At 52.5% G+C, this 141229-nt stretch overlaps 2 protein-coding genes, 4 long non-coding RNA genes and 1 pseudogene across 7 annotated transcripts; 4 read left to right on the top strand and 3 right to left on the bottom strand.

Moving 5' to 3' along the window:
• Nucleotides 1-20413: 20413 nt before the first annotated feature.
• Nucleotides 20414-22918, bottom strand: LOC137209142 (uncharacterized). Its single transcript, XR_010935914.1, has 3 exons — nucleotides 22560-22918; nucleotides 21847-22113; nucleotides 20414-20533 (listed from the first exon to the last, which is right to left on the bottom strand). It is a non-coding gene; the product is annotated as an uncharacterized lncRNA (long non-coding RNA).
• On the top strand, nucleotides 21610-46200 carry PPIF (peptidylprolyl isomerase F). Of its 2 annotated transcripts, none has more exons than XM_067710380.1 (7): nucleotides 21610-21894; nucleotides 23143-23173; nucleotides 23725-23813; nucleotides 25587-25683; nucleotides 26224-26299; nucleotides 27614-27740; nucleotides 43583-46200. In XM_067710380.1, exons 1-7 carry the CDS (start codon nucleotides 21706-21708, stop codon nucleotides 43724-43726), a joined length of 753 nt encoding a protein of 250 aa, XP_067566481.1. In that variant the 5' UTR covers nucleotides 21610-21705; the 3' UTR covers nucleotides 43727-46200. The 2 variants fall into 2 exon arrangements, with proteins under 2 accessions (XP_067566481.1, XP_067566480.1); XM_067710379.1 differs by lacking the exon at nucleotides 43583-46200 and adding an exon at nucleotides 34228-34654.
• Nucleotides 35680-40641, top strand: LOC137209143 (uncharacterized). Its single transcript, XR_010935915.1, has 2 exons — nucleotides 35680-36608; nucleotides 38233-40641. It is a non-coding gene; the product is annotated as an uncharacterized lncRNA (long non-coding RNA).
• ZCCHC24 (zinc finger CCHC-type containing 24) lies at nucleotides 39143-100976 on the bottom strand. The gene is made up of 4 exons (XM_067710382.1): nucleotides 100589-100976; nucleotides 88218-88418; nucleotides 51264-51428; nucleotides 39143-43225 (listed from the first exon to the last, which is right to left on the bottom strand). Exons 1-4 carry the CDS (start codon nucleotides 100832-100834, stop codon nucleotides 43112-43114), a joined length of 726 nt encoding a protein of 241 aa, XP_067566483.1. The 5' UTR covers nucleotides 100835-100976; the 3' UTR covers nucleotides 39143-43111.
• On the top strand, nucleotides 63002-70041 carry LOC137209144 (uncharacterized). Its single transcript, XR_010935916.1, has 3 exons — nucleotides 63002-63199; nucleotides 66076-66204; nucleotides 66775-70041. It is a non-coding gene; the product is annotated as an uncharacterized lncRNA (long non-coding RNA).
• Nucleotides 100977-118322: 17346 nt separating the features above from the next.
• On the top strand, nucleotides 118323-127254 carry LOC137208523 (RNA-binding protein 3-like; annotated as a pseudogene).
• An 11825-nt stretch (nucleotides 127255-139079) lies between these two features.
• LOC137208521 (uncharacterized) lies at nucleotides 139080-140493 on the bottom strand. The gene is made up of 2 exons (XR_010935650.1): nucleotides 140390-140493; nucleotides 139080-140124 (listed from the first exon to the last, which is right to left on the bottom strand). It is a non-coding gene; the product is annotated as an uncharacterized lncRNA (long non-coding RNA).
• Nucleotides 140494-141229: the final 736 nt, after the last annotated feature.

Here is a 141229-nt window from a genome sequence, read left to right as displayed (position 1 = left end):
ATCACGGGAATCTGAAGGCCCATTTCAGGCTCTGCTCCTAGGGAACCAGACTAAGATAGTGGGTGCCAGGAGGGGGCCTGGGAGGCAGCCTCTGAGAATAAGACGCTGGAGGCGGGTCACTGACCAGATGTGAAGGAGGTACCATCACTGGTGACAGTCGCGGGCATGGGGTAGCTGTGCCTCTGCTGTGATCTTCACCTGTAGTGACCTGGGGTGGCACATGGGTCAGGGGGCTGTGCCAGCTGATGCAATGTCTCTGGCATTTGAGAGGTGGGAGGAAAGAATAACCGTTAGGACTGTGCAACTGAGTGACTATTGCCAAGTGTCACTGATTCATTGGAAAAAAGGAAATGACAGTCCCAGATCTCTTCATCAGCCATTCAAAACAAAGTGTGAGTGGGAATTCCCTGGCGGTCCAGTGGTCAGGACTCCAGACTTCCACTGCAGGGGGCACAGGTTCGATCCCTGGTTGGGGAACTAAGATCCCGCAAGCCACGTGGCAAGGGCAAAAAAAAAAACCCAAAGTGTGAGAGTCCACGGAAACCTCTTGGCAAGAAGCACTGAGCTTATCTTCTGCAGCTGGAGGTCAGAAAGAGCAAGATGAGGCGTAGACTTCATCATAGGCAGAAACTCAGAAAGGCTGGTTGCCCCACCGAGGCCGTTCTCCTGCACCAAAGTCAGGCCCCTAATAGGGAAGAAGTGAGACCCTAAGACTCGGATGGTGTGGTGCCCCAGCACCTCCCTTTGGCAGGTATCTATTGCCGCATGGAGGGCTTGTTATAACCAGCTGGCAGACAAGGAAGAGTCCTGAGCGTGGTTCACAGATGAGGCCACTTTGTATGTTGGTGCCAACCACGTGTGGACGGAGCCTGCACTACAGCCCCACTCAAGGGGCAGAAAGACTCCCGTGAGAGGGCATTCTTCCAATGGGCAGAGATTTGGACAGTGAGCCTGGTCTTCTATTCTGCACGGAGAGAGAAGTCACTGAGAAAAGATGCACACGTGCTCGTGGGCAGGGGCAAATAGCTTAGCCAGCTGGTCAGAGGCCTGGAGAGAGCAAGCATGGCCTATCCGGGATGGGAGGACTGGGATAGAGGCATGTGGTTAGACCTCTGGGAGTGGGCAAAGCGTGAGGGTCCACGTAGCACATTTTAACAGATGCCAGGGAGTGTCCAGTGCAGAAGAGGCACCAAACAACCAAGCAGGCAGGGTGACCTGGCCAGTCTCTGTCCCCACCCCTTGCTCTCCATCTCGTGATTACACAATATGGGCCTCCAGGGAGTGCCATGGAGAACAGAGTATCAGGAAGACAGAGATCAAGTTAGATATGAGTTAGATATGAGCCCACAGCTTGGGCTCCCTGTCACCAGGGCTGATCTAGCTACTGCCACTGCTGAATGTCCAACCTGTCACCCACAGAGACCAAAGCTGAGCCCCTGATACAATAACATCCCACAAGGAGACCAACCAGCCACCCGGTGCAAGCTTACTACATAGGACCCCTTCTATCATGGGGAGGGCAGTGATTCGCCTTGACCCGAATTGATACATCTTCTGGGTATGGGTTTGCCTCTCCATCTTATGGAACCTGAGGACAGCACCCTTACCTGAGGGCTCACAGAGTGTCTGATTCACTGGCATGGGCTCTCATGCAATATCGTTGCAGAACAGAGGTCCGAATTGCAGAAAAGGTTGTGTGGCCATGGGTCCATAATCTTAGGTTCCGCACCACGCAAAGGCTGCAGACCTGAGAGATGGTAGAATGGCCTCATAAAGATGCAGCTGAGGTACCAGCTTGGAGATGACACCCTGTGAGGATTGCCTGCTGTCCTTCGTGTTGCCCTATACATCCCAAACCAATGACAATTCTTGTCTGTCAATAGGCAGGTGAGATCAACTTAACCTGAGAGGCAGGTGGGTCTGAGCAGTGCAAGGACTGTAGGAAACACTGTGGTGTTCTGCCCACATCCCTCTTCAGGGTCGAGGCACCCACCCCCAGCTGCCATGAATGTGGGCTCTCAGCCTACATCCCCCCTTTCTCTAGAAAAGAGATGGTTCTGAGGCAACAAGAGCTGCCTCATCTGGGAACTTACACCCCTTAGGGGCAGCCCACAAACAATGGATAGTACAGAGTATAAAACGCTGGCCCTCTGCCTTAAGGGAAGACGTCACTGTGGTATAGTTTATGCTCCAAAGCCCTTGATCTGTGACCAGGCCAACGCTAGCCTCTCCCTGCTTCACCCCTCCCTGTCTTTCAGGTTGTTCTGAATAGCAATCCCTCAATAAATCAACTTCACAAGGATCCCAATCTCAGGCTCTGCTTCTGGAGAGCCCCACCTAACACAGCAACACTGGGTTCTCTAGATGTTGCTCTTGTGCCCTTTCTCCGTCAGCAATTTCTTCATCCCACCCATGACCTGAACAACCGAGTCTTGATGACTTGACTTCCTAAATATCTCTTTAATCTGACGTCTTCTCTCCATCCCTGATGCTTTACGGTAATTCAAGACCAGAATATAAGTACCCACGTCAAAGCCTCAGTTTTGCCTCTTGGCCCATAAAACATAAAGAATGTATTATCTGGCCCTTTAAGAAAAAGTTTGCAGGGACTTCCCCAACGGTCCAGCGGTTAAGACTTGGCCTTCCAAGGCAGGGGCAGCAGGTTCAATCGATCCCTGTCAGGGAGCTAAGATCCCACATGCCTCACAGCCAAAAAAAACCAAAACAGAAGCAATATTGTAACAAATTCAATAAAGAGTTTAAAAATGGTCCACATCAAAAAAATCTTAAAGAAAGAAAAAAAGTTTTGCAGACCCTGGCTTACACGGTAGGGCTCAGGCACCTGGGTACATTAATTTACAAACTCAGAAGCTGTAGTGGGAGAAAGATTTCCTCCAAAGGAAGTCAGAGTGTTGTTAGGAAGGGGAAGAATTGTGGGAGGCCAGACATGACAGAGGTGTGTATGTGTGTGTGTGTGTGCCTGTCTTTAAACTGAGATGTCTCCCCATCAGTTCTGTGGTCTAGGAAGAAACTGAGGAATTAAGTGAAGTGATTTGGACAGGATGCCCTTCATTGTCGTTGTCAAGTTAACAGAAGACATGTGTTGCAATGCAATTCATAGTAGGAAGGAGTGGTAGCTCCACCTACAGCAGGTGCCTAATAATTACTTGATGAATAAATGAATGGGTGAATGAACAAATGAATGCGCAATCAGAAGAGGGGTGAGAGAAGGCTGTCAGGTGAGCTGGACCATAAAGAATGAGTCAGAGTGAGGAGGAACAAGGATTAAGAAGAAGACACAGTTTGTGCACAGGCTCAGAGGTGTGACAGTATATAGCACACCTGGAAATGGCAGAATTTCCACTGCGCCTGTAGAAGAGGGAGAGGATGTTGATGAATCTGGGTCTTTACCTTGAGGACACTGGGGCGCTGCAGGGGGCAGCTGGCTAGTTAAATGTGGTGGGCTTTGTAAACAGCTTTATGGAGATACAATTCACAGAACATACAATGCACCCATTTAAAGCGTGCGATTCAATGGCTTTTAGTGTATTCACTGAGTTATGAATCATCACAATCAACTTTAGAACATTTTCATTACCCTGGAAAGAAATCTTATGTCCATTAGCTATCATCCCTCAGCCCTCCCATCCCCTCAGCCCTAGATAAGCACTCCACTTTTTGTCTCTATAGATTCGCTAGTTCTGGACATTTCAGGTAATTGGACTCATACCATATGTGGTCATTTGTGACTGGCTTCTTGTTTTTTCTCTTTTAAATTTATTTATTCTATTTATTTATTTGTGGCTGTGTTGAGTCTTCATTGCTGTGCACGGGTTTTCTCTAGTTGCGTCAAGAGGGGGCTACTCTTCTTTGCGGTGCACGGGCTTCTCATTGCGGTGGCTTCTCTTGTTGCGGAGCACGGGCTGTAGGCACATGGGCTTCAGCAGTTGTGGCACGTGGGCTCACTAGTTGTGGCTCATGGGCTCTAGAGCACAGGCTCAGTAGTTGTGGTGCACGGGCTTAGTTGCTCTGCGACATGTGGGATCTTCCTGGACCAGGGACTGAACCCGTGTCCCCTGCACTGGCAGGTGGATTCTCAACCACTGCGCCACAAGGGAAGCCCCTGTGACAGGCTTCTTTCGGTTAGTATAATGTTTTTAAGGTTCATCTGTGTTGCAGCATGTATTGGTGCTTGATTTCTTTTTGTTGACAAATAATATTCCATTGTATGGATTTACCACAGTTTTTTATCCATTCATCAGTTGACAGACATTTGAGTTGTTGAGATGCGGTTTTTAAAAAGATCCTCTGATGGCTAAAATGAACAAGACTGACAACATCAAATGTGGTGTGAATATGCAGTGACCAGAACACTCATCCATTACAGGTGGGAGTTTATAATGGTACAACCACTTCAGAAAAGTTTAGCAATTTCTTATAAAGATAAATATATATCTACTCTATATCCCAGCAATTCAACTTGTAGACATTTCCTCAAGAGAAATGAGTATATATGTCCACACAAAAACTTATAGAATTTTTCATAATAGTAAAAAAAAAAGAAAACACTGCAAACAGCCTAACTGTCCATTAACAGGAGAATGGATGAACAGGTGGAGTTATGTTCCTAAAATGGAACCTTATCCAACGAGTCCAAAGACGGAGGAGGGTAAAACATTATGTTGGATAAAAGAAGCCTGACATATAGGAATAAGTCGTGCATAATCACTAGGAAATTCCATTGTATGTGGAATTCAAGAACTCACAAAACTCATCAGAACAGAGATTGTTTTGCGTGTGGGACGGCTGGTTGAAAGGGAGTACGAGGGAACTTTCCAGGTGGATGGAAATGTTCTATACCTTGACTGGGGCTTTGGTTGCATAGGATTATACATTTGTCAGAGCTCTTCAAACTCTACTCTTCAGATCCGTGCATCTCACTGAATGTAAATCATACTTGAATAAAGTTAGGGGTGGGGTGGAGGGCACCTCCTGGAAGCACTGAGGAGGTTTGACTGAGGTGCTCAGGCTGGAGCACGTGGAGAGGTCTCCTCCAGTCTCTAAGGTGAGGGGCTGTGGCCTGGACCTGGGGCAGGGGTCGTAGAATGAGGAGGGAGGGTGGGCAAGAGGGATGCTAAGGAGGTTGATAGAGCAGGATGGAGAGGACACCCCTGATTGACAGGAGGGGGGCAGTGGGGAGAGGAAGGAGACGAGTGTGACTCTTGGGTTCCTTTCTCTGTACCTGTGACGCTTTGGTCATCAGCCTATTCCCGCTCCATCCCTAGGGCTTCTAGCTGCCACCTGTGTCACCATCTTGTGATGCTCCCTGACTCATGGGAGAAGAAGCTCAGATGACTTCAGCTCTGTGAGGTCCACAGAGGGGGGCCCTTGGGGCTTTCCAGATGTACTTGCTGCACTGTGGAGAGGAGGGTGCAGGCCTGGCAGGCCACCTCAGCTCATGAGTGGTTTGGGGCGCCCAGGGAACCATCAGAACTTCGCCCAACCTCCCCATGTAACCAAGGAGGCAACCAAGGTCCCAGAGGGCAGAGGAGTAGCTCAAGGCCTACCTTTCTCCCACCTCCTCCTGAAATGAAGCAGGACCCTACGGTCCCTGCCCCACATGTCCTCAGGCTGCCTTTTGTCTGTGGGAAAACTTTAGCCAAAGAATACGTTTAATCCGAGAAGTGAGAAAATGCAGAAACAAAGGAAATCACTCAAAAGAGACCAAATAATAACAGTTTAGTCAGTAAGCACAGTCAAGGACCTTTAGTTCCTGCTCAAGGGCTATAGATAATATTCTGAGCCGTATCCTGTGAGCTGTCTTATAGATACTGAAACCCCCGCCCCCAGGAGGAAGAAGTTAACTACGTGATGACCAGACTGTAGCCGCGACATAAGCTGCCGCAATTCTGAGAACGGGCCTCAAAGAAACGGGAAAAGAACGACCCTGGAACTGAAGACTAAATGTGCTTAAAGCAATCAAGATGATGCTGGTCAGACCACCGATGACCAGTTTCAAGATGACTGTCAGCTGACTGTGCTGTTTCTTCTTGTAGCCCCCTCCCTCCGCCTATAAAAGCTCTTGCCCACTGATTGTCAGTGGGGGCGGAATTGGCTTTACATAGGCGTCTGCCTCCCCCGCCAACCCCCCCGGGTTGCCAGCGTCCAAAATAAAGCAAACTTTCCTTTCCACTAACTTTGCCTCTTTACTGGCTTTCGAGTGGTGAGCAGCCGGACCCCACTTTCGGTTACACTCTCATGCACCTCTGATTTCAGCTGGGTAGGCAGCTGCCGGTGCAGTGGCCAACACAGACCCTTCCCTCCCAGAGACCGTGGATGGGAAGCTGGTGAGGAGTTACCCTACGCCTCGGAATACGGTACAGGAGGGTGGGGAGGCACAGAAACCCAGCCCACTCCCTCTGTGGGCCTCAGCAGGTGAGGTGCGTGATGGCCTGGGGCGGAGCTGGCAGGAAAGTCCCAGTTGTGTGTCACTCTGTCGTCATCTCCCCCACCCCTTGGACGTCCCTTAAGAGCAACCTCTCCTTGTCATCTGACCCAGCCCCTGCATCACCAAGGACTCCGTCTCTTCTCAAAAAATTCCTCTGAGATGATTTACTGAGTCCCAAGAACTGTACATATTTGAAGGGCCATGGAAGGGTTCCCTCTGGGTTTCTCCCTTTACCCCACGTCCAGGCAGGTGCACTGAATTCTTCCAGAACCAAGGAAACTTGGATATATTTTTTAAAATGTTTTATTGAATTGTACCATAATAATATAATGACTATAATATAAACACACAGCCTCAGTGTAGAGTTTGATGAATTTTACACATACATCCACCACCCAGATCAAGATGCAGAGCATTTCCAGAATTCCAGAAGGCGCCTTACACCCCTTTCCCGCTAACCTGACCCCAAAAGTAACCGCTATCTGATTTCTCTCACTTTAGATTAGTTTTATCTACTCTTGCACTTCCTATAGATGGAATCATACAGTAGACACTCTGGCTTTTTTTTTTGCTCAATATAATGTCTGTGAGATTCACCCATGTAGTTGTATGTATCAGTAGGTTGGCTCTTTTTTATTTCTGGGTAGTACTCCATTGTACAGATGTATTCCAACGTGTGTATCTATTTCACTGTTAATGGGCATTTGGGTTGTGTCTGGTTCGGGGCTCTTATGAACGTTCAAATATAGTATTTGTGCAGACGTACATACTCACTTCTCTTGGATATACGCCTAGGAGTGGAATTTCTCCTAGGTCATAGGGAAGCATGATTTTATCTTTAGTAGATAAGTACCAAACAGTTTTCTGAAGTGATGGTACCAATTATACACTCCCACTAACAAGGTATGAAATTTCCAGCTATGCCACATCCTCACCAACCTTTTAATTCTAGCCATCCAAGTGGCTGTATAATGCTATCTCACTGGGGCTTTCATTTGCTTTCCCTTAATGACTAATGATACTGTATGTCTTTTCATATGCTTATGGGTTACTTGGATACCTTTTTTTTGTGAAATGCCTATTCAAGTCTTCGGACCACTGTATACCAGGCTGTTTGCCTTTTTGTGTTGATTCATAAGAGTTCTTTATATTACTGGATATGAACTTTTGTCAGTTATATGCATTGTGAATATCTTCTCCCAGTCTGTGGCTTCACTTCTTTAGTTTATCTAGTTTTGAATTTTGTGGGTTTTTTCTTCCAGTTTTATTGAGATATAAGTGACATACACTGTATAAGTTTAAGGTGTACAGAGTAATGACTTGACTTACATACATCATGAAATGATTATCACAATAATTCTAGTGCACATCCATCATCACATATAGATATGGCTTCACTTCTTTTTTTTTTAAAGATCTTTAAATTTATTTATTTATTTATAATTGGCTGTGTTGGGTCTTCGCTTCTGTGCGAGGGCTATCGCTAGTTGCAGCAAGCGGGGGCTACTCTTCATTGCAGTGCGGGGACCTCTTACTGTCATGGCCTCTCTTGTTGCGGAGCACAGGCTCCAGATGCGTAGGCTCAGTAGTTGTGGCTCACGGGCCCAGTTGCTCCACGGCATGTGGGATCTTCCCAGACCAGGGCTCGAACCCGTGTCCCCTGCATTAGCAGGCGGATTCTCAACCACTGCGCCACCAGGGAAGCCCTGGCTTCACTTCTTTATTGCATTTTCTTATTGATGTCTTTTGCTGAACAGAAGTTATTAATGCTAACGAAGCCTAAGTTATCCATCTCTTATGTTTTAATGCCTTTTGCGTCCTCTGTAAGAAATCGTTGAGAAGCCTAGGTTTTGTGCTGATAAGGGCAGCTTCTCTCTGGCCTCCTCCCAGGGTAGGATTCAGACAGTTATTACTCAGCCAGCCCTGTCTGCGAAGTTGGCTGTATATCAGTTCACCCACCCACCTATCCATCCACCCACCCACTCATCCCCCATCCATCTATCCACCCACGGGTCTATCCTGTGTTCCTTGCCATCACTGTGAGCTGAGCGATGACAGGGAGTGAGAGACTCAGATGGTGGTGGAATTACTGAGATGAACAAGACCCCCGAGGAGCTTATAATCTGGTGGGAAAAACACAACCTACATGAAATCCTTGACAGATTTCTATTTATCCTCACGCTGTCCTAAAATCTGTAGCTTTCATTCATTACTCTCTGAAACGTCCATTTATTTGTCTTTGTTCTGTGACGCTTCTCATATCTGGAAATAGTTCTGTTCCCACAAGTGTGAGCTGCAAATAGCAAAGGTGATTCTCACCTCCCTCATTTTAGGTACTTGGCCCTTATTGATATGGCCTGAGATAGTCAGCAGCCCTGGCCCACCGTTGGCTTAAATCCTGTTTGTGACCAGCCTATACACAGAGAACCGTCCCCCTGTCGGTAGGTGGGGACCCCTTCCCCAGGGCTGACAGGCCAGCTATGGATATTTGAAGTCTGGCCCTGTGGGACCAGCAGGTGGCCCAACCTAGCAGCAGAGAAGTGGGCAGCGGGCCCAACCAGGAGTTTCAATAGTCTGCTGTGCAGACGGGTGGTCTCCTTCCTGGCTGAAGGGGGTGGACTCCAGCTCTCTGCTGCTGGTCTCGGGTTGAGCTGGGGCCTGGGGCCAATAGTGGGGAGGGTAGAGAATTTACACCCGTCCTGGGGGGCCCTCATCTAACCTGTAGCCACCGACTTGGCAAATATACCTCATCTCCCCAGCCCAAGCCTATGCCTGCCTCCCTCTCTGAACTCTTTCTGGGGCAGTGGCTCAAAACCAGAGAAAACAATGAAGAGCCTGCCAGCCCTGGCTCCGACTAGCCAGACCCTGGTCACACTCCTCTGTGATCTGACTGCCCAGAATCCTGCAGGCCTGGCTGCCATCCTGCCTGCATAGCACCTGCCCTGCCGACGACACTGGTTCTTTGTTGGAGGAGATGGCTTGTGGGGAAAGCCCTGGGGAGGGGCACAGCTGAGTGGGCCAGGCTGGCGCCAGGCGGGACTCGGGGGCCCCAGCAAACAAGGCCTCCTAGAGAGTGGCCTGCAGGCCATGGGCAGGATTGGGCAGTTAGCAGCCGTCCAACCGCGGCGCCTGATGGGGCTGGAACAGGGATTGAGGGTGGGAGGGCGAGCAGTCCCGAGCCCCAGCCACACGACCTTCCCCAGACACACACTCGCAGACACACAGACCCCCTCCCTCTCCCTCCCTCCACCTCTCTGCTGGCGCTCAGCCCTCAAGGTGACTCTGCAAAGTCTGGCTCAGGGGACCACGTCCACTCCTGCCAGGGGTGACTGGACCCGCCTCTCTGATCCCTCAACAGGCAGACAGAGCCTGAGGGTGGCCCTTCTGTTCATTCTTCACTCAGAGCTTAGGGGTGACAGAGACCCCCTGACCTGAAGTCAGTCCTTCATGGGCTCTGTGGCCATGCTGACTGAGAGGCAGATCTGAGCTGAAAAGATCATTTCCACCCTCTCTCTGTGCCAGGCAGGGCGCTAAGTGCTCGACCTGCAGCATCTCATCAGACCCCACAACAACCTGCAGAGGATGTACAGATCGTCCTCAACTTACGATGGGGTTATGTCCCCACAAACACATCTTAAGTTGAAAATATCGTTAAGTCGAAAAGGCATTTAAAAACACCTAACCTACCAAGCATCGTGGCTCAGGCTAGCCAACCTTACATGTGCTCAGAAGGCTTACATTAGCTTACAGTTGGGGAAAATCATCTAACACAAAACCAATTGCATAATAAAGTGTTGAATCTCATGTGCTTTATCGAATACTGTACTGACAGTGAAAAGCAGCGTTGGTTGTACGGATACAGCATGGCTGTCAGTGTATTGACTGTTCACCCTCGTGATCGCGTGGGTGACTGGGAGCTGTGGCCGCCCAGCGTCACAAGAGATGGTCACAACACATATAAACAGCTAGATTAAAATTCAAATTAGAAGTATGGTCTCTCCCAAATGTGTATCAATTTCACACCATTGTAAAGTTGAAAACTCATAAGCGGAACCATCGTTAACCTCCTGTTCTAATAAGAACCATGTCAATTTAGTCCCCTGAGACCACCCAGAGAGTCAGCAGGGAGCCCTGGTGTGAGCTCAGGCTGCCTGATTCCCGAGCCCATGTCCCTAAATAGTGGGTGCAGCCTTGGACGGTGTCAAGTGGGAGGGCGGAGACCTTGACGGTCAACTCAGAAATCTGCTCCTTATCCTGGAGGAGATGGAAATTATCAGTGGATTTCACAAGGGAGAGATGTGTGTTTTAGAACGATGGCTCCAGACGCAGTTTGGGCAGAGGGACCAGAAAGCAGCCTGTCTTAATGATCCAGCAGCCACGGAGGGCGCCCTGGGCTCTCCCTTCAGGAAAGAGTTCTCGGCTCATTGGCAAGGAGTGGGGTGAGCCGGGAGGCCACACTCCTCTAGGCAGCCGCAGCAACAACTGTGCACAGTGGGATACGCCGGCCTGGCCACTTGAGCCCGATGGGGCTCCTGCTGGGTGGGCCCAGGCTTGGGCAGAACTACGTGGGTTGTTGGAGAGATCAACAGGAAACCAGGAGACACGGCCCAAGGACAGCCTATGGTCAGAGAGAGCAGCCTTCCAGGAGGCTGTGTCAAAGGGTGCCCGTGGCTGCAAGGCAGGGGAGCAGCCGCCGTGGGGCGCCCGCAGCGGGCAAGAGTATGGAGCTCCGTGGTGGAGCGGTATTTTGTTAGAGTATCTATGGCAGCTCTGGCAAACTAACATGAAACCCCAAAGGAGTGAGTGGGAGGTCTGCCCAGACACTTACATGGGGTTCTGGTGCATTGCTGGGGGCACTAGGCAGAGCAGAGACAGCCCTCAGCAGAAGCACACCGGCTCGGGGGTCCACGTGATACCTCCCAGCTGGCAAGGGGCAGGGGAGCTTGAGGGGAACACGGCTGCCGAAGGTCGCAGGACTTGATCAGCAGGTAGAGCGGAATCTGAGACATCATTGCTGCTGTAATCCCCTTTGGCCGTCCTGGTGAGGTCGACATCCTAACTGTAAGAACACAGCAACACTGTCGCTGTTCAGGGAGGGAAGAGGCTACATCTGCGGCAGTGGACCCATGAGGTAAGAGCCCAGTCTGTGTAGGGGGTGTTAGGGGCCTCTAAGAAGCAGATGCCAAGCCAGGATTAGCTGGGAAGGAAATGTATTAAGGGAAATACCTGTGAAAGGCAATGGGACAGGAGAAGGGGGAGGATGGGAAAGCTGTCAGACTGTCAGTCAAGTCTGACCTTGAGTGAAGGATAGAGGGAGGGAGGGAAGCAGGCAGGGGGGAGGGAGGAGGGTTGGTGGGATGGAATCCTCTAGCCAAAATCGACCATCAGAGGGGTCCGCGTCTCACAGGAGAGGGGCTGCCGCCGTAGCGCCCCTTCCACACTCAATTAGTCTTTCGCAGGGATGTGGCTCAGGGGTGGACGTGAGAATGGATTCAGAGGCCAGCAGCCTGGGCCAACCCCACGCCTTGCAGACAGAGATCTGAGCCTTCTCGTGGCTGCCATATGAGGCAGTCAGGAAGGGAGGCTGGGCCACAGTGGAGAACCACAAAAAAGCACAAGGCATTAGGGGTAAATGATGGACCGATGCACAAGACTGATGGTGCTAAAATGATATCCCATAGCTCTCGTGGACATTCCTTCCACAACTTCCAGTGCATTCGAACATCCGTTTTCTTCTGATTACTGGCCATTTCTATTTTGCAGTTTGTGACCAGCCTAATCATTTCCTCTATGTGTTTTCTGTTGAGATGCTAACGTATTTCTCGCTAATTTTCATGAACAATTTTTCTCTTAAAGTTACACATACCACATTGATATTCTCCCTGGTTGTTTGAAAGCTCTTTAATCATGTAATGCCTATGAATTCTGGTCCACAAGCCCACGTATGCAAGATACACAACTAAATTTACTTTTCTATAAGTTAATTTCTTTTTTCAAGCTCCTATTTTGGCCCAAATGTCGGAAGCAATCTGAGTAATTTGGGGAAGACCCTTCCCCCATCCTTTCTCTCAGCATTGCCTCTAAGTTCCTGGAGGTTACAGAGTGTCAAAATAGGGGTCAGGGCATCTGTCAGAGCTGTCTTTGCTGATCCCTTGGTGTCTACTGACATCCTTATTTCCATCTGACTCTTGTCCATGCCCTACCATGATCTCCTCATTCAACTACAAGACCTCCAGGTCTTCAGACTTACTGCATCACACTGTGCTCTCTTGGGTCTCCCCAGGAAATATGTTCATTGCTCCTTATGCCACACCACGGCTGGAGGAGGGCTGGGGGACTCACTTGCTTGGACACACCCAGTCCTAGACCCACCAGGGAAAGGGGAGCCTGGGTTCTCGTTCCTTTCTTGGACTCAAGAAACATGGCTCAAAATGTCCCTGCTTCCGGATTCCCCAAGCTCATCTGCAGGTTCTCATGTCCCTCCACGGGTCTAAACTTACTTGCTTCCCCTCCATAGCCTTCCTCCTCCAGCCCCCAGAGTCCCTTGTTGGTTGGGAGTGGATCAAAGTCTTGTGGAAAGACTGGATGAGCAATCATGCACATTTTCTAAAACAACAGGCTGTGTCCTGAGGGTTTTTGGAAACCTCAAAGCCAAGTATTGATTTCTTTGTCATTATTTCTGAAGACTGTCTGCCCCAAAGCATGGAGGGAAAGGACAGCAAGAGATACCTGGGAAAGAAATAGAGGTCGCTTTGCCCCGCTGCGCCCATGGTGCCTTTGGCAGGGCAGATGTATAAAGTATGCTTGCCTCAAAACAGTTCTGTATCTTTCTTTACAGTTCCTCCCATCTGCTTCTCTGCTTCAAAGCTTTTGACCACTTCGAAACCGGTAACCATACGCCAGGATTCTCTTCTGCCTGTCACGGTTTCATGTTACACGTAACTCACCAACATGCCAATCCATGAATTTGAGGTTGCGCCCTGCTCTTTCTGCTCCCCGCTAGCTGCTCCACTTTTGGGGTCTAAATCGCAGAGTCTCAGAATGGAACAGAGCCTCATGGGTTACCTGGTCCACCAACCACCCTGAGTAGGACTCCTCTCTGTGGCATCTCTCCAGTCATGGGGAGTTTACTACTTCAAAGTATCATTATGTGATATCACTGATTGATAGAAAGCTTTCTTGTCCCCAATCTAGCCCCCGCTGGTCCAGCTTCGGGCCAAGGGAGCCCCACTGTGTTCTCTGTCTGTGACAGTCCTCATCACTCTGGAGATGGCATCGTGCCCACCCCATCCTCTAGTGAACAGCCTTGCTAGAGCTGTCCCCTTGATTCCCCAGGTCCCCTGCTCTACTTCCTGGCTGCGTCTTCTGCTGAATTAGTGGGGCCTGTCCACGTGCAACTGAGGCCGACACTGTGATCTCCTGATGTGCTCGGGCCAGCCCAGCACCAGGGCATGTGATACTGACACACTGTCTTAGGAACACAGTCTGCCAGTCTATCAATTTTCCAAGCCCCTGCTCATCTAATATCTGAGATCTTTGTTACATAAATTGAGGCTTCTCCCAGCCTGACCTGTACCTGCTGACCTTTTGTACTAAAATTCAGTGACAACGGAGATTAGTTCTGGAATTAGGCCGAGCTGGGCCAAATACAGGCTGCTCGGCCACTTACTTAACGCCAGAGAAGCCCTGTAACCTTGGACAACTTTCATAACCTCTGCCCGCGGGCCTCTCACTGTTGTGGCCTCTCCCGTTGCGGAGCACAGGCTCCGGACGCGCAGGCCCAGCGGCCATGGCTCACGGGCCCAGCCGCTCCGCGGCATGTGGGATCTTCCCGGACCGGGGCACGAACCCGTGTCCCCTGCATCGGCAGGCGGACTCTCAACCACTGCGCCACCAGGGAAGCCCTTGGAGACCTGATTTTTAAAGAGCAGTTACACTAGTACCTGTTCTTAAGGGCCATGGGAGGATTAAGAAATAATGTAGGGAATTCCCTGGCATTCCAGTGGTTAGGACTCTGAGCTCTCACTGCCAAGGGCCTGGGTTCAATCCCTGGTCAGGGACCTAAGATCCCACAACTGAAAAAAAAAAAAAAAGAAAGAAAGAAAAAAGAAATAATGTAAATTCTTACCATGTGCAGTTTATTGAGTGCAGTAAATGATGGCTATTCTTACTGTTATCAAGCATCTAAGACTATAGTGCTCCTCTTAATTGGAAGAAAAAACCAACACGTGGCATCAATGGTGGGCAATCTTGATTACACAGAGGGTAAGTGATGTTGATTCGAAGGGATTCATTGAAATGGAGGAGGAAGAGGTATCAATGTTAGGTAGTAGAGACTGAGGGTCAAGCCAATAGATTCAAGAAAATTACACAGGTCAACAGGAGAAACAAACAGACCAGAAAAAGGAAAAGGGACAGCAGAATTGCAGGCCTCTTTGTCTCCTTGCAGCCATAGAGCAGAGACCAGAGCTCAGACCAGGTCTGCCCAAGCAGCAGCATAGTCCTGGCAAGGACTCAAGTCCCACCTTTGGGGAACCTGGCAGTGAGGGCCCCTCCTTAGGATAATGATGCCAACCTGGGCTGGTCAGCACAGGTGGGGGTGGGTTGTGCATGATGGCTAACCTGGACTTCCTTGGCAAGCTCTTGAGTCCTGCCGGTGGCTCCTTTTCTTGCTGACTCTGGGCAGGGACTGCGTGAATAAACTCTGTGCCCGTGTTTATACATTGCTCACCTGTGCTAGCGGACGCCACCCCTGCAGGGCTGAAAGCCAATGGTAGATTCTCTAGGGCAAGAAGGCCCAGCCAGTGGGGGGACAGCACAAGCTTTGAAGTCAGCGAGACCTGGGGTCAGACCCTGTTCAACCACCTGTTATCCATGTGGCCTTGAGTAAGTCATTGGCTCCCCGCTCAGGCGTGGAGCTGTCACCACCACGTGGGGACAGAAGCCTCTCCCTTGCGGAGTTATCACAAGGACTAGATGAGATTTCAGGTCTAAATCACCAAGCACAGTGTCAGGCCAGCTGGAAGAAGGGCTGCATGGAAGGGATGGTATCTGGCATAATTCACCTAAGAGATGCCACTTGCAGCCCACCAACTCCTGAAGGAAGACACACAGCCAAGGGGAACTGGGAAGAATTCCAGTCTCCACTTCACACTAGTGTGACCTTGGAGAAATCGTTTACCCTCTCTGGACGCCTATTCCTTCATTGGTCAGACAGGGATAATCCCCGATTTCCAGGTTCCTCCTGAGGATTGGGTTCCTCCTGAGGTTCCTCCTCCTACCTAGACACGGCGTCTAGGAAGTGCTTAGTTCAGAGCCCAGCACGGAGTCATCAAGTGAGGTACCGTTCCTTCCCCGAGGCCACCGGCTGCCCTGGCTAAACCGTAGCTCAGGCCCTCTCGCCGAGGGCTTCCTCCCAACTCCCTCTCTCTCTCAGGCTTCAGGCATTCTCCTTCAGAGGAGTGAGACAGAAACAGCAGCCCTGGGAATTCCCTGGTGGTCCAGTGTTAGGACTCCATGCTCTCACTGCCAAGGGCCCAGGTTTGATCCCTGGTTGGGGAACGAAGACCCCACAAGCCGTGCAGCGCAGCCCCAAAATTTTTTTAATTAAAAAAATACCAGGGCTTCCCTGGTGGCGCAGTGGTTGAGAGTCCGCCTGCCGATGCAGGGGACGCGGGTTCGTGCCCCAGTCCGGGAAGATCCCACGTGCCGCGGAGCGGCTGGGCCCATGAGCCATGGTCGCTGAACCTGCGCGTCCGGAACCTGTGCTCCACCACGGGAGAGGCCACAACAGTGAGAGCCCCGCGTACTGCAAAATAAATAAATAAATATATTAATTAATTTTAAAAAACCCCAAAAAACAAAACAGCAGCCCGGTCCACATCCTCACCAAGACCTGTCAGGCCTGTCTCTCAGGACCGGTTGTCCCTGACGGTGCCCGTGAGGTCTTTGCCAAGAGCTGCTGGTGACACAAGCCTGCTGAGATGGCAGGTCAGTGCTGGGCTGTGTGTGGAGCAATGGGGTCGGAGCTGGGCTTTAAAGGGCCCTGGCTGGGTGCAGGGTGCTACAGGTATTATCTGTCTATTAGTTATCTGTGCTGCATAGCACATGACCCAACACCAAGGGGCTTAAAGCAACAAGCATCTATTATGTCAGGCTTTCTGTGGGTCAGGTGTCTGGGCGTGGTTTAGCTGGGTGCCCTGGCTCAAGGTCTCTCGGGAGGTTGTAGTCAAGGCGCCAGCTGGGCGGCAGTCACCCCAGGGCTGCCCAGATCACAGTGGACAGTAGGTACACTCAGAAGCGTGTTTCCTCAGCTCCACTCTGTGACCAGGTGGCTGGGGGGTGAGCCCTGTCCTGCCCTGCTGGCTGCTCCCCAGGGGCCCACAGCAGCCTGGATTGTACAGGTGACCTTTATTATTATTTTTTTAATTAATTAATTTAGTTTTGGCTGCGTTGGGTCTTTGTTGCTGTGCACGGGCTTCTCACTGCGGTGGCTTCTCTTGTTGCAGAGCATGGGCTCTAGGCGCGTAGGCTTCAGCAGTTGTGGCACGTGGGCTTCAGCAGTTTTGGCACGTGGGCTCACTAGTTGTGGCTTAGTTGCTCCGCGGCACATGGGAATCTTCCTGGGCCAGGGCTCGAACCTGTGTCCCCTACATCGGCAGGTGGATTCTTAACCACTGCGCCCACCGGGGAAGCCCTGCACAGGTGACCTTTAAAGCCCAGCTGGACTCTGAAGAGGAGTTTCTCCAGACCTCCCCCTTGAGGCCGCTCTCTGCTCACTGTGCCCACCACCACCCTGGGCCTTGAGAGAAACCTCCCCTGCCCACCTCTTCCTGACTCCCACAATGCTCTGCTTCAGACCATGCTCGGGACCAGACACACCCATGTTTCCTGGAAGCAGCAGAGGGAGGCTGATGCATTGAGAATGACTTCGAGAAGCCTGGGAAGGCCTCGGGGGAATTCCCCCAGAGAATGACGCGATCACGGTGGCCTGTTAGCAGGCTCTGGTTCACTTTTTGGGTTCTCACCCAAGAACCTCTCTTCTGGGCTCCCTGTCAGCTTCCCATGACAGATGCTCTCCTGGACCCCAGTCCCTCAGATGGAACCAAGATAAATGGAGTCCAAGGCCTCCTACCTAAGGCACATTGTCCCAGGGACAGACACTGGCATTGATCGTTCATGAAAACCCCACCCCATGACCACAGCAGGGCCTCCTTCACTCCCAGCCCCTCCTGGAAGGCTCTTCAGGACCCCTGTAACTTCATACCCTATGGCAACCACAACATTCACCCCTGCCCGGCACACAGGCAGCCTGGGAGAGGCCGGAGGTATTCTGTATCTGAGGGCAAGGCTCAGGCTTGGCATTTAGTAGGTGCTCTGAAAACATGTCTGCTGAGTGAATCTTGTAGAAAGGGCCCTGGCAAGTGTGAAGAGAGGGGTTTGACCACAGTTCCAGTACTTTGAGGCTGTGTGACCATGGGCAAGCTTCTGTCCCTCTCTGAGCTTCAGTTCTCTCATTTACACAGTGGAGATCAGAGCTTATAAACTATTGGCTCAGAGGCCCTAGCTGGGTTGTAAATATGTTGTTTAGGGCTCATTCAGGGTTTAATTTTATTTTAAAATGAGTTCCCAACATTTAAAAGTTGGGAGATTTCCACTAAACATAATGTTTTTAGTTTTTATTGAAAAATGAAAAGATCTGGCTACACTGGACCCATTGTCCACATACAAAAATTGACTGGCCTGGGCAGGAGCTGCCCCTTTAATTGTGGTGTTTGGACACAGTCCCACGTCCACGTATTCCCTATAGCCTTGCCCAGCACACTTCACCCCAGTGTGTCTCTGCCTGGCCCCAACCGGTATATGAGTTTGCAACCCCTGGATGTCAGCATGTCCTGACTGTTCTTTGGCTCTGTGAGGCCTAAAGATGGCATTACAGGGTCCCTGAGTGATGAAATCCATTAACACCCTGGATAAGAAGCCACTCGGGCTGAGTGGAGAGAAACTGCCATTTCTGAGGATGACACAGAGTCTATAAATAGCCATAGAGGCTGAGTGGTGACACCTACCCCATCTCACCTGGGGATGGGCATGTTTCAGTTCATGGCTCAGCCCAGAGACAGTCCTTGCTCCTGATGCCACTGAGGTCAGCACAGGTAGAAATGATTTCACAGCTGAGCCTGTGGGGAAGGTGGAATTTTCTCTGGTTCAGGCAAGAGGGAGTGATGATGTTTGATTTTTCAAAGAGGGTAGAAGGTGTAACATGGTGGGGATGAAGGATTGCACCATCCCTGTCTCCCCAGTACTACCCAACAATGTTAGACCTCAGCCTGGCCTTCAGGATTTTCTGTGATTGCCACGCCCCTTCCCCTGCCAAGCTTTCAGCTCATGGTCAATATTGTAGCCTTTCTTTGAAGATGACCTGACCTCTCCTAGCTCTGGGCTGGCTTTGGCTTATTCCCCCTGTGGAATCTCCTCTCTGCATCTTTTTGTCTCTGCCCCTCAAATGCAGTTGTCTCCAGGCTGACCCCCTAGGCAGAAACAATTTCCCCTGTCCCCTGAGTTCCACAGTCCCCCAGCTAACTCAGTTTCTATCTTGTTGTGTCGTCTGTCCAAGGTTTGTCTCTCTTGCCCTCCCCACCCTGTCCCAATTACCAGCTCCTCAACGATAGTGACATATGCAAACCCTGATCCTGGAGTCAGACGGATTCCTCCCAGCTCCAGCACTCTGCCCTTGGGCAACTCACTCCCCAGCTCTTGGGGCCTTGCTTCCCTATCTGTGCAATGGAACTGCTTCCCAGGCTGCAGTGGAGAGCAGCCAACCTAAGGGCTAGGCAAGGGCTTTGGGAACTAAAGTGGTTACATGAGTGAAAGCAGTTCTTCCCTGGGTTAGGGCTGCTCGTACTCCATTGGGTGGGAGATAAACTGAGGCCCTCCAGGAGCCGGCTTGAGAGACAATAGGGGACCACTAATATATTTGGCGTAGCTAAGGGCTATGTGAGCCAAGGGCCTGGAACTGATATGTGGGGTGATTCCTCTCTTCTTCTTTTGAATCTGCAGTATGCACTGATACAGGGGAGTATCTGCGAGATGTGCTGAGGGCCCAGATGGGGCAGGGAGCAAGCCAGCTTCCTACTCAGGCCTGTTCTACTTCAGGGAACAATCACAAAAAAAGGAGAAGCCATTCCCCAGAACAGAGTGAGGCCCCGTCCTGGGCTGGGACCTGGGGAGCATCTGGGCTCCAGGATGCAGCTGGAGTATCATTGAGTGCAGGCCCCTCCTGGGCCAGGAATAGAGAAGGGGACTGTGGACTTCCAGAAAAGGGTCAAGCCAGCATTCTCATGAGGTTAAGACACTTTGACCCCTTGAATTGGCTTGGGTCAGCATTTTGCTTCCTGACCCCTTCCCAGGAGTCAATTCAGAGCCTGGGGCAGGTCAGTTTAGAGCTGGTCCCAGCTGAAGTCCACCTGATTCCAAGGCCCAGACCCCACCCTCTTCTCTGGCCCCTCAGAACTCTGAGGCCCTGCAGCTGAGGCCCATTACTGACTGAGCCCCAAACCCTGAGCAAAGACCATCTGGATGGGACTTCCCCGGTGGCACAGTGGTTAAGAATCCGCCTGCCAATGAAGGGGACACGGGTTCGAGCCTTGGTCCGGGAAGATCCCACATGCCATGGAGCAACTAAGCTCGTGGGCCACAACTACTGAGCCTGTGCTCTAGAGCCCTCAAGCCACAACTACTGAGCCCATGAGACACAATTACTGAGCCCACGTGCCACAACTACTGAAGCCCACGTGCCTAGAGCCCACGCTCTGCAACAAGAGAAGCCACCGCAATGAGAAGCCCACGCACCACGACAGAGTAGCCCCCGCTTGCCGCAACTGGAGAAAGCCAGCATGCATCAACAAAGACCTAATGCAGCCAAAAATAAAAATTAAAAAAAAAAAATGACACATACACACACAAAAGAATCAGAGGTTTAAAAAAAAAAAGACCATCTAGACTCTGTCCATCACTGATGCTCATGGCACAGTACTTAACAGCTGACAAAGTCCTCTCTCTCTTCATTTTATCCTTGGAACAGACCTGGAAAACAAGCAAGGTAGGGATTAGCAACACCCCCTATTCTGTAGAGGGGAAACTGAGGCCCAGAAGGTCTGGGAGGACTGGCAGAGGCTGGCTGCGGAGACTCCAGGGTTCCCCTACCTCTAGGCAGTGCCTTCATCTCTCTGGGCCTCATTTGCACATACGGAGAGTGCAGGTGTTGGCTCGGATGCTCTCTCAAGTCCCCTGCCTGTCATTCATTTCCTGTGGGCCTCCCATGCCCCCAGGCTTCTGGGAAGCCCACCTCAGCACGTGGGGTAAATCCCCCTCACTGTGGTTTCTCCCGCTCAGTTCCCCTTCTCTTCCTGTCTTGCCTTCTGGCTTTTCCTTGGACTGGTCCCTGTGGTGTGTTATCTGCAGGTGCAGTTTTGGGGTGAGTGGGGGTGGGAGGGGAGCTAGCAGCCGTCTGTCCTGGTTGCTGGGGATCAGGGCTGTCAGTCTATGGGGTAGGGGAGGAGGAGCCAGACCCAGTCCTGGTGGAGGACTGGGGGCCTGGTAAGAGCACGATAGGCCCAGGCTGAGTCTGGAAGAGGGACTGGTTTCTAGAAGCATCTGGAGACGAGCCCAGGATAGGACGAGGAGGCCGGTTGTCACCATGGGAGGTGCCTGCCTGCCACCTCTCGCTCTAATCCCGCTTCTCATCTCCACCTTTCTTTGACTGACTCTCAGTGACACGGTCTCTCCTGGTCCGCCTGTCTGTCTACAGGGCCTATGGGGCGAGGGGCAGCCGTACAAAAGTCTCAAACGTAGACTTTTGTTATATTCAACGAAAACATATGGATGCTCGTATTTTGGAGTTAACCACGTTTTAGCATTTTCCCCTTTTTTCATCTATTGGGACCCTCGCAAAATGGAACCGGCCTCCTTTTGCGAAGTCTTGTCTGCCCCTCAGGTCTCTGGCCCTGGTTGGGGTGTGTTCAGAAGACTTCACGCCCCACCGCCCCACCGGCCGGGCTGCGCTGTCCGCTGGGGCCAGCAGGCGACGCCCGCGGTCAGCCCGGAGGGGGCGGGATGGAGGCGGGGCCACGAGGCCGGCTGGGCCAATAAAGGCGGCTGCACGCCGCTGCGGCTAACTCCGCCCTTTGGGCGCCCGTGACGCTCGCTTCTGGAGTCTCTGTTGGCCCGTGGCTCTCCTGCCCGGACCCGCACCCACGATGCTGGCGCTGCGCTGCGGCCCCCGTCTGCTCGGCCCCCTCTCCGGCCCGCGCTCCGCGCACCTGCGCCTACCCGCGGCCCGCGCTTGCAGCAGCGGCTCCCGAGACCCGTCCTCTTCCTCCCGGAACCCGCTCGTGTACCTGGACGTGGGCGCCGACGGGCAGCCGCTCGGCCGCGTGGTGCTGGAGGTGAGACCACCGGACAGGACCGTGCTGGACTGGGCGTGGGGGACGGTCGCGGAAGAGCTCTGGACCCCGGGCCGGCGCTGTGCCTGGCTCGCTGAGTGACCTTGCTTCCTGCTCCTGGGCTCTGGGCCTCAGTTTCCCCATCTCTAAGGAGGGGCATCAGATTGGTCTCTCCAGGCCTCCCCTCAGAACTTTGGACTAGTGGAGGCGGGAGGGAGGCCCCTGTGGAGGAGAAAGCTCAAGGTCAGATCGTAGGCTAGGAGGGCCCGCCCCGTTGACCGGGGTCGGGAGGGGCTCCGAGACTTAATGGGGCGGGATCCTAGGCCCGGAGCTTCGAGATGGGTTTCGGGGGCCTCCAGGGTCCCGGCGGCGGGCCCGGCTGGGCGCTCACATTGTGGCCCTTGCAGAAGGCGGAGCGGGCCCCAGCCCCGCCCTCGCCATTGGGCTCTCCGCGTAGCAAAGGTGGTTTCGGGCCGCCTCCTCTCCCAGCAGGGCGGCTGGCCCGGCCTTGGGCTCCAGCCACCAGAGCAGGCATAGAGCTCCTGGAGTCCGGGCAGTGTGCTCTGAGCTCATCGCCACAACTCCATCCCCAGCCACCCTTCCGAGGTGACACTCTGCGTCTGCCCTGGCTCTTTGGGCCTTTTTGAAAAACAGAGCAAGAAACATACCTAGTAGTCCGGAAGGTAACAGAGGAGAAGCCTGGGTGTAGCCTTCAAGCCCATGTTGAACAAAGGGGCCTCAGTTAAGCCTCAGTTGACTCTTCTGGAAAATGGAGAAGACCTTTATTTTAAAGGTTCGGTGCCAGTGTGGCTCTTGCAGCTGGGAGGCAAGAGGCAGGCTTAGATGGGCCTCCAGCCTCCCCTTTCCCCCGCCCCTCCTGCCTCTCTCTGAGCCTCGTTTCCCATCTGCCCATTGAGGAGCTTGGACTGGCTCCTCCCCAGGGCCCTCTCTCCAGGCCTTGAGTCTCTGATGCTTTGGGCCCAGCTGAAGTGGCTCTGCCAGTTCTGCCCCTAGAAGTAGTCCGGGATGGTGTTGGCATCTCTTCTGACAAGTTAGGAAATCGAGGCCGCCTCCTCCCAGCCTGGAGTTCAGGAAGCAGCTGGCAGAAACGATAGCTCCTTAGGTGGCCTCCCACGGAGGGCTGGGAGTGACAGGAATGTGCTTTCCCCCTCTCCTGGGCCGCCGTGCGGGTTGGGTCCCTCTTTCACCTGCCTCTGGACTGACCGTCTTGTCCCTCTTCTCTCCCCACAGCTGAAGGCAGATGTCGTCCCAAAGACAGCAGGTAAGTCAGGGCCCAGGGCCTTCTGAGTCCAGTCTGGATGGAAGAGAGAGGGGCAAGGCAAGGTGGGTGGGGTGGTGAGAGCAGTTGGGGCATGAGAACCGTGACTAGATGGGAGTTCCACGTGTGGCTCAGCTGCTGAGTACCCTGGGGCAGCCACTGGTCCTCTCTGAGCCTTAGGGTCGGCCCCGCCCACCTGTGCAGTAGCAGCCTCTGAATCAGGAGAAGATACACATACATGTCCTCTGGGACAACTTCCTCCCTCCTGGTGCCCGACGGGGCAGGCTGGTGGGTTCGCAGCCCTTGCCTGGACTCCCTGCCCCGCTGACCCGGTGCTGGAACAGCCAGGAGCATGTGTTCCTGCCACAGTGCTCGGACACTGAAGTCAGGGCGCCAGATGACTTGTCCCAGGTCACACAGCCAGCGCAGACCCAGGGGCGGGGGTCTTTCCATGTCCCGGCGGGGCGTAGGTCGAGAGGGCGCCGGCTGGAACAAGTTGTGGCCCCTGGGTTGAGGCCTGGCCCTGCTGACCTGCCTCTTCCTTCAACCCTCAGAGAACTTCAGAGCCCTGTGCACCGGGGAGAAGGGCTTCGGCTACAAAGGCTCCACCTTTCACAGAGTGATTCCGTCCTTCATGTGCCAGGTAGCGGGGGCATCTCCCTGCCTTGGGTTCCTCTTCTCTAAATGGGAATAGTGACGGGGACACCTCGGAGGATTCTCATGAGGAGTAACCAGTGTGCATGTGCCTGAAAAGTACTGAATGGAGGGCAGCTGCGGTCACTCGCTCGGCCTGTCCTCTTACTCCGAGAGGCCGGAGCTTTTCCTGGCTGCCACAGAGCCTTCCCTGCCCCAGGAGTTAAGCAACAGGGCAGGCGGCCGGACGGGCCCTGCCTGGCGGGGTCGGGAGAGTGAAGCAGTGGAGGGAGAGCAGGCATCGGAGTGTGGATGTGCTCAGGGTTAGATCTGAAGCCTTTGGAGGACCAGCACATTCAGACAGTCTCTGCCCATGCCCCACAGTGTGTCCCACTGAGCACTTGGCATGGGAGATAAGGCTAGAGAGGAGGAGGAGGGAGGAGACTGGGCACAGACAAGAACACACAGGTCTGGACTTGGAGCCTCTCTCCAGAGAAGGGCATCTTTCCCGGTTAAATGAGTCTGTTCTTTAGTCATATGTTCTGCCTCTTTTCAAAAGCATTAGTTTTGCTGTGTCAGATGTTTTGCAGGTAGGTGTTGAAAGCGAGAACTTCCCCCAGGGCCAGGACGGGGCCAGGACCCGAGCTATGCTGGGGGTTGTCCTGTGTGAGGTCAGACCCTGCTAAGACAGGGGCTAGTGTCTGAGGCCAGCAGACCTAGAGGCAGGGTCATGGATGTCATGACCTCTTTGAAGTCCTTTCAGCCTGGAATTCTCCTCCCCCCTTCCCTCCACCCCGACCTGGTGGCTGTCATCACATCGTGGTGAGTGGCAGTGGGTTGAATGTGACAAATTCAGGGAGGGGTGAGGGCTGTGGCTGTGAGATAGGCCTGGCCCCGCCCCGTGGCTCTCAGCTGGGTGGCTCCCGGCTCTGTCCGAGGCTGTGGATGAAGCAGGAGCTGAAGTGGGTGTCCCAGCCGGGCTAGGGTCTTCCTCGGAACCACAGCAGGCAAGGGCAGAGACTCCAAAGCTGGAGAGCTCTCGGAGGCATGGGATGGTAGCACCGGGACGCCCAGGCCAGGGTTTGGAATCGTCCCTCTCTGGGGACACATTGGCATTTGGGGATGCTTCAGCAGGGCAGGTCAGGTCACCCGTGTCACCTGAGGATCCCACCTCAGGAAAACAGCAACGTGACCATGGCCGGGGGCTGGGGCTCTGCCGCAGCTGGCAGCCCCTGGGCTCTTCTGGCCGTGGCTCCCGTGGAAGCCTCAGGCGAGCTGTGAGGAGTGACGCCAGCCCTGGCAGGGCTCTGTCCTGGGCCTGGTGAAGGGGAGATGCTGGGACAGGGAGGGGGACTCAGTGTGGGGAACTGGCTCTGCTGGCTGCTGCCGCTTCCCACAGACCACACTTGGGAATGAGGGTTCCTGGTTTTCTCCCTATTTACCCTCCAAGAGTTGTGGGTAGAAAATTCTAGGTCACTAAGAAGCATCTCAGAATGGCCGAGATGTTTTTAAGGATGATTTAAAAACTCGCTCAGACAAAAATGAATCATTCGGAAACCAGGGTAGTTATTGTGGCAGAAAATATCTAAGCTTTATCTTATTGTTGCTTATTTTCCTTAGTATTGTATTAGTCCTTCTATCGTTGGATGTTTTCTGACCTCTTTGCCTGAGGGCTTCCGGCTGGGTGGGCCCTGGGTGGGCTGGGGGCTGCGTCCTAGCGCTGGAGTAGCACCCCTCTGCCAGCTCTGGTGGCGACGTCTCAGCCGATGCTCTGTGCTCGCAGGCCGGGGACTTCACCAACCACAACGGCACAGGGGGGAGGTCCATCTACGGGAGCCGCTTTCCTGACGAGAACTTCAAACTGAAGCACAAGGGGCCAGGTGAGTGCAGGTCGCCAGTCCCGGGGCCATGTGCCCCGAGCTATGACCCTGCCTCTGCCATCCCAGCAGGCCTGGAGGCTACAGCCTGATTGCCCAGTATGATTGCTCCATATCTGACGTTGCTCCTTCCTTCCTTCGATGCTCTGGGTGGGCTTGTTGGGTTTTCCTAGAGCTTTTTCATCCTGAGCTCTCAGTTTCTAAACCGAACCTTCCTTTGAGAACCTGGGGGAGAGAGCTTTTAAGCAAAACCCCAGCGTTGTGTCAGACCCGAGGCGCGACATGGGAAAGTCTAGAGTTCAGGGCTGGGGGTCCTGCTCCAGCTCCACCACTGAGAGCTTCCACGAGGCCCTTTTCTCTCGTGGCAGCAGAGGCGGACAGGCCCTGGGGAGCTGCGTCCTCTGGGCCCTGGTTCCCTCTTCTGAGCCCCAGGATCTTCCGGCTCAAGCATCTTTGATGTGGTTTTCCCCATCTGCTCATCTGAGTGACTCCCGTGTGAGATGCCTCCTGGGGGCAGCCTGGTCATCCTGCTTGTGTTTGCAGGTGTCCTGTCCATGGCAAATGCAGGCCCCAACACGAATGGCTCCCAGTTCTTCATTTGCACCATAAAGACAGACTGGTGAGTTGCTTGCTCCCGGCTCCAGGCCCTCTGGGAAGATGGGGTGGCCTTGCAGCTGGAGGGGGAAGCTAGTTTGAGGCTGGACTCTGCTGTGGGACAGTAGCCCTCACCCAGGCTGTGTGTCTGTATGAGAGAAGGAGAAGGTTTGTGAAAGGATTGAGGGAGAATTTGGGTTATTCTTGTAACTGTCTTTATTAAGCTTCCCATTGTTACTGTCAGATGGAGTTTTCTCAGTGTGTTCTGTGCACATGTGCGTGCGCGCGCGCACACACACACGCACACACACACACACACACACACAGAGGAAAGGATTCTTTTACCAAATATATTTGTGAAATGCTGCGGAACATACTAGGCCTCAAGATGGCCTGTGGCAGAAACCTGTTTTCTTGGTTTAACCCGCTATTTCCCTGGCTTACTTGACCTTGGAATGCACCGTGGAAAATGCTGCAGGAGACGTTTGGATATCACACTGGACTTCTCATCAGGCATTAGCATGGGCCTGCAAATAGCTACCAGCCCCTTGTATTTTAGGGATGTTTCCCAAGTAAATTTTCCACTACCTAGTAAGTTTCTCTGCCCAAAGTCCCCTGTGTCCTAGCCCTGAGGCATCTCAGGGAGGTGAGGGGACAGCAGCTGGCCTGGAGCTCAGACTAAATAAAGCCCATTTCCAAGGACTTTAGGGAGACCTGGGTAGTGGGGGTTACTAGTGGTCTCTACCCTCCGAGCCAGAGGGACGTGGATGTCAGGGTGGGCAGGTTGGTGCTGGCTCTGCCTGCCCTCCTTCCGTGGAGCCCCTGGTGGATCCTGAGGTGTAACCAGTTTTGGCCTTGCTGGCCCTGCCTTTTAGATTCTTGGGACTGTCTCGGATTGAGAGCTGCTTGGGACTCGCATCGGTTCACCACACGTATTATCTTGGCTCTCACCTCAGAATTTATGACTGTTAAGATAGTTCCATTTACACAGACCTCTTATTTCTTCAGAGTAGTTCAATATCCCTTTATCTCCCTGTGCAGAACGACAATAATTCGCTTTTTGTAGGTGAGGTTCCCAGGATTCAGGTGCAGTGGCCTGGGATTAGGTCACACAGCAGGCGAGGCAGAACGTAGCCTGGGAGGGAGCCGTCCTCTGATGCGTTCTGGGGGGCTCAGCAAGGCTCGATACCCGAGCTGTGAGAGGCGGGGCCAGATTTTCGGTGTGGGTTCCTTTCAGAACTGCTGTTTTTGGTAAGTAGTCCCGTGACCAAGGGGCTGTGACCCTGGGCGACCCTGCACCACCCTCGCTTCTGCTTACCTGGCTCACCTCTCCTCGCAGGCTGGATGGCAAACATGTTGTGTTTGGCCATGTCAAAGAGGGCATGGATGTCGTGAAGAAAATAGAATCTCTCGGCTCCAAGAGTGGGAAGACATCCAAGAAGATTGTCATCACGGACTGTGGCCAGGTGAGCTAACCCGCCACGCCAGGGCTCTAGGCCAGCGGCAGCTGCAGGCAACAGGGAGTTGACTCACCCAGGCGGCCGTCTCGGGCTCCCAGCGCAGGGGCCCCTTGGAGTTGCCTGTGCTCCCTCCACCTTCTCTGTGCTTCCGGAAGGCCTCTCAGGAATGTCAGACCTCACAGGACCCACCGGGCTGCTTCCCCAGTGCCTGATCTTCCCCAGCGCCCTGTTTCTGGACACGCATCACGGACACTGTGTCCCTGCTCCTCGTCTGGCGTCTCCCGTGATCGCCCGGCCCAAGTTCACCTGTGCCTTGGACGTTGAGGGTGGTGACGGGTTAGCTCCGAAGGCAGTTTCTGCCTTTTCTTTGGCCAAGGGGGAAAGCCGGTTGCTGTAAAGGGCTGTAATAGCTGTTTAATGTCGTCTTCCTAATCGGAATAATTTAGCAAGACTCCCTGGAGCTGGAGCTGTGGCACTAACTGCTCCAGGCTGTGGTGTGACCTCAAATTGGTGGCACAGGCCACGAGCTTGGCCTTTGGAGCACAGTCTGAGCGTTTGTGAAGGTGCCACGGCTGAGATCTTTTATCCCAGTCACTGTGAATCCCATTGGTTTGCTGTTCTTGTGTTTGGGGAGAGTCCATGGGGGTAGAATCAGCTGAACCTGGGGACAGACCCACTGCGAGCTGTGCCTAGTCAATGTGAATTCCCCAGTTGAAAACAGAAATGACTTGTAAGTGCCGTGCGCTCTGGAAGGAAGTCAGTGTGTCTTCCCTGGTGGGCTTTGATTTCTTCTGTGTGTCTTAGAAATTATATCTACTGATTATATACACAATAGACTTCTGGAACATTTCTTTGTGTTGAGCTTAAATGTGAAAATAAATCCTGTTTTCTATGAAAGACTGGGGTCCGTGCTTTAGGAAGCAGTGTCTGTAACAAGTATTTGGAGCTGACGTTTTTTGTTACCACTGTCACTCAGTGCTCCACGGAGGGCCTTTCCGTGGACTCTCAATCCCCCTAGCAACCTATGAGGATGTTCTCATCATCCTGCTTAACAGACAAGGAAATGGACTCAGACAAACTGTCTTAGCGTTCACAGCCCATCAGAGCCCTGGTGCCGCCTCTGGGTGACGGAGCCTCAGTTTTGCTCAGCTGTATAATGGGGTAACAGTGCCCACCTCACAGGGTGATAAGGGTCAGACGTGATCTGTGTAAAGTGCACAGCACGGGCCCTGGCACATGGTCTTAATAAGGCTCTGGAGTGATGAGCACAATATTTCCTGTGTGTCTGGGTCTTAGAGGAGGAGGAGCTGTGATTATCTCAGGCTAGACGTGGACTTTACTACCCTCGAAGTGCCGTTTAAATTTGGAGTTAAGTTACAGGTGTTTCTGAATTCACAGGGAGAGCAGATTGGGGCGTGGGAGGAGGGCTAAAAATTTCCTTAAACAGCCAAGGGAGGCACAGTCCGAATACCAGAAGAATCACAGTGTAATTAGCATTGCCTCACATTGGAGTTCCCTGAGTCTGATGATGTGTGGTCACAGGTCCTGGAAGGCATTCTGAGGTCACAGTGGCTGGACTTGGGTCATCTGGAATATGGGGTTCCCTGAGTTATGTGAGGTCACAGATAGATGTAGTCACTCTGGGGTCATGGCTGGAGTTGGGTCATTGGAGTCATGGAGAGTTTCCATGAAGTCAGTTCAGCTACATGGGTTGGGAACTCAGCCGGCCTAAAAGTTTTCAAACCGTTCTCAAGAGCCTTGGAGGTCGTCAGGCAAGGGCCCCTGAACCCCCTTTGAATCATCAATACCCTCTGTTTTCTACAAGGGATTTCGTTTGAAGAATGGGCTCCTAGGCCAAATAATAATGGGTTGTGGCTCGACCCTTCCAAGCAGCATTTTACAGACGGGTAAACTGAGGCCCTGAGAGGGGACACGGTTGCCCAAGGTGACCCCGTGAGTCAGTTGGCAGAGCAGGGGCTAGAACCCCGGACCTGCCAGTCCAGAGGGTTTTCTGTTGGAGGCCTTTCGGGATGCACAGACCCCTTTGTCCTCAGATCACATGCAGTCAGAGCTCTTCTGATTTCTGAGGTCAAAGCCGTGATTTTGGTCCCAGTGGAGTTTCCTCTTGACCTCTGGGGACTCTAGGGAGGCAGTGGTGCTGTTGACAAGTGTGAGGGTCACCTCCTTGAGGTGTGGCCCACTGGCCCCCTGGTGACTTCTGAGGGGTCTCGGGGTCACAGAACATGTGGGGCATGTGTTTAGTTCACAGAGCATTTCCTTTCCAATGAGGAGGAAGCACGTGTGCGTGCGTGTGTGTGTGCGTGCGTGTGTGTGTGTGCGCGTGGGTTTGTGTGCGTATGTGTGCGCGCACGCGTGTGTGCACGCACACACGTGTGTGTGTGTCCGTCCGTGCAGAGGAGTCTAGTGTGGGCTAGCGGAAGAAAGAATGCAGGAATTTCCTAAAAACAGTTTCCTGAAGGTGGGGCTGTTCCCTGCAGTTCTCTTCCCAGAACTCTTGCACAAGGGCCTGAGACTGGTCTTACTACATAAAGCGGGAGCCTGTGTAATATACAGATAGGATATTGACTTCTTGCTGGTACACGGTGCCTAATGCATGAAGGAAGCAGTGAGTCATACGCGTGCTCTCACAGATGGAATCATATGTGACGCCATGTAAATTCACCATGTGTTTAAATATCTGAAATAGCATTTTTATGAGACAACACATGATAGCTTTTCAAAATGACTTCACTGAGGTATAATTTACATACAATAAAATTCACACATTTTAAGTGTGCAGATCAATCATTTGACAAATTCATGCACTGAGTCACCACCACCAAATTAAGTTATAGAACATTTCCATCTCTCCAGAAAGATACCTCTGCGCCTGTTCTATCGCTGTAGATTAATTTTGCCTGTTCTAGAACTTTGTGTAAACGGAATCCTACAAGATTTACTTTTTGTGTCTGACTTCTTTCGTGTACCATGTATGAAGACGTGGGAGAATTTAACACGCTTCTGGGCTTTATAGAATGTTGCTCCGTGATGAGGAATGTCAGTAAATGTTTCCAGGGTCTGCTAAGGCCTAAAGCAGTGCTTCTCCTAGGAATCATGGGGTGCTGGGAAAGCATGCAGATTCCTAGGCCGCGGCCAAGCCCTGTTGAATACCAGTCTCTGAGGGTGGGATCTAGGAATCTGAATTTCCAAATAATAATAATTCAACTAAAGTTTAAGAATTTGAGTGTAGGCCAGAAGGGGCAAGATTGAAAAGGGAGACCACCAGACCACTGGAGTCATTGCCGACGCGCTGAAACATCTGTTCTGGATGCTCCGCCGCTCGTAAAAGATGCTTCACTTGAGGAGTCTGGGTGGTGGGTGGGGCACCCTGTGCAGCCCAGGCTTCGTGGGGGCTGGTGGGAAGCTGTGCTCTTCCATAACTGCTTCCCAAAGCCTCAGCCGATGGAGAGGCCTTTCAGGGGGGAGTTCCCATGGTGTAGCCCTCGGTTCTTCATTTCTCATCAGGAGGAGGGTCTGGCTTTGGTGGGCCCAGACTGGAGAACATTTCTCAGTGAATAGCTTCTGGAGGCCACGAGTCAGATCCATGTCCAAGGTCCACTGGAACAGGGCGGATAGAGAAAGTCTTGGTTCCATGCTGTGTTCTGCTGGTTGCATATATCTGTGAATATACTAAAAAAAATTGAATTATATACTTTAAGTGGGTGAGTTGTATGACACGTGAACAATATCTCAATAAATCTGCTTAAAAATATGTGTTAGTAAATTCTCAGAATTCTGTGGGTGTGTAAGCTGTTTTTCTGAAGTCCTGTCCCTTGGGAAAATGCTGAGATTTGACCCCGTTGGTGGGTCTTGGGCATTGCCTTTCAAAGCACCTGTCCCAGGTGAAGTTACCACAGTGTTTTTAGACAAAGAAGTCTGTTCTTCTCAGAGACAGAAGGGCAAGCTACTTGCACAGGCAAGGGAGGCATGGAGTGACTGGAGGATTCAAGTTGTTCGTTTCATTTGGACCCAAACAGATGTCTCCATTACGAATTTCAGGATCCCACTCTTTCCCACTGATGCCCTTTCACACGAAAAACTTAGTGAGACTGTGAATTCAAATGTTATTGTAATTCAGCAAGCTACACAATTAAATTTTTGTTTGATTTTAAGTGATTATCAGTCTAGGGTCTACAAGAAGTGAGAGATGTTTTAGAGGTGTCACGGAAGCTTTCTGGTTCTCAGACCTTAACGTAAGCTGAGAATTAAAAGATATGAGTTTGTTATCGTCTTTTGGTAAACAGTCAAGCATGCTCAAAATAATTCACCCCACGCTATTGGCCTTCTGGCCATCGATACTGCCATAACTGTCAAGTGTACAGCCACCTGGCCTCCCAAGGCACATGCTTCTGTCGTCACTTAACCACAGGTGACAGCATGAGTAATTGTGATGTCACTGCATACCAAAAATTACCATCATCCCACTTCCAATTGGCAGGTAGTTCAGCCCTGCCTTCAAGCCCAAGGGCACAGCCAAACAAATCTCGAAATCCCATCTTTGTGGGGTTATCTCCTAGGACCACTGCCTGTGTCAATTCTTTATTGATCAGGGTCCAGACAGGATACAGAAACAACAGAGTAATTCTAACAGGGAAAGTTTATTATCAAAAATGATTAACCGGGGCTTCCCTGGTGGCGCAGTGGTTGGGAATCCACCTGCCAAAGCAGGGGACGTGGGTTCGAGCCCTAGTCCGGGAGGATCCCACATGGCACGGAGCAACTGGGTCCGTGTGCCACAACCACTGAGCCCGCGTGCCACAGCTGCTGAGGCCCGCGCACCTGGAGCCCATGCTCCTCAACAGGAGAGGCCACCGTGGTGAGAGGCCCACGCACTGCAGTGAGGAGTGGCCCCCGCTCGCCGCAAATGGAGAAAGCCCGCGCACAACAAAAACCCAACGCAGCCAAAAATAAATTAAAAAAAAAATTACTGACCATAACGTAGGTTAACCTACTAAAGGGAAACAAGAACTCTGAACAAAGTGTCTCTCCAGTGCCCTCTATTGATAAAGCTTAATATAATTCCAGGTGGTAAGAGAGAACTGTTACAGTATCACAAACAGGGCAACGAAGGGAGGATTTAGAGCTAAGAGACGGACTCATAAGTGGTGGCATTGCTTTCTTAAACAATCTGACAAACTCTGCCATTCAATTAAATGTTTAGGCCACGTATATTTAACTTAATTATCAATATAGTTAGATTGAAATTGACCACCTTGCTATTTATTTTCTCTTTATCCCATATGGTTTTTGTTCCCTTCTCACCTTCTTTTGGATAGAGTTTTTTCCTCCCAAATGATTTCATTCTACCTCCAGTACTGACTTATTAGATTTAATTCTTCATTTTATATTTTTAGTGGTTTCTCTAAGATTTACAATATATAGTTTGACTTATCACAGATTACCTGAAAATAATATTGTACCACTTTACATATAGTGTAAGAATTGCTGGGTTAAATGCCAACTTCACGTTTACCGTTTTGAGGAACATCAAACTGTTTTCCAAAGTGGCTACAAAATTTTAGCTTCTCACCAGCAATGTATAATCATTACAATTTCTCCATGGCCTCACCAGCACTTGTTATTACCTAACCTTTTTTTTTTTTCCTTTTTTTTTGGCCACACTGTGTAGCATGCGGGATCTAGTTCACCGACCAGGGATTGAAACTGTGCCCTCTGCAATGGAAGGGTGAGGTCTTAACCACCAGACTGCCAGGAAGTCCATATCTATCTTTTCTCTTTTTTTTTTGGCGGTACGCGGGCCTCTCACTGTTGTGGCCTCTCCCGTTGCGGAGCACAGGCTCCGGACGCGCAGGCTCAGCGGCCATGGCTCACGGGCCCAGCCGCTCCGCAGCACGTGGGATCTTCCCGGATTGGGGCACGAACCCGTGTCCCCTGCATCGGCAGGCGGACTCTCAACCACTGTGCCACCAGGGAAGCCCCCCAAAAGAATTGATTTTTAAAAACGAGAATGCCCGTACTCTTCAATAGGGAATGGATAAATACATTACCTAACAAAAGAGTACAATCAGCTGTTAGTCCAATGAAACAGATTTCTGTGCTAACAGGGAAAGATGATGATGAGAACAAAGCAGGTTACAGAACGGCATGTCAAGTATAATCCTGTTTGGTTAGTGTGTGTGTGTGTGTGTGTGTGTGTGTGTGTGTGTGTGTGTACATTAAACACAAATATATTTGTACAAACAAAAGATTAGGGAAGGATATGGCCAAACTCTACTTCCTATTTTTGTGTTGTTTCCATTTCACATTGTGCATGCGTTATTTTTATAATCAAGAAAGGAAAACCCAGATATTACCACTTGACAGTTTTACTCAAGTAAAGGTGCACGAGGCCTGGATAGCACTGTGTTGGGGAGATCAGGATTCATTTCAGGTTTGGGAACAACAACAAATTCCCCTTTTGTCCCCTATGCAGGCTTGCCGCCGGCAGGAAGTCGCAGTTCTCAGATTTAGCCACCAGAGGGCAGCAGGGGACCAGCCGATTCCTGCGAGAGGAAAGCTGGGGGATTTTGAGTTGGCAAGGATGTCGGAGGAGAGAGATCTGGGCCAAACTGTTTGAAGCAGTCTCCACCGTGGGGCGGGGCTGGGTCAGGTTCCCAGGGAGAGGAGGACCAGTTATATGCTAGGCAAAGGTCCCTTGCTGCAGCACAAGAGGGAAACTCAGGCAGAAACCTAGTCAGAGCTGAGCTAACACGATGTGGGTGCGTGGAGAGGGAGGCGGAAAGGCCTACAGGCCAAGGACCAGACAGATCAAAGGCCCTTCCTGGGGGCAAGGCGCAGGCTCCTCATCTCCTGCCACCTGGTTGGGATGAAGTTTCCAGAACGCATGGCTCAAGGGCCTGGTAAGTAGGAGGCAGAGGCAGAGAGAGAATCATGGCGGGGGGAGGGGGAGGCCGCAGGAGCTGGGGGGCAGCGTTTCAGAGGCAGCACAGGCCCAGGGGACTGGCACCCCTCCATGAACAGTGCAGTAGCTAAAAGTTCTTAAGCATGTCCCAGGTGTTTAATCGTGACAGTGACCCTCAGGTGGTGGGCAGGCAATACCATTCCCATTGTACAAGGGAGGAAGCTGGGGCTCAGGGGGGGAGGCGACTTTCTCAGCTCAGGATGACAGCTGATAAGTAGTGAAGCTGCCGTTCAGTGTCCAGCCCATCTGACCCCAGAGCCCTTGCCAGGATGACAGTGGGGAGGCCGAGATGGAGGTCGCGGCAGGTGCCATGATCCTGGATGAACGAGGCAGGACTTGGACCCCAAATTGCCCCACAGGCTACAGAAGCTGGGTGTGGAGGGGCGGTGGAGGCTGAGCCCTGACCTCCAGGAGTGACCAGAGAGGGAGGGGGGATGTTGAGCGGGTGGTAGAGGAGGATGCTGTTCAGCTCCCAGGGTGGAGGGCTCGGGTGGGAGAAAGACCCCCTTCCTTCCCTGGACCAAGAGGGAGGATGTGAAAGGGGGACAGGCCTGAATACAGGGCTCCAGCGGGGGAGGGCCGAGCGCCAGGGAGAGAAGGCACAGGTATCCGGCCTGGCTCGCCCTGGAGGCAGTGGAGGTAGGAGCTGGGCTCCCCCTGCAACTGGGAAAGGGACCCCCTGGGAAGTTTTCAAGGATAGAAGGGGGCTGGGGGCTGTGTTGGGGGGCTTGGCTTGAGTTCCAGCTTCTGCACAAGCCCACGGTAACCACCATGGAGCCTGCACTAGGTGGTTATTGGCTCTGGGCTACCATAGGAAGGCTGGCGGGTTCGGCTGGGCAGGTGTGAGGGGCCCAGGGAATTGGGGGCTGAGGGCAGGACAGCCCCGCCAGCTGGCTGTCTTGGGTGGTTCGCACAGCTGCCAGAGGCAGGGACTAGGCCCTGGACCTGACACTGGGGGGTGAGGGGTGGGAAGTGGCACTGGGAGGGGGCACAGGGAGGGGCTCTGCTTCTCTAGCTGTATGATCTTGGACAAGTCACTCAAACTCTCTGAACCTCGGCTTCCGTCTCTGTGAAATGGTACTCATCCCAGCACCCAGCTCACAGGGTCGTGGTGAAGATCAAGAGTGATGATGCATGTAGATCACAGAGCACAGCAGCTGGCGCACTGGACGTTGGCCATTTATTCCACATTTAACCCTGTGGTGCACCAGGCCACACAGGCACTGCAGACACACGGACGGTGGGGGGCTGGGAGTGTGCGGGGTCGGGTCTGGAGGCGCCCTCGGCTACCTTGCCCCATGCACCTCCCTGGCCCGGCTCCCTTGAGCTCGTCTCCTGCCCGGGAGCGGAACACACACAAGTAGAAAGTGTCTCCTCTCTCAACACCATGTGGGAGGCGGGCCAGGGAGCCTCTGGGGTGGCGTTTGGATGCCTGACCTTGTGCGGAGCCAGGGTCCAGCTGTTTGAGGGCAGACAGGGGCCTGACTCCCCACCCAGGCCCCGAGGAGATGCCCCTAGTGCCTTGCTGAAGGCCTGAGAGCGCTGGTGGGAATCCACTTGGAGTCTCTGGTAGGGATCAGAAAAAGCACAGAGCGTGGAGATGGGAGGGTGCAGTGGAGGACCTGTCTGCCAGTCTGGGGCATTAGGGCCTTCCCTGGACCTCAGTTTCCCCACCCGCCATATCGGTCTCTGCCCTGGCTCCTGCCAGGATGGTTAGGAGCATACACATAAGGCCAGAGGAACAGGAGAGACTTGGGCCTGTGGCCAGGGCCCAGGGCAGAAGCCCGATGGCAGCGGGAGCCGGGGAGAGGAGAAGCAGCCAGCACAGGGCCTCCGCTGCAGCCCGGCGTCCGCTGCAGCCTGCAGTGGGTCCCAACTGCTCCAGCTCACAGGTAAGGACACATTCCAAGAAGGTGGTGGTGCTAGGAGCCTTGTCTGGGCCCCACGAGGAGCCCTTGAGTCCCCAGGGGTTTTGGTGCTGAGGTGGGAGAGGGAGTGGTTGAACCCACATGCCTCCCCCCCCGGCCCCCAGATCTGAGGCACTGTCCAGTCTCCCCTCCCCGTGCCTGGTTCCTTACACCAAGGCCTTCCCGGGCTGGAGCTGCCTGTCCCCCCAGACCACCCCCGCCCCTGGGGCCCTCACTCCTTGCCCCACCTTTGCAACTGTGGGCATAGCATGCTGCCTGGGGCCGAGCCCCAGCTCTGCCTCTGAACCACACACGGCACTGGGAGGTAAGAACTCAGGGTTCAAATCCTGTTCCTCCCACTGGGTGACCTCAAGTGAGCCCCCGCCTCTGGAGGCCTCAAATGCGGGGTTAGGGTGGCGGAGGACACCAGCTTCGAGGAGGGCGGGCAGGGGTGGACCCAGAGTTGGGCGCTCCCCTCTGGGTCCCCTGACACCCCTTTCCGCTGTGGACTCCGCTCTCTCTGCTCTCAGCCACCGCCGGCTGCCCCTGGCCATGGACATTAGGTCCAACCGGAAATCCTTCCTGTCCAGGGGAATTACTGGTCTCCACGGCTGCAGATGTCGAAATGCAGGCTGTGTTTGCCTTGGGTTTGTTTTCTTTCCACGGAAAACAAAACAAAACAAATACGGGTGCATGCACACGACACACAAGGGCAGAAAGTCGAACATTAACCTTGACACCTCAGCCCTAGCACAGGGGGTACTCAGCCAGTGAGCAAGTGAACCACGTTCCTGGGTTGGCGGCCTGGCACCCCCTCGGACTCCCTGGGTGACCTCTGGCCGGAGCCACAGACAGTGGGAGCAAGAGATCCACAGCCCCTGGCCTGCCACCCGCCAGCCAGGTGCCAAGCTGTGTGCTGGGCCTTGTGTTCACTGGGCCGGCTTATCTGCACAGTATCCCTGCGGAAGCCGGCGCTCAGAGAGGCCAGGGACTCCGCCCAGGGTCGCCCAGCCAGGGGAGGCAGGGCTGATCTGGAAGCCGGCACCGTGGGGCACAGGCCACTGAGACAGATGGGCTCTGTGTCCTCAGACCTGTACCAGGAGCGCAGCCCTCCCTGGGCTGTGGGTGGAGAGGCCCTCGTGGCAGTGTTTATTCTCTCCCCCGCCCACTCTGCTGGGCTGGGTCCCCTCTCTGCTCACTGCTTGGCTTCACTGACACCCACCTGCGCTCAGGCCAACTCTGGCCCTGCCCACCGTTTCATGCGGCCTGAGACCAGGCACCTGGAGGTGAGTCCTTCCTTTGTGCCAATAAGCAGGAAAGGGCTTAGATGGCTTCCAGGACTCGCTGTGCACCCCAAAGAAGACAAGGGGTCCTGCTCCTGGAGTTGGGAGCCTCTGTTCCTGCCTGTTCGCCACCCTTCCCCCATCCATGATCCCTGATGCCCAGGACTTACCTTGTTTTCTCTGCTCCATCTCAGGGGCTGCATGGAGACATGGGTTGGTCCAGAGACATGTAGTTTGGCTATTTAATAAACTAACTGCCAAAGTTTAAAGATTGGAGAATTTCACATAACAGCCTAGTCGCCCCCCCACTCCCCACCCCACCCCAGGTGGTGTGTTCTTAGATGGTAGCAACTGGCTGAAGCCAAGGACGGGATGTCTCCCAGTGAGCTGGACGCCCCCTGCCCACGGCCTCCTCCCGGCCATCACTATCCACCCCACAGGACCCTGACGACCATTCAAAGCCCAGTGTTTCTCAGCCGTGCACACTGGACTGATCAGGGACTTTAAGACCCTGAGGACACCCAGGCCGGTTTCTCAAGCGTCTCTGGGATGGACCAAGGCTCTCTGGGATGGACCAAGGCTCCCGTAGGCGATTCTGGTGAGCAGCCAGGTTGAGAACCACAAGTGCGCGGATCCTGGGCCGCAGGGCTCCGTACGCAGGTGGCTCCTTCAGGCCTGCTTCGCCGGGGCTCCTGCCCTGCGAGCCGTGACTTCCCGTCTGTGGCCCCGGTCAAGAGCCCCACCTTGAGACAGCCCAGACAGGTCCTTGCTCAGAAGAAGGGCCCTCTGTTCCTTCTCCTGGGGACTTTCCAGGAGGCCCTGGACACTTGAGCTTGCTCACTGTGGGATGCCCAGCGTCTGAGGCCCAAATCCCTGTCTTGGCAAGAGGGCCAAGTGGGAGCTGCAGCTGCGAGGCCTAAGGCTGCTGTCTCCGAGGAAGATTCACTCCTATATATGGTCACCAGCAGTCTCATCGCAGAGCTAACTGTGACCTAATGTGCCGACAATCTTGCCTAGTCTGGGGCCCCGCTTAGGGAGGGCCCTCGCCCCGGAGAGAGTGTCCGTTTGGGGACAGGGGGGCTGGGTGGAGGCAGGGCCAGGACAAGACATTCCAGACGCGGGAGAGCGGAAGGGCAGCCCCAAGCCGCCCCTACCCAGCTCAGCACCTCCGAATCTGTGAAAACGTTCAGCTCCCTACCGATGCTCCGTGTAAACAAGGACACCCAGGAGCCTCTCTTGCTTTTAAAAGTTCTTTTAATACAGCATGAAAAGGCTATATTTCTATACGTAGGCCGTATACAGATTCTCCAGGAATAAGGCACACAACGGAATGCCATCCCAAGGGCGGCCCTCGGGAGAGGTCGGGAGGCTTCTCCACGCACCCTCCGAGCTGGCCCACGGGTTCTGTTTGTCTTTTTAGCTGGACACACACGTATTAACAGATACAGACACGGACAGGGTCACCACACAGGAGTGGAGGAGGTCGAACGGTGAGGTTGGCAACAGAGAGCGATGAACTCCCCCGAAGGCCGGACGCCTCCCAAACTCCAGGGTTAGTTGTCACACTGGGCTACGATGTAGTGATGCTGGATTAAATATTCGTTTAGAGTAGATTCAAGTCCATTAGATGTTGGAGGGCTGGTGTAAGGGCTCTGGGTGACAAATCCAAGTTCAAAGAGCATAGGGCACCAAGGCATGGCTCAGATGGCAAAGCTCCAAAGGGGGCGGCTGGAGAAGTCCACCTCCTGCTTCCTCTCCCATCCTTGGGCCCTGCTGACCGGGAGCCCTGGACCAGGCCAAGGAGACCATCTTTGGAGCTGGCCGACCGTGGTGGGGCTAGTAAGTCACACGCCCTCTCCTCCCCAGGCACACTCCTGCCCCCCACGAGTTTAATAACCATAATAACAAGATAATAATAAGAAGGTACAAGAGAATGGATTATAATGCTGTGTTATCCTCAGCTGAAGAGGCTCGAAGGGCTCACCATTCCCTTTTCACTAAGTATCTAATAATAGCTTCCCTTAAAAAAAGGCAGTACTTTCCCAAATACACATATGTATAAATACAGGACAAGAACATATTAATAATAAGTCTATGCACTTGAATAATATGCTGGCTACTTAATACTGATATTTGTATCCAGGGATAACAACAGAGAATAACAATAATATGGCTTAAAGAATTGCAAAGTTTTTTTTCCTCATCAGAATTATGTACCAACTTCATATAATAATCTATGTAGACAATATTTCCTTCTTAATGTAATTCAGTTGCAGACTTTTTACAGACCAAAGCATAGTAAAAAATCAACCCCCCCAAAAACACCAACAGGAAAAAGAGAATAGTTCTCACCATAAATATTTTCTTGCAGCTCAACCAGAAGGTTTGCAAAAAATACTTCCAGAAATCTTCATTTGATATTCTATTGCCCTCCTGAAAGCTCTGAAGTTTTGAAAATGCCTCTCTTTTTGTTTACTTTAATCTCAAAAATCAGGCAATCATATTTTTCTTTTCTTTTTCTTTTTTTTAAAAAAGCCCTCAAATATATACAGACAAAAATCACTGTGAAGATTTTTCGGGAGAAGGTAACAAATTCAGTGTTGTGAGAAAAATTGGAAACCATGCAGAAATTTTAACATCCATGAATTTTCGTTTCAAAATACACACATAGTATTTTTTCTTTAAAAAAAAAAAAAGGAATTCTGTGTCAAGTATAACTCAAAATAAATACAAATTCACAAGTAGAACTATTGAATACTTCTTATGGGGTAAACACCGTTCTCTCCCAACTGGATCGCTAGATCTACTAACTGCAAGCGATTGTCCCTTTGAACATACTAAAACCACACAATTTCTTGTCTCCTGGGTGCCCAGGCCCTCTGAGCACTTGATTCTCACAGCACCAGCCTGGACAGCAGTGGCTTTCGCTGAGCACACAGAGCTCCCAAATTCAGCCAAACAGTGCGGGAGGGGGCGATGTGGAAGGGCTGCCTCATAGGGAGGGCCCAGCCCCTGCGGTGGCCAGCTCTGCACAGATGGCGGGGGCTGCCAGCTGGACAAACCCACTGCAAAGGTCACTTTGGGGTGATATCCCTTCTCCTCTTGGCCTGTGGAAGGCCCTGGCCTCCAGGGGTCTGGAGCCTGGGTTCTTTCTAAGGTGTGGGCTTCCCCCATGACTGCAGCCCAGGTACCTGAGGCCAAGGTCCCCCTGTGGAGCCAGGTCCCTGGAAGGGTCGAGACCTGGTCCTTGCAGCAGAGACCAGCACACTGCCCACCACTGCGAATGTTCTCGTTAGCAGGGCACTAGGATGACTGACAGTAACAGCTTCTCCTTGGGGACAGAGAGCCCTGGAACAGGGTGACTCTGGCTCGCCTTGACACCCTGGAGCAGGCAGGGAGCAGCTGGGAGGGATTCCTCAGTGGGCGGTGAGCGTGTTCCAGTCAGGGGCAGGCCGCTACAGGGCTCAGGCTGGAGCAAATACACCCTTCTTAAATGCTCAGAGGGCATGGCCCCCCCCCACCCCCCTGCCCAAATCTACGCTGCAGCCCTCTGGCTGCAAACGCACTCACTCCGTCTCTTCGACTCACTCCCTGGACCCCTGATTAACACTTTGCTGTAACTCCTCAGTTGTACAAAGCATTTTCATTTGAAAACAAAAGGCAACTGGACACGGGTTGGGTGTCCTTGAGCCGTGGTAAACACTGAATTTCAGGCCCATTTCGTGGTCTGATTTTTTTTTCCACAGAGGCATAATGTTGGGGCAAAATCAAGTGACCCAGCTCTGACAGCCGGTTCCCCTGGGAGAAAGGAAGGGTGATACGACAATAAAAATAGGACTTCTCACTGGGGAGGGAGCAAAGAGGAAGGCGATCCCCCCACTAGCCAGGACAACGTCGCCCTGACCAGTGTGAACGCCAAGAGGCCTCCCCCACCTCGGGAGGTAGGAATCATTATCCCCACTTTGCAAACGAGAGGTTCTGTAGCTTGTCTTGGGGTGGGGGTAACCCCCTCCTTCACGTTTGCAGGGTAGGGGACAGCAGGCAGGGCTGGGCCTGCAGGGGCGACAGGGGAGGACGGGAGCCCTCCGCATGACTTCTTAAGTGACCGACTGACGGGTGATACTGGGGGCACGGGACCTGGGGATACTGTCCAAATAAAGCTTTCTGCTCCAGGAGATGGCACACAGCCAGGCTGAATCCCAGAACATCAGAACAGAAACGGGCCTCTCGGCTCTCCGCTGTCACTCTCTCACTTAACTAGTAGCGAAGCAGAGAGATGAGAATCCTTCCCAGGCTCCACAGTGTGTCGGTGGTGAGGCCAGCATTAAAACCGGAGTCTTTGATCTGCCTGGCCTGTGTCCTTCCTGCCAGAGTGGCTTCCCTGCTGGGTCCTGTAGCCTCCATCAGGGGGTGGGCCCCTAGCGTGGGTGGGAGGGGAGGGAGAGGGGAAGGGAATGGGGCTGACAAAATCCTAGCAAGTGGGGGTAGTAGGTGCTGGGAGAGGGGGGAGGCATTGCCTGATGTGCCCTAGGTCACACCTTGGAACACTGTCCAACATTCAGTGCCTCCCCGTGCCCGACCTCTGGGTCTACGGTGGGGGGCAGGGTGCGGCGCCCAGGTGCAATGCCAGTGACGGCAGAGGCGGTCAGGTTTGGGGCTCAAAGTGGCAGGGGGCAGAGATGCCCGCTCCCCAGCAGCTGCGAGAACAGGTGTCAGCTTGCCATGAGTGCTGACTTAGACAGAAAATTAGGGCTTTCTAAGAGTGGCTTTTCACACGGGGCAAACTGGAAGGTTCTGGGTGGGAAAAGGCGGCCTGGCCGGTCTTGGAGAGACAGTCCCCTGCAGGCTCTGGGATTCACAGTAAATTTAGTGCACTCGTGGCCAATACAAGGCTGCTCACCCCAAAGGGAGTCTCAGAGGAGAGCCTGCGGGGACACCAAGGGCTCTGTGTGGTCTTGTGCGCTGACCTCTGCTTGCCCTATTCCCTCCACACAGACCCAGGGCCCCCCGTAGAGAGTCGCAGAGACCCGGCCTTCTGGGGGCGCAGCTACGTCAGTAACACTGTTTGTCAACATACATGAGCCAAGAGCCCACCCCCTAGACCTGTAAGCCTGCAAGGACGCCCCCGCGCACACAGGGGACGCGCAGGGGGGTGGCGTCTTCTCTGGCTGGCAGGAGGGCTGCGGGGCCCAGCAGGCGGCCGGGTCATTGCACGCGCCGGCAGTAGTAGCCCAGCACCTTGCACTTCTCGCACAGGTGCTGGGGGTGCTCCTTGCTCTGGTCGGACACATCCAGGCCATCGGGCTTCTCCAGGGGTCTCTGCAGAGAGGAAGGAGGAAGCGGGCCCAAGGGTGGGGAGGAGGGGGCGGAAAGAAAGAAATACCAGAGGAGCAGTGAGAGTGAGGCAGGTGCGGAGAGAGGCAGAGAGTGCTCGAGACAGACAGGAGGAGGGAGACAGACAGGGAGGGCCCAGAGAGAGAGCGCAGGCGTCTGTAATCAGAGGTTGTTTCCCAAAGCGCCCAGGACCCTTCCTGCTTCTCGCTTGCTGCAGGCGACCCGAGCGTCCTGAGTCCTGCAGCCTGGGAGGCATAGGCTGAAGCCTCGGGCTGGGGTCAGGGCTTTGGGAGGAGGTCTTGCACACAGAGCCCCAGGTCTACATGCCTCTTTGCCCCCCAGCTCCACCCCCGCCAGTACTCTCTGGGCAGCCACCACCTGAAGCTCACGAATACCCGAGACGGAGGCAGCGCAGCGGGGCACAGACATTATCCAGACGAAGAAACTGAGGCCCAGCGCAAGGGAGACCCAAGCCGCATCTCCTGATTCCCAGCATCCACTGCTTCTTCCCAGGCCACTTGTCGCCACCACACCTGCTCCTGCGGCCTCAAGACTCAAGGGGAGTTTAACCTGGACGGGGTCACAGTGTTTCAGGCTTCGGGTAAGCGAGCCCTTAGCTCTGTGACGTCAGCAGCCAGTGTTCTGATGCATCCCACATCCCAGGGCCCGGCACAGTGCCTGCCTCGTTAGTGGAGTGGCTAGGTGTTTCTGAACAGGGAAACTGAGGTCCAGAGAAGGGAGGTGACTTGCCAGACCTCTGAGGCTACTCACTCAGAGTGTGGCCTCAGAGAGCCTCGGTTTCCACATCTGTAAAGTGGGCCATTGTTGCAGCTCGTGTACAGGGCGGAGTCGGATGTCTAGATGCTTGTAAACTGGCGTTCGGCACATGCAAGCACGTTTCTGTTACACAGGGGGCTTCCCTGCTCCCTCTGTACCTCGCATCCTGGCTCTCAAAAGCGAGCTTGTTTCTCTGGAAAATGTACGGAGGTTATTAGGCACACCTCCCGAGGCAGACGGTTTCTTGGCTGGCAGCCGTAGCCCCAGCCCAGAACCCCTACCTGTAGCAGGGTCCTCTGCATGGACTCGGGGGAACTCAAAGGAAGCTGATCAGGGCCAGCTGGGAGCCACTTGCCGAGGACAGGGGGCAGGAACTGCAAGCTGGTGTGGGCCAAGGGAGGCTTGGTGCCAGTGACCAGGGCCCAGAATGGTCCTGGAGGGGAGCTGAGCGTGAGCGCTACCCCCTGGACAGGCTGCAAATTGCTCAAAAGTAGCACACCAACTTTTCTGCCTGATTCTGCAGTGCCTGGCCTGAAGCTGACGCTCAGAGCAGAGAATGGACGAGTCAGAGGGCTCTAGAAAGCGAGTGTACGGACTGTGGGTGGGCAGGTTCGGATCCAGGGTCGTAAAGCCCATCCCTGTGCTTCCAGGCCTAAAGCCACACTGGGAAGACATGGAAATAGGGCAGGAGCCTTGCTTCATCTCAGTAAGCTTTCAATGACTGGCTTTCCTAGCCAGGGCAAAGGAGAAAGAGTTTGGCTTCAGGTCAAACCTGGACTCAAACTACCTATGAGCTGTGTGACCTTGGGCAAGCCACCTGACCTCTCTGATCCTCCACTTCTTCATCTGTAAAAGGAGATGTCAGTAACACTTTTCTCACGAGACTGTTGTCACAACTCGAGGGAGATCACAAATAGAAAGTGCATAGCACATAAAAGTTATTAATGTTGTTTATTATTGTTACTAATAGGAGGGGAATACCAGCTGGTAGAAGGCCACTGAAAGTTGAAGCCACAAGTCCAAGCTGAAAGACCTGGGAAGGTCACATCCCCTGCCCTCCAGACATCTTGATACACACCTACAGTATCCCAGGGCATGGCCTACACACCCCAGCGCCGGAGAGCTCCCTGGCGGCTGAGCTCACCGGCTCAGCCCATTGCCTGCACTTCACGATCTTGGGCTGAAGTCTGGGTCCCTGTACGCCCATCCCAGTGATCCCAGCCACACAGGGGCCATGCAGACTCTCTGCTGGTCCCCATAGGTCCGATGTGAGCAGCTCTGAAGTCTTCCCTCCCCCAGACCAAACCCAGCCTGATGTCCAGCTCCCCTCCCGGACTCTTCATGCTGGCCCGAGCCCCTCCCTGAACCCGTCTTCCAAGTGGGGCCGGAGAGACCAGAGCCAGCAGGCCTGACACCACCCTTGCTCCCTGTGGCTTACACTTTGCAAAGCACCACCACATAAATCACACAACCTAACGTCCTGTGAGGGGCATCTTATCATCCTCATATATTACAGATGAGGAAACCGAGGCTCCAAGACATCAAAGGCCCTGCCAGAGGCCTGCAGCTTTACCTACCTGCCAAGGGCTATTGGGAGAGAACTTTCTCCTTTAGAACCTTAACTTGCCCTTCTGTAACTTGGGCTGGGGGGGTTTAATAACATTTGCTGTACGTGTGATAGGGAGAGAAGTAAATGAGATGACTGCCTTAAGGTAGTTTCTAACCATAAAAAGCTCTGTAAGACTCTATAACTGCTGTGTGACCTCTTGCAAGTCACTTGACCTCTCAGGGCCTCAATTTTTCTCCTCTACACAATAGGCTAATAAGGGTACCTACCTGATAGGGCTGTTGTGAAGAGTAAATAAGTTAATATATGCCAAGGTTTTAGAACAGTGCCTGGTACATAAAGAGCAGTGTTGATCAGTATTAATATCATGTATTATTGCTATTATTATTATGTAGAGGGAGCAGGCTGGGAACAGGGGAATCAGCTGAGTCCCTGTGGAAATGCACTTGCAACATCCTGGCCATCCCCGCTCCTTGGCCATGACCCTGTCAGCGCCCCTTCCCTCCACGGGTCCTGGCTCAGCCCTGCCCAGGCACTGGGTGGAGGAGCTGGGGAAGCTGTCAAGGCGACTCCCCTCTGCGAGGGAAAAACAGTCAGCAGCTGGGATTGATCACCCCAGGGCCATCCCCACCCCCCGCAGTGAGGCAAAGCCCATTAGTGTTTTCTTCTCATGGGGGGCAGGGCTGGCAGGGGGGAGCCGCAGCTGGAGACTGACGGGAAACAGATGTGGTAGGGGAGGGAGGGGAGGGGAAGTGGAGGGTTCTCAGGAGATGGATACCACACAGGTCAGAGCTCAGGGCGCAGTAGAAATAAAGCAACCCCTCTCCACCGTGGGGGGCAGGGAGAGTATGGGGGGACAGAGGTTCTGAGCCCCTCCTCTCAGCTCTTCAAAGGCTCCTGACTGCTGGGGAGCTCGGCAGGGCCACCACTCCCTCTGCCCTCAGCCCAGCTTGCCACTTCCCTGAGGGAGAAGAGCCCTGTAACAGGAGGTTGGGGGTGAGGCAAGGGGAGACCCGGTCCCAGGCCCCCCTGACTGGCTGAGTGACCTTGCTCAAGTCCCATCTCCTCTCTGGGCCTCAGTCTCCCCGCTGCACACAGTAGGTGCTCAACAAACAAGGGCTGAATGACGAGGAGAAGGAAAAGCAGAGCCACACACACTTGGAAGATTCTTCCTCACTGGGCCTGAGAGACTCTGATCCTGAGTGTGGAGACGGGGAGGTGATGGTCAGGGAGGCTGTGCTTGGACTGAGCTTCGCAGGATGGAGACGAAGCAGGAGAGGCCACTGCCAGCCTGGGGGATGGGGGTACGGCCCAGCATCAAGGAAGGGGCTACGGCAATACAGGGGTGTGGCCAAGGAGGCTGGAGCCACAGTGGAGAGTTGGGTCCTGGTGGACTTGGGTGCATGGCCTGGGCCCTGCCTCTCTGATTAGGTCACAGAGGTGTGAGAGTCATAAGGACTGAGCCTCCCAGACCCTAGCACAGCCCCAAGCACCATACGTCTGAGCCACTGCAGGAACTGGCCCATTCCCAGCTCCCCTCCCCAGCCAGCCACCCTGACCTGCCCTTGCTGTTCCCCCTGCCCCCGCTTCCCCCAGGCCACTCATCTGTCCCTTCCAGGTTCCATGTTTTCCTCCAGCCCCAAACTTGATCCCTCTTCATGAGTTCCAGCTTCTCTACTGACCTTGGGTAAGTCACTTATGCCCTTTGCCTTAGTTTCCTCCTCTGTAAAATGGGGAGACAATAGAGCTGACCTCATGGGGTGGCTGAGAGGATGAAGGTATAAAATACGCAGAGGAGTGCCTGGCCACCGCACACTGCTATCACAACTTCCCCAATTCCTGCCAGTCTCCAGTGACTGAGACGCACCTACAGCACCCCTCCTCTCTCCTGTGCTCGGAGCCCAGCCCAGCGCTTTACTCCAGCCCACCGGGTTCAGAGGGCGCGAGCTGGGACACCAACGGAGGCCTGCCTGGCCTCAGGGCCGGGCTCCAGACACAGGTGCAAGTTCAACGTCGAGGCACCACTTCCACCTGGGGGCCCTGGAAAGGCCACGTGGCTTCTCAGGACTGCACGTTCCCTCCCAGTGAACAGGACAGCCGGTCTGAGGGCAGAGAACACATGAAGGGTGTGCAGGGGCTCAGCACACCTGCGACTCAGAAGAGGAGTTCTCTGAACGCCAGTTGCTAACCCTGTCTGATGGAATCCTGTCCCTTGGGTTGCAGAGGAAGCTCCTGGAAAGCCAGGCAGCCCCCTGACCTTCGTCTTCCTTCAGAGCCTGCACAGACCTGGCGAGCAGCCGTCAACAAAGTGTGTCCAACGAGAGAAAGTAGGAACCCCTCTGCCAGCACGGGCCACGCACAGGGGCCCTGGGGGAGCAGAGTTCAACGAGGGCGAGCATGCTGACAGTCAGACATCTGGGGAGGTGCTTTTGAACCGGGGCTCCCGACCAGCTCAGGAATTGCCAGGAAGACTTCAGGATGCAGGTGCCGTGGCTCCTTCACACTGCCCGCCTTCAGCCCCAGCCCCGACATGCTCCTACCACACTCTGTGCATATCGCGTGCCCTGTGCCCAGCCACTGGGTCATCGAGCCTGTCTCGGCGCTCCAGGGCCTTGGTGTCTCCCTTGGTGCCATTAGCTTGTGGGCCAGGCCCCCTGCACTAAGGAGCCCCTTGTCCACTGGGCTGCACGGCCAGCTTCCCATCTATTTGCCTGTGTGCGACAGTGTGGGTGATGGGAACCACGGAAACCCTTGGGGGCAGGAGGATGGAGAGTCTGAAAACAGAGGCAAAGGAGGCCTGCGCGAGGGTCATAAAATCACAAAATGTTTCAACCACAAGAGTCCTCTTGGACAACTCCCAGATGCTCCTAGTAGGATAAAGACCAAATTCCATGCCATGGCCTCTGAGCCAGCCCAAGGCAGCCCGGCCCCTCCTTCCGCACTTTGCTTCACCCCTCAGCTCCTCCAGTGCTCGGCTGGGCCCTGTCCTCTCCTCTCTGCACGTGCTGTTCCCTCACCAGAAGCGCACCCTCCCCTCTCTGCCACTCCCACCCCAGCCCCCTTCGTCTGCTGACCCTCCACTGCCCCTCGGAGCTCAGCCTGACGTCACTGCCTCGGCGGATCCTCCCCCATCCTCCTGCCTCCCTTTCCCTGTAGCCTCCTCTGCCGCCCCCCCGCCCCGCCCCCGCTCCTGCCATCCGTCTTGGTGACTCAGCTTACACAGGGAAGGCTCGCCCCACCCCCGCTCCCCGTACCCCAACTACCTCACCAGCAGTGACCGTGTCTCCCACCATCCCCTCAGCCAGAGCCTGGACTTGGCCTTCAGAAACCTGCTCTCTGTCCGGCTCTCGGTTCCCGCACTCCCCCCAGCCCTGGCCCCGCCTCTCCATCAGGGCCCCTCTGGCTTCCCTTCCCAGCCGTCCAGCTCACAGCCCAGGACCACACTCTTCCAACATCACACCTGACTCTTTGAACTCTTCCCTCTGAAACACTCATCTGGCACACCTCTGTCCCCGAACCCCTGTAACACCATCTCTGGCCCACACCTGTGCAGTGAACACTACTGGCCAAGTCACAGAACCGGGCTGACGGCTTGGGTGACAGTTATGATCTCGAAGCTCACCCTGGGCTGGCATGCTGCTTGCCAGTCCGGCTATGTTTCTCTAGTAGGTTCGCTTCCTCCCTTGTCCTTCCCCAAGCCCACCACACCCCTCCTCACTCTGACTTTTAGCTGAAAACCTCATGTCCCATTTCACTGAGAAAACAGAAGCCCTGGAAGTGAGGTCCCCCTTCTCTGCCCCATCAAACCCACGCCCCTCCCCAATCATCCCCCACCTCCCTCCCTCCTGGGCTGATGATAAGGCATCTCCCTCTTGTCCCCTTATCACCAGCCTTTTGCTTTCTTCTGGGTCATTCTCATTTGCCTATAATGTGCTCCAGGCTCTCCCATCTTCAGAACACCCATCTCAACGCCACCGTCCCTACTCTAGCTACTGTCCCATTTCTCTGCTTCTCTCCACAATCAATGCCCTTTGCAAAAGTGGACAGTGAAGGTATTTCCTCTGCGGCCTGGCCCAGGGAACCTCCACCACCATGGACACTGCCCTGGCCAACAGATCCGCTGTGAATTAACATCTCCCGTCCGCCTCACGTCCGACCTAAAGGGCATCGGCTTCAGTGGTTCTCAGAGCTTGGTGGCAGCTCAAAAAGTCCTCCAGGTAAAAGTGATGCCCTCCAAAGTTTCGGGACCACCTCCTTATTACCAAACCTCCAGGGCCCTTCTCCACGGTCATTACACCCGACATCTCAGCGCCCGCCACCACCTGTGCTGCCACCCTCCCACCCCCAGGACTCCACGCTCCTTGGTCCCCCTCCTCGCCGGACGCTTCTCCTCCATCTGACCTCCGAATGCTGGGATTCCACAGCACATGGTCTGAGGAATCCCTTCGCTACTTTACCCACATTCTGCAGGCAATTTCATCATTCCCTAAACACCTTTAGGCCAATGGTACCCAATTCCCGGTGAACCACCTTGACTTCTCATATGAGCTTCAGAATACCAAACCCAACTGCCCTCTTGACGTCTCGACCTGGATTTTCAGGAACATCTCAAATGTAGCATGTATTAGAGATCTCTTGCCTTTATCTAGAACACCTCTGTCCCATCCCAACTGCCCCCAGCCCAGGCTGCCCACCTTGGTAACGACCACCTCCATCCACTCAGGAGCTCAAGCCAGAGTGTGATTGTTCTCATTCCTGGATTCCTGGCCCCCCCTCACCTTTCACATCCGACCCCGTGATGCTCTGTGTTGGACCCAAATCCAGAGCCACCACCTTAGTTCAGACCTCCTTCGGTTCGCCCGGGACTATGGCCATGGCTTTCCTGCTGGTCTCCCCAGTCTCCCAGCCCCTCTAGGCCAGTCTCTACACACAACCAAAGCAATCATCTCAAAATGAAGCCGAAAGCCCTGTTGCTGGGGGCTTCCTTGTAGGGCCCCCCGAATTCCTCTGGTGACTGCTCCATTTAGCTCTCCCGTATCTCCCACTCCACTCTCCTGTTCCTTCACTGAGCTTTCAGCCTTGAGCATCTCCAGCCCAACAGTCTCAGGGCATTAGCACTTGCTGCACCCTCTTCCCAGGATGACCACCCTCCCTCTGGTGACAGGTCTAGCTTCCTCCCCTGCTTCAGGCCCCAGAGTAAATGCCGCCTCCTCTCTGCAGCCTGCAGTAAGTGAGTGCTGCCTGGGACGAGCTGCCTCAACCCCCTCCCAGCAGGGCAGGCCGGCCCTTGGCCACCAGCCCCGTTGCACAGTATCTGGCACCCAGTATCCACCTTGTACACATGCGCCAACTGGGCGAAGAACCAACAAAATGCACTTTTCTACAGCATCCCGCCGCCTGCGTATCCCTCTTTGTGTCACGGTTGCAGTTCGTTACTTTCAAAATTCACTGGGGTCTGTGGTCTCAGGGTCTTCGTACAGTTGCCCATTTATCTTCCTTCCCTTCCTGGAGAAACAAGCCCTCTCCCCCCCACTTCCTATGAGACAAGGAAAGAGAGGGCTAAGTTGGATAGATCTGGTCCCATCCCCATCGTCTTGAGGCTCAGTAAGGGAAAAGCTCCCCCTCCCCTGGTCCTTCTGCCTCACCTGCTCCCGCTCCCCCGCCCCTCGCCCGGCTCACCTGCTTGTGTGGGTACACGTTGATGTGGCACTTGATGCACTCCTGCCCCATATTGGCCCAGGAGTTCCCGCTCATCCATTTTCTCTTGCACTTGGGACACTTGTACTCGCCAAAGCAGCGCTTTTTGCCCTGGTACGGGGTCAGACCCTCGCCTTTGGGGCGTGCCTAGAGGACAGGAAGCAAACACAGGGATTAGGATCCAACAGGCCCAAATGATGCCCCACAGGGGTCCTCATGGTTTCCCTCTTCAGCCTTCATGCCCTGTGTCCCCGTGTGCCAGATACCTTTTGTCCTCAGTCCAGAGAACACCAGAGTCACCCTCAGAGCACACATGGGAATCCCAAGGCTGGGAGACTCGTGTGGGGACAGAGAACAGAGGAGGTGGTGAGTGGCGCACATCTCTTTTAGATTTAAGGGAGCAAAGTCCTCGATGGTGGCTAGGAACTACTCCTTTAACTCTGCCGTCATGAAGGGGCAGCTGGTGGTCACATGACCTCACACAGGTGCTCTCTGGCCCTGGGTGGTGTGGTTTAAATGGCTACTGAAGAGACAACGCAGGCAGAATACAACCTTGTACGCAGCGAAAGTGTGTCTCCCCTCACCCCTGCTCCCAGCCATCTGCTGCCTTACCTGGTGGCTATCTGAATTTCCTTTAGACCACCCCAAAGATGGGCTCTCCATTTACAAACATATACACCATATACATACGTACGTGCAGCCTTTCTTTTCCCTCACTCGTATGGAGACAGATTATATACTTGGTTCTACATCTTCCCTTTTCACTTAATAATATATCTCAGACATATATATAATATTTTCCACCAGATCAGTATAAACAGAGCTGCTGTATTGTGTTTGAGGGTTGCACAGTATTCAAATCTATGCAAGGTTCGTAGTGCTTTCCCATCACTACTGCAAATGTCTAGATTGTTTCCACTCTTCTATTACAAGCAATGCTACTATGAATAACTTTGCATATATGTGTGTATGTACATATATAATTTTGCACAGGTGACAGTACATTTGTTGAATAAATTCCTAGAAGTGAAATTGCCGGGTTGATGGGTATGTACAATTTTCATTTTTAAAGATGACAATTGCCACTACCCGCTTCCACGCCTCCAGCTGCAGGTGTACCAACTTAATGTCCCGTCTCCTCCCTAACAGAGTTTTCATCTTTGCCAACCTAAGAGGTAGAAAATCTTCTCAGAGTAGCTTTGACTTGTACGACATGTATTATGAGCAAGTGAGAATTTTTTTTTTTTTAAATATGTTGTCTTCTGCCATTTTTTAAAAAAATTTATTTATTTATGGCTGTGTTGGGTCTTCGTTTCTGTGCATGGGCTTTCTCTAGTTGTGGCAAGTGGGGGCCACTCTTCATCGAGGTGCGCGGGCCCCTCACTGTTGTGGCCTCTGTTGTTGCGGAGCACAGGCTCCAGACACGCAGGCTCAGTAATTGTGGCTCACAGGCCCAGGTGCTCCGTGGCATGTGGGATCTTCCCAGACCAGGGCTCGAACCCGTGTCCCCTGCGTTGGCAGGCAGATTCTCAACCACTGCGCCACCAGGGAAGCCCAAGAGAGAATTTTTGCATTTAAGAACCACTTGTGTTTCCTTTGTGAACTGTTAGTTCATATACTTTGTGATTTTTTTTTTTCTGCCGGGGTTTGGTATTTTTCTTGTTGATCTGTAACTGCACTTTATATATTAAAGAAACTGGCTCTCTCCTATATGGTATTTTTTTTTAAGCAGGTTTATTGAGATATGGTTCACGTACCCGACATTTCACCTATTTAAGGTGTACAGTTCAGTGGGTTTTAGTATATTCACAGAGTTATACAACCATCACTACAGTCTAATTTTAGAACATTTTTCATTACTCCCCCAAAGAAATTCTGTATTCATTAACAATCACTCACCATCCAACCCCCCACTTCCTCACCATACCCAGCCCCAGGCAACCACTAATTTACTTTCTCTTTCTATAGATTTCCCTACTCTTGACATCTCATACAATAATTGCCCTTTCGTGTCCGGCTTCTTTCGCTCACTGTAGTGTTTTTAATGTTAATCCACATTGCAGCATGTATCAGTATGTCATTCCTTTTTGGTGCCAAATAATATCCCATTATATGGTCGTGCCATATTTTATTTACTCATTCATCAGAGGAAAGACACTGGGTTGTTTCTAATTTTTGGCTATTACGAATCATGCTGCTATGAACATTCATGTACAAGCTGCCTAGTGTTTTAGAGAGTTGAATTTGTTGCCCCATTATTTGAAAGTGCGAGATTTCACATAGAAATATGACCACATTGGTCCAGAATCCTTGCTGGTGATGAGCAGCTGAGGTTAAGGAGTGGCCACCCCATCAGACCGACTGCAATGCATTCTCTGTGTCACCTCTGTTCCGACCAACTGTGCCCTGCATTATGTCACCTGCTTAGCACTCACAGGATTTGAGTTTGAGGCCGGCTTAAATGCAGGCACTACACTGTGACTATCAGTCATTCCTAGACTGGCATCCTGAGCATTGCCTGGGAGCTCATTAGAAATGCAGAATCTCAGGCCCCATCTTCGATCCACTGAATCAGAATCTGCATTTTCACAGGAGCCCCAGAGAATTCATACACTATTAAGTTTAAGAAGTACTGGTCTACGAGGTGGTCTGTTTCCATAGTAATGTTTCCCTGGGTATTTGCCCGTTTCTGAAGTAGTGTATAAAGGTTAAGAACACCAGACTCTGGATTCAAATCCTAGCTCTGTGATCCTGGGCGAGTCACTTCACAAGACTAATGATAGGAACTACCACGAAAGACTGTTCTGAGGATTAAGTGAGGTAAAACACTTAGAACAATGCCTGGCAAATCGAACAGGAGTATTAATTATTATTATTTAATAATATAGAACAATAGCGGTATATAAAATAATAATTTCTTCCTTCAGTAATCATGTCTTTCTTGCCCAGCCACCATTACCACCACTTGGTGACAGCCTACCAGAATTACAGACAAAACCCTAGAAATGGACGTACGTGCTGAATGTGTAAATCTAAACTTAGTGACAACGACGCCGTGCTGGTCTTCTGGGCCCACTGCCTAATGTCTTTTGGATCGTTGTTGGCCTTCCTGGAAGCCATCATATCCTGGGGAGAAGACCGAGCTCCAAGGCAGGGCTGGCTCTCCGCACTGGTCAGGTCCATGAGAGAGGCTAGTTATGCCAAGGGGAGCACTCGGCGTGCAGCCAGGGCCCAGGGTCCAGTCAATTTGCAGTAGACAGGCCACCTAGGACTCTGAAGGCCCTTCGAGTTGTGTTGGTCTCAAGATACGGGGTGTGCAGTGACCCAACCACTTCTGGTGGCACGTTTTTCTACCTGGTGCCTGGTACCCCCAACTTACACAGCCTCCGTTCTGCAGTAATCCCGAAATAAAGTACTAGATGAACTCAGTTGCCTGGTCCCTGTTCTTAAAGTCACTTACATTTTAAAGGGGGACAAGAGACAGGCATGCGGTGCCTCACTAATGGTAGGATTTGAGACTTCTTGGTGGAAGTGGGAAATGTGGGGGCCATCACCAGCCAGACCCACTCTGGGATCTGGTTCTGCAGGCCTCTTGGTTCAGAGACTGATGGGACTTGGCACCTGGCCTCACACAGCCGGGTCCAAGGGCAGGGGTCAAGGCATCTCGGGACACTCAGCAGAGTGAAGGGTGAGGATTGGGGCAAGACTGACAATTCAGTTCCCAGAAAGTCTCTGCTTCAGAAATGAACAGGAAGGAAAGGTACACAAATAAAAAGACACAGCATGTGCAGCAAAGGGAGAAGCAGGAAGGTGAGAGAAGAGCAAGGGGGTGAGTCGGAACGCATCACCACACCAGGTAATTAGAAACCTGGACATTCTGGAGCCTTCCATCAAGGACTGGGAGCTTCTGGGCAGGGACAGGGGCTCCAGGCTCCTGCAGTATCAAACATCTTCAGCGCACCATTCCCACACTGCTGTCAGGCCAGGCACTGGGAGGGCCCAGCTCTGACACCCCCCCACAAGATACGTGGCTCAGATCTTCGACTTCAGGGCCAGATGCCAGTGGTGGCATTCTACCTCTGCCTGTGACTATCTGGGGGACCTTCAGCAAGCTATGCAACCTCTTTGTGACTTGGTTTCCACAGGAACCCAGGATGATGGTAACGGGCCAGCTTTCCCAGCGCTGTTGGAGGGATTTGATGCATTCACGCAGATGAAGGTCTTAGCTCGGTGGGTGGACACTGCAAGTGCTCAGTAACCGTCAGTGATTTCAGTAGCATTCGCTTCTGGGGCTTGTGCAGGGAGAGGGAGCAGATGTGTTCCAGGTGATACAGAGGCTGGGGCTGAGACCAATGGGCATAAACCGTAAGAGGAAAGTCCCAAAGATGGGAGGGAAGCCTGAGTAGAGGGTGGGCTCACCACCCCTGTGTTGCCGGGGGTGTGGGGGGGTGGCAAGTAAAATAAGAACAGCATTAGGTTTCTTCACCTTCTGGAATCCTCAGGGGGAGCCATAAAGGTAGAGGAAGGCTGTGGAAGCTCTGAGGATGCTGCTGGCAGAGGACAAAGGGAAGAGTGAAGAGAACAGACTTCTATGAAGGACAACCTGTGAGCTAGGCTTTGTGCTACAGCTCCACGGCCTGTCAGGCTCCCATTCAACTCTCCCCATAACCCTGTGGGGCAGGGAGTATCATCACCCACTTAACAGATGGTGAAACTGAGGCACGGGGAAGGGGAAGCACTTGCCAAAGAGTTTCCAGCATGTGAGGGGCAGGAGGCCAGGCCCAGCAGGCTTTTCCACAAGGCTACACCCTTTCTGTCTGTCACCCCCAAGAGTGTCCCCACCATGAAGCTGAGGCCTGTGCTCAGGAGAAGAAATCCCCCAGGCCCCAGGGCCTCCAGCTCAGCCTAGCCCAGTGGCTTTGCCCTCCTACGGGTCAGAGGGGAGAGATGCCTGTGGGGCAGGGGCAGAGAGGCAGTGGATGGAGGGAGGGCAGGCCAGCAGGCAGCTCTGGGCAGCGAGCAGCAGCTTCCCGGAAGGGCTCAGTCCCATCATTCTTACGCTTACAGACAAGAGCAGGGCCAAAGGGAGTAGGAATTTTTGACAGAAAGAAGGCTTCTCTGCCCCCCACACTTTCCCCCTGCCTCTCCTCCCAGAAAGGCATGGCCTCTTCTCATAAACGTCAGCATGAAGCAGACAGTGACTACCAATGGCCCTGCAGGGACCACTGCCCATCCCGACTGGGAAGTAGGCCAGGCCTGACCAGGCTCTCCTGACCCGGGTCCCTGCCACACACCCCTCTGGGAAATCACAACTGCCAGGAGCTCAGGCAAAGCTCAGTGGGGCTCAGAAACCAGCCCTCTTAGTACAGACAGGCCCTCTGGGGACCAAAGAGGCCAGGGAACTTGCTCAAGGACACATAGCAAATCAGGGACTGAGCTGAGACGAGGCATCAGGTCCTCTGACCTCCAGATCAGGCTAGAATCACCATGGAGGGGAGCCTGGGAAGTGAGAGATGGTGGCTGGCATGGTGGTGGGAAGGAGGACTTGTGCCAGGGAGTAACCAGGGCAAAGCTGGGCGGGGAGTGGAAGGAGACATCCGGGCAAGCCAGCAGCTTGGGGAGAGATGTAGAGGATGCTGACACTACCTGTGCACTTTTTCGGGATGGCTCAGTGCTTTCTTCCCAAAGGCTCATGAGATTTCTTGTGGCTGGACGCTAGGTAGTGAGCTCCCTTTCACTAGGGGTATGCAAGCAGAGACTGGGTGAACAACTATCAGGGACATTGCCAAAGGGACTTTTGCCCTGGTCAGACAATTGGACCAGGTAACTCTGAGGGCACTTCAGCTCTGTAATCCTCCCAACTCTTGTTGCTGGTGAAGGCCAACCAGGCAGGTGTGGAGAGGGAACACTCTCAGACGCTGCTGGGGGTGGGCGTGAACAAGTACATTTCCTTCTGCATTTCTATAGTGCAACTTGGTAAAGGTTTCAAACTTTAAAAGTTCCATTCCTTCCCTCCCAGCAAATCTATATCTGGGCGACCATCCTAAGGAAATAAAAGATCAGAGGTGCAGACCACAGGGATGTTCAAGGATATCCATCACAGCATTGTTTATGACAGCGACAGCCTGGAAAAAAACGAATGCCTTGGTTCCCTAAATGACGTTACACCCATTGGACAAATGACAACAAAGCCATTGAAATATTTATGAGGTTTTTAAAAAAGGTTTGGGAAAACATTTTAAAAAGAAAGCAGGATAAGCGATTGAATATAGACTGCTCCCAGAGTAAAACTGTAAAAAGGAAAAATGTGCAAGGAAAGGGCCGGCAGGAGATCAGTCAGAAGTGTTCAGAGGTTGCCTCCAGGAGACAGGATGCTCTGCTCTAATTAATGAATTGTCTTGAATGAGTAGGTATGACTTTGATGGAGAAAATTATGATGGTCCATCAGCCGACTCCCTGGCCTGCAGGCCCCTCCTGCCCACAAGGGGGAGCCCTGTGCTTTTCCAAGGTGGTGGGAACAGACAGAGATGGCAGCTCTGTCCATACTTGTCCCCTGGGGCCTGGGTGCCAGGCAATGGCCAACCTCTGGCTGCTGGTTCTGTTGGACCACGTTCATGTCCGTAGAGCTGCCCTCCCCGCCCCCCCGGCCATGGAGTGGACTTCCCACCCCCTGGATCCCATTTGCTCCCTCAATTTTGAGGACAGCTGGAAGTATCCACACCTATCACATGACATAAGAGTCTGGCTGGTCACTGTGCCCATCAATTTCCCTGCCCCTGCTTCCTGAAGTCCCACCAGTAGTGAGTCAGGCTTCAGAGTGAAGTTTGTTTTCCTCTTGGCCCCTTTAAGACTGTCTTTTTTTAAAATTTTTGTTTATTTATTTATTTGGTTGCGTTGGGTCTTCGTTGCTGCGCGCGGGCTTTCTCTAGTTGCAGCGAGCGGGGGCTACTCTTCATTGTGGTGCACAGGCTTCTCATTGCAGTGGCTTCTCTTGTTGCGGAGCATGGGCTCTAGGTGTGTGGGCTTCAGTAGTTGTGGCACGTGGGCTCAGTAGCTGTGGCGTACAGACTTAGTTGCTCCACGGCAGGTGGGATTGGGATCTTCCTGGTCCAGGGACTGAGCCTGTGTCCCCTGCATTGGCAGGTAGATTCTGAACCACTGCACCACCAGGGCAGTCCCTAGACTGAGTCTTTTTTGCAGGGAGATGACATTGTCATCGTTGGTAGCTTGAAGGAGAGCATCCCAGGGACGCTGGCCCAGGAGGGGGCAGTGAGGTGGGGTGCTGAGGACCTGAGGCCATGCCCTGTGCATCATGGCTCCACACTGGCTTCTGCCCCAGGACACATGGCCTCTGCTCTCTGGATCACGGTTTTGGCTATGGGCCCCAGCTGCAGGCCTCAGCCCCAGCCCTGGCCACACCACCTCTGCCTGCCTGCGCCCGGCCAAGCTCTGGGACACAGTAATAGCCATACTCGTTGGGTGTCTTGTCAGAGCCAGACCCCCTTTGTACAATCACCTTATGAGTCAAGTATGCTTAGTCTCAGGTTTCAGATGAGAACACCGAGGCATGAAGAGGTTAAGTAACTCACCCAAGGCTATACTATCAGCAGGCGGTAGAGTCTGCACTTGAACCCAGGCCGCTGACTCAAGCCCATCCTCTCAATTGCCCCGCAGTGTGCGAAGACGATATTAAGATGAGGAACCCATCCGGCCAGGATGGTGAGAAACAGGAAAGTGTTGCTACTGTCACAGACCCTGGCATGCTGGGTGGCCCAGGGGGCATCCCTTCCCCTCTCTGGGCCTCAGTTTCCCCATCTCTCGAATGAGCGTGGCACTGACCACTGGGCAGGCTCACTTTCCTGCCTGAGGCCCATAGGACAGCCTGGCAGCCGCCCTCACGCTCCCACTCTGCCAGGGAACGCTAGGCTGACCCCACAGTGCGTCCAGCTGACAGGCACTGGCCGAGCCAAGAGAAGCAAGGGAGGAACAAGGAACAGACGGGCTCCTTGCTGGATCCCTGTGCCCCCGTCTGCATGCTCTCCTGTGGCCAGGCGGCCGAGGTTATCCTGGCCTAGAGTCGAGAGGGAAAGAGCCCTGGGTTTGAGATGCCCTTTCCATAGATGAAGACACAGAGAATGAAGGGCCCAGGACTCTTTGTGCGTCCCTGCTGGCCCTTCCTGGAAGGCCCAAGAGGGTTCTGGGGACCCTTTCTAAGGGCTGGGGGCTCTCCCTGGAGGAGGCAATGCCCCTCTCCCAGAGTCTCCTCTCTTGAGCCCCCCTTCCTCAGGCCCACAGGTACCCCCTTGCCCTCCGTGCTGTCTCTCCTCTCAAGCCTGGACCCATGGGGAGTAAACAGGGGCTGCGGTCAGAGGCCGGGGCTCAGCCCTGGCTCTCCCAGGCCCAACCTGGAACTTCATCTGCCGAGTGTAGGAGCTGGGGCGCTAACATTTCATGAGCACCTACTATGGGCCAGTCACTTGCCAACCTGTCACTCCAAAGCTCTTCCATTCTATGGGAGAGCAAACAGAGGCCCAGAGAGGCCCAGCAAACTGTGCAGGGCCCCACAGCCGTGGAGCCAAGACTTGAACCCGGTCCGCTGACACCACAGCAACACCCCCCCACCTCATGCACAACCGCTCCTGAAATGGTTGTGGGAAAATGAGAGAACAAGCCTGCTCCTAGGACCACGACTCCACCTCTGAGCTCCGACCCTTGGCTACCCCTGCAATTATTCATTCATTCAACTAACATTTATTGAGCACCCGCTCTGCCCCAGGCTCTGTGGAACATTCCAGGAATATGGAAATAAGCAAGACAGATGAGGAATGCTCTCACAGTCTGGGGCCTTCCAAAGGGACCAGCCCTGTGTGGCCCTTTCACCAAGCGTGGTCCACACCTGTCACAGACACCCTCGGACACACATTTTCAGGCTCTGGCCCAAGTCAGACTCACACCTGCAGAAACACTCTTGGACCCACGTTCTCAGGCAGAGGCTGCTCTTCACCCAGTCCTCCTAGGTGACAGGCATGGGGCCAATGCAGGACACGTGAAATGATCTCTAATCAATGCAACAGCCCTATGAAATCAGCACTCTGAACCCTACTGACAGATGAGGAAACTGAGGCTGGGGACAGGGGTAGCACTTGCCCAAAGTCACAGAATCAGTAAGCGGTGGGGCCCGCATTGGAGCCAGGATCCGGGCTTAAGCCTGTTCAGTGCCCGGACCCATGCTTCTCTTTCCCCTGCGCCCTGTGACACTGCTTTAGCCGCCCTCCAAAGACCTCCACACTCACGTGTCCACACACACGGCCCGGGGAGGTGGGCAGGAGGGCTGCTTCAGCCTCTGCAGCCTGGTCCCGGCAGCTGCGGGCTCGGCGGAGGCCCCAGAGGAAGCAGGCGATCAGAGGGACAGGTGGGCTGGACCCCGTGGCCTGCAGGCTGCTGGGAGGGAGGAAGGACGCGGCAAGAGGTCCCCCTGGGTTTCCTCCGGAGTCTCAAGGGCCCCCTTGTCTGAGCACAGGCGTCCTGGCCCCCTCCCCCAGGCCCCCTCCCCTTTTCTGGGTTCCTGCCGCAGCCCAGCATGAGCCCAGAAGGCCCAGCCTCCTCATTGCCCCCCCCACCCCACCCCGGCTCATTCCCAGCCCAAAGCCACCGCAAAAATGCCATCCTGATTCCACAACACTAGGGTTTGTCCAAGTGCAGGGGAACAATGACGCTTTCACAGTGCCAGGAAAAGGTCTCAGGAAAACCCTGGGGAGGGGGCATGGAGTGGAAGTGTGGAGACAGGGAAAGGGCTGAGATGGAGAGGAGAAGACAGGGGGAGGCTGGGAGGCAGGGGCAGAGCAGTCAGGAGTCAGGGGTAGGGAGCCAGGAGACTGAGAAGACAGGAGGGCAGGCGGGGGGGAGGAGTGACAGACGAGGGGAGAGAGGAAGCGGGAAACGAACCAAAAGGGAAGGAGAAAACAGATACAGGAGGGACGCCCCGACAGAGGCCAAGAAGCCCCTCCAGGACCCAGAGCGGTGTGGAGGCCCCTGGCACCCCACAGGCCTCTGGGCACTGTGCCCCTAGGAGCCCCTCCCCACCACAGGAACCCCTCTCTCTGAATCCCACCCCAAGGCCAGGCAATTGGAATTGCTCTGAGGCAAAACTTTTTGGAAAGCAGAGACTTTGTAATCACATGAACAGCCACTCCCTAAGCTATCTGCTTCCTGCTTCTGGCTTTCCTCCATTAGCAAACCGCACGGATCAGAGCTCAGGGGCGGGAAGGGAAGGGGGGGGGCGTCCAAAGGGGTGGAAAACATCCGAATCAGAGCGATTGCAAAAGGCCTGGGTTTTCCTCCCCTCCTGTGACTGAGGAGGGAGACAGCTATCGCTCGTCCTGCCACCGCCACAGGGAGTGGATGTGGTGGACGGAAGACCTGCAACCACCATGCGGTTGGCCCAGAGCTGGATGCAGCCCTGAAAACCATTCGTTCTCCTGAGCGGGTTCCCGGGTCCCTGCTCATCCCTGTTTGGGTGGCCTGTTCACCCAGCAAACCCTTTCTTCCGACGCTGCTTCCTCCCCAGCCGTGGCCACAGCCCGGGTCCAGCCAGGCTGAGTCACCCCCAGGTACTTTAATGGCCAGGCTCCCCAGACTTAGGTAAAACACTCAAGGCTTTCGGACCCTTCCCCAGCTGACCTCACCTTCATCGTTGCTGCTCCCTCCTACAAAACTCGTGCTCCAACAGAGACAACAAAACCATTTCCTGCGAAGGACACGCCCCGCTCTGCCCCCATGCCTTGGCTTTTGCTGTTACCTCCGCCCCGAACGTTTCTCCACCCATTTCTCCACCCGGTGAACGCTCATGTATCCAGGGCCAAGCTCCAAGGCCACCCCCTCTGGCCTCCCCCATCCCAGACAGGGTTAACTGCCCTCCTCAGGGTGCTCACGCCACTCTGAGTCCCAGGCTCGAGCGCTAGCTGACAGCCCTCCCACCGCCTCCCCCAGAGAAGGCGCTGGCTCCCCACGCTCCCAGGGGACTTTGTGGTCGGCACCGCTCGCTCGGCTGTGGGTCATGTCCCGCCCTGACCCGGCCCCCAGCATGCTAGAGATTTCATCCTGAATGTAAAGAACTTTTGGAAACTGCTGTTTCTTCGGTCTTGTTTCCCAGTAGTCTCTGAGTGTGCTGGGGCCCCGCAGGGCCCTCCACATCTCCTCGGGGCACCCTGGGTGGGGCTCAGAGCACATCGACAGCTGGAGGGGACAGTGGTATGGGCAGTGCCGGTGATGGGTGAGGTGTGTGGGCCGGAGTCGGGGTCACGCAAGCAGGAGGTGGCAATGCTGGGGCTGGCTCACTCTGAAGACGCTCCCCCTGGGCTGCGCTGAGCACCCTGGAGGGCCGCCTCAGGCCACCAGCGCCATTTCCACAGACTGTCTGGTCCCTGGCTCTGCGTCTGAGGCCATCCCTGTGAGGCCTGGCCAGACATGACCCGGCTGGACGTGGCTGTAACCAGCCCAGCTCCATCTGGCTAGAGGGAGGCTCTGCACCAGTCCTGGGGGCAGAGCTGGGGGCAGGAAGGCGGTGGGTAAGCCTACAGTGATGCTTTGGGTGTGAGGGTCACAGGCCTGGGAGGAGAGGACAGGGGAACTCAGCTCAAAAATAGCGATGGGGGAAGGGTGTGGAGGGTGGCCAAGCGCCAGAACAGAAATCTGATCTGTCCTGGCCGATGAAACGCTGAAGTCGGCAGTTTGGGGCCACTCTGGCAGGAGCTGGGGCTGAGGCTCCCAGGGCTGCCTGGTGAGAAGCTGCAGGCCCAGCTTCCAGCCTCGGCTCTGTCCTCACATCCATTGCTCCTCTCCCTGGGCCTCCATCTCCTCCTCGGCTCACAGGGGGTAGGAAGGGAAGCATGCTGTCCACCTCTGAGAACTTTCATCAGGTGAGTGTTGGAGTTTGAGACACTTAGGAGATGGCGACAGCCACAGGCGGGAACCGCCCGTGGGGAGTGTCCACTGAGCGCCGCGCCGGCCACGCGCCTGACTTGTAGGTGACTTCATTGTGACCCTGTTTCCAGATGAGGCAACAGAGGCCCAGAGAGGTTAAGTCACCTGTCCAAGGTCACAAAGCAAGTCAGTGGCAGGCCTTTGATCCCAGTCTACCTGGCTGTCATCCAGTTCCCTCGCTGCCGAGTGAGGGTCAGAAGGCTGTGGACTGGGTTCAAGGTTGTCTGTGGCAAGTGTAACTGGGCAGAGCAGGGGTTAAGAGGCTCCTGGAGGCCAGCCCAGGCGTCTGCCCGCTTTTACCATGGTTCCACAGTGTTGGCCGGTCCTGAAACTCAGAGAACGGGCCTTGGGGAGGAGGGTGCGCATGGCTGTAAATGCATGTGTGTTTGTGTGCGTACAGGCATACGTGCACCTCTCACGGTCACTGCAGGGCAGCAGACCATGGCACAAATCTACCCGTGTTCTCCCCTTCAGGGTTGGGGCCTGGCAAAGGAAGAGCCGCCCTTCTGCGACTTTTCTAGGGGGTCACGGCGAGGAAGCCAGGCACTTCCCACCCACACAGCCCAGGCTGCAGTTGACCTTGCTTTTTCACCCAGGGGCAGGAAAAGTGTGCAAAACCATCCCTCCCCCACCGTCTCCAAGAGCAGGGGTGCTCAGCACAGCGGGCTCTGTAGCAGTCAGGAGGACAGAGCTGTGCTGTACAGCCCCAGATGGTCCAATACCCTCCCTGGGCACGGCTGTAAAACCCTTACAGCTCCTGCCACGTGCAGTGTTACCTTCACCAGCCATTCCATCCTCCCTACAACCCCTACAGATGAGGAATCCAAGGCACAGAGAGGTTGGGAGATTTGCCTGAGGTCACACAGCCGGGAAGCAGCAGAGCTGGGATGCAAACCCAGGTCTGGCTCACTCCCACAGCACCACAGCACCTCTGCTATGGTCCCCAGCTCCGACCTTCCGGGGTGTCCTCGCCCTTGTCTGTGGGCAGCCCCCGTAACAATAAACCTGCTCGTGTGCCGAGGAGGCGGGGAGGGGAACGTGCCCATTACAGGAGGGGGGCCGGCTGGTGGTACTCGTTCTCACACCACCTCTGCACGCCAGTCCCACTAACTGGCATCTCCCATCTCCCAACAAAATCCCGTGGAAGCTGCACTTCCCCCTGGAAGCCTTCCTTGACTGCTCCTGCTTGCAGGGACCACTCTGTTCTCGGCCCCCTCTGCGGCTCATCCCGTGCACTCTGTGCCCACTATACTCCTGTGAGGGCAAGCAGTGCACACATGCCCCTTTGTCAGGGTTCTGAGGCAGCTCCTTTAAAGTGCTGACGGTGGTGTGAGCCAGGCAGGCACGGGACCTGCCCTCACGGAGCGTTTGTCCCAGAAGAGCTCTGGTGTGGGAGCTGGGCTGACCAAGCTATGTGCTATCTGCCTCATTTAATCAGCCCAGTAACCCCACCACACACAGTATAGCAACATCCATCCATTTTCCTTACCAGGAAACCAAGGCTCACTTCCAAAGCCACAGAGCTGCGAAGTCTACATTCCATCTTTCTGACTCCAGATGCCCAAGCTCTTAATTCTGGAGCACAGGTTATTACACTTGAGCGTGCATCAGAACCATCTGCGGGGATCGTTATCACACAGGCTGCTGGCCCCATTCCTAGAGCTCTGGAATCAGCAGGTCTGGGGTGGGCATAAGAATCTGCATTTCTACAAGTTCCTGAGTGACGCTCAGGCTGCTGGCCCAGGGACCCACTTTGGGAACAACTGCCTTAGGTGATACTGATGACAGTCTGTTAAAGTAGGAGTGTCAATCGCATACTGTCTTTTCCACACTGCCCCCTCCCCTCATGCCCATTCTACAGCCCAGGAAACAGAGGCACAGAGAAGGCAAGTAGCTAGCCCAAGCCATACAGGAAGATAGGGTCGGAGCTGGGAATGGAGCCCAGGGCTCCTCACCCCAGCAACTGGTCTGGATGCAGGACAGTGAGGCTGCTAGGCTTAGCAGGACAACGGCCCAAGGTGAGGAGAAGGGCCATCCCTTTAAAAGTGGAACTGGTGGTGGGGTGCTGGGGGAGGGCTGGCCTGGCTCTCCTGGCCCAGCCCCAAGCCTGTGACTCCTCAGCATCTGGAAAGCATCACAAGGAACAATGGAGGGAGCAGGGGGCCTGGCTGCTCGGGGGCTCTGGCCCCCGACTGTTCAGGAAAGCAAAGGAACTGGGGCCCTGCAGCCCTCTGCCGCACACACACCCCCCACCGCTGTTTGCTTTGGCCCCGGCACACAAAGATCCCAAGGGGCCCAGCTGTCAGGAAAAGTCAGCCCCGGAACTACAGACCTGGGGGCCGGTGGCCAGGTTGGGTGCCCAGGCAAGGAGTCAGGAGGCACCGGCCAGCCCAGCTCCCGCTCAGTGGGCAAGACTCCTGTATTACGGTGGCTCCCCGGGCCTCGGTTTCCCCCCAGGAAGCTCAGGTACCACCCCGCCTGGGCTGGCTGCTTACCATGTACTGGCACGGAACTGACCAGCTTGGCACCTTGGCCCACGTTGCCCCCAGGGGCCCGCTTGTCCTCTGCAGGCCAGTGGGGGCCAAGCAGCCAGCCGTGGAGTGGGGAAGAGACGGGGACAGTTACTGGGTGCCTTTACCCCGCCTGCCACCAGCTCTTCCACTCACGCCCTCAGCGCATATGCACTGAGCACCCACTATCTATGAGGCACCACAGCAGAGCGGTTAACAAGACAGATGTGATGCCGGACCCCACAAGCTTCCAGTCAGGTGGGAAAGGAAAAACGCCAAGGATCTCATTCAAATAATTATAGCCATGATGAAAGCTATGAAGGAATGGGATGCTACGACAGAGACGACTGACAGGGATCCCGTCTTCAGAGAGGGAAACACTACTGTGGGGTCTGTCCCAGCCTCCAAGGTTTCACAACTTAAACTGTAAGGTGGGTGTGTCTTTATTTTTAATTTTTATACAAATTTTAAAGGTTACTTTCCATTTACAATTATTACAAAATATTGGCTATATTCCCCAAGTTGTACATTACATCCTTGAGCCTATCTTACACCCGGTAGTTTGTACCTTCCACCCCACAGCCCCTATTTTGGCCCTCCCCCCACACTGATAACCACCCGTTTGTTCTATCTGCAAGTCTGCTTCTTTCCTGTTATATTTATCAGCGTGTTGTATTTTTTAGATTCCACATATAAGTGATATCATACTGTATTTGTCTTTCTCTGTCTGACTTATTTCACTTAGCATAATGTCCTCCAAGTCCATCCATGTCGCTGCAAATGGCAAAATTTCATTCTTATGAAATGGCTGAGTAGTATTCCATTGTACGTATGTGTGTGTGTGTGTGTGTGTGTGTGTGTATAAAACCATATCTTCTTTATCCACTCATCTGTTGATGGACACTTAGGTTGCTTCCATACCTTGGCAATTGTAAATAGTGCTGCTATGAACATTGGGGTGCATGTATCTTTTCGAATTAGTGTTTTTGCTTTTTTTTCAGGTATATACCCAGGAGAGAAACTGCTGGGTCATATATCAATAATAACTCTAGTTTTAGTTTTTTGAGAAAACCCCATACTGTTTTCCACAGTGGCTGCACCAATTTACATTCTAACGTGGGTGTTTCTTAACACACCCCACCCCTACCCCAGCCCCAGCATGCCGCCACCAATGTGCTCTGTGACGTGGGACAAGCCCCTTCGCGGCCTGGGTCTCAGTTTCCCCATCTGTCAATGAGAACATGACGGGAAAGGCAAATACTTCATCTTGCGCGTCCAATTACTTGCTATCGGAGCACTTTGTTAAGAGAGATGCTGTGGCAGCATCCTAGCTCGATAGGCAAGAATAATGTAATTTTGGTGCTATCTGCCTTGACATGGCCGTGGGCTGGGGGTGACGGACACACAGGACTTGTGTTGGCATTCCAGGCCTAGGCGATCGCCAAAGATCCTTCCTGTGCAAATGTTCCACAAGCAGACAGCACACAGGCTGAAGAAGCAGACAGTGGTTGAGTCTGGCGTGGCATGAGCCTTGGCTTGCCCTAAGGCAGAAATCACTGCTTCCTTCCACCTCTGGGCCTGTAACAGATGCTAGTCTAGCCCCGCCGGTGCCACATGGTTTCAGAAACACTCCTCTTCCAGCCAGCCTTCCTGGCAGACATCCCCCTGGGTCGCAGTTTGCCCCCTGTACTTTGTGCATCTCTGTAGCAAGCACTGAGGTACCCCACTCAGTCTGTGAGCCTGTTGCCTTCTCCCAGGCCCCTCCCCGGGGACAGAGACCATGTAGGATTCCGCTCTCATCCTCAGGCCCAGCGTGGGTCTGGCGCAGAGCAGGGAGCCTCTGGGGAGGAGGTAAAAGACAAAGTGATCATTTTGGACATGACCATCATCCTGAAATAAGTAGCTAGAGGAGAAAGCCAGGAGGGCTGGGGAGGCATGGGGAGGGGGGCAGGCAGCAGGCTGGTGACTTCCTGAACAAGCATGCCGCCGATGTTCCTGGTCCTCAGTGTGGCTATTGTCCCTGCCGGTCCGGAGAGCGGGCTCAATAGGGCCTCTGTCCCTCCTCGGGCAGGCTGGCCGGCTCAGTGGCGTCCCACCCGGGCAGCTGGGAGGCAAGGGCCGACACTTCCTGTCCCTGCCGCCGAGTGTTCCGAGGGGCAGTGAGAGGGGAGGGGGACCCTCGAGACAAGCACCCATCTATGTCCCCCAGGGGAGGGCTGCCCAGCTGGGGGAGGAGGCGGGAGAAGGGAGAGCGGAGCTGGGGATGTGCTCACCCCTCTGCCTCATCCCTTCTCCTCCCAACCAGCGCTGCCTCTGAGCCACTCTGGCGCCCCTGCTGTTGCTCAGACAGGCCAAGCACATCCTCGCCTTATCTCAGGGCCTTTGCTCTTACTGTCCCCTCGGCCAGGAGTGCCCTTCCCCCAGATCTCTCCGCATTGTTCGTTCCCTGCTTCATCTATCTCTATTCAAGTTGCTGCTGCCTCGGGGAGACTGTCCCAACAAGCCTTCTGAACACAACCTAACACCACAGCGCACCCATCTGCACCTACGTCTTTACCGTAGGTCGTCCCACACCGCGTGAGCCGTATTCTTCCCTTGTCTTTCCTGTTCACTATGGACTGTCCCCGGTGCCTGGGGCAGTGCCTGGCACACCGTAGGTGCTCCACAAAGACGTGCTAAATGAACAGATAAAAGTAACACACTTGAACATCCATCTACACACCGAGAGACGTGCTCTGGGAGAGCAGAGCCCTCTGTGTCGGGGGCATGTGGCCAGGGTGGCTGGGGAGGAGGCCCCGGGAAGTACAGGAAGAGCCAGGTGAAGATAAAGCAGACAGGGATCCACGTGGACCGGGCAGCTTGCGCAAAGGGCTGGGATGGCAGGAAGCGTGGAGGGCTTAAGGGTTAGAGGCCCGCGGAGGCCAGCCCACACCGGCCCTGGGACCACGCCGCCGAGCTGGATTTTAGCGTGGGAGTCAAGGGAAGTCAGGGAAAGATTTAAAATCAGCGGTGGCAAGGTCAGCCTGGCGTTTCAAGAGGTCTCTGGCTGCGTTTAGAGAATGGATTGAATGGGGGGAGGGGCACATGGAACATGAGGACACTTGGGGGCTGCAGCCACATGGCTAGTGAGAGGCGATGGTATGGTCTGGGGAGGGGCGGCAGAGAGGAGAAGGGTGCAGGGACTCCAAAGACAGACAGGAGGTACCGTCCACAGGACTTGGGGTGGCCCTGGGGGAGGGCGAGCCAGGGGTCAAGCCTCAGCCCTCCTGCCTGGCTGTGAGGGCTGGGCCAGGGTCCCCCCCTCTGCTGGTGACAGCCCTGGTTCTAACTGGGGGAGGGCAGGCAGGGGGAGGTGATGGACGGAAGGAGGACTGGGCAGCAGGCAGCAGCGATGGATGGGACAGCCTCGTCATAACTACCTGCCCAGCTCCTTCCCAGGGCCCTGCCCTCAGAAGTCAGGAGTTGCCCATAAACCTGTCACCTGAGCCTGTACAAGCTGCCCCCCGGGGGAGGGGCCACCACAGGTCTGATGTGGAGGGGGAGCCAGATACCCTGGTGTGGTGCTGCAATTACACACACACACACACACACACACACACACACACTCCCCTGCAGGTGAGCAAAAGGCTCTCATTACAGGAAGGAGCAAGCTAGAAACGCCAAGGTTCAAGGCTTGCCCACAGTCTCGAGTTGCCTCCTAGGCCCTGGAACGACTCTTCAGAGCCCAGAAGGAAGAGTCAATGGAAAAAGTGCTGAGTCTTAAAGAGGGATAAAACTCAGGAGGAAGGGGAAGAAGCTGGAGTCGGAGGGAAAGGTGCCCTGGGTTCTCCGTGGTCCAGCCTCTCAGTGTGCACAGCAGGTGATTAGCAGGGTCTCCGGGGCAGGCAAGGGGACCTCCAGCATCACACAGCCCATGAGGGGCAGGACAGAGCTCAGATGTCCCCAATCCAAGTCCAGTGCTAGGGGAAAGCCTGAGGCCGATGCAGACAGGAAGGAGTGGAGGGCACTTCCAGAAGCTCTCCTAGCACCTTCTCAGCCCTGGGACCCAGCCATGCTCCCTGTGAGGGTCTCTCAACCCCAGAGGAGCACCATGCCACCTGATACCAGCCACGTCCCCAGGCGGGCACATCTCCTCCCCAGGGTTGGCACCAGGGCAGTACTCAGTACTCAGTTCAGGGACCCAAGGCAAGCCCCCCGGAAGCCCAGCGTCTCCAGTCCCTGAAGCCCACCCACATGTGCTCCTATGGGTCCTGGCCCATCTCTCCCACCCCTGCCTCACTCCCAGCAGCCCATAAGGTCAGAATCGCGGGAATGGAAGGAACGGTGTGGGAGACTGGCATGTGAAGGCCATGGAGCAAAGCCTTCTTATTCTGCCCACAAAAGGGCAGTGAGCTTGGGCCCTGAACTGAGCCTGGGCGGGCACGTGTCTGCAGACTGCAGGTGCTCACGTAGCGCGCAAAGGAATGACACGCACAGGTGTTTCTCCCGGGCACACACCTTAAGATGAGGCGCCAGCTCCATTTTCAGTCAACTGACAGGGAAGCAGGTGGTCAAGAGGGTAGCAGAGGCTCCTTAAGCCTGTCTGGGACCCAAGGGAGGCGTGTTCATTGAGCTTCCCATCAACCTGGTAGCTCCCTGGGGCCCAGCAGCGGCAGAGCCTCTGTGCGGGCATGCGCACTGCATACTGGAGAGGGGGGTGTGTGTGCAGGGCGCACACTTGGAGCTCCGGGTATGTGCGCCACGTGTGTGGCTGCACACAGCCCCTCGCTCTGCACCCAACTCTACAAGCTGCAGTGGGCCAGGGAGAGGTCGGGGAGGTCCAGGGCTGGGCAACCACAGGCAGCTCTGGATTTCTCAAATCCATCAAAATAACTTCATGGAAAACTGGGAGAATCATGCTGAAGGAAGAGAAAAATGCAACCACTCATCTCTCCTGGAAAATGTCTTTCTAGTCCCTGGCCACTGTCTATCCCATGACCCCACATCCTCTCAGCCAGCCAAGTGCCAAGTGAAAGAGCTCTGGCTGTGCAGCTCTGAGACCTGGGTTCGAATCCTGGCTCTGCCATTACTGGCGGCAAGAGCTTAAGGAGGTTTCTAAACCTCCCTGAACCTCAGTTTCCCATCGCTCAAGTGGGAATCAGTATCCATCGGGTGGGGAGTTGAGAAGAGCTCATGAGCTCATGAATGCAAAGTGCCTGGCCACAGCTGGAACTCAGTAAAGGCAGACCTCGTCGCCTTCCTCGGCATTATATGGACGCTTGTCTGAAATTTCACATGCCCGAGGCCTTTATACTCTTACCCCTCTATCTTGCCAACTTTCTGAAAATCCAGGAAAGTCTCTGGAATCCCAAATTTCCTCCTCTCAGCGAATATAAATAAACCCACTCAGTCTCCCTCAACAAACACAAGTTGCTGTTCAGAGCCTGGCTCATTGCTGAGCATGAGGAACTGGCCGTGGGTGAGGCTGGCCTCTGCCCCTTCCTAGCACATCAGGTTTTCCCATACAGGGTCTCGTGTAATCCTTACAGTAACTGGGAGTTGCAACGCACGGGCCCAGAGAGGAGAAGGGACTTTCTCAAGGTCACACGGTGAGTAGGTGGCGGCCCCAACCTACACCTGCCTGTTCCTGGCTCCCCCCCTTCTTCCTGGTCTCTGAGCCTGCCGTGTGCTGGCGCATGTGGCACCAGTCCTGGGGCAAATGAAACAGAAGACGGTGTGGCCTGGCCGGCAGGGAACAGCCAAGGGAGGTCACGTGGGGCAGGGAGAGCCGCTCTTGGGCCTGGTGAAATCCACCAGGCTACAGGCTGTGCATGTGGGATCCTGAGTCGCAAGACTGGTCCCTGGCCCTTCAGGGGGACCCAAAAGTTGACTGGCTGCTATAGCAAGTTGATGATTCTGTGCAAAAAGCAAGGCCTTAGAAGGACGGGATGGAAGACACATGCAGTAGCTGGACGCTTAGTGAGGAGGCCTGGGTTTGGGCACCAGCTCTACCAGGCAAGTGACCTCCTATTTCTGGGCCTCAGTTTTCCCATCTGGAGTCAGGGCGTGTGTGGGTTTAGAGGAGATGCTTTGGATGCAATAACCTCTAATGTCTGAGTCACAGCTGACCTTCTGGGAACTGACCGCTCTGCTGTGAGATAGGGCCAATGCACTGAGCCAACAAGAGATGCTGCAACATACCTAAGCCATAGCCCTTCCTGCAGTGCGGTCAAACACGCCCCTCATCCTTGCTCCACCTTCCACTCCTCTACTGACAGTGACAGAGCAAGAGCTAGAGCAGAGAGAGCTCTGTGGGGTCTCTGCTCTCCCCACCCCTGCTCTTCCCCCCAGAGAGGCCATCCAGGCCAAGCAGGGGAGGGGGCACGCATCCAAGCTTACACAATCACCACCTTGTCTGGGGGAGACAAAGGCCAGGCTCTGGGTCTTGGCAGCCAACAGCCCGGATGGAATGACGGATCACAGAGTTGCTGAATTTAGAATTTTAAAAAATGTTAGTACCGTAATAGCTTCGATTCTTAATCTCTAAAATTCAGAAGAATAATGTGTTAGAATCATAGACATGGAGAATCTTCATTTCAAAGAACAAGAATAACAGCACGTTGAAACAGAAAACGTGGGAGAGTTCAGAATCCCACCATTGAGATATGGAATGATTACAGGAACCTCAGACTCTTGACAAACTCAGAACAACCATGTGTCAGTATCACCCCACGTGGGAAGCCTCGTTTCCCAGAATAATAAAATTTGGTAATCACAGGATCTAAGAAATCTGGGATTGAACTTCGTACAGCGTTGGAAGCAGGAACTCCTGGAATGTTCATTTCCATCTCATGGAACCTTCTAATCTTGAATCCCCAGGACCTCAGAAGGACCAGGACGGTTTTACTCACCTGCAGGGGCCCTCCCCCACACCTGCCTGAGCTCCACTTCAGACGTGGGCAAAGGTGCATCAGAATCAGCTGGAGAGCTGAAAGCATGCCCATGGCCACGCCAACCCAGGATCTACTGAATCAGAATGTCCAACACCAAACTAAAAAAAAAAAAATCCCCAGGTGATTCTGCTGTGAAGCCCCAGTTGAGAAGCACTGATCTGGTAAACCTCACCACCTTATCACAGACAGGGAAACAGAGAATGCAAGTAGCTGGCCCAGAACATACAGCAGTGGTCTCTAGCCTCTACACCAAGGTCAGCCCCCTCAGGCCGTGCTCTACCTCCACCTGGACCTTTTGGGCTCCAGGGACCCTGTGCCCAACTCTCTGTGTCTGCCGTAGAGTCCCCCTGCTCCAGAGGCATCCCCAGTGGTCTTGGGGACCAAGCAGGCCAGGACAGAAACTGCTAGGCTCACAAAGCCAGCCCCTCCCTTCCCCCACCCTCATGCTTGAAGTCCTCCAGGTGGTTTCCAGGGGGGCTGGAGGAGTACTGTGGAGGTCATCAAGGTCAATCCCCAGCCTCCAGGGAGGCCTGTAATGAAGGAGGGTCCCGGGAATGGGGAGTCAGAGGCCAGGAGTCCCTGCTGCACTAGCACGCCGAGTGGCCGCAGATAAGTTCCTTGACCTCTCTAAGTGAAGATGGTCTCAAGGCAGAGGCTGGACAGAGAACCTCTGGGAATCCTTTCTGCCTCTGCCTCTGCCTCTGCCTCTTGACCTCACCCAACATGGCCACACATTTAAGGGAATGTGAGCCCTCTGCAGCCTTAGCCAGATTGTTCTCAATCAATTGGGAAGTTCTTTCTTTTGTCTGACCTGAAACACTGCAGCTGCAGTGTTAGCCCTTTGCCCTCCTGCATGAAGATGGAGCCTATCTGGGCACAAACGCGCTTTATTTGCTCAGAGGAAATCCCTAGTCCTCCTGCACCTCAGCTGAGGGTGCCCCTCTCCCCGGTCCCTGTAGCAGGTCTGGCTGGCCTTGCAGATTCCTGTGGGAGCTGAACTCCCAAACAGATGATGGGGGTGGCACTCCTCAGAGCCCGCCAGAGCAGCAGAGGCTCCACAGCTTCTGCCTGATTGCAGTTTTAATCAGATATGCCCACAGCTCCTAAGCAGTCTAGCAGGGCAGGGGTCCTGCTGGTCCAGAGTGTTTCCTCCAACGAGATGGGGGATTTCCAGCCAAGAACCCCTAACAGGCTATGGAAAGAAAACCCAAAAGGCAGTCTCAAGGAATGGGGAAGTAGGAACCCAGATGGTCCTTAGACCAGTGTTTCCCAAATTTTAACATGCCCACGAATCACCTGGGAGCTTGTGAAAATGCCAATTCCGATTCAGCAGGTCTGGGATGGGGCCTGAGGTCCTGCATTTCTGATAAGCTCCGGATGCTGCTACTGGTCCGCGGACCACACTTTGAGAAGCAAGCCTTTAGATGTTCATAAATAAAAATTTTTTATTCCTAAGAACACTTTACTTTTGTCTGGCTTGGTTTGCAATTCATTTCCAGCTCTGTTAGCTCATGAGATCCACAAAGCAGCCCTGAGGGGCAGACAGGATGCATATCGCTGGGTTCATGGCACAGAAGGGGAAACTGAGGTGTAGCAAGGGCAAGGGGCTTGTTCAAGGTCACCCACCTGGCTACAGTGCCTCCTCTAAACTCTTCCTCCGTGGCTGGTCAGAACCACGCACACCTTGGCAATGAGTGGCCTGACACAGCAACTCCCTATCCTGCCTTCCACTCAACTGTGTGGGCCTGGAGGCAGAGGCCAGACAGCTCCTGTGCTCTCCTGAGGGTCCCCGGGGGGCCCTCACTGAGCTGTGCTGGCTACTGATCTGGCTCTCAGTGGCCTCGGTTGGTGGACCAGAGGGTTAGGAATCAGCCAGGCTATACAGCCAGGCTTGCTGGGCTTAAATCCTCGCCCTGCCCTTGGCTCCTGTGTGACACTGGGAGAACTGACATCCCTGAGGACGTGGAGGATGCGCCAGGACTCAGCGTGGTCTCTGGCACACGGAGGTTGCTCAGCCAGCATTCACTCCCTGCCTCCCTTTCCTTTCCCACCTCCCAGCTGAGTCTTGTTTATTTCTCCCTTCCTCCCTCACAGACTCTGAAGCAAGAATGCTTGGGATTGGATCTGAGCCGTGTGACCCTGAGCAAGTCACATACTGTCTCTGTGCCTCAGTTTCCTCCTCTGTACAATGGGGATAATAAGAGCCTACAGAAGGCTGGTGTGAGGATTAAACGAGTCAATATGTGTAAAGTGCTTAGAGCAGAGCCTGGGACATAGAGAACTCTCCCTGTAAGTGTCAGCTACTGTACTGTTAATACCATCTCCATATGATGGCCCGGCTCTGCGGCAGATGCCACAGCCGATGCTGGGGGCACAGTATCGAAGCAGCACTTTCATGCGCCAGGCACTGTGCTAGTGATTTCATGGACTTCCTGCCCACTCCCCCCACCCTGACCCTGACCCAGATCATAGTCAAAAGAGAAGACAAAGGCACTAAGCTGGTTGTGCGAGGGTCCTTTGGGAACACACAGGAGGGAGGGACCGGCGAATGGGAGGGCTCAGAAGGCCTGTGGGGGGAGGAGACCACGGCCCTGTTTAAGCTTCACACTCCCCGCCAAGGGGCAGGGCAGCGGGCGGGTGGTGGAGGGGAGTTTGGGCTTGTGTTTGCTTTTACCCCTTGTTATCCTGCTTGAGGACACGCCTCTCCTTAACCTGTGGGATGAGAGACACTCACCTCCCCGCACAAAATGCAGACACAAGGCAGAGAGGAAGCCTCCCGCAGCCTGATTTCTGCCTGGGCCAGAGCACAGCCGATGCACAGCATGTCCTGGTGGATGGGGCTGTCCTCAAGGATAGAGAAGACAGTGGAAAAGGCTGGTTCCTGCGATCAGACAGACTTGGCCTGATCCTAATCGACTGTGGAAGCAAGGGCAAGTTGCTTAACCTCTCCGTGACACTCGGTTACAGATGGACCGCAGACACGCCCAGGCTAGAGTGAGCATTTCTATGAGATGATGAGATGGAGACGCTTGGCAGGCCAGGCACGGGGGGGCGCACTTCTCCAGGCTCCCCACCCCGCTTCATGGGCGCAACTTCCCTGTATCTGCTGCCTGATTTCTCTGCAGCCCAAACCTTAGATGTGGGACAGGGGTGAGAGGAAGGAAGCCCAGATCTTAAAGGCAGGCCAGGTCGATGGTACCGAGTCGTGGAACCCAGAGACTGAGCCACCTCTCACCCCAGACAAGCCATGGGGTGCAGGCTCATCCCGAGGGGCCACCCAGATGTGGTGGGAAGGGAACCTGCTGCCATCAAGGTGTGCCTCCAAGACCCCCCAGCAGATGAGGGCAGGAGCCACGGCAACCCCCGGGCTCACACCCACCCTAGAAGCCCGCTTGCTCACCTCTAAGCAACTCAGCACACATTTTGCGAGCGCCTGCTGTGTTCAGGGCCTGTGCTCAGCTGCTCACTGGGCAGTGGGGCAAACAGTACAACTTTATAGTTTTCAAAATGGGTTTGCCTGTCCCATTGTTTCTGGATCTCACAGAAGCCCCGACTGATGGGCTTAACGGCTGACCCTATTTCATGCACTCAGGGGGCGTGAAGGCTCAGGGGCAGGGTCAATTTGGCCAAAGTTGAACAACTACTGAGCCATAGGCTTGGGATAAGAGCTCAAGGCTTTTGACCCCAAAGCCCATGACCTCTTGCCAGCCAAGCAGACACAGACCCTACCTGGGGTAGGCACCCAGGAAGTGGAGAGACGGTTGTGTGAGGATCGGCCCCAGGCTAGGCAGGGCTCAGCAAGGCAGGGTAGGAGCCAGGCAGGGGGCACAGGAGGCCGCTCCACGGGAGAGGGCACATTTGGGCTGAGCTCGGAGGAGAAGATGGAGAAACGAGAGTGAACTACCAGCCGAGGGCACAGCACAGGCAAAGCCCTGGGGTGTGAGAGTCTCAGCAGAGCTCAAACGGCAAATGGCCAAGACCACCTCCTGGGGCCCAGGCTGAGGCCACACTCCAGGACCAGGGCAGGGCACAGAGCCATACAATGAGCGGGTATCACCTGTCGTCCGGGGACAAGGTGGGGAGGCAGGACAGGTGAGAAGCCACCAAAGGCCTTAGAATCAGGTCCTGGGATAGGGGTGCAGATCATGGAAAGTGGAGCTCCAGAGGAGAGCTGGTGGGCCTGGAATGGCTGCGGAAGGCATCTCCAAGGAGATGAGTTCAAGCTGGGCTCTGAAAGGGGGGGTGGGAAAAAGATGTTAGTGAAAGGCACTGCAGGCTGGGGGGACGGCATGAGCTGAGGCACAGAAGCTGGAGGGCCCCGGGTGCACGGTGAACCTGAGTGTGTGGTTAAGTGGCCTGGCCGGGGTGGGGCGGGGAAAAGAAAAAAGAGGCTTCAGGGCCCGTGGCATCCCAGGCTGCCTCTCACCCACCTCACATCAAACCCGTAAAGCCAGGCTCGTGAGCCTCCCTTTATAAATGAGGGCAGATAAGGCTCATGGAGGCCCAGCAACCTAGCGAGAAATACTAACAAGAGCTGCCATTGACTGAGCGCTTGTGGGATGCCAAGTACAGTATCAGCTGCTTTGCCCACACATTTCCCACAAATACCCAAGAAGTGGGTGAGCCCATTTCACAGATGCCTGGGTGATCTTGTGCAACATACACAAAGATACAGCTGGGGAAGGGCAGAAGTGAGCTCTGAGCCCAGCTCACTGAGACTCCGGAGGGTGGTCCCTTTGAGCTTGGAGGAAAGGGGAAATCAGAGAAGGCTGCCTGGAGGAGGTGACACCTGAGAGCTATTCAGCACAAGGATGCAATTGCTCTGCTCCATCCCTCCATCCACTAGGCCTTGCACGTGGCTAAAGGACCAGGGACAGGTTCTGGCTCCCAGGCTCTGCCAACATCCCTGTCCCTCAGAGACCAGAGACAGATGATTCAGAAGGTGAAGCCAACTGACATGGCGAGATTCCTGGGGACCCTGAGTCACCACCTGTGGTCCATTTAAAAGAAGAACTGGCAGCTGAGGATGTGAAACTGGCCCTCTCAGACTCTTTCTTGCCAGGCTTGGGGCAGCAGGAAGGATGTAAAAGTGACTGCCACACGAGCCCCCACGCCCTGTCCCTCCATCCTCCCAACAGCTGCTCCCACTTGTCTCTGCCAGGGCAAGCACTTGGCGGGTCCATCCCTCTGCCTGGCCAGAGGGGAGCTGACAGCCCACAGGTGGCACTTGACACCTTCCAGCCATGGCCCATCGTCCCTCCTCCCAAAGCACCCACCCTGGGTAGAGTGGAGCCTCCAGGACCCAGGTCCTAACTTCTCATCCCTCAAGCCAACCTACATGACCCAAAGTCATCAGAGCCTGTCCCAGCCCCCACCCCAAGGCGCCTGAGGAAGCCCAGCCTCATCACATGGCCTTCCTGCAGCCCACCCCAGAGGCAGCCCATCCTGTGGGATGAGGGTGGGATGGGGGGATCAGAGCCCTCTCGGATGACCCCACAATCCTGAAACGTTTTCTTAGACCTCTAGAACTTCTCAAACCAGTTTGGAACAGCTGAGCTGAGGCATAACAATAATGATGGTCAAACTGGGGGTTGAATGCAGGCGGGTTGGCTTAAGGGCTATGCTTGGAACCACCATGCCACAAAGTGAGGGCCTCGGAAGGGGAGGGAGGAAAGACCGAGGTCACAACATAGGGTTTGGGGGGACCACCCCAAAACCAGCACCGACACCAACTAGCAGGCACTACATCGTCCCCATCAACACCCGTCCCAGCTAATATCCTCCAAGCGCTCACGACATCCCAGGTTCTGTGCTGAGCACTGGACTATCAGAGCCCAGACCCCAAGATTCGGAGCAAGCCCCTGCAATGATACTTGTTACATACGATGCAGGCCACCTGCCCTGGGCCCAGTCCTTCCTCACTGGAATCGTAAAATGACAGTTTGTCCTCCCCTCCTTCCTTCTCTCCCCTTCCCACCCTTCCTTTCTTCCTTTCTTTTCCCTCTCTCCTTCCCTTCCTCCCACTATTAATCTTTCATAACTTGTAGTCCTGGCCACAGCCGTGAGAAAACCTCGGTTTCCCCATCAGTATATGGATGTCTCTGAACTAATCAATGGTCCCTGCCCAGAGGTTCTGCACAGGAAATCCTGCATACCCTCAGTCCCTCTCTGCCTGTCCCCTCCCCAGGCTCAGCCACTGTGGCCCCATAGGAAACCCAGGCCTGTAGGGAGGTCAGGGCCACAACAAGGGGTTGGAAACCCCAGGCAGAGGCCAGACATGGGCTGAGGGCCATGGCCCTCCCTGCCTCCTTTGGACACCCCACAGGGACCAGCCTGCTCTGGCCTGGGTAGAGGTGCAAGAGCTGGGGTCCAGGGGCTGCAGAGACTGGGATGGGGACGGGGGGGGGCGGGGGGGGGGCTGGGCCAGCCTTCACTTTCCCCCTGCCTCCTGCCCCTCCCCCAGCAAGACCCTGAAACTATTCACATCCCACCTCTAAGGTTTCAGCTGTTCTAGGATTGGATTCTCTCACTGCTCTATTTTTCTTCTTCTTTTGCAATCTCCAAGAAACCCGAGCTGCCAGATGGGTGGGGGCAATGATTGTTTTCCGTCTGACATCTGGATTTCATTAGCAGCCCTGGGCATGCTGACTCAGGAATGGCAGCTCCCCTGGGCTCAGACCTTCCCCAGACCCCTCACAGTGCCCGGTCCTTAGCTGGACACAGGAGACACAGGTGATGACACCCCTCAGACCTCCCTCAAAGGGGCAACCAGCCCCCCAAGAATATCTTGCGAGTGGTGGAGGCTGAGGGCTTAGAGAATTCCTGCTCCCAGCTCAGCGCCTGATGGAGGGCTGCCAGCTGGGTGTGGCTGGGCCTGAGCACCATGAAGGGTGACAAAGAGCTTAGGGAAAGTGTTCCCCATCCGTACCCCAGTCTCCATCCCTAAAGGGATACTGAGTGGGCCATCAAGGCAGGGAGCCCTGCACTGGCCCCACATAGCAGACATGTTTTGGAGATGAGGAATGGTGGCCCAGAGAGGTTAAGTGACTTATCCAAGGTTGCACAGCTGGTAAATAGTAGAGCTGGAACTTGAACTCTGGTTTTGGGGTTATAAACTTGAAGCTGTTTCCTTTGACCTTAACAAGATGTCCCTTCACTAACATCAGGGTCCTTACTGTCGTCATATGGACCCTCAACCCTGTCTGAGCTTCAGAGAAAGGTAGTATGTGGGGTTTTCACATTCTATCATCCATCAGAGAGGCCTGCAATGGTCACCTGACCCAAAGCAGGCCCAGACCCTCTTCAAGGCCACATTAAGACACTTGTGGGCCCCCTCCTCCATAAAAAGTGATTAAAAATTCTATTTTATGACTGTGTTGGTATAAAAATAAATATTACCCAGGCTGGATTCATTATTATATACTCATTATTATTACTTTCATTTTTTTCTTCTGGTTTTAAAATAAATGAAAATCACAACATTTCTGTGGGCCCCTGAAAGAACAGTGGGCTCTCAGCGTGCCTGCTGTCTCTCCCAGAGAAGCCGGCCTGGCCCTCTAGGTCAGAGCACTCATATTCGGCAGGGCACTCCTTGCCATGTCACAGCTCCTTCTTTTCTTACTGATTTGTGCTTATCATCTGACTTCGCCCACTGGAACATTAAGTGGGAAGCTCTCCCGGTCTGTTCACAGTGGCATCCTCAAGGGCCTACCACGTGCTTGGCACATAGTAGCGTTCAATAAATGTCTGCTGAATGATGAGATGAACAGGAGTCTATCTTCTCAGGCAGGTGTATTTTTATACCAGGCAGTGGCACCCCACTGGCCCAGGTGGCCCCTTCAGCGATCTGGTAGTCCTCCCTGACACTTTACCCCTCTCCCCCTCACCTGCCTGGTCACCATGCCCCACAGATGCTACTTTCTCATCATGTCTGGAATTTGTCCCCTCACCTCCAACCTCTGCTTGCCCATGTCTTATATCTGGTCTTATCATCTATCCACGTTCCTAGACTGGTTTCGTCTGCACTCTTGCCTCTTCCAGCCGGGCCTCCCAACTGCCACCAGTATGATCTTTCAAAATGCCAATCCGAGCATGTCACCTAAAAGCCTTGGATGGCTTCTTCTTGCCCTCCAGAGAAAGTCCAAGTTTGTGCAGCCTGGCACACAGGTCTTTCACCATCTGCTGCAGCCACATCTCCGACCCCTCCCCTCAGGCACCCAGAGTGCTAGCCTTTGCCAAGGGTTCGGGGTTCCCGGAAGGCAAATTCCCACTATTTACACGCTTCCTTGGAAACCTTCCCTGCTCCAGACTCAGATGCCTCCTCTCTGAGGTCTCCCATGAACCCCCAGGCAGAGGTGGTATCTCACTGCAAACCTTAACCGCGGCCCTGGTCACCCTAAATGGTCAACAGCGTTTCTGTTGTCCACTCTGTTCCACTGAGGACGAAGGTAGAGCTTTATCCAGCACAGGCCTGACACACAGTAGGAGCTCAGGAAAGGCTGGGCAATGGTACTGAGTGCTGGGCCCAGCTCTGTCCTGGCAGATTGTGTGTGCTGGGCACGGATGTGGCAGTGAGCCAAGGTCCCACCACAAACACACATACCCATGCAGGCAAGCGCGGCTGACGCGGAACAGGTCCTGCCACACCAGTGTGCAGAAGCCAGCATGAGACACACAGGTGACCCTGCAGGCAGGCCTAACAGAGAGCACCCATGACGTCCCTACAGCCACCTGGGATTTCTGCAGTCACCAGAGCTGGCAGCCTCAGCCACAAGTGGCCTTCTTGACTGCACTGGGGCAACAGAAACCCTGGGGCTGGACCAGCGTTCGACTCTAACAAGACGCAATGACTTGGCCAGACCAGGCCTGATATGGCTTTTGCCCACATTGTCTTTGTCCCTCTTTATTTCCAGCAACGCATTTTCTAAAGAACCCTTTCTGAGAATGATGGTGGAGATCAAAGTCTGGACGCTAAAGCTGATGGTAGAATCTAATTTAAAAAGCATGGGCTCTGGAATCAGGAAGGCCTGAGTTCCGATTCCAGCTTCACTGTTCATTAGCTGTGTGACCTTAGGCAAGCCACACAACTTCTCTGGGCCTCGGTTTTATCATCTGGCAATTGACCTGATAGAGTTTTTGAGACAATTAAATGAGCTAATGCATATTACACACTAAGCTCAGTGGTAAACTCAGTGCTGAGAGACTATTATTATTGTTGTTCATATTATTGTTACCCTTGAATTGACACCTGGCACACTGTGTGGGGACAGCAACAGGGACAGATTTGTCAAGAGCTGAATGGTAGACATTCTTGAGTCCCAGTCTTCTTGGGCCAGTGCTGACATTGGTTGGAGAAAGACCCTGGCCCAGGCACAGCCTCACCCCACAAAGAGGGGCTGCCTTTCACCAACACTGGGAACTTGTCTCCAGCACTTTCTGCCTCTGCTTTTGGGGCTACCCCTCTTCCTGTAGTGCCCAATCCCCTTGCACTGCACCTGGTACCTATGAGAAGCCTCATCAGTCTGATGAGCTGAACTCTGGACACCTCTCTCCACCCTTAAGGTTGGAAAAGAATCAATTAACAGGTTACCAACTTCTGGTTCCTGTATCCCACTACCCAGGCTGTTGGCAGTGAATGCTTTAACCACATTTTCACTGCTACCTTCTTCAGAGCCTGGGGCTCCATGGGCAGCTTCAGGACCCAGGCAGGGCTGGCCTAGTGTTCTGCACATTCCACCCCCAGTTAGACCATTTAAGAGTTTAAAAGCATTAGACCATTTAAAAGTCATTCCACAAAAAGGAGAGGAGAGAAAGGAGTAGAAAAGTTATTCAAAGAAATAATGGCTGAAAACTTCCCAAATCTGATTTAAAATTTTAATCAATGCATCCAATCAGCTCAATAGACGCCAAGAATGATAAAGATGAAGAGATCCAAACATGGACACATCATAGTAAAACTGCTGAAAGCGAAAACAAGGAGACAACCTTAAAAGCAGCGAGAAAAAAATGGCATGTCATCTACGATGGATTTCCAATAATCTTAACTGGCTTCTCATCAGAAACAATGGAGGACAGAGGGCAGTGGGATAACATATTTAATGTGCTCAAATTTAAAAATATCTGTCAGCCAAGAATTTTATACCCAACAAAGAAATCTTTAAAAAATGAAAGTGAGATAAAGACATTCTCAGGTAAATAAACAAAAACAGAGAATTCACCGCTAGCACACCAATCTTCCAAGAAATACTAAAGGAACTTCTTCAGGCTGAAAGTAAGGGACCTCAGAGAGTAATGTAAATACACATGAAAAAAAGCAAGGAGCACTGATAAGGTGGTTATGTAATTGTAAAAGACAGTATAAGTGCAGATTTCTTTTCTTCTCTTAGCTGATTCAAAAAGCAATTTATAGGGCTTCCCTGGTGGCGCAGTGGTTGAGAGTCCGCCTGCCGATGCAGGGGACACGGGTTCGCGCCCCGGTCCGGGAGGATCCCACATGCCGCGGAGCGGCTGGGCCCATGAGCCATGGCCACTGAGCCTGCGCGTCCGGAGCCTGTGCTCCGCAGCGGGAGAGGCCACAGCAGTGAGAGGCCCGCGTACCGCAAAAAAAAAAAAAAAAAAAAGCAATTTATAAAACAATATGTATATAATTGTCTTATTTGTCCTGTAACATAGAAATGTAGTACATTTGCCAATAATAGCACAAAGGAGGTGGGTAGGAGAAAATCTGTCTTGGGCTAAGGAAAGAGCACCAAGTGGTAACTTGAATCCGCAGGAACAAATGATAAGAATTGGAAATGGGAAATAAGAAGGCTAATCTGACATAAGCTATGGACATATAATTGCTCTCATTTCTTCTCCCAGCTTCTCTAAAACACATCAAGTTAACTAAAGTAATAATTATAACAAGTATTGTTGAATTTGTAACATACATAGTTGTAATATGTAAACAGTAATGCCACAAGAACAAGGAAAGAAGTAAAGAGCTACAAAGGAGTGACATTTCTATACTGTAGTTAAGTAACATTTCCACTGGAGTTAAGTCAGTATAAATCTAAAGCACATTCCGATGAGCTAAGAGGTATAAGATAAGCCCTGGAGCAACCATTAAGGAAATAGCTTTTAACAATGGAGAGGGCTTCCCTGGTGGCGCAGTGGTTGAGAGTCCGCCTGCCGATGCAGGGGACACGGGTTCGTGCCCCGGTCCGGGAAGATCGCACATGCCGCGGAGCGGCTGGGCCCGTGAGCCATGGCCACTGAGCCTGCGCGCCCGGAGCCTGTGCTCCGCAATGGGAGAGGCCGCAACAGTGAGAGGCCCGCGTACCGCAAAAAAAAATGGAGAAATGCCCTGTGATAAATGAAAATGAAAACACAACATACCAAACTTATGGGATGCAGCTCAGAGGAAAATTTATAGCTATAAACACCCACATTTAATTAAAAAAAAATGATGTACAGTGTCCTAACCTTCCACCTCAAGAAACTAGAAAAAGAAGAGCAAACTAAACATAAAGCAAGCTAAAGAAAGGAAATAATAAAGATTAGAGTGAAGAATTGAAAGCAGGACTCAAAGAGATATTTGAACACCCATGTTCAGAGCGGCATTATTCACAATAGCCAAAAGGTAGAAACAATCCAGTTGTCCATTGATGAATAAATGGATAAACAAAATGAGGCAGACACACAGACACACAGATACACACACACAATGGAATATTATTTAGCTTTCAACAAGGAAGGAAATTCTGACACATGCTATAACATGAGGGAACCTTGAGGACATTATGCTAAGTGAAATAAGCTAGTCACAAAAGGATAAATACTGTATGATTCCATTTATATGAGGTACCTAGAGTAGTGAAATTCTTAGAGACAGAAAGTATAATAACAGTTGCCAGGGGTTGGGGGAGGGAAGGGGAGGGAATTATTGCTTAATGGGTACAGAGTTTCAGTTTTGCAATCTGAAAAGAGTTCTGGGGATGGACGATGGAGATGGTTGCACAACAATGTGAATGTACTTAATGCCACTGAACTGTGTACATTGAAACATGGTTAAAATAGTAAATTTTATGTTATATGTATATTGCCACAATTTTTAAAAAGGTTAGAGTAGAAAGTAAGGAAATAAGAAGAGAAAAACAATAGAGGAAATCCACTAAACCAAAAGTTGGTTCTTTAAAAAGTTCAACAAAGTTGACAAACCTTTAGCTAGAATGACCAATAGAAAAAAGAGAGAAGACTCAAATTATAAGAATCAGAAGTGAAAGAGGGGGACATTATAAAACAAAATGAAAAGGATTATAAGGGAATATGATGAAAACTGTATGCCAATAAATTAGATAATTTAGATGAAATGGACAAATTCTAGAAATACACAGGCTACAGAAACTGACACAAGAAGAAATAGAAAATCAGAATAGACCCATAACAAATAAAGGGATTCAATTAGTAATAAAAAACATCTACTCACAAAAGAAAGCCCAAGCTCAGATGGCTTCACAGGTGAATTCCACCAACTATTTAAAGAAGAATTTATATTAATTCTCCACAAACTCTTCCAGAAAATAAAACAGGATGGAATACTGCCCGAATCATGGAACTGATAAATGTTATTACATGGATGAACCTTGAAAACAATATGCTAAGTGAAAGAATCTGGTGACAAAAGACCACATATTATATGAATCTATTTATATGAAATGTCCAGAATAGGGAAATCTACAGAGACTGCAAGTAGATTAGTGGATGTTAGGAGATGGGGGTTCAGAGGGTGATAGCTAAAGAGTATGAGGTTTCTTTTTGAGGTGACCGAAATGTTCTTTAACTGATTGTGGTGACGGTTGCACGGCTGTGTGAATATGCAAAGAATCATCAACTTGTATTTTGTAAATGGTTGAATTATAACTCATTAAAGCTGTTACCAAAAATAAGCATTTCACTTTTAAATATTATAAATGCTCAGCTCTTACATAATAGTTCATTTGAAACAAAGATTTCCACCTGTTCCTTCATTCCAGAAGACTTGTACTAAGCACCTGTCGTACTGTATGGTACCTGGGCTGGCAGAGATGAATCGAGCCCAGCACATGCCCCCGGGGCCTGCGGTCATATTCCAGCCTCTGCTAAAATACTTACCTAAGTATGTGCACTCTGCATTGTGATGCAAGGGAGATAAAAATAATGCTGGCCAACAGTTATTGAGGGCTGACTGTGTGCCAGCCATTGTGCTAAGCACTTTTCACGCATTACTTCAGAGTCCTCACAGCAGTCTTCTGTGTTAGTGTTCTCACTAGCCTCGTTTTACGGATGGTGACCCTCATGAAGGGTGAAGGGAGATCCTTGGGTCTGCAGGAATCCCGGATAGAATCAAGTCTGAGACGGGGCCAGAAGAGGGGCTCTACCAGCTCAAGGGAGAAACAAGCTCCACAGGCCGTGGAAGTCTCAGCCTGGAGCGGTGTGGATGCTCAAGGAAACAAAGAGCACAGAGGCCCCAAGACCAGGGTTCTGCCCTCTCCTCAGCACGTCACCTTTCTGAGGCTCTGTTTCTCCAACTGTAAAATGGGGCTATTACTCCTACTTCGGCCACAGAGTTAAGAGCCCTGCACAAGATAAGCGAACACGCTGTGTAACCCATATAAAGGAAGGACCGTGGTTGGCACAGTGCTAGAATGTGAGAGGCACCTAGGAGAGGGGCCCTCCTACCCCTCACATTGGGAAGAGCTCTGGCCCCATCTGGGAGAGCGCAGCGCATGCGCAAATACACACACACCTTCGCCATCCCTCCACCTCTGACTCATCATCTGTTGCCTCTGGATACTGGTCACCCTTGTCCCATCAACCTGCCAGCCCCACTCAAGCCCCTCTCCTCCGGGAAGCTTTCCCAGGCTGTCTGCCCAGCACGAGCACACCTCCTCAGAGCCCCTGAGAGCCCCTGCTTATGTCTGAGCGTCACCTGCCTGCGGGGTTGAAATCTCCACTCCTCCACTGACCGGCTTGATGGTCCAGTGTGAGACCTTCACTCACACAAAGCATCCCGTAACAGGAGGCTATTAAAAGCACTTAGCACACCAGGCAGAAGTAAGCGCTGAATGAAATGCTTGGAGAGCACTTAGCACACTGCCTGTCTCCTCCTTAAACCTGGTGGAGTTCTGCTGTGCCCTGTAGGCAGAGTGCCTGAGAGCTGACAACCCCTGTGCTGGCGGCTCAGCTGGGGAAGGCTCACTGGGTGGGCCATGGGCACATCTCTGAGCGCCAACCAGATCCTCACCCTCTGCCAGGATCTCCTCATGCAAAGGGCCCCTTGCTTACTGTGTACACTGAGGGTAGACAGGGCACAGGGGAGTGCGGATCTGGAGGGCAGCCCATCAGTGGGTCCGGCGTGGGTGGGCCTCTCTTGGCCAGGGCTGGGGAGAGGGCTGAGGTCACCGGCTGAATCACCGGGGATCTTACTAGAACACAGTTCTGGGCTGGGCCTGAGATTCTGCATTTCTAACAAGCTCTGGGGTGATACTGATGCAGCTGTGGCCGGCCGTACTTGAAGCAGCCGGGACCTGAGGCATGGCACGGTCATTTCTGAGAAGAGCGGTGATTGGCAATCGCACCTCGACCTCCCGCCGGTCCTGGAGGGACCCAGCCCTGCCCAGCCACACCCTCAGCTGCCAACATCTGGAGGGCAAGACTACACGGATTTTCTGAGTTTCCAGGATTCCATTTCCATTACACGTACAAAATAAAAGTAGTACCACGTTCTAAAAACAGTGGAAAGTATGAAAAAACAATAGGGAGAAAAAAATCACTGATAACCTCGTATGGTGTTTAACACAACTCTTAACCTCTCTCTCCCCAGGATTCCAAAGCCATGTCGGTCAGAGAGTCAGGGTCGCCTGGTGAGTGGGGTCTGCCCCCCGGACCCCCACCCTGTCGTGGCAAAGCACCGGGTGAGAGACGGGGCTGCTCCTGAAGCCTTGGTCTCCCAACCCCCTTCCCACCCCAAGGGAGCGACACTCAGCCCACGGTGCCCGAGGCCTTCACCTAGACCTATCCCGGGGACACAGGGCGCGGGCAGGGTGCCCCCTCCCCCTCACGGGAGCAGGCTGCAGAGGAGGCAGAGGCGGGGGCCTGGGGGAGGGGGGCGCACATCTGGATCCCTGGCCCAGAGCCCACATTCCTTCCCTGTGAGCGGGAGGCGGCGGGCTCTCGGGAGAGCCGTGAAGATGCTGCTGGCCCCCTCCTGCCCCACGGTAACAGGACCCACCTCGGCAGGACGACTGGGGGGACTCGAAGGCCCAGAACCTCATTCTGGGGTCCCCCACCCAGATTGCTGACCGGCCAGCGCAGCACCAAGCTGGGGGCTCTGTCCCATCCATACCAGCCAGCCCGCCTCAGAAAAACCAGAGGGGACAAAAGGGTGGCGACCAGCAGCCCCGGGGCCAGGCGCTCGCGGAAGGGGCCCTGGGGGGACACAGGGCTCCCAGGTCAGCAGGGGCCCTGAGCCCCACCGGGCCGGGCTGCCTTACCTGGGGGCAGTCCTTGATGTAGTGTCCTTTGTTGAAGCACAGGTGGCACAGGTAGTTGGGCGGGGGCCGCTTGCTGGGCTTGCGGGTCTCAGAGGTGAGGGTCAGCTCGGAGAAGTGCTCGGTGAGGGAGCTGAGGCCGTCGGCGATGTTGTTGAGGGAGCCGTAGGGCGAGGCGCTCTTGTACACGCTGCTGCTCAGCGCCTGCAGGGGACAGAGGCTGTGAGGGCTCTGGAAGCCTGGCCACTTACGGCGCTGTGGCCTCCTGGGAACCTCCACAGGCCCGTACACACACACGCACACGCACACGCACACGCACACACACGAATTCATAGTGACCCTTCAGCCGCCTGAGGGCTCCAGCTTCCTGGAGGCTGCATTCAAGTCCTACCTCTAGTTGTCCATCCGAGGACAAGCCAGTTAGCCACGCGGCGCCTCAGTGTCCCCATCCGGTAAATGGGAATAACGATAGCTACCTCCAAGGGTTTCTATGAGGCTAACGTGAGGCCAAGAATGTAAAGCCCTTTATTTCCTGCCGGGCCCTGAGGAAGCACTCAGTATATGGGGATGGTGATGACAATGATCATAGCTCTCTACACACTGCCAGGGGTAAGACGTATGGCACAAAGCAACCTGTTAGAGCCGGGGCTCTGCCACGTCCTAGTGGGGTGACTTGAGACATCAGCTCGCAGCATTGTTTCCACAGTACAGAAGAGGAGACTGAAGTGCAGCATTTTGCCTGGTCTCCTGCAGCCCCAGGCCTGTGCACACTGTGTTCCGGGGAGCCCTTGTCCCGGCCCAGGCCAGCTCTCTGGAAGCCCGGGGAGGAAGTGGCCCACCTCTCTCACCTCTCCCACCTCCAGTTGACAGGAACCAGATGTCTTGCCTGGCTTCAAAGTAGACGTGGCCCAGGCCCCCTCCTGGTGTATACAGCTTCTATTTATGGGAGTCACGGGCTCTGGGCGGCCGGGCACACTGGAATTTAGCAAAGGTGGGGCCTGCGGTGAGGCTGGCAGGGAATGGCCGTGGGCCCCTCTCCTGGGGCCAGGCCAAGGCTGGAAAGAGGCAGCTTCCCCAGGAGGCTGATGACATACCTGGGCATGGGGCTTGGGCACACCTGGCCCCAGCTAAGGTGTCCAAGAACCCCAGCAGTGAACTACAGACCCTGGGGAGACTTGTTGGAGAGACAACACAGCCTTGTTCTTGGGGGTCCCCAGGCTCACAGGGGAGGAGAGCCACCGAGAGGAAGTTGCCTCAGGCTCCCTTACAAAGATGGGGCAGAAGGAGCCCAGGGTAGGGACAGTGCTTTCTGTGTCCCCTCAGTCTGGGAAGGCAGGGAGGTGAGCTGAGAGCTGGCCCCAGGGGATCAGACACCCCTCGTCCAACCAGGACAGATCCCACCCCCACACATGTACGCCTCTGGGGGGTCCGGCACTCCTCCCTAGAGGACACAGCCGTCACTCTTCTTGGCTCCCTGGACACCCTGCTATGTGACCCTGGGCCAGCCCTTACCCTCTCTGGGCCTCTGTTCTCTCCCATGTAGGTTTAGACCACAGCCTGGGATCTGGAAGGAAAGACAGAGACACCACATCCAGGGCAGCCAGGCCCAACACACAGTCAGTTTGCAGTGACTGGGCATTGAACTCAGAGGGTCCTAATGACCATTTCTGCTCTACCACTGCCCAGGGCTACTGTGAAAGATCCCACACAAACCTGCATCAAGTCTCAGGGCAACTCTCCAGCTCTCAGATAGCCCCAGATGGTCCATCCTGAAAGGCAGAGGGTCCCCCATCCCTGGAGGTATGCGAGCCAAGACTGGACAACCTTAAAGGATGTGGGGAAGGTCCCAAAGGAAGTGGGATTAGATGATAATAGTAACATATACCGAGCACTTGAATGTCCCTGGTGCTGGAAACTTTACACGTGTTAAGATAGCTGACGCTCACCACAGCCCTATGAGCCACTGTCCCCATTCTACAGATTAGATGAGTGTGTCCAACCTTGTATTGAATGGCCTGGGACACTTTTAACAAATACAGTTTTCTGGGTCCCACCTCAGACCTACCAAAGCAGCCACCTAGGAATAAGGACCCCAAATCTACTGCATTGTTTCATTGCAGTAAAATATCCATTACATAAAACCTACCCTTTTAACAATTTTTAAGTGTGCAGTTCAGTGGCATTAAGTACATTCACACACTTTATCGCACAACCCTCACCAGAACCCATCTCCAGAAATTTTTCTTTATTCCAAACTGAAACTCTGTCCCTGTTAAACACTAACTCCCCGAAGCCCAAGTCTGCATTTTAAAGCTCCCCTGGGGCAGCTCAGGTACAACCTGTCCGGCCCTACCTGGCCTTGGGAGCACCTGGACTTTCCAGCTATCAAGGTCTCTCCTTGGCTTGTCTCTAGACCTCTCCCCACCAGAACTGGTCTGGGGGAGGGCAGTATCGCTCCAGCCTCCCAGAGAAAAGTTCATCCAAACAAGAAACTTGAAGCTCCAAAGGGTGTGACTCACCCTCATGGCTGGGAAATACAACTTCACAAATAACAACCCTCTTATTTTTTTTCTCTTTTCTTTTCTTTTTTTTTTTTTTTTTTTCTGGATAAGATTGAAGCAAGTCCACAGGAATCAGGGTTGTTTTGGCAGCAACTTGTCAAGAGGAAGGGGAAGTTTGGTGGGAGCCAGAAGAGAACTAATTACACCCTGAAAAAACCTCTCCCCCATCTTGTGGCCACACACCCCTGCCCACGGTGGCCCCGTGGGTATCCCTGGGCAGCCAGAGGCCTCCGAGCAGGCTGTCCTCTCCCCGGCAGCTTGACATCCCCCCCATAGCCTCAGATGGCACAGCTTTGCCCCTCAGGAGGGTCACACAGGCAGCTGCGGGTCAGAGAAGCGAGGCCAGAGCTCCCCTCATCGCCGACCAGTGTGCTCCGGCCTGGCCCTCACGGGCGCTCCAGCTCCCTTCCCCCCGCCACCATTCAAGACGACACCACGAAAGGACGAAAGGCGGAACAGTCAACTGACCCAACCTCACTCTCAAGTTACAATGGAGAAACTGAGGCCCAGCGAGGCCCGGGGGCACAGACCAGAGCACACAGCCAGGCCTAAGGGCCAGGAGTCCTGCTTGCCGGCCGGCTGGGCAGGCAGGTGGGGCAGCAAGCTATTTCCTCTCCAAAGCTCCAAGGAGCTCGGGCCATGGAGGTGAAAGGCAAGTTGGTCTCTCGGACATTTCCACGGCCTGTGGGGACCGGCCAGAGCAGAGGCCAGGACACACAGAGCTCCCTCCCTCTGTCTGTGGAGCCAGGGCCCTGGCCTTCTGGGTTTCCCACGTGTAAAATGTAGCACGGACCAGGGGAGGAGTGCACACTTGATGACCTCTGCCAGCCTGCTTCTTCAAGGTCCAGACTCCAGGTGCTGAAAGATGCCCCCAGAGCCTGGTCCACAGAAGGCACTTCATCCACGACGTCGCCACCTCTCCCAAGTCCTGCCGTCTGTGGCTGGAGGGCAAGGCTGGGCAGGGCTCCCCTTCGTCAGTCAGCCCCTAACTCTGCAACAACGAAGCTGCTCCCCTTACTGTCCCACCCGCAACTGCTCTTTTCCCTCCAGGCCTGCACTTGCTGTCCACCCCTGGGATGCCCACTCTGGGTCCAAACCCCTGCAGGACCGGGCTCTTGGCCATGGCTCTAACTCTAGTGGTGTGGCCTTGAACCCACCCCTTCTTCTTTCTCAGGCCTGGGAGCCAAGGGACGGTGTGAAAAGCACAGGTTCAGGTGCTACTGAGGCCCCACTGGCCACAGAGTCCCCAGCCCCCTCCAGGGGCCTCCTGACCTCCCGGCCATAGCCCTGTGCTGTAGGCTGGGGTGGGGACCACCCTGTGACTCCCCTGCCCTTGCCTGAAGGGGCTCTGATGCCTCTCTCTAACCTCTTTACACGGTGATACCTCCTCATCTCTCCACAAGGCTAGACATCCCCCAAGGCAAAGATTCTGCAACCCTCCGTTGCCCCAGAGACCAGACTGTTTCTGGTGTCCCCTACGCCCATGATTGTCCTGTGTGCAATGATCACAGGCGGGAAGGGAGCTCCACTTGACAGATGAGTTCCCACGGACTAAGGCTGAGGGTGATTTCACCTCAGATGTAGCTGCTCTGGCCAGTGGTTGTGGGCAGCCCCACTAGTGTGTGGCTCTGGGTAATCTGGGCCCAAATCACCAGCCTGGGGGAAGAAACCACCCCTCCTTCCTCCCTGGGTCAGCGACCCCAGCAGCTAGTAGGAAGCGTGGGATCCTTATGCCACATGTGGGGAACAAAGCATCAGATTCCTGTCCATTGCTGGAACTCCTCCAAGGTTCTGGCTTGGCTGTTGGAGAAAGTTAGATGGGAAGATACTACAGTTTATTCTCATCCTACTTGTGTTAGATACTTGACTGGATCCGTTCCCTTTCTTAGTCTCATCCCTGACAAGAACACTCTGGATGGGCATTATTGGTCCTATTTTATAGAACTGGAAACTGAGGCTCAGCGAGGCTGTGTAACTTGCCCAAGGAAACACAGCCAGCATGTGGCTGAGAGGAGAGTCACACCCAGATCTGTTGGCCTGTTGTATTTCAGCCCCCGAATGGCCTCCAAGGCTTGGCTTCCCCTACGGGAAGGGGACCCAGAGTAAAACACCTGGCGTGGACCATCCTCCTTGGCACAGAGGCCCCTCAGCCCTGGCAAGATGAGACACCAGCTTCTCTGGGCTGCTTGAGGGCTTGGGCCCCGGGGTTGGTGGTTCTGTTGAGGGGTTTGGGATACACAAGTGGAGATTTCCAGGGCTGACTCAACCTGACAAGATGTGCTCCCCCTTGGCTGCCCCCCCAGGACAGAAACAGGGCACAGTGGGAGGGGGGAGGCAGGAGTTAGGGCAGGTGGGCAGAAGCTTCCGAGAGCAGACCAGAGGGAGAAGCGATGGGTGCAAGAAGAGAAGAGGGACAGCAGGCAGAGGCGGGAGCAGCCCGGCAGGGAAGGTCATGGCAGGGGCAGTGGGCAGCGTCCGAGGAGGTCTGTCCAAAGCAAATGCTGAGTCCTGCTGCCCCTGGGCCTGAGACGGCCCTGGAGGAGGAATTCTCTGGTCCCAGTCTCAGCTCTGTGGGGGCTCTTTCATCAGCCGAACAACTGCTTTCTTATCCCCAAAAGCCACCCCCATACACACACACAGACACGCGCACGCGCACACACACATGCACACACATACACACCCACACTCCCCTCTTTGGGACAAAAAACCATTCATCTCACAAATGAGTCTACCCCTTCTCCAAAGAGATCTGCACTTCTTCTACCCGCTGGGGTCTAACGGGGGCTCCGGCCCGCAGGGTCAAACACAAACACATCCTATACACACAAGCAGGGGCGGATGTGGGCTGGGCTCAGGGACAGAAGGAGACAGCCATTGTCAAGGCTGGAGCTGGCCGATGGGAGAGTGAAGCCACACCTGGACCGAGGGTTTCCCTAGCCACAGTCAGACCCCAGCTCTGCTCCTGTTTCCAAGGTCCAAAGCTGACCTGTGGGCCAAGAAGGTGGCAGGGTCGACCGTGACAGAGGTGGCAATCCCCCCACTCCGGACCCCCAAGGGCACCATTGCCTCCTAGAGGCCCATTCACCCAGGGCATGCAAAACACAATTCCCTGGACACAGCCAGAGCTTGATGGGAGATTCAGATTTAAATAAGCAGGCTGTGCTCTCCTTGGTAGGGGGAGTTGGGAGAGAGAAATGGGGAGAGAAAGGACCAGGGGATGCAGGAGCACAGTGGCAGCAGGACAGAGCAGAACAGACACAGGGGAGGCTCCCCATCCCCACTCAGTCCCTCCTGCTCCCCCCAGGTCACCACTCACTCAGTAGGTGTTCACATGTCACAACCATGTGCCTGCTGCCCAGCTACAGCATAAGCACTGGGGACCAGGCTGCCCCTCGCTTCTAGAATATATTCACTACATCAAAGCAGAAAGCATGGATCCAAGACCTCGAGGACTAGAGGTCCCTAAGATTTACCCAGTCTGGGGTGCCACTGAGGCTGGCAGCTTCTACAGTAGGGGGCCTGGATTTGGGATCCACTGTTGACATGATCCCCTTGAAATTACATGCAAATGCGAGTTCTGCGTGTGCACGCACTTGTGTGCTATGTGCATGGCACTGAGGAGAGGAATTCGAGCTGCTTTCAGGTTCTCAAAGAGGTCCATAGCCAAAGAAGGCCAAGAGCTGTTAGCACACCTACGCTTCTGCTGGGACCCTATCTCTAGGGATAGGGTTTCATGATTCCCAGGTCAGCTCTTTAAAATTTATCAAGCAATCCATAAACACTTCTTCTGTGCGATAAAACAAGAGGCTAAAAGACTAGGAAAGCATTCACAATAGTCACAAGTCTGGGGAAGGAAGAGGAGGAGAGAGTCCAAGTCATCCATCCACCCATCCACCTAGTGAATGTTAACTGAGCACCTAGTCTGTCCCAGGCACTGACTAAGCATCAGATGCTGTGATTATGAAGTGGAAAAAGACAGGATTCCTATTCTCAGTGTTGAAATGTAGCTATGGAGACAGACACATATTTCACAGAAATACCGATTGTTAAGACATGCTTTACCAGAAGGATGTACCACTCATCTGTCATGGGACACGGAAGCTGGAGGGAGGTGTGCTCCCCATGACAGCCAGGTAAAGCCTTCGGAGAAGAGACATCCACTGGTGTCATAAAGAAGTAAGTTGGAATCTGTCAGTTATACAGGGACAGTCAATAGCATTAGAAGCAGTAGCAGCAACAGCAAGTGCAAAAGCTTAGAGGAACGGGAGTGCTTGTTGTTTTCAGAAACCTCAAGTGGACCAGTATGGCCAGAGAAGGACAGAAGAAAGATTATACAACACCTGGGACTTCCCTGGTGGTCCGGTGGTTAAGAATCTGCCTTCCAAGGTAGGGGACGCGGGTTCGATCCCTGGTCAGGGAACTAAGATCCCGCATGCCACGGGGCAAATAAGCCCGCACATGCCACAACTACTGAGCCCACGCACCACGACTAGAGAGAAGCCTGTGCGCCACAACTAGAGAGAAGCCCGAGGGCCACAACGAAGAGCCCGCACACTGCAAAAAAAGATCCCGCGTGCTGGGCTTCCCTGGTGGCGCAGTGGTTGGGAATCCACCTGTCGATGCAGGGGACACGGGTTCGTGCCCCGGTCCGGGAAGATCCCGCGTGCCGTGGAGCGGCTGAGCCCGTGAGTCGTGGCCACTGGGCCTGCGCATCCGGGGCCTGTGCTCCGCAACGGGAGAGGCCGCAGCGGTGAGAGGCCGGCGTACCGCAAAAAAAAAGATCCCGCATGCTGCAACTAAGACCTGACACAGCCAAAAATAAACAAATAAATAAATAAAAAGATTATACATCACCACCATACACACATACACATACACACATGTGCACACACACACTTATATGACAGACCAAGCATCCTGAGATGTCCCTAACTCTATCTTCCTCCTCTTGAAGAGCCTTAGTTTCCCCATCTGCACAATGGGTTTGCGGCACACAGTGGATGCTGTGAGACAGGAGTGCTAGGAAGTGCTCAGTGTCCATCTCCTTTGCCTCTCCCAAGCCAGGCCACCATTGGACTCACATCCCACAGAGCCCCATCCTGGAGCAAGGACATGACAGGAAACCCAGAACCCATGACCAATGCCTATCACTCCTCAGAAGGGTTGAGATCAGGGACAAAACATCCAAGACACTGAGGCTTGACAGAACACCCTGCACTGGCGTCCAGTGAATGATCCAGGCGAAAGCCAACTGCACCAGCTGGACGAGCCACAGAGATGACTGTAGTTGGGATGGAGAAGACTGCTGGATCTAGCTCTGCCACTGTCTTGCTGGGTGACTTGCCAGGCCTGTTTTCTCTTCTGTAAAATGGGAGCCACGAAGAAAAAGATGCCAAGAATAAAGCATCACCAAGAGTAAGAGACGCTACTCGAGGGCCGCCTTCTCCACGGGGCCCTTCTCTTGGTGCTGACAGTGCCTGGCTCTCGGCCGCTGCTAATTCCTTATTACTAATGCTGCCTGCTTTCCTCCCTCCCACCTGACTCAGACGGTCCACGAGGTGTGGTCTCCCCTCTGAGTCTAGGCCCGCCCAGTCAACTTAATTTGATGGAGGGAGGGTCAGACCACCTCAGCCAACAGGCCCTCGAACGATGGTCCCCCTTGCCTGACTCAGAGCTCAGCTTTCCAGGGCTGGCCAGAGGGAGCTGGGCATCCTCCCAAGCTCCCAGCTGGGTTGGAATGGCCATTCCTCCCAGGCCCTGGGGCGGCCCCCCACCACCCCACACAGACCACAAAGGCCGCTGGGAACAAATTTCAGTTCCTGAAGCCCACTCAGCCCCAGCGAGGCAAACTCCCACCCTCGAGCAGATAGGTGGCTTTGCTCTACACTTCCAGGCAGCCTCTCAGCTCAGCCGCACCTGGGGAGAGCACAGTCCCTAATACCTGGGAACCTTTTAAAGCAGGACACTGTGGTCACCCCTCTATGGCTTCTAACACCCCTGTGTGTGCCAGAGCCTGAAGCCCTGTCTGGTAAGCCTCATGAGACCTTTGCTGCTGTTCTCAAATCTCCAATGAGACCAGAGCTGCAAAGAGGAGGGTGTCCTCAGTGCTACAGAAGATAGTACTGGGACCCAGGAGGGCAACTGGGTTAACAGCTCCAGGAAGAGCCTCCTACGGTTTGAAGAAAGAGGTCTGCTTTGACAGAGCATTCTCTGAGCCTGGAGATGTTCAGAACCCTGGCACGTGTTCTGTGCCAAAAATGTGATCCAGTCAAATAGGTATGCAAAATGTTGGGCTGAAGAAGAAAGGTTAGCAGGTTTTGTACTGCAGGACTTCTCAGAGCCTTTACTGTGTTAGCATGGTGTGTTTCCAAGGGAAGGACAGTATGCTATGTTTCCCAAATGTATCTGACCCCAAAGCCCTTCCCCCAACCTCCACAAAGTATCACTTGACAGTAGGGCCACATCTTCAAGCCACATCTGGCCCTGGAGGAAGAGGGAAGGAAAACAGTTGCCTTAAGCATCTGACCTGGAGTGGGACAGCTACATCTCCTTTGAGGGGGTACAGGGACTACCCGGGAGGGGCTCTCGGCATCCCTCTGAGGTTCCTGAGAGCTAATGCTCAACATGGGGTAACTCTACTTTTCTGGAGGTAGAGTCCCACAGTCCCCACACTGCTGTGAATTTAAATTCCAAACAAAGCCTGGCAGGGAAGACCCCCCCCCAAGCCACCCACCCCCCACTCCCTCTAAGATCTGGCTTCCTTAGCCAAGGGCCTCACAAGTTTCCCTCCAAAGACATATAGTTGTTGCCACAGATCAGGGGTTGAAACAGGGGTTCACAGGGCCCGGTTTCTAGACCCAGAGGCCTTTTAAAAAACTGCACCGAGTACCTGTGTGTGCTTCGGCCTGGCAGCCTTACCACAGACTGAGAAGCCGAGGGGTCCCCACAGGCATCCGAGTCGCCTCCTGGGGTCCGCTCCTGCACTTCGCCCGTGAACTCTGCCATCTCCCCCTCTGCTCCCAGGGCCAGTGCTCCACTCAGAACCCTTGGCTTTTCTTCAGCTTCCAGAGCTGAGGTTCCGGGGCACAATGGGCTTCTGTGCCCCCATGTCCTCACACCTCCCCCCGCCCAAAGCCCAGCTGCATTCATGGTGTTTTGCTATTGTGGTGGGAGCAGCCTGGGGTGGTGCAGGAGGGGGTGGGCCCTTGGCACAGGGACCGGTGCAGACAGGCCGTGGTCAGCGGTCAGCATGCAAGTCACATCCGCAGGCACTGCCACCAGGCCTGCCAGGCTTTGCACAGAATGGCGACGCTCCTGGGCCCCTGGGTCCCTTCGTAGAGTCCCCTCCAGCCCACACACGACTTGCTTCCTGCCCAACAAGCCCCTTGGTGGCATTCAGGTGGGGGGTATTTTTTCTTGTTCTCTCAACCAGTTGCTATTCTGGAGCCATATTAGGTCACCAGCTAAGCCCTGGACACAGGAAAGGCCTGTCCCCAGGAGCACAGCTGGGGCTTCAAGAGGGTTTAGGAGGCAAAGCGGGTGGGGGGTGAGAGCGAGTGAGTCTGAAGCCAAGAGAGCCTTCCGGAAGTCAACAGGCCCAGCCCTCCAGCCCCTGCAAGGAAGCCCCTCTTACCTCCCTAACCCAGCCTGTCTGTAGGCACATCCTCTCCTGTACAGCTCTCAATTCCCATACACATCACCCTGGGGGAGAGCAGAGACTACATTTTACAGATAGGTAAACTGAGGCCCAGACAGAGACGAGGGTTCCTCCAAAGTCAGATCGTGAGAGACTTTCTTCCACCACCGCTCTAGATAACCTTTACCAGCTCCTTCTACAGTGGCCCCAGCAAAGGAATGTGCCTCTTCATGAGGACATCGAGGTAAACAGCAGTGAAGTGACAAAAGGCAGGTCTCACTGAGACTTGGGTGGGATCCTGGATGCCAGAAATTTCCAAGAGGAGGCACAACAGCCTACCCCCACAGGGGACTCCTGATGGCCCCAAACTCCCAGGCCATCTTAGCAGAGACCCACATGGTGGAACAAAGCCACCGTAGGGTGGGAACAGAGGGAAGCCAGTAGAGGCTGATTAGGGGACTCTGACTTGACCCGTGAGTCGTGGTCACCCTCCTGCCTTTGAGCTCCCACAGGACCCCCATGAAACCACCCACCCTTCACATGGGTCTGTCTTCTAATCTGGGGCTCCCGCGAGACTCTGGCAGAATCCCCAGGGGGCCACACAGAGCTCAACAAATGTTTGGTAAGAGAACAAACAACCGACAAGACCCAGGCACCGTCCTGCAAAGCCCCTGGTCACAGAAGCCATTCCCTGAAGAGGCGGCAAAGTCTCTTACAAGAAAGAAGATTCCCAGCCAAGAACAATTCCTCACGTGGAGAGAGTGCTTTACAGTTTACAAAGAGCTCTGGCACACAAATGCTCTCGCCTGGCACCAAAGAGTGCTTTCCAGACTCATCTCCCCCAGCAATGCCTGACTAGCCCAACACAGGTCAACCAGCCCTCCTCTCTGCTGGCCTGCCATTGGCCCATCTCTAGGCCTCAGGCCAGCGATTTACATGTCCATGTCTCCCCTAGTCAATAATGGCAGAGGGGAACACATTATGGGGCCAGAAAGGGCGACCCTCTGTCTTCCCCACCTCCATCTCCAGCACACTGGTGTATACACAGGCCTTCTCCCACAAACTGTCAAGTGTTCTGACTCTCCCGAAACTAATTGGTGTGCCCAGGTCTAGAAGGTGCCCCTCGTGTGTGTCCTCTCCCCTGCCCCTTCCCCCTGCACTTTTGCAGAGAGAGCTGCCAGAAGGAGAGTGAGCGAAGGCCACAGAAGGGTGTCTGCAGTTCCCAAATGAGGCAGGAGTAAGTGGGAGTGGGGCCCAGGAGGAGTCCAGCTGAAGCCAGAGAGGGTGGTATTCGGAAAGGCTCTGAAGACCTCTCAAAGGGGCTGGGAGGTCCTGGCAATCTGTGTATTTATCTAGCTGGGGGAAGATGCACTGCCCCTCCGATTCTGTAACTGAATCCACCCAACAGGCAGACTTTGCAACAGCAGCCGGCCCAGGTTTCTGGAGAAGGCACTGGGCAGCTGGAACCTCTCCCCCTATCTAGCCCCCCTCCCAAGAGCTCAAGAGGATTTCCCTTTCATTTCCTTCCAGGCTGGGAGGGCGGGGGACAGCGCAGTCTGTGGGGTCAGGCCCTCAAAAACCACTTCCTATGTGGCTGGGGGAGGGCGAGGGGCTGGAGGATGTATCTGGGGGTCCCTGTGTGAGAAGAGAAGAAAAATTCTCCGGGCTAGTCACTGCTCTCCAGGGTGCCCTTCGGATCGGGAACCACCGAAGTCGGAGGAGAAAAGATTTTAGGCCCCTCCGGAGGAACTCGGAGCAGAATCCACACTCTCCGTCCCAGCCAGCGGTGGCCGAGAGGGGGATGGGGTTGGGCGTGGGAAGGACACTTGGAAGGGGCTCCCTGCACAGGCCGCGCCCCGGCTGTCTGGAGAGAATCCGGAACCCACCCTCCCAGCCGGGCCCCCCCAGTCCCCTTGGAGCAGGGCGCCCCGGGCTGGGAGAGAGGGCAGGAGGGCCCCGCCCGCGCCTGAGCAGCTCCGGGCCGGGCTCAGCTGGGAGGTGACGCGCTCCCGGCGCCCCGGGGACTTCGGGCGGCGAGTTTGGCAGAGCTGAGCGAAGCCAAGCCAAGCAGGGCCGGGCAATACGGAGCCGGGCCTGGGCCAGGCCAGGAAGAGCCGGGCAGATACAAAAAGGCCCGGCACGGTCGACTGAGGGCGGGGGCGCGCAGGGGCACCCACCTCTCCGCGCTGCAGCTGGAAGAAGCTGTTGAGATAGCTGGAGTGCAGGGGCGAGCCCAGCTGCTCTGGGCGGCCCTTGCCGAAGGCCAGCTCTGGGGGCGCGGCGCCGGCGGGCGGCTCGGGCCGGAAGGCATCGAAGGCGCTCGCCTGGTGCGTGTCCTGCAGCGACAGGTAGACCCAGTTGAGCAGCTGGGCCGGCTGGTACACCGAGGCGGCGCTCGTGTCGATGGCCGACAGCAGGCTCATTTTGCGGCGACGGTGCCGGCCCCCCCCCCCCGGCCGCCCGCTCGCGCCCCCCCGGAGCGGAGGGGCGGGCACCGGGGAGCCTGCGCCCACTGCCGCCGCCCGAGCCCCGACGGCGATCGCCTGCACCCCGCGCTCAGCCCACAGCCGCCGCCGCCGCCGCCGCCGCCGCCTCCCCCCAACTGCAGCCGCAGAGCGCGCGGGCGGAGGAAGGAGGCAGCGAAAGTTGGGCAGGAAACTTTTGGGCCCGCCCCCTCCGATCCGCCCGCCCCGCCCCACGAACCGCTATCTGCCTCAATTCTGACCCCTTCAGCGGCCGCTCCCGGGGTGGGGTTCTCCGAGGCCCCGCCCCTCCTGGAGCCGTCCTCGCTCTCTATTGGCTGTCTCATTGAATATAGAGTGATGGGGGCGGGGTGGGCGGGGAAATAGAGCTCATCTACATATGTAGCACGGTGCGGGCCCGCCCATTGGGCGGCCCCCTAGCAGGCCCCGCCCCCTCCGTGCGGCCAACCCAGCTCCCCCACCCTACAGGAGCTCAGTGCTGCCCGGGCCTGATCAATCCCGTCTCGCCTTGCTCTCAGCTCTCTTCTGTCTCTCTTTCTTTACAAATCCTTTCCAATTATTTCATTTTCACTGTTTTTTCCCCTATTTTCCTACCTTCCACATACTCTATCCTTTCTCTCAGACTAACATCTCCTGTGTCTGTCAGTTTCGTTGTCTGTCGGTTTCGTCGTCTTTATGGATCTGTCTCCGACTCTGTCTCTGTCTCTGCCTCTCATCTTTTCTACTTTCGTCTAGTCTGATGTGTCTCCCTCTCCTTCCCCTCTCAGGCCCAGAGACACGCCCGCGCGCGCACACACACACACACACACACACACACACACACATACACACATCTCCCTGCCTCTCCTCGCTATCATCGAAGGACCCTCCCCCTCCCACTTAATTCCTTCCATCTGCAGAATCGCTTTGCAGGTCGGCTCAGCCAAGGGGGGCCGGGTTCCTGTCCCAGGAAGGACTCCCCGCCCCCTTCCCTCGTTCCCCCTCCCCCTCTCTCTTCTCCTATTTCTGCTCTGGGTCCGCCTCACTTCTCGCCCTTTTCCTCAGCCCGGACCCCCGGCCCCAGGCCGCCCCGGTGTTTCTGCGGGTCGCCAGGACCCTAGATGGGTCTGGGGGATCTGGGGAAGACGACTGCCACTCACCGCCCCAGGACGGCCCAGCTAGTCCAAGTATGCCTGAGGGGAGTCCCCGCCCCAGCCTCCGCCTGCGCCCAACACACCCCGAAGCTCCAGGGGGACTTCACCCTCTCAGACTGGGGTAGTCTTCGGGCACCTGCACTGCGCCAGCGCCAGGAACCTAGCGGCGAGGCGCCCGGAGGGGGCCGGAGTCGCCTCTCCAACCTCAAACCTGGCTCTGGAGCCATTCCCCCTGGCGTTCAGGTGCCAGCTCGGCTACCTTCCAGATGAGTGGCCTTGGCGTGGCGCCTGACCTCTGCGAATAAACCTGTTTTCTCTTCTGTAAGATGCGGAGGGTCACTGTCCTACCTCTGGGCATGTTTGTGAGCTTACCAGTTTGAGTTTAGTAATCAGAAGATATTCCATAAGGGTCAGCTCTCTGCCATCCCCACCATGAGGATTTCTCCCACGACTGGCATCGGCACACATCTGTGGATGCTTGGACCTGAAAGGACTTCAATGATAACCAAGTGCTACCCTTTCCAACCATGTCACCGAGCAAGTACCCCTTGGATTGTCTTCTGTCTCATTTGATCAGGTTTTCAAAGATTTTGTCTATCCAACAATTTGTGATTATTAGGACAAATGATAGCGCACACACTAATCATATCTTAATATTTTTATTCATCCGAGACATATCTCTACAGTACTCTTTATATTTTAAACCTATTTGTTTAAAAAGAAGGTACACACTTGTTAGGAATAACTGTTATAGCCATTTACTTTTGGAAACATTTGGGGTCATCTCTGGAACTCCGATACTGTCTTTAAGGTTCCAAGGTGGGGGGCTGGATAGGATTTGGAACCACCGATCTAGACTTTGCCTAAATTTCACAGAGAAAACTGCTGTTCAGAGAGGGGACATCTTCCAATTGCACAGGAAGTTGGGGAGCTCAGAGGAGACTCCAAGTCTCCCAGCACCAGCCCAGAATTCTCTGTCTTTGGCCCCCACTCTCCTTCTGGACGAGGGTAGTCCTGTTATGTTGAAGTGCTGGTATTTTTCCCTAGTATGGTTTGCAAATTCAAATTGCTTTAGGGGCCAAGCAGGTACCACTAGGTATAAGGCAATAGACAGGTAGTGATGGGGCATGTGGAGAGCCAAAGTGCTAGCCACACAAAACCCTTCTGCCATGGTTCTCAGCCTGAGAGTATGAGTCTGACACCTGGTCTGGGGTTCCCTGTCCTTGAGAGTGATTTGATGCTGTGAGGTTGCTTGTCCTACCTGGTGACCACTGGTCTTTTCACCCCAAACCGCCTTATCCCTGCCCCATAGTTCCTACGCAGGGCCTGGTACATAGATAGCAGATGATCCAAAAATGTTTGCTAGGTCAATGGTTGGACGGAGAGATGGCCAAATTATGCTCCCCATTGAAGCCTGAATGGTTTCTTTGCTTTTGTACTTTTCCCCCTCCCCTTGCCCACAGCACACCTGCTCGACACATGGGCTCTGTATCCAGTTAGTGATCAATAAATTTGAGCAACTGACAGGCAGTTTGCCTGGATAGCAGCTGATTGGGCCCCTCACCAGCCCCTCAGGTCCCTGAGACAGCACATCCCGTGGGATGGGAGGTGATGGGTGAGGGTGACCAGGTGGGTATCAGAGGCCTGGGTCCCAGGGTAAGAAGACTGGTCCAGGCCCAAACTCTGTGCCTCCCCACTGCCCATCATGTACACATTAAGAAGCCTTGCTTTCAAAATGTCAGAGGTCCTCTCTCAAGCCTTCACGTTACAGAGGAGGACACACCATGGCCCAGAGAAGGAAAGGGAGTGGCCCAGGGTCACCCAGGAAGCCTGATGTCTAAGCCACCTGCTCCTAATCCAATCTACATCTAGCTCTCCCTTCTTTGGCCCTGGTCTGGCAGTCTCCTGTATGGCCGCTCTGGTCTATACACTATCCTCAGAACCACAGGTAGGAGGGAACTCTCAGGTGAGGTTTGGATTCCTGTCCCCTGCCCTTTCTGGGGACTCCATCCACCCTGTGGTCTCCAGAATGGGACAATGGAGAGAAGACAGGATTTGGAGAAAAGCAACCTGGGTGGGTGGCTTTGGGCAAGTCTCGGCCCTCTCTATAAACCTCAATTTTCTCAGTTAGTGACTGATGGGGTCAAATGAGGATGCAAACAGGAAGGTGCTTTGCTAGCTGGGAATAAGCCATCATGCGGGAAGGAAGTGTGGTATTAATAATTTCAGTAAGAGCAATATTCAGCTTTCCTGGACTGGTGGTTGGAGGAGGAGGGAATATGTAGGGAAGTGTCTGCAGCTGAAGTTGCCCAGACAACAGTTCTGATAGGTGTTTGGTGGAGTTTCAGACCAAGAGCTCTGAGCTCAGAGCAGGAGAAACTTTGGAAAGAAGAGCAAGCAGGGGTCTTCATGGGGTGGGAGGAATCAGCCTTCAATTTGGGCTTGAAAGGCCGGCAAAGAGGAGTAGAAGAAGATGGGACTTCACAATCCTGTGCAAATTTTTGCTGCTCATTTCACTAATAAACATCTCGTGGTGATTTGTAACGCAAAGGAACCCCTAACCCTCTTGAACCTGCCTGCATGCCAGTGCGTCAGGAATTAAAACAGCAGATACGTACTGGGAAGGCTGACGTTTGCCTCTCCTCTGGGCCAGGGCTGAGCCCTGGGCTCCTTTGGGCTGTGTGTTGACACAGAAGGTGTCAGTTTACAGCAGTGATAGCAAAATGGCAAATACTCTCCCTGCACACGCCACTGCCCCATCCCCCAACCCGGGAGAGAAATCACTGAGCGCAGAACTCCTTCCCAGACGGGATGCCAGACTCCACCTCCACACAGCGCTCTGCGTTGCCACTAAGGGTGCCGTTGGCCCAGAAGATGAAAACGATTTGCCATCCCTTATATCCACCCTCCCAAAGAACTCTCTGACCTATATGAGGACTTTGTGCAGAATTAGAAAGAGGCTACCCTCAGCCCCAGTGGGCTTGCGGTACCCCTTCTTCCCGTGGATGCAGCCCCCTTGTTGTCAGGGCATAGGACTAAGTAAATGCTATCTAGATTTTGGCACCTACCAACCCCAGATATCGTTGTGCGGTGCTCCAAAGGGAAAACCAGAGAGACAGCCTGACCACTCCAGGCCCCACTCACAGACTCTTGACCAGAAGAGAACCACACAAGGTGGGGAGAGCCATGAACATTGAACTCAGCCGGCCACTGCATATAGGTTCAGAGCAGCGCACAGTGCCTAGGCCTTTGGAGTCTGCCCCCTTCCTCGCTGTGTGACAGTGGCAAGTTGAATATCCTCCGCTGAAGTTTCCTCGTGTGTAAAATCTTTCCATGGTTGCTTGAATCCCAAGACGCAGGAAAGAATTGGGCACCTGAGAGCCCTGGCCCCTAGAAGGCCTCAGAGAGTGCTTGCTCAGTTTCAAGGCTAGGTTCCTTGAAGTGGGCGTGAGGAGTACCGGCTTGGATATCGGACGCCTAGGGTTCTCAGCCTGGGGCAAGCTGGCAGACGCCCCTGCACCACCGATCCCTGGAAGTCATAGGGGCAGGTCTAGCAGACTCCCTGCTCCCCAAGGAACGGCCTTCAGAAAAGTGGTGGGGCAGAGATGGGGCCTTCCTCACATAGGGACCATGGCAGCAGTGACTTTCCTCCTCTCCTTCCAATTCCGCATCCACTTTTCTTTAAAAAACAAGCTGTGTACATTTTACCAATAGTCTGTTAGCCACCCCAGCCCCGTGGAGAGACCCCAGGCCTTCAGGGCTAGAAGGAAGATACCTGGTCACTCGGGACCAGTGATTGAAATGTGAGCGTGTCCTTTTGTGGGGCACAGTGGGAGTGGCTCTTTGATTTGTATGTATTTAGGCTTGTGGGGCCTCTGGTTGGAAGATGGGGGTTAAGACACTCACCCAGAGATAAGTGTGCAGAGCTCTGTACATTGTCTTGGGAAAAGTCTTGTCCACATCAAAGGATGGAAGGGAAACTGGCTAATGGAGACTTTGGGAGGGTTTGAAATGGCCCCTCCAGGGGCCTTTGGCCTTCCTTGTCTCCTTAGAATCTTTCCATGGTTGCCCAGTGGATAAGGTCCAAACACTCACTGGGCACGACATTCAAGGCCCTTTTGACCTCTGACTCCCGATTACCTTTCTACCTTAATTGTAGTTTCAACCTACCCTCCAACCCCTACACCACACGTGTGCCCTGCCCTCTGACCAAATGAAACCACTGACCTTTCCCCACTCTTGCAAGGCCTTCCTCACCTCCGTGCCTTTGCACATGCTGTTCCCTTACCAGGAAGAGCCCCTCTTTCAGCCTTCCCAGCAGACTCCTCTTACCCTTCAAGACTCGGTCGAAAAAATGACTTTCTCCAAGAAGCCTTTTGTAACCACGACCCCCACCTCCACCCTCACACACACCCACTAGATGTTTTCTGTTTTATTCTTGACTATCAGTGTTTGCGTGGTATCATGACATCATAATACCGTGAGAAGGTCAGTCCTTCCTTCTCACCCCCTTCCTCACAGCACCGCCACTGACGAGCTCCTTTGCCTGACCCAGTGCTGGATCAGAGCAGCCCCACTGTTTACTTAAGGAATGAACGAATAAACTCAGAAAGCCTTTGTGGTTTGTAGACTCAGAGACAGGAGACTGTCAAATCTGGCCTGGAACGTCTCAGAGGCTCAGAGGATTGCAGAAACTCGGGGGGCTCTGGCAGGGAAAGTCACTGTTCCCTGCGCATCCATGCCCTCCCTCCTTTTCCCAGCCTCCCTTGCAGTTGGGCTGGGGCCACGGGACTTGTTCTCGGTGACAGGAAGGTGAGAAGAAACAGCATGTCTCTGGTGAGGCAGCAAGTGTCGGTGAGAGTTCTCCATATTTTCTCTCTCCCATTCTGCTGGTGGGAAGTGAAAGATTCCAGGACAGAAGAGGCCAGATCCCTGTATCCACATCGCAGGACAGCTGACGAGGAGGACCTCTCAGACTGTGTTGGGGGCTAGAAACAAACCTTCTGGTGTTCAGCCTCTGAGAAGGAGGTGCGGGTGGGGGATTATTTGTTATAGCCGCAGAGCCTGCTCTAGCTCAGCTAAGAGAGGCGCTCAAAGATGATCCGGTCCCCAAACCTCATTTTACCGATAGGAAAACTGCCACCTAGGAGAGGAAAATCACCTGGCTTCTGCGTCTGTGACTTTTGAGTTGTCCGCCTGAAAAACTATGTGACGGCAGCAGCCAAGTCTTCTGATTTCCAGCGCCAACCTCCCCCTTCTTCCTCAGCCTACGCACACAGAGGGTGTTAACCATAATCCCCATCCGTAATATTATTTTTTATTTAATTGTTTGCTTATTAATATAATAAGTCCCTAGGAACAAGCTGGTCAGAGCAAAACCTGGACCTTGACAATATCTTCTATCTACCTTTGAGGTCGACCCTTAGCCAATCCCCCAGGCTCCCCCAATCAGAGATAATCAGCGTGTAGAATAATTCCCTTGATTTCCTATTTATAGAGTTTTGTCTCGTATATGTATATATATTCTAAATATATATATATTTGATTTATTGTTTAACTTTATTTAAAGAATATCATACTGTTTGAAATCTTTGTGACGTGCTTATTTCACCTAATATAGTACCGCTAAATGGTAATCACATTGAGGAGTGCCACTGTCACCCATTCATTCAGATGGCTGTGCTCTGTTCCATTGTGCGACTACAGTACAGTTTACTCAACCATTCTCCTGTTGATGGCTCTTGCAACAGTGCAGGCGGGACTCTTCCCGACCTACCTTTGCAAGAGTATCTCTGGTGTACGTGCATTTGCTGCACTGCAGGATCCGTCAGCGTTCACCTTTACATGATATTGCTAAATGTTTTCCAGCAGAAGAGGTCCTATGGGTCCACACTCTCCGCAACACTTGATTTCAGACTTTTTTATTTTGCCAAAAGTGTGCGCCATTAGTTCTTCTGACACTGTGGCAGGCTCCCTGACCTCCCTGACCTCTGTTTCCAAATCCGCTGAAGGGAGGTGATATTCTCAGTGCCTACACGGCTCCCAAAGTGAGGCCAACAGGGAGAATGGGTGGTGTTCATGCAGGACACACGAAGCCAAGGAGCAGGAAGTCTGGCCTTGCTCTGCCATGGTCTGCACAGCGACGGACAGGCAGCTACTCCTTCCCAAGTCTTCAGGACCTGGCAGTTCACTCCATTTCAAAAAAACAAGAGGCTGAGAGGAGTCAGCGTGTGTAATCAGCACACTGGGATACAGAAAGCAGAAGCAGGCAGACCCTGAGAGTTCAGGGCTGGGAAAGGATTCCAGGCCCACCCAGATCAGCCAACTCATCTGACCCACGCTTGGGGGGTTTTCCTGTTGGCTCATGAAGTGATATTTAGTCAGGGGTATTGTTCTCCCTGGTCTCTGCCATTGATAAGACAGAGAAAAACAGCTCCCACAATAACACTGATGCCGCCAGCCTTTCCTGCCACTTGCCTGCCTGGTTGGAGTCCTTCTCTCCTGCACTCCTTCCTCTCTCTCCTTCCAGAGACTGTGATTCAGGCCAAGATTCCTCGTGGGGCTGAGGAGTCGGGGGTGGGCTCAGTGCCCACCTTGAGTGGCCTCAGCAGGCTCCTAGCTCCTTCTAACCTTGGACCTTCAGATTGTCAGAGCCCAGAAGGCTCCTAGGCGGCGGTGTGCAGAGACCAGCTTACACCGGCTCACCAGAGCCAACTGCTCCATGTTTAGGGATTCTGTCAGTCAGTTGTTAAACACGTCATTACAGGCTTCTCTGGTGGCGCAGTGGTTGAGAGTCCGCCTGCCCATGCAGGGGACACTGGTTCGTGCCCCGGTCTGGGAGGATCCCACATGCCGCAGAGCGGCTGGGCCCATGGGCCATGGCCGCTGCGCCTGCGCGTCCGGAGCCTGTGCTCCGCGACGGAAGAGGCCACAGCAGTGAAGGGCCCGCGTACAGCAAAAAAAAAAAAAACAAAACAAAACCCACAGTCATTACTAAAAATTAAATTGTTTAATATTACAATTAAATAACATAATAAAACACAGGTAATAAATACTTACAACTCATCACATCCTAATTATTTGATTACCTTTTGCTGTTATCAAAAACATTGCACAAAATATTGTTTTGTGATACTTTTGTTTCATTCATTAAAAACATACACTGGTATACATACCTGGTGTACCTGGTCATGATATAACCAGAAATACATGATATGTATTTCTTTCTTTTTCTTTTTTCTTTTTTTTGTGATAAGAACACTTAGGGACTTCCCTGGTGGTGCAGTGGTTAAGAATCTGCCTCCCAACCCCGGGGACACAGGTTTGAGCCCTGCTCCGGGAAGATCCCATATGCCGCAGAGCAACTAGGCCCGTGCGCCACAACTACTGAACCTGTGCTCTAGAGCCTGCAAGCCACAACTACTGAAGCCCACGCGCCTAGAGCCCGGGCTCCGCAACAAGAGAAGCCACCACAATGAGAAGCTCGCGCACTGCGATGATGAGTAGCCCCTGCTCGCCGCACTAAAGAAAGCCCGCACGCAGCAACAAACAGCCAACGCAGCCAAAAATAAATAAAATTAAATTTAAAGAAAAGAGCCTTCTACCCTTTGCTAAGGTCTACCCTCTTAGCAAATTTTTGAGTGAACAATGCAATATTGTTAACTATAGCCACTAAGCTGTGCCGTAGATCTCTAGGACATATCTTGTATACCTGAAACTTTGTACCCTTTAACCAATACCTCCTCCCAGCCCCTGGCAACCATCATTCTAGTCTCTGCTTCGATGAATCTATGTTAGCTGCCTCGTATACGTGGTAGCATGTAGCATCTGTCCTCCCGAGCCTGGCTTATTTCACTTAGCACAATGTCCTCAACATGTATTTCTTTTTTTTTTTTTTAAACATCTTTATTGGAGTATAGTTGCTTTACCATGTTGTGTTAGTTTCTGCTGTATAAAAAGGTGAATCAGCCATATGTATACATACATCCCCATATCCCCTCCCTCTTGAGCCTCCCTTCCACCCTCCCTATCCCACCCCTCCAGGTCATACCAAAGCACCGAGCTGATCTCCCTGTGCGATGCAGCTGATGTCCACTAGCTATCGATTTTACATTTGGTAGTGTATATATGTCCATGCCACTCTCTCACTTTGTCCCAGCTTACCCTCCCTCCTCATGTAACATGTATTTCTTAAGCCACTATTTAAAACATCTATCAGCTGCTATTACACTACTGTTCAAAATTCTCCAATAGCTTCCACCACGCTCGGAAAAAGCCCAGAGCCCTGATCCTGTCCACAAGCGCTGCAGAATCTGCCCTCTCTCTCATTTCCTGCACTCTCTTTCTGGCCACTGACCTTCTTCTTACTCTTCTATGACCCTCAGCTTGTTTGCCCCTTGGGGTATTTGCACTAGCCATCTCCACTGCCTGGACCATTCAGCCCCAAATATTTACCTGGCTGCACAGATCATTCAGGCTTCAACTCAAACGTTGCCTCCCTACTCATTTATTTGTTCACTTATTTATTGTGGGTCTCCCCTGCCTCCAGCCCCGCACACACACACACACACACACACACACCAGGATGTAGACAGGGACTTTGCCCAGCACATGGCATACTGCCTGGCACACAGTAGGGCATCAATTCATGTTGGTGAGTGAATGCACTGACCCCAGCATGTGGGAGCAGTACTCCATGTCTCCTAACAATTGGAAACTATCTTGATGTTCTCCCTGAGCCCGTCAGCAGAAAGTGAGGCCCAAAGAGATAAGAGATGCCATAAGGTCACTGAGGGATTGAGTGGAGTGAGGTGTGCAGCCCTGGCCACCTGACACCACTGTGCCCTGCCGCCCTGAGCTCCCCAGTCTGTAGCCAAAGGTTTTGTCCTTGAGTCTCCCTCATGCCTGGGCCTGTAGGAATTCCAGCTCTCTTGGACCTTTACCAGAGGGTTTGGCGCCTTTATCCCTTTTAGTTTCATTATTTTATGTTGCTTTCTTGTGTTTTATTTTTGCTGTATTTTATTTCATTTCATTATTTTATAATAACGGTCCACAGTTTCTGTGTTCTGGTGAAGGCTAATCATTTACTAGTAGATCCTGAGCTTTGGTCATTTTTCTTCTCCCTGCCTCTCCCTTCCTCCCCAGTGATGGCCCTCTCAGGCCGATCCCCTTTCCACTGTGCCCCAGCTGCCCCCTTACTAGGAGGAAAACACCGTGCTCCTCAGGGCCTGCTGGGTGAGTGTTAGGGCTTGCCCCACCCACCCCTTAGTGCCTTTCCCTAAGGCCCCTTCCTTTGTGGGCCCTGACTCCAGAACCTGAACGAAAACTCCCTGAACCTCAGCTTCCTTGTCAGTGCTTTGGACATAGGGATCTATGCTGTGCCTACTTCCCAGGGCTGAGAGGATCCAATTAAAACAAGTCGTTGTGAGCATCCTTTATGGGCTCTGAGGTTCTATCTGATCTTGAGCATGTGTCCGCAGTCATGAGCAGAAAGGTCTTCTTACTTAGCCCATTGGTCCTTCTGTCCACAGGCTGCCTCGGCCAGTTTCGAGCCCCTTCCCCTCAATGTCCTCCCTCCTCTAGCGGACATGCTTCTCTCAGCCTTGCTCAGCCCTGCCCTCCCAGCCTCCTGAGCCAATAAAAAGGCTCTCTGATGCATATAGCCACTCAGACCCACTCCCCTTACTGCTGGATTGCCAGATTTAGCAAAATAAAACAAACAACAAACAAACAAGTTTGCCGAAATTTGAACTTCAAATAAACAATACTTTTTTTTTTTAGTGTAAGTATGTCCCATGCAATATTTGGGACATACTTATACTAAAAAAATATTCGTTGTTCATCTGAAATTCGAATTTAACTCAGGGTCCTCCGATATCTTATCTGGCAACCCTACTTCAGGGCTTTCCTCAATTTGCCTTGGGTCAGTCACCTAAATCACACTCTGCATTGGTTTCACTTTCTGAAAACAGGAAGCACAAGAGATAACTCTCAAGAAAGTTATGAGACTAAAAGAAAAAAAAAGAAAAAAATGCTTGGGAAAGTCCCCAAGAAGTGTGACTTGTGTACAAGGTTAAGCAAATCTCATCCTGGAGCTTAAAACCGCCCACCAGGTCTGGAGGTGGGGTCTGTGTTCTTCACCCTCCCCAGGAAAGCTTCCCACCCAGGCTTCCCCACCTCTCGTAAAGCCCCCATTCAGTGAGTTTCTTGGCATGGGCCATGCCACGTTCCCCCACTCTACCCTCAACGGCCTGCATGTCCCATCGGTCCCTCATGACATCATACTAGGGCACTGATTTTTCTTCTCCATCCTGAGGCCCGCCATCAGCCCAAGTGGCGAAGCATTAGGACGACTCTACATTTCAGTTTGCTCACAAAAGTCCAGTCTCCTGCCGGTCATTCCTGTGTGGATTGTAAATTAATAATGCCTCCTTTCACTTTCAAAAGTGGGCAACAAATTATCTGTGACCCATCATCACCCTGCCTTCTTAGTTGCTTGTCTGCCTCATCTCCAAGGACCATCACTTCCACTGCACTGCAGTCCTCACGCTTCCCCTGGCCATATTCTGGCCATGTCACTCGGAACCATCTTACTTCTGACGTGGAAAACGCAAGCATCTCTCTTTGACTGTAACTCCTCTCCTTCCACTTACTCCCATCTTTTCTCCTTTCCCCCACCCACCTTACATGTCTTAGTGCATCTTGTCAATCACTCTTGTCAGCGTCCCACTGGTCCCATGGGCCTGGTATCTCACTCGCCCCGAAATTTTCCAGTGTGGATTCATCCATCATCAGCCTTCTCTGGACTGGCCTGGACTGGCAAGAGATGCTGGCGAACCTCACACAATCACATAGTCTGAGGCCACTAAATTCTTGGTGGAGGAAATGGCATCATTGAGCATGTGCTTCTGACAGGACGCCTTGGCTACAATGTAGGGCATAGACTGGGGTGAGGGTGGGGTTCCAGCAAGCACGAGACCAGAGAGGAGCTATTCATTCACCAAGACTTTACTAAGCACCTGCTCCGTGCAGGCACTCTTCTAGGCACTGGGGATAAACAGTCAACAAAACAAACAAAAATCTTTACTCTCAGCAATCTAGCAGTTTAGTGGAGGGATTTAGACAGTAGCCGAGTGTATTAGTCTGTATTACACTAATAACAGAACTATGGGAGATGTCTATATCTATATCGTCTATATGTGTATCATCAATATCTACATATAGAGAGAAGTTTATTGTAAGGGATTGGCTCCCTTGGTTATGGAGGCTGAAAATTCCCAAATCTGTATGGCAAGCTGGAGACCCAGGAGAGGTGATGATCCAATTCCAGTCTAAATCCAAAGTTCTAAGAGCCAGGAGAACCTATGATGTAAGTTCTGGTCGCAGTCTGAGTCCGAAGGCAGCAGACCAACGTCCCAGCTAGAAGATGGTCAGACGGAGAGAGAGAATTCTTTCTAACTCAGCTTTTTATGCTCTTCAGGACTTCAATGGACTGGATGAAGGAGGAGGGCAATCTGCTTAATTCAGCCCCTGGAGGGTGCTTCTGGATGGTCATCTCATCTCATAATATATGGCCAGGTATCTGGGTGCCCAAACAGACACCCAAAATTAACCATCACCACATGTAAGCAATTAAAATAAATAGTACATTAAAAAGCGTAAGTGCTAAGGAGAAAAAAAATAAAGGAGGAAAGGAGAATAAGAAAAGTTAGCTGTCGAAGTTTTCCATGGGGCAGTCAGGGTCAGCCCCTCTGAGGAGGTGACAAGCGAGGACCTGAATGAAATGAAGAGGTAGAACTTTGGGGTATCAGAAGGAAATGCATTCCAGGGAGAGGAAACAAGAGTTCAAAGGCTTCAAGGTGGGACTAGGCTGGCCATGTTCAAGGGACACAGAGCAGGACCCAGGAGAGCAAGAAGGAAGGTAGACAGTGACAAGGTTTCGAGAGGAAACGGGGTCTCATGCAGAGCATTGTAAGGATCGTGGCTTTCATTGTGTGTGACATGCAGAGGCACTGGAGGGTTCTGAGTGGAGTGACAAGATCCGACTTTCACTAGAAGCAAGTGACCGTGGAAGCATAGACGCTGGTTGGAAGCCACCATAGTGATCCAGGCAGGAGATGATGGTGGCTCTTCCCAGGGCCTCTGAGCTTAGCAGAGATATTGGACTCTCGACCCAAACACCCACACACAGTGTGCCAGGCCCGGTGCTGAGGTCCTGACACAGGCACACGGTAGGAGTCCTCTAGATGACTCCAGATCGCAATGTGCTAGTGAGTTCTGCCAAAGCCCACGGGTGTGGGCAGCCCGGAATCTGAGGCGGGTCAGCTGTGGTCCATGTCCGCTGGCAGAGTGTGTCTCGTTCATGGTTGGCTTGCTGTGGCACGGCCTAGGAAGATCCCCAGGCACAAGCTTCCCACAGGGGTCAGCTCCAAGTCGGCCGACCTAAAACAGCTAGAGCCCACAGAGATGCCTCTGCAGACCAGGGGCCAAGCAGCCACCCTGCTCAGGTCCCTGCATCTGCCCTTCTCATCCGTGACTCCCCTTAGCCAGAGCTGACAGGGTTGGACACTTGATCTTGCCCAGGCGGCACAGTTTTCTCTCTTGGAGTGAGAGAGACCCAGCCAACTCCCAGCCCCCGCCATCATCCCAGAGCAAACCCTGCCCTTGGTTTGGTGGAAAGCCAGGCTTAGTGGAAACTCTTGCTCCCAGTGGGCAGGCTCCAAGCAGGTCAGCCACTCCTGACCCCTTCACTGTGTCTGAGGGGCTCCCTTTTCTCCGGAGCCTTCACATCAGTCCTCCTCAGAACCTGTGAAGGGGAAATGGATTTGTTCTTGAATAAGAGGTCAGACTCAAGGGAGGACTCACTGACCCCCTGGGTCATTATCATGATCATCATTAAAGCTTTAATTAATTTCACAGTGTGGACTTGTTTTTCAGAGTTGGTCACTGCCCCTGGGAATTTGTAATCTGAGACAGATAGACTTGTTTCAGACACGAGTGACAGAAAAGACATTTGCAAACCTCAGGCAGAATTCAGAACTCCACAGATGGAGAGAACCTGAACTTATGCTGAGTATATCTTAGATATGCCAACAAAACTATAAGCAACAAAAGAAAAAAATAGATAAATTGGACTTCATCAAAATTAAATTTTTTTGTGCACAAAGTAAAATTTTAAAAATAAGTAAATAAAATAAAGTGAAAGGACAACCAACAGAATGGGAGAAAATATTTGCAAGTCACATTATCTAATAAGGAATTTGTATTCAGGATATATAAAGAACTATTACAACTCGTTAATAAAAAGACAACCCTTTTTTTTTCCAAAATGGGCAAAGGATCTGAATACATATTTCTCCAAAGAAGATATACAAATGGCCATTAAGCACATGAGAAGATGCTCAATATCATTAGTCATTAGGGAAATGCAAATTAAAACCACAATGAAATACCACTTCACAGACACTAAGATGGCTTTTTTTTTTTTTTTTTTCTTGCGATACGCGGGCCTCTCACTGCTGTGGCCTCTCCCGTTGCGGAGCACAGGCTCCAGACGCGCAGGCTCAGCGGCCATGGCTCACGGGCCCAGCCGCTCCGTGGCATGTGGATCTTCCTGGACCAGGGCACGAACCCGCGTCCCCTGCATCGGCAGGCGGACTCTCAACCACTGCGCCACCAGGGAAGCCCAGATGGCTATTTCTTCTTTTAAAAAAATGCAAATAGCAAGTGTTGGTGAGGATATGGAGAAGTTGGTGGTGGGAACGTAAAATGGTGCAGCTGCTGTAGAAACCAGTTCCTCAAAGAGTCAAACGTAGAATTACCACGTGGACGGAGAAATTCCACTCCTAGCTATATACCCCAAAGTGTTGAAAACAGGTACTCAAACAAATACTTGTACAGACATGTTAATAGTAGCACTACTCACAAGAGGCAAAAGGTGGAAACAACCAAAATGTCCATCAACTGATGAATGAATTTTAAAAAAGTGAATATTATTCAGCCATAAAATGGAATGAAGTATGATGCATGCTATAGCATAAACCTTGAAAACACTCTGCTAAGTGAAAAAAGCCATACACAAAAGAATTCATTTTGTATGATCCCATTTTATATGAAATGTCCAGGACAGGGAATTCTACATGTAGGGAGAAAGCAGTTTAGGGGTTGCCAGGGACTGGGGAGAGAGTGGGGAGAACCGGGAATGATTGCTAAGGGGTATGGGGTTTCTTCCTGCGGTGATGAAAATGCTCTGGAATCAGATAGTGGTGATGGTTGCACAACTCTGTGAGTACACTAAAAAACACTAAACTGTACACTTTAAAAGGGTGAATTTGTGTACGTGAATTACACCTCAATTAAAAAAAAAAGACCCGGTGTAAATTTTCACGTCCTGTAGGGACCCGTTCTCCAGCGCCCCCTAGGGGTGAACAGACTCTGGTGTGTTGCCTCCATCTTGGGCTGTGTTGAAAGAAGGACAGCTGGGGGCATGGAACAGGAGCCATTTCAAAGTAGGTCTGGCACGGGGGAAGATTTGCCCGGTAAATGCAGGAGTAGCTCGTGATGCCTGAGGCCAGGCAGTGCAGGACTCACAAGGTGTGAAAACAGGAAGGGAAAGTTGTCTGGAACTAAAGCAGCCACTCTCCCAGCCTCCCTCCTGTCTCTGCTCCAGGCTCCTCAGCCCCCGGGGGATGCTCTTCGTCTCTATTTATGTACGAATCCTCATGACTGCTCCTGAAGGCTCTACCCCTGAAGAGCTCAGCGCTGGCTAATATCTGACCCCGACACGGCATGCTCCAATTCTAGGAGACACAATCTGATAGGACTGAATCCAGCTTCTGGATTGATTCCCCCAGGTCAAAGATGTTCACCCACAGTCCAATTAGCTGTACCTCAGAAGAGGCTGGGGGAAATGGGCCATTTCTCTTGTATCTTAAGGATGGTCTGCACCACTACGCAGTAGGACAGACAGGGCCGAAGATCACTTTTGTTCTGTTTCTCTCTGTGTGTCGGCTTTGCTTCCTTACTGCAAGCTGGCGTTTTCCATGTGGCTGCAAGCAGCTCCTCCTTGGAGAAGGAAGGATTTGTCTGCTTCCAACCTGAAGAATCTCAGAGAAGGGACTTCCCTGGTGGCACAGTAGCTAAGAATTCCCCTGCCAGTGCAGGGGACTCGGGTTCGAGCCCTGGTCCGGGAAGATGCCACATGCTGCGGAGCAACTAAGCCCGTGAGCCACAACCACTGAGCCTGACCTTTAGAGCCCACGAGCCACAACTGCTGAGCCCGTGTGCCACAACTACTGAAGCCTGCACACCTAGAGCCCGTGCTCCGCAACAAGAGAAGCCACCACAGTGAGAAGCCCGCTCTCCGCAACGAAGAGTAACCCCCACTCGTCGCCACTAGAGAAAGTCCGCACGCAGCAGCGAAGACCCAGAGAAGCCAAAAATAAATATATTAAAAAAAAAAAAAAAGAATCTCAGAGAAGAATTCTGTTTGGTCGAGTTTAGGTCATGGGAAGGTCCTGAGGTCAGTGGAAACCCAGAGGATGGGTAATAATCCAGCAAGGTGCTCCCTCTATAGACATGGGAATGGAGTGGGCATGGCTCCCAAGAAGAGGACGGGATCCAGAACTACAAGGTCCTCTTTAGGGTCCATAAGAGTTGGAGATTAGGAGAGGATAAGACCACTAGCCTATCTGAGCAATATGTGAGAGCATCTTGGAGGAAGGTAGGAGTTGAGGAGTATTTCCATGACGGAAGAGTTATCGTCTGGTGCCTTCAAAGCTGCAAAGTCACTAGAACGAGGCATCGGGAACCATCTCAAGAGATTCTGATAGTCAGAGGCGCATCCAGGGAAGCCCTCACCAATAAAGCACCCTAATACACGTGCCTGGTACGAACCTAGCACGTGCTCAGTACTTTCACATGCCAAGAGCACCTCCGCAAATGAGTTCCTTTCCCTGCTTTTCAGATAAGGGGAACCGTGCCTCTGAAAGGCAAAGTCACCCATCCTAGTGGAGCAGGATTCCTTGCAGGGCTTCTGACTCCAGCTCAGACTCCTCCCGTTGTCGTGTACTGCCTCACCCTTTGCAGACCTCTGAGATGGTGCGGGGGGTCAGGGCCAGGGCTGGGTGTGGAGCCTGGATGTGTGCGGCCAGATGGAAGAAGCCCAGACCTCAGGAACTACAGTCACAGAGCATGTGGCCGTCGCTAGGCACGTCGAAGCTCCTGTGGGAGCTGCAGGGGCGGAAGGCAGGCGGAGTATGTGTGTGTCTGGGAAGCCACATCCTCCAAATAAACACATCCGTGAGGGAACTGGGGCACCTCCCTGTGACTGAAGCCATTGGTTTCTGAGCAGTAAACTGTGGCTGACCGGGAGACTGGCTGATGCTTCCAGGAAAGAAACTCATCTGATGCTCCACCAGCCCCAAGATGCCAGCCTCCAGGGCCTCCCCCAGCCCCCGACTCCAGATGTTGGAGCCCATCTCTGAGCTGACAGACCTGGAAGTGGTCACTTTGTTCCAGGGAAGTCTTGAGGGAAACGCAATCACTGCCTACACGTCCCTGTAGGGCTCAGATTTCGGGCAGAAGCAGCAGATGTGTCCTGGAAACACCAGAGACGACAGAGAAAGGAAGATTCCCACCCGACGGGACGAGAGACTCTGTGAGTGAGCGGGCTTCCGTGGTTAGAGGTGTACCAGCTGAGCCTGAATGGAGGAGAGACGAGGAGGGAATTGCAGCCACGCCGGTGGATTAGGCTATGTGACTTTCTTGGGTTTTTTTTGGGGGGGGGGGTTTACATCTTTATTGGAGTATAATTGCTTTACAATGGTGTGTTAGTTTCTGCTTTATAACAAAGTGAATCAGTTATACATATACATATGTTCCCATATCTCTGCCCTCTTACGTCTCCCTCCCTCCCACCCTCCCTATCCAGGCTATGTGACTTTCAAAGTCCTCCCCCAGCCCTGAACTCAAGCAGTACTCCCCCTCCTCCAAGCTTTATTTCCATTCCATTCCTTTTGTTCTAGGGAATACTTCTGTGATGAACCTTGCCGTTTGCTTCCCAGCATCCTTCCCACTCTCCCAGCGTTCCAGAGCAGCTGCCATGCAGTTCTGGTGGGACTGACCCTACCCCCAGCACTGGGAAGAGGCCTTGCTTTGCCTCAGTCAATCAGCATGACCCCGTCTCTTGCCAGAGCGATGGGTTACTGGGCAGGTAGGGACTGAAGATGAAAACAACCAGGGCAGAGCATTCCCCCAGACACAGGTTTTGGTTCAGGAGTGGGCACGGGACCTCAGTAGGACAAACTGGAGGGCAGCCCAGGACTACCATGTGATGGCTGTGGGAAGGGTCCCTCCCTGTCCCCGTGGGCATGACTGAAGCAGCACACACCCAATGTAACAGGTGCACACCATGCCCTCCCCATATCTCCTGTCCCATAGCCCATTGCCAGCTCTTGATTTCTGTTTTTTTTTTCAGCTGGAAACTTTTTCTGGCTGCTGGAGCCCCCTCTGCCTGCTCCCAGGACAGGCCAGAGTAGCTGGTCCACTCGGTAGGGTAACTCTGATTCATAGTTCCCCAAAATTCCTCAGTAGGATTGCACTCTAGTTTCCCAAAGATAATTTTCTTGATAACCTTTTATGGACTATTTCCCTTCTCTGTCTACTAGTGTTTCCTGGGATATCTTCCCAAATAAACTACTTATTCTCACATTCTCATCTCAGGATCTGGGGCCGGGGGTGGGGCTGGGAGAAGGGATCTAGCTTAAGGCACCTGGATTGTTGCTGACAGCCATCCTGAGGCTACACGGGAGCCAGTGTTATGATGAGACCAAGATATGGAAGAAGGCAGGACAATGAAACGTGGGTCCTTGGGAACACTGATGAGCTGTTGAATCCACCGTGCCTGAAGTCTGCCTTCCCTCTAGACATTTCATTTTTGTGAACAACACATTCCCTTTCTAGTTTAAGCTGCCTGGAGTTGGTTTTCTATTACTTGCAACTGAAAGCATGGTGAGCGATGTGATTCACAACGTGGATAACCTCAAGCATGGCCTTGCAGATTGGGGTGATGGACAATGAACGTTTGATAATGAGGCAGGGAGAGACAACCTGCCATGGGAGACGGAGGAGATGGACGCAGTTAAACTCGCATCTCTGCCACTTAGCATTTAAGTGGATGAGGCACTTACTTCCCCTCTCTAAGGCTCAGTTTTCTTATCCATAAAATAGGAGCCTTTCAGGGTTATTGTGAGTTCTGAAAAAATAACACTTGAAAAGTAGCTAGTCTGTAGCAAATGGTCAGTGAATCATAGGTATAACTGATAATAGAAGAAGGAAAAGAAGAAGGAGAAAGAGAGAACAGAGAAGAAAGAGAATTTATTCTGTGCCCTTGAAGACACTAGTGAACAGAAGTTCAGAGTGGGGGAGGAGAACAGGGCGTTGTTCAGACTGATTGGAGAGGGTCTACCTTGGGATTCAGGGAGGTAATAATAGTAGCTGACAGCTCTTTCTCTGCACCAGGCACTGTTCTGAGCCCTTTTCACTTGTAAATACAGTTAAGTCTTCTCAAAAACTCTATGAGGCACATACTAGTATTACCATCACTCACCACTTTGCAGAGAAGGCAATTGAGGCACAGAGAGGTTGAGTAACTTTCCCAAAGTCACACAGTAAGTATGTGTCAGAGTCAGATGGGAACCCAGGCGGTCTGAATGCAGAGCCCATACTCTTAACCTCTACTGACTCTTTTCAGCCCCAAGATAAGGGAAATGCCACAAACGTCGAACGGTTTTCATTACAGGATGAGGCGTCTGGGCTCTACCCATAGGCAGTAAAGCTTTACCGACACTGGCCTGGGGAGAGTGAGAACGTTGCATAAACCCCTGGTAATTGGTTAAATAGCTATGGAGTCATCCCAGGAACCAGATTTTCATCCCATTCTTCCCATGGTAACAAAACCTCCAGTGCATTTTCCAGAAGGGAAACCAGAGAGCTGAGAAGCTGTTCTTAACCCCTCTGAAAGATAAGAGATGATGTAGGAGAAAGAATGAAAGATAAAATAAAGTAAGAAAAACTTCCGAGTGCTTGTGAGACCCTGAACTTTGCCCTCATAAGAGGTTGGGAAACATCTTTTTCCAAAGAAGGCAGACTTTCACCCATCTTAGGATGGTTTCGGGGCTGAAGGAATACCATGGGACCCTTCAAAGATGAACTCCAGCAAAGGAGATAACTGTTCTTTCAAGTTTCATGTCACATAGCCCTTCACCCCAAGACCTAAAAAACGATTGCAAAGATATTTAAAAGCTACGAAATAAATACATCACAGTTTTCAGAAATAAGAAGAAGATATAGAAGTGAACCAGAAACTTGGAGGAACCTTTAGGAAACCCAAAACAGATGATGGGCTCTGAAAGGAAGAGGGAAAGCGTGGCACAGGGTATACATGGCTGTGATAGCCATGGTACGTCCAGGGCAAGGCATCTCGACTCAGCTGGAGTTCGGGAAGGGGACTGTGGCTGGAGCTATGACGTGGGGGAGGCCTTAGGATCCTGGCTGTGAGCGAGGGCTCTGAGGGGATGGAATCACCAAGGAAGAAGTCACTCTGGATAGAGTGAAAAGAGATCAGGGTGAAGGATATCAGAGGCTGGGCAGTTGGCTTCATCACCTCTGTCACGTCCCCCTGAAGGTTTGCTGTAAGACATTGTTTGTTAGGGAGGTGAGGGTGGACGTACCAAACAGGGACTAGAAAATGTTTGGGTTCCAGTCTGTTCATGGGGTCTCACTCTCTTTGCCCTTTCCTCCTGTCTCACCATTTGTGTCATCTTCCCAGGCTGAGCCTATCCACACATGACCTTGCTCTGAGGCCTCCAGCTCAGAATGTTGAGCCAATTCTCCTCCCTTCCCGACAGGTTCGGGCCTTCAAAGCCCTGAGGTCGGGACCGTTAAGGGCAGGGGGTTGGGACTCAGGCCCTGACTGGACGGGCACTGGGAGAGAGTTTGGGAGCAGAGGGTCTTCTCACAGGACTGGAGTCACAGCAGCCCTGACTTTACATCCCCAGGGAGATCAAATCTCTGCCTCTGAGAAAAGAAGGGGGGATACTTCTGGCCGAAACTGGTGGGTTGAACATTGACATGAGTGTTCACTCCATCCCACTAAAATGACAATAAAAAGGTCAAGATATAAACCCACAAAAATAATAGGACAAGGAGAGGGGATTATGCGACATAATTTTCCAGGGTGGAAAGCTGACTAGACAGTGTAAATGACTTAGCAGACCAGAGGGGACGGAATCACCAACGGGCAGGTAGGAAGCCAAGAAGCAAGTCGATCTACATTGCAGAACCCCTCACAGGCTTGGAAACAGAAGACATCCCTTTCCTCTGGAAGTGGGTGTGAAGGTGAAGCCAAAAAGAAGAATGATCGGTTAAAAGTCTGTTTAATTATCCAACTGATGTGAAAACTTACACCAACACAAAAACCCTCACACAAATGTTTACAGCAGCTTTATTCATAATTGCCCCAAACTGGAAGCAACTAAGATGCCCTTCTATAGGCGAATGGATAAACAAACACACAAAATTGTATATCCATACAATTGAATATTATCCAATGATAAAAAGAAATGAGCTATGAAGCTGTGAAAAGACATGGATGAATTTTTTTTTTGGCCACATTGTGCAGCTTGTGGGAGCTTAGTTCCCAGGCCAGGGATTGAACCGGGCCCTCGGCAGTGAACGCATGAAGTCCTAACCACTGTACCGTCAGGGAATTTCCACACGGGTGAATCTTAAATGCATATCGCTAGGGGGAAGAAGCCAGTTTGAAAAGGCTACATACTGTAAGATTCCAAATATATGACATTCTAAAAAAGGCAAAGCTATAGAGAAAGTAATTGCCAGGAAGCAGGGGAGGGATGAATTGGTAAACCACTGGGGATTTTTTTAAGGACTTTGAAACTGTCTTGTATGTAATGTAATGGTGCGTTTGTCAAAACCCATAGAACTTTATAGCACAGTGAAACTTAACATACGCAAAATTTTTAAAAAATCACTTAGGAGGTCATCAGACCCCAGGATGGAATGTATAATGTGACAAAACAATCTAACTCTATTGCAAATGTATAAATGAGCCTGACTGAAAGGGGCCAGGGCGGGAGGGGGGTAGGGAGAAGTTGCTGACCTAAGTAACTTTGGAAATGAAACAAGACTAAAGGCAAAAGAAACTGTACATAATCACTATATTCTAGTTGCACTCTAATGCTTTCCCACGAGTTTACAGGTTAACAGTTCTGATACTGCTATACATGTGCAGTGGAAGTGAATAATTAGGTAAATGCATGGAGACTGGTTTCTCACCGTTTGAGTGGGAGGTTACAAACAAGTAAGAAGAAGAGGCTAGGATGATCCATTTCTTAATGGATTCGAGTGGGAGGTAACAGTATGAATTTATATTTAACTTAGTATAGATACCATACAGATGGTTCCAGATAGAACTATTCATAGATATGTATATATATATGGTTTAGTGTACACACATACAATTTTTGCTCTGTCAGCTGAGCAAGCCTAGAAGCTACAACATCCCAGTATCAATGAACATACCCAGCACCCAGATCTCGGTTTCTAATACCTCTCTCCAATAAAAAGAACCAGGACTCCTCGGAAAAATGGCTGGTTCTAGAACTGGGGCAGGAAATATACAAACAAGCCTGGGATGGAAAAGTAAGAAAGTGCTTGCACATACATAATGCACACGCAATGGTGAGGGCATGTCCAAGGACAAGGGCACCAACTGGAAAAGCTCCTAACAGCCAAAGTTGGAACAGTGTGAGCAACTAAATAAAGTAGTATTGATTTATAACTCAAAGTATAAAATAAATGCCCATACTGATATAAATGATGATTAAATAAACAAGCAGAGGAGACTAGGCAAATCTCCTGTACAGAAGAACTCCAAATAATTTATGTACATACTCTGCCCTCAAGGAGGTAGAACCTAACACCCCAGTCCTTAAATATGGGTTGTGCATAGTGACTTCCTTCCGAAGATGACAGTATTGGGAGCTGGTGAAAAGAGTCACTTTAGAAGGGAGAAACCTGACAATCAGTACCTCAGTCAGGTGATCAAAGTTAGTATCATCGGTGACAAGCCATGTTGGTATCATGTCCTTTTGATGTAATATGATGAGAATGGTGCTGTTGCCTCTGTGGTCTTTCTCTCAAGAACACATAACCCAAGTCTAATCACTACAGAAACATCAAAAAGATTCCAGTTGAAGGACATTCTACAAGGTACCTGAACAGTATTTCTCAAAATTGTAAAGATAATTTTAAAAAACCTGAAAAGTTTGAGAAATTGTCATACCTAAGAGGAGCCTAAGGAGACATGAAAACTAAATAGAAACTTTATTTTTTAAATCCATAGAAACAATAAATGCTAGATAATGCTAGCTAGAACCTAGAACGCCTTGAAGAATCTACTCAACTAAAATATATAGGGGGGAAAGAAAGGAGGAGGAATAAACTGGGAGATTGGGATTGACATATACACACTACTATATATAAAATGGATAACTAATAAGAACCTACTGTATAGCACAGGGAACTCTACTCAATACTCTGTAATCACCTATATGAGAATAGAATATAAAAAAGAGTGGATATATGTATATGCATAACCGATTCACTTTGCTGTATAGCAGAAACTAACACAACATTGTAAATCAACTATACTCCAATAACAATTAATTTAAAAATAAAGTATATAGAAACACTTTCTGATAGAAGTTTTTGTTCAAGTTCATTCATTATAGGTACAGATTGAAGGTAAAAAAGCTGGATCTTTGGATGAACAAGTGATAGAAAAATATACATTTTAGTAAAATCTCATTTTAGGGTGACAAAATAATACCATCAAGTTCTCATTAAAAGAAGATTATTAGAAATTAGTGTAAATTACATCTTGTCTAGTATCACCACTTCTGATTTTAAAATTTAAGTCTACAAATAACATGAAAAGACATTAGATATTATTCTTGTAGACTGTTAAAACACTTGGGGAAAATGAAAATTTTCCTTTGGAATAAACTCAAGGTATTATGCCCAAAAAAGTCTAAGAAGCAGTTTAACCCCAGATCCATTCCCTCCCTCACTACACAGGTGGGGGACTGTCTGTTCTGCACCTCAGTAGAAGCCTGAAGCTTCACTATCTGGGGAAGATAAAATAAGGATATCCAGACAGGAAGACAGCAGACACAGATGGGTGTAGAGTGTTAAAAATAGGGATGAAATGGAAGTTTACTTACTAGATGGTGAAACTGCCGGTCTTCTTCCCCCACTCAAATCCAAAACTACTAGTAGCCATGTTTACAAGGTCCAGCAAGGACTGGGTAGGCAGGCTCCCCAACAAAATGTTGGCCTAGGGCTTCCCTGGTGGCGCAGTGGTTGAGAGTCCACCTGCTGATGCAGGGGACGTGGGTTCGTGCCCCAGTCTGGGAGGATCCCACATGCCGCGCAGCGGCTGGGCCCGTGAGCCATGGCCGCTGAGCCTGTGCGTCCGGAGCCTGTGCTCCGCAGCAGGAGAGGCCACAACAGTGAGAGGCCCGTGTACCACAAAAAAAAAAAAAAAAAAATGTTGGCCTGATTACCCTAGAGAGAAGCCCACAGTCACCAAGCACACACCTCTACCTCCAAAACACAAACATACACAGAGTGTACAGTCAGATTTTGGTGTCTTCCTCAGACAAGAACACAGACAAGAATCACCTGTTGTTTTGGGGAGAGCCTCTACTAAGAAATAAAAGCAACTGGGAGAAACAGAGGCTTGCGGGGAGAGGAACACTTCAGGAAAAACTATCACGAATATTTTCAGAGAGATGAGAAGAATTATTCCACACATGAAACAAAAAGAAGGAACTATTAAAAAGAAGATCCAGAGAACAAAAATGAGCTATTAGACGTTAAACATATAATAATAATAAAAGTTCAATACCTTAAGAGTAGGAAAAGGCACATCAAAGACTGGGAGAAAATATTTGCAAAACACACATCTGATAGAGGCTTGTATCTAAAATATACAAAGAACTCGTAAAACTGAACAATAAGAAAACCAACAACAAAAAAGAAAGAAAACCAACAAATAAACCAAAAAATAGACAAAAGATCTGAACAGATACCTCCTCAAAGAAGACATACGATGGCAAGTAAGCATATGAAAAGATGCTCAACATTATATGTCATTAGGAATTAACAAATTAAAATAACGAGGTACCAGGAATTATCTAAAAGCCAAAACACTGACAACACCAAATGCTGGTGAGGATGTGGAGTAACAGGAACTCTCGTTTATTGCTGGTGGGAATGCAAAATGGTCCAGCCACTTTGGAAGACAGTCTGGAATTTCTTACAAAGCTAAGTGTAGGTTTGCCATCTAATCCAGAGATGGTACTCCTCGGTATTCACTTAAATGAGTTGAAAACTTATGTCCACACAAAAACCTACACACAAATGTTTATAGCAACCTTATTCGTAGTTGCCAAAACCTAGAATCAATCAAGATGTCCTTCAGTAGATGAATTCAAGAAGTACCAAGAGCGTCCAGTCTCTCGGCTCCTTGGTGGTAACTGTCTCTTTGGCCTTTTTACTTCTTCATTTCCAGGACTCAAATTTACTGCCATGTCCTCTGAAGAAGAGAAGCTCTTCATGGGAGCCCACAACCTCAACACTGATGAGCAGGCTCTGGAAGACCACCGCAGCAGCTTCAGACCTATTTCTGAGGTGGTTATTGTCAAGGACTGGGAAACTCAGCGATCCCGGGGTTTAGGCTACATCATTATCGCCAATCCAGAGCATGCCTCAGACACCATGAGAGCCGTGAATGGAGAGTCTCTGGATGGTCGTCAGATCCGTGTAGACCACATGGGCAAGTCGGCCCTGGAGAACAAGAGGGGGTTCCTATGGGCATGGTCACAGTTACTCTAGAGGTCGTGGGGACCAGAGCTGTGGAAATGGCAGGTATGACAATCAACCTGGAGGATATGGATATGGAAGGTCTAGAGACTATGGCGGCAGAAGCCAGGGTGGTCATGACCGCTACTCAGGAAGAAATTACAGGGACAATTATGACAACTGAGTTGAGGCATGCACACCTAATATAGATACACAAGGAATGAAACTTCTTCTGATTCAGGACCATCCTTCCAAATGGCTGTATTTATAAAGATTTTTGGAGCTGCACTGAAACATCTGTTTTAGTACATCAACCTTTGTTTTTGAATTGAGCTCCCAAGGTACCTTGTTAAAGACCTTTCAGAAAGCTTCATGTGTTTTTTAAAATTTTTCTCCCATTTAAAGACAAATTCTGAGCCATTTGTAGAGTATGGGTATTTTTCCTTTTTTTTTTTTTTTTTTTTAAACCAGATTTTTAGTTCAGGCTCTCAGGATTATTGGTTCTGGCAAAAAATGTTTGGCCAGACTGATTGTTCTTAAAAATGTGTATCTAGGAACATTTTAAAAACCTGTGCACAATGTTTAATCACGGTTAGGAAGCAATTCCAACTGTTAACTACAAGAAATCAAGAACGTGATTACTTAGAGGTGTTTTATACTCCCGATCTCTGTCTGATTATATAGAAATTTCTTCAAAATATTTGTGTATTTTTTTTGTTTTCTTTTTTTTTTTGACCGAGCTGTATGGCTTGCAGGATCTCAGTTTCCCAACTAGGGATTGATCCCAGGCCACAACAGTGGAAGTCCAGAATCCTAACCACTAGGCCACCAGGGAACTCCCCTATATATATTTTTTAATACTGGAAGAAAAAAATATTCTGTTGTGTTTCATGAAGCATTTAGGACATCCTTCACCGAGTTGATTAAAAAGATGAAACCTGAAAACAAAACAAACAAAATAAAACAAAAAACAAGTACCAATACAAGCAAGTTATTTTGAAATATGCAAGTAAATATGGAAAGCATTGTTTAAAAGAGTTGAGAGTGGTTGCCTCTGGGGAAAAATAAATAGTGAGGACGGGGTAAGAAACTAGTTTTTGTTGTAACAAAAGAAGAATTTGCCTCTTAAACAGTGTTAGTGGATCACTGTGATAAAAGTAAAAGCAAAGATAGAGAAAAAGAAAAAAAGAACTGGAGAGGAAGGAAGACTCACACATAGACTGAGCCCCGACTCTGGGCCAGTGCTGTTCCAGACACATCTGCATGCTTTGTCTCTTGTAATCCCCACCAGCCCAGAGCATGTATCACTCTCCTGTGAGCCAGGTGATAAGACAGAGGCCCGGAGTCGCCAAGAGCATGCCTGGGGACACATATCTAACAAGAGCTGCCCAATCTGTTCATCTCCCTGCTCCCACCACTTTGGGCAGCTCCCACCAGCACGTTATTTTTCTTCTGAGTCAGTTCCTCTAAGGAGAAAAGGTCTTCCCCAAAGCCTTCCTCCAACCCCTGCTGACTTGGGGACAGAACTCTGTCAGTGATTTAATACAACCCAGATGGAAGGCTCCAATTGGCTCTTAAAGCATGCCTTTTGGGAGATTTGCAGATAAGCCTTGGGATGTGAGCGGAGAACAATAAAACAGGAGGGTGACAGAATATGAAGGCTGCGAGAGGGGGAGTCACTTAGGGATGAGTATGAACCTGACAAAGCAGCCTCGTCCACAGCTGTCAGGCCTGTGGCCGGGGTTTGGGGCTCGGCCACCAGCCCAGAATCTTAGAGTCAGAGACACATGTGCTCCACACATTCACAAATTCCAGAAACACTTTTGAAGACCCAGTGGCAGGCATTGGGGTGGGAGCTGGGATACAGTGTTGAATCAGACACAGACCTCTGCCTTGAAGGGCTCACAGACTAGCAAATGAGACAGAAAGATGGACGGATGGATAGCCAAATATTTACGATCCAGTGGGATCATAAATAAACATTACAGTAGAGGCAGGGACAGAGTATAAGAGGAGGACAAGAGAAGAGTCCTTGTTATGGAGGAAATGACGTAGGGCTGGGTCGTGAAGAATGAACAGACTCATGCCAGCAAAAGACGTTGGGAGGGGCACCCCAGGCAGAGAAAAGAGCAGGTGCAAAGGCATAGCAGCTTGAATGGATGGTGAATCATAGAAGCAGAGTGAAAGGAGCTCTCAGGGCTGTTTGGAGCAGCCCCGCAGAGCTCAGAGGAGCTGGTGTCGTGAGATATGACATCCATTCCTGGTCCCTCCTCTTCCTAGTGTTGTGACCTAAACAAAGTCACCTCACCTCTCTGAGCCCAAGTTTCTTCATCTATTTTAATGGGTATGATAGATTTTAATTTTTTTAACAACATGGAAATAATATATTACATTGCATTTTTTTTAAATCAAGAAATGTTGGGCTTCCCTGGTGACGCAGTGGTTAAGAATCCGCCTGCCAATGCAGGGGACAGGGGTTCGATCCCTGGTCCGGGAAGATCCCACATGCCGCGAAGCGACTAAGCCCGCTCGCCACAACTGCTGAGCCTGCGCTCTAGAGCCTGTGAGCCACAACTACTGAACCTGCGTGTCACAAGTACTGAAGCCCACGCGCCTAGAGCCCGTGCTCCACAACAAGAGAAGCCACCGCAATGAGAAGCCGGCACGCAGCAATGAAGACCCAACGCAGCCAAAAATAAAATAAATTAAATTAAAAAAAAAGAAATGTTATACACATGTGTCATGAAAAACAAGTTTCTTGGTCCAGTCCTTTCTACCCCTGACTCACTTCCTCAAGGCAACCTCTTTTAAACACCTATATTTTTGTTTACTTAGGTGGTAAGCCTCTGAAATTATTCCGTTTCTTGATTTACAGATTTTAGGTAATCTATTGACTCCACGGTATGAAAAATGAAAATTTAGTTCACATAAATGCCCTTCTTTTTCTTTTCCTCTCTGTTTTGCCTGCTTATCTATCTATCTGTCTAGTCTATCTATGTCTTCTTCTGTTTACATTTGAACATTTAAACAATGTACTTACTCTTCTATCCCTTGTTTGTTTTATCAACTCTGGTCAATATCTCAGCAATCTTGTATGAGAATTAGACTATTAACTTCTCCACTTGTTATTTCATTTCCCCACCTCTAATTCAAGTATTCCACTGACTATACATTTATTTTTATATTGTCAAAAATCTTAACATTGCCATTCTATCTTCAATCATCACTGAGTTTCTATGCTTTGTCTACAAATTGTTTCTAAAAATTGAAAACAGTGTTTATATTCTTATGACTACATATTGTTTACTACGTAACCAATAGGATGCTATAATTATATTACCTCGATTGGGTTTTTTTGCCTTTTTTTCTTTTTTTTTTTTTTTAATATGTTGTCTTTTGCCTTTTTTAAAAAAATTTATTTATTTATGGCTGTGTTGGGTCTTCGTTTCTGTGCGTGGGCTTTCTCTAGTTGTGGCAAGCGGGGACCACTCTTCATCGCGGCGCGCGGGCCTCTCACTATCGCGGCCTCTGTTGTTGTGGAGCACAGGCTCCAGACGCACAGGCTCAGTAGTTGTGGCTCACGGACCTAGTTGCTCCACGGCATGTGGGATCTTCCCAGACCAGGGCTCGAACCCGTGTCCCCTGCACTGGCAGGCAGATTCTCAACCACTGAGCCACCAGGGAAGCCCTTGCCTTTTTTTCTTGACATTTATAATCGCCTTTCTTTTTCCCCCTGCATTACCTTATTTTGCCCTATCCCTAAATTCTTCCAGTGTCTCTAGGATAACATAAAATCTATGTAATTTCTAGATTGTGAGCTCCACAAGGGCAGACATTTTTATCTGTTTTGCACACTGTTGTGTGTCCTCAATCTGCCATCTTGAACCTGAAGTCAGAAGTTTTTTTTATCTACCTCTCAAGACTATTTTTTTGGTCGTGCCGCATGGCATGTGGGATCTCAGTTCCCTGACCAGGGATTGAACCCATGCCCCCTGCGGTGGAAGCGTGGAGTCCTAACCACTGGAGCGCCAGGGAATTCCCTGAAGACTATTTTAAGAGGCAATTGTGCCAAAACAACTATTTAAATGTCAAGTAGGACTTCCCTGGTGGCGCAGTTGTTAAGAATCTGCCTGCCAGTGCAGGGTACAGGGGTTCGATCCCTGGTCCGGGAAGATCCCACATGTCGCAGAGCAGCTAAGCCCCTGCGTCACAACTACTGAGCCTGTGCTCTAGAGCCCATGAGCCACAACTGCTGAGCCCACGTGCCACAGCTACTGAAGTCCTTGCGCCTAGAGACCGTGCTCCACAACAAGAGAAGCCACCGCAGTGAGAAGACCCAACGCAGCCAAAAATAAATAAGTAAATAAATTTATAATAAATAAATAAATGTCAAGTACTATACACATGAAATTATTATTTCTATTAAATTTTTTTATTTTTATTTTATCCATCACCTCCCAGACTGATGACTGTTCAACCTCTGTATGCAGTAATGAGAAGCTCACTTTCTATATTTAGGCATCTCTGATTCCTAAAACATCTTTCCTCTATTAAGCTTAAATTTGCATCTCCATACTTTCTTGCTATTAGGCCTAGCTCTTCTTTCTAGGATCTTAGCATGTCAGACAGCTCATTGCCTCCTGGGCCTTCCTTCAGAAACAGGGCAGCCACATCGTGACCTGCCTGGTGCTCATCTGTAGAGTTTACTCCCAGCTCCTCCCTTCATTTCCCCGACCATGCAAGTTCCCACCCTTCACTGTCCTGACCATGCTGCCCAAAGGGCAGAGCCTACAGCTGCCCACAGACTCTAGGCCCATCTCAATCCTCACAGTAGACAGTAAGTATATGAATGGTATTATTTTCTTAAACTCTCAATCCTTAAAACAGCATGAGGACCAAATATAGAAAACAACAATCTCTCTCTCATTTAAAATGTCAGGTCTTGTTAATACACAAAATATGTACTGAAAGGCCAGCATTGACACTCTGCCTTATTACTGCAATCACAACACAGCCTCCTTACATGGAGTTCTTCTCAAACCAGGTCCTCACATCCGCTTGCTCCACAACCCCAGCCCAAGGACACAAACTGGTTTGTGGTGAGTTTTTCATTTGTTTGTGCAAAACAGAAAAATTGAGGGCAATAGAGTGAATGTTCCATAAAGTTAAATTTATTAATTTAGAGGACTTTTCTTTATTCAGACACTCTGTTCCTCTTCCTTGTTTTGGTATTGAAATAAAAGTATCGATATTAAACTTTGTATTAAAATTATTTTATAAAATGATGAGTGATTCCCATTCAAAGGTTCAAGGAACTACATTTTGGGAAAACTGAAGTGCAGATCAGATCATATTTTAATGGACTTCTTGGAAAATAAAAAGTAGGGAACCTTATTTAGCGCTCCAAATTGCAGGCAGTGGACACGGGGGTGGGGGGTTGTTGCTTATACGCCCTTAAAATCCAGGAGTCTGGGAACTGGGCTAGATGGGTAGAGAGTAGAAATCCAGACGGTCTCTGATGTTAGTGGCAGGAACTTTAGGTCTGTTCTGAGCACGTGCAATTACCTTTGCTACCCTGAAGATCAGCCCGGGGCAGTGGTGTGTGAGTTAGGCAGGGTTGCTGGATGAGATGGTAAACTGGGACGGGACCAGGGCCGACTTGCTGCGGCTCAGGCTATGGCGCGGGCTGGCTCGTGGGGCATTGGAATGAGTCTTCTCATCTTTTCCTCTCTTGGAGATATTGGCCAGGAGGGCCTGTGCCTGTACTTGTTACAAATGAATGGAGGGAAGAGGTTTTGTTATACTAAGATGGGTAGAGCTAAGCATCCAGTTAGTGACAAAAAATGAGGTATCAGAGGACTTTCCTGTCGAATAACCTGGGGAATGCTACATTTAACAAAATCCTACAGGCTTATTCACTACAGGGCTTTTAACATGTGCTAACTCCATGTGAGATGCTTAATCTCCAGGAATCAAATATGCTATGTTTCCTCAAATTATGGACCCTTTACCCAGAAATGACTATGGAAAATAGGGGAGAAACATGATGAAGAGGTTTGACAGGCTAAGATCATAGAAAGCCTTGAACCTGAGGTTCTCAGTCCTTCCTGTGTATGAGAGGAATGTGGGCTGAGTATTAAAAATGCAGACACCTGGGCCTCATCTCCTGACAAGAGGTCTGGAGCAGGGCCCAGGAATCTACATGTCTACAAACTAATTCCCACGCGAGGGCTCTAGGGACCGCACTTTGCGAACGTGGAGTGCAGATGAGACGGTATCCACAAACAGAAGGCCTGGAAGCTGCAGTTCAGACGGCGTGCATGAACTCACGCCTCTGAGCAGGCAGAAGTCTGGGGCTGAGAACCTCGTGGGCAACTCCACCCCTGCCCAAAGGAATGGGAGTGGGGAGAGCTGAGCCGTCTTCTCTCTGTCAGAGCAGAGGACATCCCAGCAAAGCCACTTGTCTTCCCCCTGGTGTCTGAACAAGATACTGCAGGTCAAGGCTCACAGACCTAGAGAGCAACAGACCGGCAGCTGCCCTGGGAAAAGTAAGTGGACAAGACTCAGCCCAAACCTTGCCTCTTCCAGAAAACTTCTCTTAATTTCATCCTCTCATCGGTGCTCCGAGAGTTTCTGAAACATATCACTTCACTCTGCCATGCCTCCTTCTGATGTCTCTGAAATGGTGATTTTCGAGCTTATGGGGACACGGAGAGCTTTATTTCAGAAAGTGCAGAGCCTTAGGGGTACTTTTACAGCTGGAGGTAGACATATGCTAATTAGAGCTATGAAGATAACCATCAAGGAACAAATACCAGCGATGTAGCTGGACAGGGAGAAAGGGGGAGGGCAGATAGAATAATCTCCCATCTCATACGGCCGAACCTCAATAAAGTAGGTAACTTAAGAGACAGCAGAAAGGCTACATACTGTCACCCTCCATTTCTATGACATTGTGGAAAGGGCAAAATCATGGAGACATCAATTGGATCCATGGTTGTTAGGGAAGATTTGAGGATGAGCTGGAGAGGGTAACTGCTTTGCAATCAGGCGTGGAGGCAGGAGGAAGGGGAAATATACTGGGGAGCGGGAGTGGGTTAGAGAAAGTCCCAGAAAGCATCCTACCTCGGCGGACCATGCCACAGTAGTGCGGAAAACAGCCTGCTGGGCTGTGCACAGCACTCTCCCAACTCTGCCCTGGCCGCTGACTAATGTCTTAGGGATGTAAGAGGCCCAGGAAAGGATGCTGCCAAGGATTCCAGGAGGGGCAGGTCACAGAATCTTGGGTAGGAACGAGAACAACAATAAGAGCAACTGACTTGATTCAAGCTTCCCATTTGCCCAGCACGGTATGCTGTAGACTTTACATGTATTGTCTCATCCAATCCTTGTAACAGTTTTTGGCATTATTACCCCCATGTAACAGAGGAGGAGACTACTGGAGCCCAGAGATGTTAGGTAATCTGCACAAAGTAACACAGCTAATAAGAGAGAACAGGATTGGAACACAGGCACCTCTGTCTCCAGAGCCCTAGCCCTTACCCACCACCATGCAGGCCATCTCCCGTCACCCCAGCGATGGCAGAGTCTCTTCCAACACCTTCCTGCAACGTGCCCATCCTGCCTTGACTTGCATACCTCTGTTGGTGGGTACGCATTATTCCCCTGCGAAGGTCGTGCTTCAGTGGACTTAACATTGACTTCTGAATACATTCACTCATAGCCCAGTTACCCCTCCCGGCCCTGAGATCATCATTAGTGCTGCCCGTCAAACATTTCCATCTGCTCCTGGGCCCTGGGTGGGTCTGCACTTCCAGCCCCCTGAAATTACGTGTTTCCACGTGACTTCCTTCAACCAATGAAATGTGAAGCTTTAGAAGTCAGGGTGCGGTTCACCTCTTTACTCTGCCACGGTGTTTGGGGGGCAGGGGATGCTCACGTCTGGAGGAAACCCCAGTTGGCTTGGATCCCTGAGTGACCAGGATGAGCAGAGCCCCTCCTGCCCTGTACTGTGATGTCAGCAAGGAATGAGCCTTGGGTGCGTAAGCCACTGAGACTTGGGGATTGTTCCTCATCGCAGCCGAACCTAGCCTGTCCTGGCTGAATCGGTCCCACAGAGCAAGTCAGTCTGCAACAACCCAGCCTCCTCTCAGCCTTCTCTAAGCTAGTCAGCCCGTTTTTTTCCAGCTGAGCCTCCTATGACTTGGTTTGTTGACTTGTCACCTGATCTTCTCTTCTAGACAGATTGCAACGTGAGAACTCTTGCAGGAGCAATTGGCGGAGCTGCTGCCTCTCCCCTCCCCCTCAGCTCTCGACCTCAGTTATGCAGCCGTGATTGCACTAAGCCTTGGGCAGGCAAATAAGTCTTCCCTCTCCCTGGGGTTCCATTCTGACCTGCCTGGTTCCAATTCTTTGGGCCCTGGCTAAAAAGAACACTCAGGATTTGGAATTAGAGTGACCTGGGTTTATATCATGGCTCTACTACTAACTTACTGAGTCACTGTGGGCACGTTACTTAACCTCTCTGAGACTGTTTTCACAAAGGGATAGAAACAATAAGACCCAACCTTGATATAGTTAGAAGTACCAGGTCAAGTGCCCAGCACCTCCCTGGCATCTAGTGGGCCTGTACAGATGTTATTTCCCCTCTTTTCCTCCTAAACTCCACCTCCTTCAGGTTCACAAAATGAGGGGCGCAGAAGGCATTTTTGGAATGAGGCCCCAGGTGGCTCCTCTACCACTGCTGTGCCCTAATCCCCACGTCTCAGGCCACTCAGGGGCCCCTCCTACGTCCCCTCCCAGGTCGCAGCTGTCTGCTCCCCCTTCCTCCCCCTCTCCGTCTCAGGGGGCTGGGAGAGAGGGAAGTGGACGCCAGGGTGCAGATGTTCAGAGTTCAGAGAAGGCTGCTGAGCTAATCCCAGGTCTGCTGGTGAGACTGGGCCAGCGCCTCAGAAGTGGGCGTCCAAGAGGCCCTCTCCTGCCTGCCGGCAGCCTGAGGCTCAGCTCGAATTTCCGAGGCCCCAGCTCGGGAACAGCTGCGTGGCTTCCCCTCCCCTGCCTCCGTTTTCTCTCCTCTCTCCTCCCGACATGAGTCAAGTAGACAGTGGGGCAGGGCTAGCCAGGGGTCTGGATGGAATCCAGAAGGCTCCCAGCCACTCAACCCAGGTCTCTAAACCCCCAGGGAGCTCAGATACACAGGGTTTCTTGGGCCTTTCCACTCCCTACTGCTCTCATCTGGCCAAAAATCTCAGGCCCAGCTTTGATGTTTGGATTGGTGTCCACCCCTCTGCTCCGAGCCTGGCTGGCCTTCACAAGACAGCTCCCCAGTGCCGCGGGCAGGACTAGACTTGGGGTGGGGCCTCTTGGTTCAGTGGTACCCTCACCTACAAGCCTCCGCAGCTTCCTCCTCCCCCCGCCCAGTTCCTAAATGCCTCTCCCAACTGTCTCCCAGGGTGCTGGATCTCTGACCTCCCTTTTCACGTCCCTGTCAACAGCCCCCCACCTCACCCTCTGCCAGCAGAGGTACGTGTGCATGCTCGCCACCACTTCCTGAATGTTTGGTACATGAAAAGCTTGTTTCCTTTTATCCTCAACTGTCTTGCTTTTTCCTCTTTGACAAATAAGGAAATGGAGAACCAGAGAGGCTAACTTGTTCACAGAAATAGGAAATAGCAAAGTCAGGATTTTGAACCCAGTTCTGATGTGTTGATGATTTTTGAGCCCAGGCCCTCTCTCCACCCAACCACCTGGCCTAGTAAACACCAGCCCGGTCCTCTGGCCTGGAGCACGCAGAGCAGCTGCACCTGCTAACTTACGTACCGAGCACCCTGGGAGCCGTGGATATACGTGTGCCATTTCAGCTGAACACATCTGGCCAAGGGCGAGAATGAGGAGAGGATGATTTAGCTAGTGATTTAGGAAGCGGGCAATGGGAGGGCTGAATCCACCGCCCTTGGCTGGGTCCCCAGTCTCCAGCACAGTTCCTTTTCATGCTGGGAGTGATTCTGGATGAATATAGGGGTACCGTTTGTGTGTGACCTTGAAACACAAGCCTGCTACCACTCAAGGATCTGAGCCCGGGCGGGAGGGAAGCCCACCCCCCTGGGTGTATTGAGGGGCTGCGTGGAGGGTCCCCCAGCTGTCTTTTAAGATGTCTTTAAGGGTAATTTTGACTCTACACAGTCCCTGCATGTGATTGTGAACTAACTCTAAACATGAATAGTTGTTCCTTACTCCCAGGGAACTGGCCTATAATGGTTGGATTCCAGAAATGGGGGGAAGTCAGGGGAGGAGACTGGGGACCTGGGGCCTTTCGGGACCTCAGTCTCACACTGTGAGGTCCCAGGAGCTCCCCCTTGTCCCTCTCCATCTAGGTCTTCAGTGTGGAGCCATGAAGGAGTGTTGGACAGGGAATGAGTTCTGTTTCTGCGGTGGGACCCTGGGCAGGTCACTTACACCCACAGTTGCCTCAACTGTCCGATGAGGCTGCAATGCTGATGAGATGCTAGAGGCCCCTGGGGACTCCACCTGGGCTGGGGAAGGCTCAGAACACTGGCCTAGGGGCAGCCCCGCCTCCAGTACCGGCTGTCCTGCCTGAGGCCCCTCTGCCACCAGTGGTGGTTGCTTTGGGTTCGGGGCTGGCTACTAGATCTGCTTCCACGGATGGTGTCATCACCTCATTTTCTAGGTGAGAAAAATACCTTTGTTGCCTGTGTGGCCTGTGCAGCCTTCCCCTAGCCCTACCCGCTTCCCAACACCTCCATCCTCCCTGTGTCCCCCTGTTTCTAAGCCCCGTCTTCCAGCATTGTCCTTCCAAGGCCTGCCTTTCTGCTGAGCCTCAGGCTTAGGTCCCCGCAGGCCTCCGCCATAACCCGCTAGGTGCCCCATCCCCCAAAGAACTGCCCCTGCCCTTTCTCTCTGTTTCAAAAAGTCCATGTTTTGGCTTGAAATTGTCATGGGCCCAATTGCTCGTTAATATCGGCTAGGTGACCTTGAATAGATCACTTCAGCTCTCTGAGCCTTAGCTTTGACATTGGCAATATGAAATATGAACGACAATAATAACAGTAATTTGAGCATCAATCTTACACGGGGCGCTTACCCTGAGCCAGGCTGAAAACCAAGTCTTCACAACAAGCCAATGAAAGGAAAGCAGTTGTCTCTCAGATGAGGAATTGAACTTCAGAGAGGTTAAGTAACTTGCCTAAGGTCACAGAGTGAGTACGTGGTAGAACTGGGACTGAGCCCAGGGATGCCAGTTGCCGAGGTCACTATGCCACGCTGTACTTCTGGGACCTCTGTGAGGTGAGATGGCAGTGCTAAGGGACTCAGCAAACAATGTCAGGTCTTTCTTCATGATCTTATTGAATCAAAGTTCATCATATCCAGTGAGAATGTGAGTGCCCGGTCGTCTCCAAAGCCCTGGGGATTGTGTCTTAGAAGGAAGAGTGTAGCCCTGACCTTGGGCCCTTACCCCAGGAGGGCCAGGCCTTGCCTAAAGTTTGGGACATTCTCTAGGCACTGCCCAGGCTAAAGGCTGATGCAGCGGGAGGCCTATACACGTGCACCTGCCCCGGGGTGGGGAGGCCTATACCCATAGCGCCCTGGGCACAGCAAAAGGCTGGGAGTGAGGCAGAGGGGGAAGTTTGCGTTGCTGTGTCGGAGGTGCTGTGGGGGGACGGTAGGCCTGTTGGCAGTGCAAGGGGCTGGACTGAGGTCTAGCCACCCACGGGAGAGCCACAATGTAGGGGCATTGGGCACCTCACAGCTTCTCCTCTGGCAAGCGGGGAGAAAGTTCCTACCCGGCAGTGTCAGCGGGTTATAAGTGCTCAGCGGGGCGCTGCTACACAGTAGGGTTAGCTAAATAGGGACAGCTGCATCATGCTTGCTCGATCCCCGGCAGGACGGGCTCAGTGTGAGGTGGCTGAAGACCCCCCTGCCTGCAGTGAGGGCTGGCCTGGAGGAGGGTTGAACCTCAGTGGTAGTAGAGGAGGGGGTGTTGGTGGGACGGCGGCAGTATCTGGAGGCAGCAGAGGCTGGGGAGGGAGGGAGGGGAGGGGCAGTCACCCTGGGACTAATGCATTCACTGAAGTAATAGTCAGGTAACATACAATTCACCACTCTTTTATTTTTTTTAATTCACCACTTGAGGATTATAATTTAGTGGCATTTAGTACATCCACAGTGTCGTGCAACCACCACTTTTATCCAGTTCCGAAACATGTTCATCGTCCGCAGAGGAGATTCTTTACCCATGAAGCTTTGCTCCCCTGCTTTCCCGCTGCCCGGCCCCTGGCCACCCACCAAGTCTGTTTTCTGTCTCTTGGATTTACCTCTTCTGGACGTTTCAGATACATGGATTCAAGCAACATGGGACTTTTTATGACTGGCTTCTTGCACTCAGCATAACGCTTTCAAGGTTCATCCCTATTGCCCCATGAATCAGTATCCCATTCCTTTTTTATGGCTGAACAACATTCCATTGGATAGATACACCACATCTTATTTATCTATTCATCATTCATCCACCATTCACCGAATGCTGGTGGACATTTGGGTTGTTTCCACCACTGGCCCCATTTTGAAGTGAAAGTCATTGAAAGGCTGAGGTCCCACCATCATCACTCAAACCTCGGGGTGAGCAGAGCTCCAACCAGAGTCCCCCCACGTAGCGTCCGTCCTTTCCTGCCCAGGCAGCTGCCACGATGGTCACAGCAGTGCTCTGGAGCGGCTGCTGAGCATTTCCCCTTGGAGAACAGCTGAGTTTCTTGGTCTTTATTCAGATCCCCTGGCCCAGGGCAGAGGGACAAGAGGATGGGAAGAGAAAGGGAAGGTGGGAGGAAAGAAAGAATGAGTATAAGCTCCCACAGAAGCCTCTGGAAGCTCCGGGCCAGTGAGTGGTGTCCACGGTGGAAAAGCCTAGTTGTACCTGAGTCTCAGTGGAGCCCACCTGAGCACCATCACTGGGCAGGCTTGTCCAGGTGGGGAAACTGAGCCCTGCGGAGCGGCGGTGGCTTGACCAATCTGGAGCCAAACCAGAGATCAACCCTGGCTGTTCTGATTCCCAGCCTGGGTGTTCTCTGCCTTCCTGACGTCAGCACGGGACCTGGTACGGGCTTGGAGGGGCTGCCCCACCTCTCCAGTGGGCCCATTCTGCAACCAGGAAGCAGGTAAGCGGTCTGTCTCCTTCCGTCACACGCAGGAGACGGAAGAGGGAGGAGCGAGCACTGGATCTGGAGCCCTGGGTTCCAGCTGCCCTCCTGCGAGCCCCTCCTGCCCTTGCAGCTAGCCTTCGCCCCCCCCCCACCTGTAAAATGGAAATTTTAGCTCCCTGGCAGGGGATTTTGGGGTCCAAATGAGACCACACCTGCGACAGGTGCATGCAGGCTGTAAAGCTGTACGCCGACCCTTCGCTCACCGTGGCCCTGGCAGGCGAGATCCGGCCGTCCTGTCCTCCTGGAGGAAGGACTGTCCCAAGAGGGTGTTTATCTCACCCTGGGCCAGTAACACACTTGACCCGACCCAGCCCCCAGCCGCAAGGAAAGAACAGCACCTGATCTGCATTAATCTCCACTCCCTGCTCCATGCCAGACTTGGGCTAAATTAAGTGCATCCTTGGCCAGCAGTTCCTTCCCCAGAAACTGAGCACATCCTTCCCGGCTCCCCTCCCACCCACAGCTGTGCCTTCCCATCAGGCTGGTGGCTGGAAAGCAGGCAGGCCTCCCACCCATCTGCAGCCCCGATCTGCCCCCTGGCCTCTGGCTGTCCCCAGTAGTACCAGGGAGGGGACGCTCTGCCACACCCCTCACCATGGGCCTGGCCCGGGGTGGGGGGGTGGGGGGGGCGGATGTTGGCGTTAAGTCCCTCCCTCCTTCCCTATATATTTTTTGAGCACCTTCTAAACGTCCTGCATCCTCTCCTCTAAGTACCGATCCCTGCCCTCAAGGAGCTTACATTGTAGTAAGGGGAGACAAAGAGGAAACATAACAAGTAAATTATACAGTGTGTTAGAAGGTGAAAAGTGCTATTTTAAAAAAGAGAGAGAAAAGGGACCAGTGTGAGGGGTCAGGGTGCAGGTGGGTGAGAGTGAGGGGTGTGTTGCTGTCTGAAAGAGGGAGGTGGGACAGGCCTCACGGAGAGGATGGCAGCTGAGCGGGGCCCACCCTCCCCACCTAAGGATTTGCGTACGTTTGCAGAGCGTTGGCAGCAGGCACTCGTTTTGACTATTTTCAGGGGCAGTGAGGGCAGCTGCTGACGT

This window comes from Pseudorca crassidens, chromosome 16 (genome assembly GCF_039906515.1).
Source record: "Pseudorca crassidens isolate mPseCra1 chromosome 16, mPseCra1.hap1, whole genome shotgun sequence".
In the NCBI taxonomy this organism is placed as follows: domain Eukaryota; kingdom Metazoa; phylum Chordata; class Mammalia; order Artiodactyla; family Delphinidae; genus Pseudorca; species Pseudorca crassidens.
Note: the sequence above shows the minus strand (reverse complement) of the source record. Positions and strands in the feature narration are given on the sequence as shown.

Bases quoted from the DNA above. Each gene is read 5' to 3' on its own strand.
- PPIF (XM_067710380.1), top strand. From the start codon at position 21,706: ATGCTGGCGCTGCGCTGCGGCCCCCGTCTGCTCGGCCCCCTCTCCGGC. The intron at 26,300-27,613 runs GTGAGTTGCTTG...CTCTCCTCGCAG, and splicing joins TGCACCATAAAGACAGACTG to GCTGGATGGCAAACATGTTG. The intron at 27,741-43,582 runs GTGAGCTAACCC...TTTGCCCCCCAG, and splicing joins TCATCACGGACTGTGGCCAG to CTCCACCCCCGCCAGTACTC.
- ZCCHC24 (XM_067710382.1), bottom strand. From the start codon at position 100,834: ATGAGCCTGCTGTCGGCCATCGACACGAGCGCCGCCTCGGTGTACCAG. The intron at 51,429-88,217 runs GTAAGGCAGCCC...CCTGTCCTCTAG, and splicing joins ACATCAAGGACTGCCCCCAG to GCACGCCCCAAAGGCGAGGG. The intron at 43,226-51,263 runs GTGAGCCGGGCG...TCCTCTCTGCAG, and splicing joins ACGTGTACCCACACAAGCAG to AGACCCCTGGAGAAGCCCGA.